This window comes from Sapajus apella, unplaced genomic scaffold (genome assembly GCF_009761245.1).
Source record: "Sapajus apella isolate SASKATOON/1434 unplaced genomic scaffold, GSC_monkey_1.0 scaffold133, whole genome shotgun sequence".
Classification (NCBI taxonomy): Eukaryota; Metazoa; Chordata; class Mammalia; order Primates; family Cebidae; genus Sapajus; species Sapajus apella.
The window spans coordinates 278,998-412,244 of record NW_022437073.1 but is presented as its reverse complement, the minus strand read 5'-3'; the positions used below and the strand labels follow the sequence as shown (position 1 = coordinate 412,244).

At 37.8% G+C, this 133,247-nt stretch overlaps 2 protein-coding genes and 1 pseudogene across 14 annotated transcripts in view; 1 reads left to right on the top strand and 2 right to left on the bottom strand.

Annotated features, from left to right (window-relative positions):
- SLC35A3 (solute carrier family 35 member A3) overlaps positions 1-9,361 on the bottom strand; it is a 69,321-nt gene extending 59,960 nt beyond the window's left edge. For 2 of the 5 annotated variants that reach the window (XM_032262961.1, XM_032262963.1), the window contains exon 1: positions 8,307-9,361. Coding sequence is in view for 3 of the 5 variants with exons in the window: in XM_032262959.1 (XP_032118850.1) it covers positions 7,813-7,830 (18 nt within the window). In the remaining 2 variants the exon portion in view is untranslated. Of the gene's footprint in view, positions 1-7,812; positions 8,246-8,306 lie in introns of those variants that run through there. The other 3 variants (XM_032262959.1, XM_032262962.1, XM_032262960.1) reach the window with 3 other exon arrangements.
- A 41,526-nt stretch (positions 9,362-50,887) lies between these two features.
- Positions 50,888-53,022, top strand: LOC116539769 (annotated as a pseudogene). Its single transcript, XR_004264183.1, has one exon. The product of XR_004264183.1 is annotated as a selenide, water dikinase 2-like (transcript).
- A 10,028-nt stretch (positions 53,023-63,050) lies between these two features.
- Positions 63,051-132,742, bottom strand: AGL (amylo-alpha-1, 6-glucosidase, 4-alpha-glucanotransferase). 8 transcript variants are annotated; one of them, XM_032262910.1, is made up of 35 exons: positions 132,417-132,550; positions 131,710-131,859; positions 121,976-122,186; positions 121,282-121,448; positions 119,272-119,475; positions 113,455-113,636; positions 113,167-113,278; positions 109,941-110,064; positions 109,496-109,598; positions 109,300-109,397; positions 108,185-108,324; positions 106,949-107,136; positions 105,078-105,201; positions 104,329-104,492; positions 103,967-104,068; positions 103,696-103,851; positions 103,434-103,584; positions 100,924-101,048; positions 100,718-100,830; positions 100,467-100,601; positions 97,009-97,139; positions 93,069-93,205; positions 92,686-92,819; positions 91,818-91,993; positions 90,862-90,964; positions 87,440-87,665; positions 85,523-85,634; positions 80,307-80,442; positions 74,878-74,990; positions 73,659-73,870; positions 71,864-71,961; positions 70,765-70,852; positions 70,525-70,658; positions 67,875-67,982; positions 63,051-65,544 (listed from the first exon to the last, which is right to left on the bottom strand). In XM_032262910.1, the coding sequence occupies exons 2-35, from the start codon at positions 131,789-131,791 to the stop codon at positions 65,427-65,429; spliced, it is 4,707 nt and encodes a 1,568-aa protein (XP_032118801.1). In that variant the 5' UTR covers positions 131,792-131,859; positions 132,417-132,550; the 3' UTR covers positions 63,051-65,426. The 8 variants fall into 8 exon arrangements, with proteins under 8 accessions (XP_032118801.1, XP_032118802.1, XP_032118800.1 ...); XM_032262911.1 differs by lacking the exon at positions 132,417-132,550 and adding an exon at positions 132,215-132,305; XM_032262909.1 differs by lacking the exon at positions 132,417-132,550 and adding an exon at positions 131,936-132,028.
- Between the last annotated feature and the right edge of the window lie 505 nt (positions 132,743-133,247).

Sequence of the window (133,247 nt, the reverse complement as noted above, 5' to 3'; positions counted from 1 at the left end):
ATATATATATATATACACATATATATATATATGCTGGACTAAGTAACAAAACAAAGATACTACATGAATGAGAAATTACTCTAATAATCTTCTCATGGAAAACTAACCCATCCACTATTTGTTCACAAAACTAAATTTTAACAGTAAAATTTCCATAGAGAAAACAAGGACTTGGCCAATGTTACAAAGCAATTCTCCTCCTACCACTTAGTTTGGAAAACATCAATCTGTTTTATTATTTCTTACTTTCTTATTTTATTATTTACTTTATTTTATATTTTTTGAGACAGGGTCTCACTCTGTTCCCCAGGCTGGAGTGCAGTGGCATGATCACAGCTCACTCCTGCCTCTACCTCCTGGGCTTAAGCCATCCTCCCACCTCAGCCTCCTGAGTAGCTGGAACCACAGACGTGTGCCACCACGCCTAGCTAATTTTTTTTAAATTTTTTTTTATTTGTAAAGATGGGGTCTCCCTATGTTACCCAGGCTGATCTCAGTCTCAGGCCATCCTCTTGCCTCAGCTTCCCTCAGTACTGAGATCACAGGCATGAGCCACCCTACCCAGTCTCTTTGCTGTTTTAAAAGATATTGGTAGGTGTGGGTAGGGGAAAAAAGGACATAAAAGGCAAAACAGTATAGATTGTCACTATTTTCATTAGTATCTTTGTTTTGATAACTTGAAATATTAATAACATATAATCAGACATAAAGCTTAGCAGCTAGAAAAATTTTTTTCCAATTTTAGGCTCTCTGTCCATACTAGACTATTCAAGTTGATTCCTTTAAACGTAATTTATTGCTCAATCTCAGACATACTACCTGTATCAAAACATGCCAACTGAAACATATCTACACGTAGAAAGTAAAATATAACATAATTACTCATTAAGATAGAGTTTCTTTCCATGCACTAACATTAACAAGGTTCTAGTATTTTCCAGTGATTTTTCAAATGTTTAGATATTAAAGCACACAAGAGCCAAGGACGGTGTCTCATGCCTGTAATCCCAGCACTTTGGGAGACCAAGGTGGGAGGATCCTGGGAGCTCAGGAGTTCCAGACCAGCCTGAGCAACATAGTGGAACTCTCTCTGTCTTTACAAAAATTTTTTAAAAATTAGCTGGATGTGGTAGCACGTGCCTATATTCCCAGCTGCTCAAGAAGCTGAGGCTGGAGGATTGCTTGAGCCCGGGAGGTCAAGGCTGCAGTGAGCTGTAATCACACCACAGCACTCCTTCTTGTGTGACAGTGAGGCCCTGTCTTAAATAAATAAAGAATAGAAGGGTAATCGCAGCCTGAGGATAAACCTGAAAGGTGAGGGGCCTTAAAATAGTTTTCTCTGTAGCATTCATGAATGATTAAAAAATCAATAATTGAAAATAATTTAACTAAAACAGTATATAGAATGAGCAGGTTTTTATGGATTTATGGTCTGACAAACTGTCAAACATGCTTTTTTTTCTCCCCAACTTTTACTTTAGATTGAAGGTAAGGGGTTAGGTATGCACCTTTGTCACATGGGTAAATTGTGTGTCCTGGGGGTTTGGTGTATAGATAGTTTTGTCACCCAGGTAATCAGCATAATACCCAATAGGTAATTTTTCAATGCTTAGCCCCCTCCAACCTTGCACCCTCAAATAGATCTCAGTGTCTACTGTGTCCCCTTCTTTGTGTCCATATGTACTCAATGTTTTGCTCCCACTTATAACTGAGAACATGCAGCATTTGGTTTTCTGTTCCTACGTTAATTTATTTAGAATAATGGCCTTCAGTTCCTACCATGCTGCAGCAAAGACCATGGCTCATTTGTTTCATAGCTGCACAGTATTCCAGGATATATATGTACCGTATTTTTATGTCCAGTTCACCACTTAGGGACATCCAGATTGATTCTATGTCTTTGCTATTGTGAGTAGTGCTGTGATAAACTGACAGTTCACATGCATTTACGGTAGAATAATTTATCTGCCTTTGCTGTAAAAGATTTTTAAACTTTTAAAAATCCCATCTGCTGATTCTGTTTGGATAATTAATGTTAGATTACCACCTTCCCTTGAGAACAAGGTTCCAATATTTGAATACAAATGCTGTGTAGTTTTGTTTTTTTAACGAACACCTTTTCTAAACATGAAACTGCAACCACTTTCAGGTAAACCTATAGTCTCAGAAGTTTATACGTACTATAAGCTTAAGCTAGAGAATATAAGCACATACAGTATTAATTATGTTTTTTCTATATTTACTCTTCAAGTCTCATGTCACTATGCCTAAGTGAAGACGGCAAGCTTCAGACACTCTCAACTCTCATCTAGCCTCCAAATAGTAGATGTCTTAATAAAACTTAGGTCTGATCATATCCCTTCTGTTTTTGGTTTTTTGGGTTTTTTGAGACTGAGTCTGACTGTCACCCAGGCTGGAGTGCAGTGCTGTGATCACAGCTCACTGTATCCTTGTTGAATAAGCCTCAACCTACTGGGCTCAGACAATCCTTCTGCATCAGCCTCCCAAGTAGCTGAAACTACAAGACATGCTACCACAGCAAACTAATTTTTTTATTTTTTGTAGAGCCGGGGTCTTGCTTCATTGCCCATGCTGGTCTCAAACTCCTGCCTCAAGTGATCCTCTCACCCAGGCCTCCCAAAGTGATGGGATTACAGGAATGAACCACTGTACCTTGCCCTGTTTATAAAGTTTAATTGACTTTTTACAAAATAGGGGATAGAGTCCAAACTCCTTCACATAAAACAGCCCTCATGATCTGGTCCCAACCTACATTTCCTGCCATAAACTATTACCTGTCTCAATCTTGTTCTTTCATGCATTCACTGAACAAATATTCCTCTTTTTAAATATCCTTTCTCCCTTCTCTATTTGTAGAACCTTTATATATCTTACAGGACTCAAAATACAAGTCTCACTGAAGTTTCATATGTCTTCCAAGCAGACTGCATCTTTCCCTCTACTATACTCTCATGCCATTTTGCATATACCTTTTATGATAGCACTCATATATTTTATCATTTGTTTATTTATTTTAGATACAGTCTCGCTCTGTGGCCCAGGCTGGAGTGCAGTGGCATGATCTTGGCTTACTGTAACCTCCGCCTTCTGGGTTTAAGCAATTCTCCTGCCTCAGCCTCCTAAGCAGCTGGGATTACAGGCACATGCCACCATGCCTGACTAATTTTTGTATTTTTAGTAGAGACAGGTTTCACCATGTTGGTCAGTTTGGTCTCGAACTCCTGACGTCGTGATCCACCCATCTTGGCCTCTCAAAGTGCTAAGATTACAGGCGTAAGCCACTGTGCCCAGCCCACACTCATAAATTTTATCAGACTAATTTGCTGACAAATGATATATGTTTCCTTCTTTTATTGACTGTAATTCCTGCTTCTTCATACCAGTATCTGTCATATACTAAGCATTTACTCTGTTAAACTTATAAAATAATAAACTCCACAATATTTATTGTGGGAGAGTGATTTCTTCATAACTCTCCCTGTGTAGTAACATAAAAGACAAATGCAGGGGCTGGGCTTGGTGGCTCAGGCCTGCAATCCTAGCACTTTGGGAGGCAAAAGTGGGTGGATCACTTGAGCCCAGAAATCTGAGACCAGCCTGGGCACCATGGTGAAAGCTGTCTCACACAAAAATTACTCAGGCGTGGTGGCGCATGCCTGTAGTCCCACCTACTCAGGAGGTAGGAGGTAGATGGATCACTTGAGCCTGGGAGGTGGAGATCATAGTGAGTGAGACCCTGTTTCAATGTAAAAAATAAAATAAAATAAAATAAAAATAAATGCAGGTCAAAAATGGTTTACATTAAATGTTTTCTAATAACTGTAATAACTGGACTTCATGAGAGAAGTAAAAATAATAAAAGAATCTTGAATACCTACAGCATGTCAGGCATTGTGCTAGTCATTTAGATCTCATTTAATCTGTAAAATGAGGTATTCATTTTACAGATTAAGAAACACAAGTTCTGAGATATTAAGTATATGGCTTGTCTTGCATAACATGTCAGAGTTCAGACATGAACCAAGATTTGTCTCAGTCAAAACCCATAGTCTTTGCAGTAAAGCCTATGTTTAAGCAAGGCTAAGGACTGATGACACCTGCAATTTCAACACTTTCAGAGGCCACGGCAGGAGGATCACTTGAGACCAGGAGTTCAAGACCAGCCAGGTCAACATAACAAGACTTTGTCTCTACAGAAAATTATTTAAAAAACAGAAAAGCATGTCCAAGTATTAGAGGGTCAGTCACCATAGTATGTAAAAGTATGCCTTTGGTCTCAGACAATTCATGTTCTGTCTCTACAACTTAATAAGTACAGCAAATTACTTAATCCCTCTGTCCCTCCTTTCCCTTATCTATAACATGGTGATAAATAACAGTATGCATTTTATAGAGTGGTTATGATTAAGGAATACAAGTCAAAGTGATACTACAATGCCTTATTGTAGTATAATAATGCCTTATTCATTGAATACCTTTATGAAACCTACTCATGATAGAAAATACTATTAGAAATGCTGTTTGAAATTGGTTTCATAGTGCATAAGAATTTAGAAAAAAAAACTTTTTATATAACTTTTACAGAAAAAACTAGGCTCTGAGTAGATACAAAGTCATATGTGGACACTTTGTAGAATGAGCTTGTTTCTTAGTATTTTATCTGACATGACCTCAAAGTTTCACCTTCATATTAATTCTAATTTCTACTACTCTTCCTGACCTACCACACCTTTTCAATCAAACTTCTTATCTGTAAGTACGGCAACTTACCTTCTTTTTTTTTTTTTGAGACAGAGTCTCGCTCTGTTGCCCAGGCTGGAGTACAATGGCATGATCTCAGCTCACTGCAACCTCCGCCTCCCAGGTTCAAGTGATTCTCCTGCCTCAGCCTCCTGAGTAGCTGGGATTACAGGTACACGCCACCACACCCAACTAATTTTTGTTTTTTTTAGTAGAGACAATGTTTCATCATGTTGGTCAGGCTGGTCTCAAACTCCTGACCTCGTGATCTACTCGCCTCAGCCACCCAAAGCGCTGGGACTACAGACATGAGCCACCACACCCGGCCCAGCAACATATCTTAAACTGGCTCGTTGGTTTCATTTCAGATGCTATCTCCAATACAGATGATATATTGGAAAGAGCTCTGGGCAGACAACCTGGATAGAGAAGCTAAGAAACATTCTAGCTTCTAAAGTCATTTTCACACTTACATATAAAACACTCAAATTTATATAACAAGATACATTAAAGAAAAAATGATTAAAAATATATAACCAGTTATACTCCTTCATTAATAGAGGTAATTAAGTTGAATGTGCCTAGGAATACATTGCTTTTGTGAGGATTAAAATCTAATGTTAAGCTGCCAATTCATATTCACCTGAACCTTATTTAATAATAAAGTCATACCCATGAATGGCATTATTAACTGTCAGTCTGATGATGTTCAAGTTATTTCACTTACCCAGGGAGGTCTATAACTTACTCTAAATTTCTGGTGCTGACACACACACATGCCTACACACACATCCATGGTTGATTAACATCAAATAGAAACTTCACTCTATACTTTTCAGGAAGGGAAAAGCTCCCAAGTTATACTTCATGGCTATTGAATAAGTTTAGGCTTTCAAATAAGATTCTTTCCATTGACTCTATTACTTATCCAATCCCTCGTTCAACATGTTGAGTTTCTACTGAGTAAAAGGCACATGTTTCAGGACACAAATTATATCAATTTCAAATATAATTGAGGCAGCCTAAGAAGTATATACAGGACCCAGGGCAAATTATTTGGCCTGTCTGAACTTTAATATTATCATCTATAAAATTGCGGTGATAATAACTGTCCTATCCCAATGATTTATTACTAGGATCAAATGAAGTACTACAACATGGAACAGAAAAGTATTTTCAAATACTAAATCTATAGTAGGGTTCTATAACAACTCAAGAGCTCATCTTGTCTCCAGGAGCACAATAAGAGACTGTTTCATTACGTGATTAAGGTAACAAATATTTAAGAGTCTAATATATCATGATGTCTTCATGTACTAAAGTGCTTTAAAAATGTAGTAAATACAGGCTGGGAGCAGTGGCTCACGCCTGCAATCCCAGTACTTCAGGAGGCGAGGCCGGTGGATCACTTGAGGCCAGGAGTTCGAAAGCAGGCTGGTCTACATAGCAAAACCCCATCTCCACTAAAAATACCAAAATTAGCCTGGTGTGGTGGTGCGTACCTGTAGTCCCAGCTACTGGGGAGGCTGAGGCAGGAAAACCTCTTGAACCCCGGAGGTGGAGGTTGCAGTGAGTGCAGATTGCGCCACTGCACTCCGGCCTGAGTGATAGAGCAACACTCCATCTCAAAAAGAAATTTAAAAAGTAATAAATACAAATGCTTTCCTTAGGTAGGGATAATAAAACTCTGAAATAACCATAGTACAATGCAAATTTAACAAGCATTATAAGAGTTATAAAGCCTAGCACACATGAAAGAAAGAATGGGCTGGGCATGGTGGCCCATGCCTGTAACTTCAGCATTTTGGGACATAGAGGCAGATGGATCACTTGAGATCAGGAGTTCAAGACCAGCCTGGTCAACATGGTGAAACCCCTTCTCAACTAAAAATACAAAAAATTTTGCTGGGCATGGTGGTGGGCACCTGTAATCCCCGCTACTTCAGAAGGCTGAGGCAGGAGAATCGCTTGAACCTGGGAGAAGGTTGCAGTGAGCTGACATTGTGCCATTGCACTCCAGCCTAGGCAACAAGAGCAAAGCTCTGTTTCAAAAAAAGAAAGAAAAGGAAAAGGAAAGGAAAAGAGAATGAACTAGATTCATGGCAGATTTCAGAAAGCTGCATAAGAGGTGGCATTTAAGAGCAAGTAGAATTTCTACAAAGACAGCAAGGAAGGCCTTCTTTGTTTCTTCTTTGGAGGAAGAAAGGATAAAAGCAAAGACCAAGGCAGATAGGCGTATAGCATGTTCAGAAATTGGACGTCTAATTAACAACTTCAGTTTGGCTAAAAAATGGGATATGTGGAATAAAGTAATATTTGTTTAAAAGAATAAAAGAATCCAGTTTCAAGCTTCTGCAAAAAGAAAAAAAGAAAAAATTAAAGGATCATATCGATTTTACTGGAGCCATGGACAGACTCAAATTTTGAAGGAAAAATTTGAAGCCTCCCTAAGCAATATAAAATGTATTAAACGCCTCCCTAAAAAATTTACTTTTATTCTGAAGCCGGTCGAGAGTCACAGCGTATTTCTGAGGAAAGAATAACCAAAAAAAGAAGGCATAAGATCTTTGGCTTTAAAAGTAATATGGAGGCAAGTGAGGGCAAGTCCAGTTTGGAAAACTGAGGACAAGTCCAGTTTGGAAGTTATTGCTATAGTGCAAGTAAGAAGAAGAAAGACGAGCATATTTAGCAGAGAGGTAGTGAGAATGAAAAAGGGAAGAACTAAATTTGAGATGCTGAAGAGAGAATCAACAGTTGGAAGGAAAGCTAGCATCAGAAATGGAAGTTTACAAACCATTCCCTCGAAACAGCCTGAGTTTACCAGTGAAAGTGAATAAGAACACCAAGTAAGAAACTGCACCAAATTTCATCTTTAACTACCAAAGCCCAATGTTGATTTCAAAAACGAAAAGACTTAAATTTTCAAATACTGCATTTAAGAGAACATAATAAAAGATCCAGTCTTCTTCTATAAAGCAACACACCCAGACGTCTGTTCTGATGAGAATCTCACCCCACCTCAAACAGTCCTTGTGTTCTTACTAGCCTTACCAAGGGCAGCCTTTCCATTTCTTTAAGTTCCTGCGGCTTCTCGAACTCCAGGTGCTGGTCGGGTGGATCCGTGCCTACCACAGGGCGCAACACCGAGTGGGAGCTCAAGGGATGCTCACTGGAGGAACATCCCCGACTGACCCCAGCTCGGCCCACAAGTCACTCGCTCCGCACGCTCCAGGCGCTGAGGCACACACTGCCGTCTTCATTCGCTTGACACACCCCTCTCCTTAGGCCTTTTTTCCTCCTCCACCCAGCACATTCCGCACGTCATCAAAGGAGTTACAACGTGTCACCTCATCTGTTCCCACTTCCACTTAGCTAGCACTGTATTACAGGTCTTCGACACTGTCCCCTTCACCCCTAGAGAGTTCACATCTGCCCTCTCGCAAGCCTCCTCCTCCTTTTCCTCCAACCTCCGGGAGCAGCCCAAGCCGCCCCGCTGCCGCTGGCCTCCCGGCTCCCGACCCTCCCCAGGTGCGCTGAGAACTCACCTCCCGCGCAGCTCCGCCGGCTGAGCCCACCACCGGGAGCCGCGGTTCAGCTCCGCCGGAGGCCCCAGACTGCCGAGCCCGCTGGGTCCAACGCGACCGCTGACCCGCAGCGCCGCCGGCTCCCGTTGGCTTAGCTGTAGCAGCCGCCAGCTCTGTGCAACCCAGGCGTTTCCGGGTTCCCGCGGTCCCGTCCCCTAATTGCTCCGGCTTCCGCCTCGACTCGGGCAAATACCGTTCCCGGCTCGGCTATGGCAGCCCCGGCACGGCACTTGCCAGCTCCGTCCCTAAGGCGACGCACCTGGGCTGCTCAGCTGTCAGCCCCTGGTTCCTGCTTCACCCTCGCATGAACGCGTGGGGCACTGCTTTCTGCTAGACCCCCTCCTGAGGGCGCGAGACAGACGGAGCGACACTCGTCACGGGCCTCTGCGGGACTGTCTGTTTGCAGAGGGTGCCAAGGTCTCCGCAGCGAAAGGAAGGGCAAAGTCCTTTGGGACAAAGAACGCTGAGAGGAACGGAGAGATGGATTTTGAAAGCCAACGAATCTGCTCCTAAAAGCGACTGTCCCTGACCTGAAAATAAACCAGATTAGCTATGGCAAAGGCTGCCAACCAACAAGTGGTCTGGAAAAAGACCTGTTTTTCCACTTCTTCCACCCTGACTGAGACCTTGAGACCGAGGGAAACCCAAAGCCGTACCACCACTGGGCCTAGTGCCATCAACAGGGAGAGGACAAAGAAAGCTGGGCCAGAGGATTTCAGAGTTTTGAGGGGCCAACCCCTTCCTGGCTGCATGGATCACACAGCATTACCTTTAAAGGCCTTCCAATAGCTGTGTTGGAAACCCTCTAACCACCGCAGCCCATTCAGGTGGTGAAGCGGCTGAAAGCAGTACTCCAGGTTCGGCTGGATTATCAAATACGAGAACCGGATTATCTCTTTTTTGTTAACTTGGGGCTGCTACAAATTAAGCCTATGTTGCTTTATATTGCAAAGGATTAAACTATTTCCAAGAGAGACATGCTTAGAAAAAAAGCGAGATGGTAGAAAAATAAATGTGTTAGAGTGGGAAACTGAGGCTGACAGATTGCTTGAGCCCAGGAGATTGCAACCAGACTGAGCAACATAGTGAGAGACCCCATCACTACAAAAATAAAAATTTTAACATGTGCCAGTCGTGATGGCACATGCCTTTAGTTCTAGCTACTCAGGAGGGAGGCTGAAGTGGGACGATTGCTTGATCCCAGAAGTTCAAGGTGCATTAAGCCATGATGGTGTTACTATGCTCCAGCCTGGATGATAGAGCAAGACGACCCTGTCTCAAACAAAACAAAACAAAAAAATGTAGCCCAGTAGCCCTGCAAAACTGTCTCTTGCAGGGCATATTTGCATCTGCAGAGAATCTGCGTTAATGTAGCCAGGCTTTCTCTGAGGCCCTTCCTTGTCCAGATCTAGCAAAGATTAACTGAGATTCTGACACCTTTAAAGGTGTGAAAGAAACTTGTACCATCTATTTGCTCTGAGGGCTGCTACCCACCTTTGCTAGTCAGGCCTCCACTTCTTTCCCTCAGGTAACTTGTTTTGCCGCTATAACCTAATTTACCACCATAATCTATTTTTGGCCATGCTTGGAGCTCTCATTCTTTCTAAAGATGATATATACCCTTCTGCACTACATGGGGGTTAAGGGAAATCACTCTGTGATTTCTCATGCACACTAATAAATTTCTATGCCTTTTCTCTTTTTTCTTTTTATTTTACTTTTTTGAGATAGGGTCTCATTCTGTCAACAAAGAAGGAATGCAGTGGCATTCAATCCTTTTCATGGCTCACCGTAGCCTTGACCTCCAAGGCTTAAGTGATCCTCCAGCCTCAACCTCCTAAGTAGCTGGGAATATAGGCATATGCCACCATACCTTGCTGATATTTTTTTTACTTTTTTGTAGATATGGGTTCCCACTATTTTGTTCAAGCTCGTCTCAAACTCCTGAGCTCCAGTGATCTTCCTGCCTCAACCTCCCAGAGTATTGGGATTACAGCTGTGAGCCACTGTGCCCAGCCTGCCTCTTGTCTTATGAATCTAACTTTTGTCAGTTGATTATTCAGCCAAACTTCAGAGGGCAAAGAGGAAGCTACAAAAGCTCACCAGGGCAAGAATGTCAGCTGAGCCTGAACTACAAGTCTGGACACCCAACAATTCAAGTCAGTACCCAAGGTCTGCAGCTCTTTTGATGAGAACAATCCTATTACCCTTGACTGTTTTGCGTATATTTTCTCATTTTACTCTCACAACAGGCTTATAAAGTAAGCATTAGTACCTGTATTTTACAGAAAGAAAAACTGAGGTTTACAGGCAGATAACTTGCTGAAGTTCCCACATCTACTGAAAAATAAGCTGGGATTTTAATCCTTATTTGTCTTCCTTTAAAGTCCATATTTTAAAACATTACACTTAACTGCCAAGAAAAAATGAGACAGAAGAGAAAGTTGGCAGACAGTAAAAGCAGCAATAGAGATAAGAAGTATTAGTAAAGAAAAGAGATGAACATGAAGAAAGAGAGACTAAAAGCAATCTGGGGCACTAGCCCAGGGGTCTAGCTTTGGCTTCTATATCATGGCAGATCTTACAGGTGAAATTTTGGCACCCTGAAGACAGACAAATGAGAACAAGATTATCAGTGTAAAGGCAGCCAGGGCCTTTAGCCAGGTACAGGACTATGTACCTCAGTGGTACCTAATTAGAATTGTCAGATAAAATACCGAAGCCTTGTTAACTTAAAATTTCAAATAAACAATGAAGTATGGAGTATTTGGGTTATACTTTAAAAAATTCATTGATTATCAGAAATTCTAATTTAACTGGATGTCTTGTAATTTTATTTGCCAAATGTGGCATGAATGCATTATGATATTGTACAATAACAGGTTTCCTATGGTGTCCCAGAGAAATTAAGACCAGATCAAATTATGTTTGGTGCAGTTGACACTGCAAGCATTATGCACACAAAGTGACATTCTCTAGATCAATATCTTCAGACAGTGCCAAGCTGGAAGACTTTAATGGATAAAGGTCAGAGGTTGTTAGAAAACCCAGGAGAAAATAAAGACAACAAACAAGAAAGAAAGAGGGTAGGGACTACGGTGATACACATTTTCAAAGAATTGCTGCTCAAAATGGTTAAAATATTGAAAAAAAATTCAATGCTTAGATAATTAAACCTCAGGTTACCAGGTGTCACTTACCAAATATTTTGTTCCTATGCCACCATAGTTTTCAAAACTATTTACAGCTTAGGAGCAGGAAAAACCAGTTTGTTGTTTCAAGCTGCCAAATCACAGTAATTCAATCTGGATTTTTCTTGTTAGTTCTTGGGTTGGGGCGGGGGAACACTATGTATAAACAAAACTGGAAGGGATTGCCAAAGATTATCTACTTGTCCATCATTTACTTCTAAGAAGAGTTGAATGAGGTTACTTCCATTAGAAGAGCTCAACTGTCAATATGAATATGATCCTTTGGTTTTGAGATGGATCTGTAGAGTTTAATATTCTCTAGAACATGAATCTAATAGGTTTGAAATGAAACTTACTTTTCATTTCTGAGGAGGGGTATTTCAGTGGCTTCTGGCTGGCTTTTCCTATAGTACACTTACTCTTTGAGTCAGGGGCCCAGGAGGAGATTTCATGGAAGTGAGGCCCTCTCCTCCCTCTGTACATTCAGAAATTGGAGAAACTACCCTGCATGATTGCTGCCCTGTGGGGCTTGTTGATCAAAGCTTCAATTATCACTATAATTGCTTTTATCTCAGAGTCAGGGTTAAATATGAGTTAACGCCTTGGGGATTCCCCTGTATCTAGCACAGCTACCTGATAAAATCACCACAGCTTCCTTTGTGGAAGTCTAGAAGAAAGGTGCACAGTATGTATAGTATGCACTTGTGATGTTAAGGGGACCTCTTAAATCTAGGAATGGGGGCTACAACTCTAGTAAAGTTGGGCCTCTATTTACCAGTCCTAGTATACATTTGATTGTGAGGTTCATATGCAATTGGATTGTGCTGTTCACCATTTCCCACTTTCAGCCTGCAGGGCACTTTTTAAAGTAGGTTGCACCCTCAGGCTCTCTTGTGGTTGAGTGAGACCACATGTCTAGTTCTGGCCAATTCCCTCAGGGCCAGCGCATTGAATTGCCAATTTGTGACTGTTTAGAATTCTCTTTCTCTCTGCTTTTGAATCTGGCAGTGTGCAGCATCATGACTGCTTCATGATTAGACTGTATCCTAGAATTAGGAGATGTATAACCTGCAGTAGACATACAGCATGAACAAGAAATACATTTTTATTTTTTTATATTACAAATGAGAGAAGAAAAAAAAAAGTTCAGGGCAGTCTGAACTTTGGGAGGTATACAGGCCCAAAGAGACAAGAGCATAGGACTTTGGTCATTCTTGCCTTCTATCCCCCAACTCCCACTCTACATCCATGCTTGGAGGCAATTGTTCAAAGTCATTTTATCCTGACTAGCTACCTTACCCATGATCTTTGTGTTCCTAGAATTTATGATGCAAAACAACAAAACAACAACATCAATGTATAGCCAATCAATAGTTTGTGTTATTTTAATGTAAATTCTTGGCAAACAAGTCAGGAACTGACTCTTCTTTTAAAAATCCATTTGTAACTTCTGCTAATCAGATTATATATTCAAGGCAACTTGAATCTGCCTGAGTTGCAGTCCTCAAGCTTGGCCCAAATAAACTCTCTACTTACATTAATTTTGCCTCAGCTTCTTCATTTGAGGTCCCACTAAGATTTTGCCAATTTCCAAGCACTTGGGAGTTGAAAGAAAATGTTTTTGACAAAACCTAGCATATACTGATTAACACAAAAACTGATGGCCAGAGACGGGTGTATTTTAACAAAAGCATGACTTTTGTGACTTTGACTTAGGGCGTCCAGTGATGGGGGCAAGCAAACTGATTTTAGCAGCTGGAAGAATGATAACCCATGGTGTGCTATGGAATAGTTGACAAAACTGTGACCTGCAATTACTTAAAAGTTAAATAATGAACATAGTAAGTTTATAGCTCCAGCAGAAGATACTAGAAAACAAAATGTTAATAGCATGTGTAGGTTAATGTTGAATGTATTTGAAAGATACATGAAAGAGAAATACCCAAAAAATAATTGACTATTTTGTAAGCAGGAATGGAAAGGAATAAAGAGAACATAGAAATTCAGGAACTGGCAGAGTTGACAATAACAAATACTTTTCTAATGGAAGCCTTTAATAATAGTTTTTAAAAGGCTATTCAAACTATGCCCTTAGTCAAGAATCAAATCAAGCCTATCCCTGTCACACCTATCTTTAAAATCTCTAAATAGATTGAGATATCACCCAATAAGTCCTTTCAATTGGGTGAAATGGCTTAGAAAACAGGGAATAAAGGTGTTGGTCTCCCGCCAAGCTTGATAAGCTCAAGGTACCTGGAATTAAATAGATAGATAAATGGAGATATGTCAAGGAAAGAACAGCGGTACGGCTATTGGCAAAGGAGGCTGACTGGAATCTAAGAGATAAGAAACCAGTAATGTTTATAAGATAATTGTATTGCCAAAGGAGCCAAGAACCTGGACAAAATTTAACATGTCTCTTTGGCCTACAGCTCTCTATACACAGGAAATGAGCTAAGAACACTGATTAGCCTCCAAAGAGTACATATTCTCCAATACCCTTTTCAGATATAACTAGAAAACATAATAAAGGAAGGACTCTCTCCCAGAAGGTCAAGTCAAGGGACATAAAGAACAGTGAATTGGGAACCCCCTTCTATAGGGCAGAATTAGCAACTACTTCAAGAAATATTTACTATTACCTACACCCAGGGTAGTAAGACTTCACAATGTGTTGCCACTGAGCAGTGTCAGCTATTTTACTTTTTCCCAATGACGTGCCATGTCTCTTCCCTCTAATACACTTTCTGTGATCTAAGAATTTGCCTATTCTAGATATTTCATATGTGTTATCATACAACATTTGGCCTTTTCTATTTAGCTTCTTTCATTTAGCACCATGTTTTCAAGGTTCATCCATATTGTAATCTGTATGAGAACTTATTCCTTCTTCTGGCTGAACAATATTCCATTTTACGGATATACTACATTTTATTTATCCCTTCATCCATCAGTAGACATTTGAGTTGGGTGTTATGAATAATGCTGCTATGAACATTTATGTACAAGTATCTTATCTGTTTAAGTCCTTGTTTTTGTTTTTGTTTTTTCACCTTGTCTCCCAGGCTGGAGTGGAGTGACGCAATCTCAGCTCAGTGCAACCTCTGCCTCCTGGGTTCAGGTGATTCTCCTGCATCAGCCTCCCTAGTAGCCAGGACTACAGTGGCTGCACCCCTACACCTGGCTAATTTTTGTATTTTTAGTAGAGACTGGGTTTCACCATATTGGCCATACTGGTTTCAACCTCCTGACCTCAAGTGATACTCTCTCCTTGGCCTCCCAAAATGCTGGGATTACAGGCAATAGCCACCGTGCCCAGCCAAGCCCTTGTTTTCAGTTCCTCCAGGTATGTAAGAAGGAAAGGAATGCTGACTTATATGGCAATATTATGTTAAATTTTTTTTTTCAGTAGCAATAAGATCTCCCAATATTGCCCAGGCTAGTCTCAAACTCCTGGCCTTTAAAAAAATTTTTAATATTTAAAAACTGGAGACTAGGCAAGATGGCTAATACCTGTAATCCTAGCACTTTGGGAGGCCCAGGCGGGCAGATTAGGAGTTCAAGACAAGCCTGGGCAACATAGTGAAACCCTGTCTCTACAACAAAAAATACCAAAAAAATTAGCCAGGCATAGTGGTGTGCACCTGCAGTTCCAACTACTTGGAAGTGTGAGGAGGGAACATCACTTGAGCCCAGGAGATGAAGGCTACAATGAGCCAAGATCATGCCACTGCACTCCAGCCTAGGTGACAGAGAAAGACTCTCTTACCAAAAAAAAAAAAAAAATTTTTTTAATTAAAAAAAATAGAGATGGGGTCTCACAGTGTTGCCCAGGCTGGCCTTGAATCTTTGGGCTCAAGCGATCCTTCTACCTCAGCCTCTCAAAGTGCTGGGATCACATATGTGAGCCACCACACCAGCCTAATTCTTTTTAAGAATTGTTTTCTTTTTATCTTCTTCTTAATTTTTTGTTTATGTTTTTTGAGATAGGGTCTTTCACTGTTGCCCAGACTGGAGTCAGTGGCAGAGTCATGGCTCACTACAGCCTTGACCCCCTGTGCTCAATTGATCCTCCCACTTCAGTTTCCCAAGTAGCTGGGACAACAGGCACTCACAAGCATGCCTGGCTAATTTTTGCATTTTTTGTAGAGACAGGGCTTCGTTGTGTTGTCCAGGTTGGTCTTGAACTCCAGGCCTCAAATGATCTGCCAGCCTTGGCCTAACAAAGTGCTGGGATTACAGGCATGAGCTGCCCCGCCTGGGCTGTCCTTTTAATTATTCCCATTTAGTACATCTAATCTTTGAGGAGCTGTCAAACTGTTTTTCAAAACAGCTGTACCATTTTGTTTTATTTATTTATTTTAGAATAAAAACGGGATCTTGCTGTATTGGCCAGGCTGGTCTCATACTCTTAGGCTCAATCAATCCTCCCACCTCAGCCTCCCACAGCACTGGGATTACATGTATGAGCCACTGCACCTGGTCCCAAATTTTAGACAAAGCTCTACTCCTTTAATCAATTGCAAATTAAAGAATCTCTGAAGACACCTATGACCTGTAAGCTCTCACTTCAAGATATTCTGCCTTTTTAGGCCAAAGCAATGTATAACCTCCATATATTGATTTATGACTTAGTCTGTAACTTCTACTTCCCTAAAATATATAAAACAAGCCAGCTGAGGTGGCTCATGCCCATAATCCCAGAACTTTGGGAGGCTAAGTTGGGCAGATCACTTGATCCCAGGAGTCAAGACCAGCCTGGGCAACATGGTGAACCCTCATCTCTACAAAAAATACAAAAATTAGCCAGGCATGGTGGTACATGGCTATAGTTTCAGTTATTGGGGAGGCTGAGGTGGGAGAATCACTTGAGCTCCAGCAGGATGACAGAGTGAGACCCTGCCTCAAAAAAAAAAAAAAAAAAAAAAAAAAAAGATGGCATAAACATATTCCGTGCTATTTTTCCCAAAGAATACAACAAAAATTCTGGAAAGAATACATGAAACAAATAACTGAGATTAGTAAAATACATAATAAAGGTAATAAAGAAAATAATAGAAGACAAACTGGGTAAGAAATTAAAACTCAGAGAAACACCAACAAAATGGTAGTTTCATATATATTTCCCTCTACTATCTCAAGGCAAGAAAAATTCTGCAACATTGCAAAAGGAACAGCAAGAGAATATCTCTATCTTAATAAGAAAACTGGAAAGAGGCCCCTTTGACAAATGAGGAACTACTCTGTTTCTGTTTTCCTCTATTGGCTCTGTAGGGCTCCAGCTCTAAAGCTGCATTCTCCCTATGAGCGGTGACTGTATCAGCTGCTGACCTTGCTGATTTGCCTTGGAGACTGTCTTAGTCCACTTTGGATGCTATAACCAATTACCTTAGACTGGGGAATTTATTTATTTTTATTTTATTTTTTTGAGGCAGAGGTTCATTCTTGTTGTCCAGGCTGGAGTGCAATGGCACGATCTCAGCTCAATGCAACCTCTGCCTCCCAGGTTCAAGTGATTCTTCTGCCTCAGCCTCCCCAGTAGCTGGGATTACAGGTATGCATCACCACACCCCACTAATTTTTTGTATTTTTAGTAGAGATGAGTTTTCACCATGTTGGCCAGGCTTGTCTTGAACTCCTGACCTTAGGTGATCCACTCACCTCAGCCTCCCAAAGTGCTAGGATTACTTGCATGAGCCACATGACCCAGCCAGACTGCGGAATTTATAAACAACAGAAACCTACAGCTCAGAGCTCTGGAGGCTAGGAAGTACAAGATCAAGGCACCAGCTGATTCAGTGTCTGGTAAGGGCCTGTTCCTCATAGGTGGTGTCTTCTGTGTCCTCACATGGTGGAAGGGGCAAACGGACTCTCTCAAGCCTCCAGGGCATTAATCCCATTCATGAGGGCTCTGTCTTCTAATCACTTCCTAAAGACCCTACTTCTCATAGTAATTGGGGAATAAGTTCTAACATATGAATTTTGGGGGGACACATTCAGATCATAGCAGAGATGGATCCAGTTATGGGAGGTGTCTGACAGCACCAGAAGACTAAAAACCAGGCATTTGGGCCAGAGAACGAGGAGAAGGAGCTCTGGGAGCCAGAGAATATTATGGCGATTTTGGAGAGGAGAACCTCAAAGAGGGTTGATGTCTTAGGATCACCCCCAAGGTGTTCGTGTGAAAAATTTATCTGAAATAGAAGACTATAGGGGAAGGAAAGACTTTCCCTTCACCCACCTAGGATCAATAGCTGGGTCTATGATACAAACTGACAACAGGTGATTAACAGGAGAAAAGGTATGTTAATTTATTATGTGCATGGAAACATCACGGGGGAAAAAAAGGGAATACCCAGAAAGCAGTGAGATTTGGAAGCTTATATATCAGCATCATAAGGGAAAGGCCAGAAGAGATGTAGACATTTTGGGGAGATAGAATGATTTTTAGGAAAGATGAATGTGCCGGGTGTGGCTCACGCCTATAATCCCAGCACTTCGGGAGGCCAAGGCGGGTAGGTCACTTCAGTTCATGAATTTGAGACTAGCTTGGGCAACATGGCGAAACTCTGTTTCTACAAAAAATTAAAAAATTAGCTGGGTGTGGTGGCGAGCACCTGTAGTCCCAGCTACTTGGGAGGCTGAGGTGGAAGGAGGCAGAGGCTGCAGTGAGCTGAGATCATGTCATTGCACTCCAGTCTGAGAGTGAAACCCTGTCTCAAAAAATAATAATAAAATATAAAGATGAATGATGGGCCCTTGGAAGAACAGATGGGAGATAGGATAGTTTCTGACAAAGTTTGTCTGGGGATGGTGTCTAGTTTGCTCTCCTATGATGAGTCCATCATTTCTGCTGAATCTCCTGGGAAGGGGATTGATGACAATTGAGTTCCTTTAGGAATATCTGTCTTTGGTCAGATACAGGGAGTTCAGAGAAAGCTTCTCTCTGCATTTGTTGTTTCTTAAATGTCTTCACCTCAAAGTAATCAATATACCGAAGTGGCACATTTTAAGGTGGCATATCCTAAACTACTTCAAGACCAAAGGCTTTGAACACTCATGTGTGGTGTAGACCACCACCACTCAGGTCCCATTTAGCCCCTGAGGGAAACACATATAGAACAGATTGAAATATTCTGCAGGCCGGGCGCGGTGGCTCAAGCCTGTAATCCCAGCACTTTGGGAGGCCGAGGCAGGTGGATCACGAGGTCAAGAGATCGAGACCATCCTGGTCAACATGATGAAACCCCGTCTCTACTAAAAATACAAAACATTAGCTGGGCATGGTGGCGCATGCCTGTAGTCCCAGCTGCTTGGGAGGCTGAGGCAGGAGAATTGCCTGAACCCGGGAGGCGGAGGTTGCGGTGAGCCGAGATCGCGCCATTGCACTCCAGCCTGGGTAACAAGAGTGAAACTCTGTCTCAAAAAAAAAAAAAAAAAAAAAAAGAAATATTCTGCAAAAGCTTGAAAACTGAAATTACGTTAGAACCACGATCCATAGAAGGCAGGCTAGACTGGCTTGAACGTAACTGAGACAACTATCTGCTAAATCAAAACAAAGAAAAAAATCCAACACTCCTCAGAGGATTTTAACAGGACTTAGAGTCTCATAACATAATAATAATAAGAACATCCAGGATACAATACAAAATTGCTCAACAATGGAAAAAAACAACAGAAACAAAAACAAAAATTGCAGCAACTCATGATGGAAAAAGCAGCAAATTTCAGCCCAAGATGACTCAGATGTTGGAATTATCAGACCTAGACTCAATAATAGCTTGAGAGCAGAATGGAAAAGAGGAAAGGATCTATAAACCTGAAGAGTAATAAAAAAGTATCCAATCTGAAACACAAAAAAATTTGAAAAAAAAAAATTGAGCAGAGCCTCAGGGAACTGTAGGGTGATACCAAATAGTCTAACATTCATATCATTGGAGTAGGAGAAGGAAAGGAGAATGAAGCTAGTGCAAAAAAAAAAAAAAAAAATTAGAAGAACAAGGTTAGAGGACACACACTGCTCAATTTTTTTTTTAACACTGTTAAAAGCATTTAATCTGATACATTCTATCATAAGGTAATACAAGTTCCACTCTGCTACAGATTCATCTGTGAAGAGACTTGTTCCATCCAACTGGCAACTGAACAATGTCCTACCTCTTATCTGAGCCAGAGCACACATCTTCCATTCTGCCTGCTAATTGCTTCCAAATCCAGAAGACCAAATAATCCTTTATTCCCAAAGTAGGTTCAAGACAGTTGGTTCAGGCATTCTAGGATCTGCATCTCTCTTAAATCCCAGGTAAATCACAAGAGGGATAAAGCCCCACCGGATGGCAAACTGGCCCCCCTTGAAGAGCTGCTGCAGCCTCTGCTTGCCCTCTTTGCTCAGCTTCACCGTGGCGATGGCCATGTGACGCTGGGAGGAACCTTTACCCACACTACTCAATTTTAAGAATCATTATAGGCCGGGCAAGGTAGCTCATGCCTATAATCTCAGCACTTTGGGAGGCCAAGGCACGTGGATCTTCTGAAGCCAGGAGTCCGAGACCAGCCAGGTCAACATGGTGGAACCCCAGCTCTACTAAAATACAAAAATTAGCATGGTGGCACACATTTGTAATCCCAGCTAGTTGGTAGGCTGAGGTGGGAGAACTGCTTGAACCTGGGAGGCAGAGGTTGCAGTGAGCCAAGATAATTTCATGCCACTGCACTCCAGCCTGGGAGGCAGAGTGTGACCCCATCTCAAAAGAAACAAAACAAAACAAATCATTATAAAGCCTCAGCAATCAAGACAGTGTGGTATTAGCAAAAGCATACAGGTGATCAATGGAGCAGAATAGAGAGTCCAGAAATAGACCTGGACACATATAAAAACTAGTCTACTGATTTTTGACAAAGGTGCAAAGTCAATTTAAGGGAAGAAATATGCTTTTTTTTGAGACAAAATCTGGCTCAGTCATGCAGGCTGAAGTGCAGTGGCGTGATCTTGGCTCACTGCAATCTCCATCTCCTGGGTTCAAGAGATTCTCCTGCCTCAGCCTCCTGAGTAGCTGGGACTATAGGTGTGTGCCACCATGCCTGGATAATTTTTGTATTTTTTTTTTTAATAGAAATGGTGTTTCACCATGTTGGCCACGCTGTTCTTGAATTCCTAACCTTAAGTGATTCACCCACCTTGCCCTCCTAAAGTGCTGGGATTACAGGTATGAGCCACCCTACCCAGCCATAAATAGGCCCCAGCCTTTTTTTTTTCTTAAACAAATTGTGTCAATTGAACATCTAAATGGAAAAAAATGAACCTTTATCTCCACCTTATACTTTATACAAAAATTAACTAAAAAATTAATCATAGTATTAACTATAAAGCAAACAACAGCAAAAAAAAAAAAAAAACCCTAGTAAACTTCGAGAAGAAAACATAAGAGGAAAGCTTTGTGACCTCCAATTAGGCAAACTGTTCTTAGATATGACACCAAAAACACAACTCATAAAAGAAAAATGTTTTTAAATTGGACTTCATCAAAATTTAAAAAATTTTTTTCTGCCAAAGACTCTGTTAAGAGAATGAAAATACAAGCTACACTGACTTCTAGTTTTGAAGATAGATAATATTTTGATATTATATTTGAAAATCATTTATCTGACAAAGGGCATACATAAAGGATGTATATGGAATTCTCAAAACTCATAAATAAGAAAACAACCCAATTTTAAAAACTGAAGCTGAGAGCTCTAGCTCATACCTGTAATCCCAGCAGTTGGCCAGGTCAGGAAGGTCACTTGAGGCCAGGAGTTTCAGGACAGCCTTAGCCACATAATCAGGCCCCCAGCTCTACATAAAATAAAAAATTTGCCGGACATGGTAGTTTGCCTTTGTGGTCTCAGTTAGTTAGAAGGCCGAAGTTGCAGGATCACTTGAGCCCAGGAGGTTGAGGCTGCAGTGAGCCATGATTGTGTCACTGCACTCCAGCCTGGGCAACAGTGAGACCCTGTCTCTAAATAAATAAATTAATAAAAAATAATAGGCAAAGGTTTTAAACAGATACCTCCCCAAAGAAGATACAGATGACAAGTAAACATGGGAAAAGATGGTCAATGTCATTAGTCATTAGGGAAATGCAAATTAAAAATCACAGTAACATGCTCTTACATACCTATTAGAATGGCCAAACAAAAAACTGACAATACCAAGTGCTACCAAGGAAGCAAAATAACTTATCATACATTATTATACAATATCACACGTCTACTCTGGAAGTTTTTCTTTTTTTTTTTTTTTTGGAAGTTTTTCAGTTTCTTATAAAGTTAAACATACACTTAAATGACCCGGCAATTTGGCTTATAGGTGTTTACTTAAGAGAGCTGTAAACTTATGTTCACACAAATCCTGTGCATGAACGATTATAGCAACATTATTCATAGTTGCTGAAACTTGGAAACAAGTGAAATGTTTTTCAGTGGGTGAATGAACAAACAAACTATGATACATCTGTACAATGGAACACTGTATGATTCTATTACATGACACCTAGGAAAAGGCAAAATTATTAGATACCAAGAGCAGATCATGCACAGTGGCCATGTACAGTGGCTCAGGCCTGTAATACCAGCACTTTGGGAGGCTGAGGTGGGTGGATCACTTGAGGCCAGGAGTTTGAGACCAGCCTGGCCAACATGGTGAAACCCCATCTCTACTAAAAATACAGAAATTAGGTGGGAATGGTGGTAAGTGCCTGGAATCCCAGCTACTCTGGTGGCTGAAGCATCACTTGAACTTGGGATGCTGAGGTTGGAGTAAGCCAAGATTGCGCCACTACACTCTGACCTGGGTGACAGAGCCATGGAACAGCTCTCAGCAGAGAGGGGACACAGGGGCTGGGGGGTGGTCCTCTACCCCCACAGTCAGGTGGTTTTTCTCTTCCAGTGTGGCTGGGTCCTAGGCTTTTTATGGGCTCAGAAAAGGGAGTGTGTGCTGATTGGTTTGTGAGTATGCAAAAAAGGTTAAAGCGAAGACACCACTCAAAGGTGGGCATGTCAGTGGAGAAAACCAATTAGGAAAGGGTAAATGTAAAATAGATAAAGGGTGGGGATCGATCAGAGGAACTCACACCAAATAAGAAGACAGGTTCTCAGTCCGGTTGGGAGATTTGACTTGTAACTTGGCTTTCAGGCTTTAAACGGTCTTTGGCCTGAAGGAAGTCCCTACCCTGTTTCAGTTTTAAGAGATTTTTCTTACCTTCTGAGTAATCTATAGGACAAAGAATCTGTGTTTTATAAAAATAATTTCCTGTGCTTTATGTTGGGTTTATCATGTCCTTGTTATTTAAGAGAACAAAAAGTCTGCACACTTACGAAAGAAGAACCAAGGTCCTTTTCAATTGTGTTATCATCTATGTATACTTTAAATTTTTATTTTATTTTATTTTATTTATTTATTTTATTTTTTAAAAAAAGGAAGAAAGAAAAAGAAAGAGAGAAAGAAAGAAAAGAATGAAAGAGAGAAAGAAACAGGAAGAGAAAGAGGGAGAGAGAACGGGAGTCTCGCTTTATTGCCCAGGCTAGAATGCAGTCTAAAAATGAGTATTAAAAACCTCTTTTATGCCAATAATTGTGCTTAACAATGGAGACGGGAAGGAATAAAATAACAAACAAGCAGGCAACCAATATTTCATTTAAACCTGTGAAATGCTATGCAATTACTGAGGAGTGATTTACTTCCAATTATGCAGTCACTTTTAGAGTAGGTGTGATGTGGTATTGAGAAGAATGTATGTTTTGTGGATTTGAGGTGGAGAGATCTGTAAATGTTTATTAAGTTTACTTGTTCCAGGTCTGACTTCAAGTCCTGGATATCCTTGTTAATTTTCTGTCTCGTTGATCTGTCTAATATTGACAATGTGATGTTAAAGTCTCCCACTATTATCGTGTGGGAGTCTAAGTCTCTTTATAAGTCATTAAGAACTTGCCTTATCTATCTGGGTGCTCCTGTATTGGGTGCGTATATATTTAGGATCATTAGCTCTTCTTGTTGCATTGATCCTTTTACCATTATGTAATGTCCTTTTTTGCCTCTTTTGATCTTTGTTGCCTTAAAGTCTATTTTATCAGAGGCAAGAATTGCAACTCATGCTTTTTATTTTTATTTTATTTTTTGCTCTCCATTTGGTTGGTAAATCTTCCTCCACCCTTTGTTTTGAGTCTTTGCGTATCCTTGCATGTGAGATGGGTCTGGACGCAGCATACCAATGGGTTTTGGCTTTTTATCCAATTTGCCTGTCTGTGTCTTTTGATTGGGGCATTTAGTTGATTTAAATTTAGGATTAATATTAATATATGTGAGTTTAATACTGCCATTTAATGCTAGCTGGCTGTTTTGCCCACTAGTTGATGTAGATTCTTCATTATGTTGATGCTCTTTACCTTTTGGTATATTTTTGGAATGGCTGATACTGGTTGTTCCTTTCTATGTGTAGTGCTTCTTTCAGAAGCTCTTGTAAAGCAGGCCTGGTGGTGATGAAATCTCTGAGTACTTGCTTATTCACAAAAGATTTTATTTTTCCTTCACTTATGAAGCTTAGTTTGGCTGGATATGAAATTCTGGATAGAAAGTCCTTTTCTTTAAGGATGTTGAATATTGGCCCCCACTCTCTTCTGGCTTGTAGGGTTTCTGCTGAGAGATCTGCTGTGAGTCTGATAGGCTTCCCTTTGTGAGTAACCTGACCTTTCTCTCCAGGTGCCCTTAGCATTTTCTCCTTCATTTCAACCCTGGTGAATCTGATGATTATGTGGCTTGGGGTTGCTCTTCATGAGGAATATCTTTGTGGTGTTCTCTGTATTATCTGGAGTTGAATATTGTCCTGCCTTGCTAGGTTGTGAAAGTTTTCCTGAATAATATCCTGAAGAATATTTTCCAGCTTGGCTTCATTCTCTTCATCACATTCAGGTACACCTATCAAACATAGATTAGGTCTTTTCACATAGTCCCACATTTCTTGAAGACTTTGCTCATTCCTTTTTACCCTTTTATCTCTAATCTTGTCTTCTCATTTTATTTCATTGAGTTGGTCTTCGACCTCTGATATTCTTTCTTCTGCTTGGTCAATTCAACTGTTAAAACTTGTGCATACTTCGTGAAGTTCTTGTATTGTGTTTTTCAGCTCCATTAATTCACATATATTCCTCTCTAAATTGCCTATTCTCATTAGCATTTCATCAAACTTTTTTCAAGGTTCTTAGTTTCTTTGCATTGGGTTAGAACATGTTCTTTTAGCTCACGGAAGTTTCTTATTATCCACCTTCTGAAGCCTGATTCTGACAATTCATCACACTCATTCTCCATCAGGCCTTGTTGCCTTGCTGATGAGGAGCTGCGATCCCCTGAAGGAGGAGAGGCATTCTGATTTCGGATGTTTTCAACCTTTTTGCTCTGGTTTCTTCCCATCTTTGTGGATTTATCCACCTGTCATCTTTGTAATTGCTGACTTTCAGATTGGGTCTCTGAGTGGATGTCCAGCTTGTTGGTGATTATGTTATTTCTGTTTCTTTGTTTTACTTCGGCAGACGCCCCCTCCCACAGAGCTGGACCTTCCCGTGTTCAGCTGTGCTTGCTGTGACACTCTCAACCCTCATCGTTTCCAATTGCTGTTTTTTGTGGGGGTGGGACCAGCCAAGCCCGATCACCTGGCTCCCTGCCTCGGAGCCCCCTTTTCTTCTTTTCCTAATCAAACGATCGATTTTCTCCCAGGTGTCCCAGTCACCCACTGAAAAGGCACTGAGATCTATGCAGTTTCCCTTGTGGTTGCCGGCTGAAACAGTGGCACTGAGATTGGTGGTGCTTTTCTGCCCAGGAATCTCCCAGACTGGCTCCCCGCTTCAGTCCCATTTTCAATTAACTGAATGGGCAACTCTGCCTTCCTGGAGCTCCAAACGCCAACTAAAAGGGCACCCAGTCCCGCATACTCCGCACTGAGAACCGTCATGCCAGGACGCCGGCAAAACAGCCCCGCTGGCCAAAAGAGTCACACTGGCGACTCGTGGGGCCCCTCCGCTGGGAATCTCCTGGTCTATGGGTAACAAAAATTCGTCTGGAAGTCTGGCGTCCACTCACTCCCCGCGCCTTCACTGGGAGCTGCAAATCTGAGCTGCTGCTAATCGGCCATCTTTCTTGATTAAAGTTTATTGTGGCAATGTAGGGGCAAACCCTATTTTATTTTATTTTTGAGACAGATTCTTGCTCTGTTGCCAGGCTGGGGTGCAGTGGTGCAATCTCAGCTCACTGCAACCCCCACCCCCCAGATTCAAGTGATTCTCATGCCTCAGCCTTCCAAGTAGCTGGGATTACAGGCGCATGCCACCATACACAGCTATTTATTTCTATTTTAATTTTTTTAGTAGAAATAGGGTTTCACCATGTTGGTCAGGATGGTCTTGATCTCCTGATCTCTTAATCTGCCCGCCTTGGCCTCCCAACATCCTGGCATTACAGGCATAAACCACTGGGCTGGCCAATTTTATTTTATTTTTTTAGAGATAGGGTCTCTCTGTTGCCCAGGCCAGAGTGCAGTGATACAACCATAGTTCACTGCAACCTCAGATTCCTGGACTTTAAGCCATCCTCCTGCCTCAGCATCTCAAGTAGCTGGGACTACAGGTGTGTACAACCAAGCCCATCTAATTTATAAAAAAATTTTGTAGAGGTGGGGCCTTGCTATATTGCCCACGCTGGTCTCAAACTCCTGGCCTCAGGTGATCCTTTTGCCTCGGCCTCCCAAAGTGTAGGGATTACAGGTGTGAGCCACTGTGCCCCACCTTTAAAATTCTTTAATGTTATTTTGCAGTCATTTGGTTAAATAGGTAGCCAAGTGTTATTTCCCAGTAACCCACGATCCTATTTAATCAATTGTTCAAATCTCTTGACACCTTTTGATATTTTGCCTTTCCAACATAAAGTCCTAAATGATATATTTTGCACCTAAAACTGATTTTCCAAAGGCCTCTGAAAAATCACAAGGAATTTGTTTTTCATCTTATAAAAAGGGAGGTGCTAGAAACAAATAAGTTTATTTAATTTGTTACCATTGATGAGTTCCTTGGGAAAAATTTGATGAATGGTGAGGACATTAAATCAGAAGAGATGATAAATCTGTATGAGTAAAATGCTATTAACATAAATACTTCAGAACTTGTGTACTATACCAGCACTTTTGGAGGCCGAGGCGGGCAGATCACAAGGTCAAGAGATCGAGACCATGTTGAAACCCTGTCTCTGCTAAAAAATACAAAAATTAGCCGGGCGTGGTGGCACGTGCCTGTAGTCCCAGCTACTCGGGAGGCTGAGGCAAGATAATCGCTTGAACCCAGGAGGAGGAGGTTGCAGTGAGCCGAGATCGTGTCACTGCACTCCAGCCTGGCACCTGGCGACACAATGAGAATCTGTCTCAAAAAAAAAAAAAAAGAAAGAAATTGTGTGCTATATAAGAATTTCATAGAGATTTGCTAATGTCCTCACCATTCATTTTATGTTTCCACTTATCAAGTATCAGTGCTGTTCTGCCAAGATATTAGACAAAAAAAAAAACGTATAATAACACTGGTCATAATTTGAAGTTTTTTTTTTAAATGTTAAGTTAGTTGCAACTTTAATTTGAGTCTAGCATCCTCTTGTCTAGAGGTTTTCAACTGGGGTTTAATATCTTTAACCTGTAAAGATTTATCAAGTTCAGATGTTTAAGATCTACTTGAGATTTTCTGAGGCTCTTGATAAACTTGATATATTCTTGGTGTAGTCTAACTATATATTTAGTATATCCATGGTATATTGTGTCTAAGGATTATTATATTTATTCCTCTGTAAAAATTACATGTGCTTATTTTCAAAATATAGATGTATTATCTACTCTTCTTTGAAAATCGGATTAATCACTATGTTTATAGATATTTTGTCTAAAATATTTTTGGGTTGACATTTCATTGTGCATGCCATGGAAACATGTCTTTGCCAATTGCATTATTCTTTTTTTTTTTTTTTTTTTTTTTTTTTTTTTTGAGACGGAGTTTCGCTCTTGTTACCCAGGCTGGAGCGCAATGGCGCGATCTCGGCTCACCGCAACCTCCGCCTCCTGGGTTCAGGCAATTCTCCTGCCTCAGCCTCCTGAGTAGCTGGGATTACAGGCACGCGCCACCATGCCCAGCTAATTTTTTGTATTTTTAGTAGAGACGGGGTTTCACCATGTTGACCAGGATGGTCTCGATCTCTTGACCTCGTGATCCACCTGCCTCGGCCTCCCAAAGTGCTGGGATTATAGGCTTGAGCCACTGCGCCCGGCCCTGCATTATTCTTATAATAAACTCTCATCAGATCTTTTACTTTGGAAAGTTGTTAGTAATAACTATTACTAGCCATTTAAAGCCTTTTGTCATCAGCCGGGCACAGTGGCTCACACTTGTAATCTCAGCACTTTTGAAGGCCAAGGTAGGTGGGTTGCTTTAGACCAGGAGTTCCAGACCAGCCTGGGAAATATGGAGACCTCCTTTCTACAGAAAATAAAAATTAGCCGGCTTGGTGGCATGCACCAGTAGTCCCAGCTACTCAGAAGGCTGAGTTAGGAGGATCACTTGAGCTCAGGAGGTGGAGGTTGCAGTGAGCTGAGATTGTGTCACTGCACTCCAGCCTGGGTGACAGAATAAGACCCTGTGGAAGAAAGGAAAGGAAGAGAAGGGGAGGGCAGAAGGGGAGGGGAGGGGAAAGGAAGGGAAGGGAAGGAGGGAAAAGGAAGGGATGGAAATAGAAGGGGGAAAAAGGAAAGGTCTTTTGTCATCTCTAGACAGTTTTTTGTTTTACTCTGATGCTTCTGTGAGGCACTTGCAATCAGCCATGCCCAGAGCGAGTCAACAAAGATGGATTGTTTCAGAGCCCTATGAAAAAGGAGCCCTGCGTCCAGGTACTCTTGGGCACATGCTGTTCAGATGGCATTACAGAAACAATTTTGAAGTTATACCAGAGGACTGAGTCAGAATTTCCAGAACTGTGGTTCAGAAGCAGATAGATTTCTGAGACTGCCAACTCAAGATTGAGTGGAACAAGAATTACATAGGACTAGATGGAATATTGTTGATGTTTAATGTTATATTTTCTGAACATAAGGAACAACTTTCTCTTTCCTTGTAAGCTATCTGTCACTCATAATAATTGATTAAATTATGCTTTGTAAATAGAAATGAAATATTTATGTTTTTCTCTTTGCCTGACTTCTCTAGTATTTCAAAACTCTCACTGATTTGTTTTTTTTCTTTTTCGGAGACAGAGCCTCACCTTCTCACCCAGGCTAGAGTGTGGCGGCACCACTTTAGCCCATTGCAACCTTCACCTCCCAGGTTCAAGTGATTCTCATGCCTCAGCTTCCCAAGTAGTTGGGATTACAGGTATGTGCCACCACACCTGGCTAATTTTTTATTTTTAGTAGAGATGGGGCTTTGCCATGTTGGCCAGGCTGGTCTTGAACTCTGGTCTCAAGTGATCTGCCCATCTCAGCCTCCCAAAGTGCTGGGATTACAGGTGTGAGCCACCGCATCTGGCCTTACTATTTTTATTTTCAATGCAATATAGTTATTTGTACAATTTCATTGAGTCCATCTTCCTTGTTAACAGTATTTAATTGCAAACATTGGTTATGCAACAAATGCCTTCCTTGAAATGTCATATTTGAGAATGATCACTAAATCTGATATGACCTGACACTTTTAAGGAACTATGGTTAATTTTATGGCACTAATGCTTACAAAGCATACCTAGGAAAACTGGACTCTTATCTGTCTTACAGAGTGAGCAAAGACTGTCATTTCCTGGCAGGACTGGAAACATTAAGATATTTTATGGACTTTGAGAAGTGAGGAATTCACCCAAAGTTTTAGGTATTGTAGGTAAAACCTGATGGTGAGTTCTTGGCTTGGTTTCCTAGCTCAAAAAGTGTTTAAAAGTTTAATGTGACATATCTTATTACACTTTCAGCAAAGCAAATTTAAGAAGGACTCTGGTACATTACAGTTTTTGTAGCACGTATGTAAATAATCAGGTCAAATCTAATGAGACTATATTTTATGTTCAAGGATAATCTTCAAGATCATCTTTGATTAAAAGGGGAGTGATTGGGGAGGTATTTTCTGTTTCAATGGAAAAATATAGCACTATAGCCTGAGTTGCAATAGTGTTATCAGACTCTGGCCCTGTTCACTGCCTTTGAGTTATTTGCACTTCCTGTAAATTGTAGGTAATTGATGGATATGCAAACTCTGTGTTCTCTGGAAGAGGCTTAACTACCTTCCTTCCCTCATACTTTATATACTTTTTGTGGAAAAACCAGTTTGAGTACACACCTGTAATTTGGACTGGATCTTGTTACCTTGCACAAATTACCAACAATTACCCAATGCTCAATTCTTCCAGTGTTCTTCAATATCTGGCCACAACCCTCTAAACAAAGTTTTCCAGATTTTCTCCCTTCTGTGTGACTCAGCATCACCAAGAACTAAAACTTGACCAGTTAGATCCTTTCAGGCACTGCTTGGTCTTTTTCTTTGGAATTTTAAGAGGTTGTGTGAGCTAAAGACCAGTGGCTTCCTATAAATCTTGAAGGATTCAATGACTCATCACTATAGCAGACCATGTATGAATTTCTTTCTTGCTTTTTTTTTTTTTCTTTGAGACTGAGTTTTGCTTTTGTTGCCCAGACTGGAGTGCAATGGCATGATCTTGACTCACTGCAACCTCCGCCTCCTGGGTTCAAGTGATTCTCCTGCCTCAGTCTCCCAAGTAGCTGGGATTATAGGCATGCCCCACCACACCCGGCTAATTTTGTATTTTTTAGTAGAGGTGGGGTTTCTCCATGTTGGTCGGGCTGGTCTTGAACTCCCAACCTCAGATGATCCTCCCAGCTCGGCCTCCCAAAGTGCTGGGATTACAGGTGTCAGCCACCTCGCCCAGCCAGTATGGATTTCTTTCTGAACAAGTGACTGTCAGGGCCAGTAAAGAAGTTTGGCAAAATACTGGTTATGCATGTCTTTACATGAAAGGTAGCTAAGACTGTGGACATCACCAAGAGCATAAACATTTTAGCCTCAAGAAACTCAATGAGTTTTACCAACCTCTTGGAATCCACTGAATTGGTTACCCTCAGGTTCAACTTCAGAGGCAATTACTTTCATACAGCCTTTCCTATTAATGTTTCTCTTTTTCATTTTAGGTATCCTCTTATTAAGATGGTTAATGTCCAGGACTTCGAAACAGCTGATTTTTTTAACCACCTCTCAATAGGTAATTCGATTGATTTTTACAGGACAGCACCAGCAAGAGTTCTCAAGAGACTGTTTCTTAGACCCTACATGGTCCCACCCATGTTTATTCTCACCTGAGTTGTTCAGTATTGAACAAAAGGCTGAAGATGTTAAATTTTACCTGAGTCATGTGCTCTTGGAGGACAGCAACAGTTAAGAAATCCCTCCAACCTTTGTGTTCCCGGAAAGAACTTACTGCAAGTAACCACCTTTCTTCATATGACTTAGGACTCACTTTCCACTCTTTCTCATGACTCCCATAACAGTTGAGAATAACTCCACCATTTACCTGTGTAAGGGCAAACACAGACATTTTCCCTTTTGCATGAATTTGCTGACAAGGCCAAACCTAGACCCTCAACTTCTTGTTCCTTAACTCATGATTACTGAAGTTAGAATTGTTTGTCCCTGGAAAAACTAGCTCTCACAGAGAAAAACACTTTCTGTCAAGCTAACCAACTGATAATACCCCTGCTTGCAAAAACACTCCATTGTAAATCACTTCACCTGAAATTTGATTACCATTCTCTCTGAATTTCTAAGGCAAAATCACCCGCTGAGATACTCTGATCTTTGGATTGGGGGTGATCTACCTATTGCAATAGCCTGAATAAAATTAAAATTAATATCCTTGTCAAATTTTTGTTTTGCACAACAGCAAAAGGAATTTTGCAGATGTGTTTAAGATCCCAATCTGTTGACTTTAAGATAGTGAGGAGAAATCAGTAACACTGATTCCATCTTTTATAGTCAGGCATGGTGGTGTAGTACAACTGTCATCCCAGCTACTTGGGAGGCTGAGGCAGGAGGATCCCTTGAGCCCAGGAATGTGAGAACAGCCTGGGAAATATAGCATTACATTGTCTCAAAAAATAGCAAACAAAAAAAACCCCAACAAAATAATAGGAAAATGTCCTTGCTGGGTCTAATCTAATCAAGCGAGCCCTTTAAAACCAGAGACTTTTCCTTGGCAAGTCACAGGAGATCAGAGAGATGTGCTCTGGGTGGCCTGAAAGAAAGCAAACATCTGTTGTAAATTGTCTATGGGGTCATATAGTAAGAAACTGCGGAAGGCCTAGGCGCTGAGAGTGGCCCCCACTTGATTGCCAGCCAGGGACTGGGGGCCTTAGCCTTTTAAGCTACTAGGAACTGAATTTTGCTAACAACCTGAATGGGTTTGGAAAATTTCCTCAAGTCCGATTTGAGAATTACAGCCTGACCAACACCCTGCTTTCGCCCTGTGTGACTATGAATGCATTTGCGGATGCAGCAGCTTAAAACAACATCCTTCAAACTTATGCATTGCGCATCCTCAGTGCTCTGTACTTATCTTCTTTCTCATGGTTAGTACCTCTATATGCTATGATCTGTTGTTGAGCAAATGGGCTCACTGCTTGATGCTCACAGAAGCTGATAACTATGGCACCAGCTTCCGAGAAAAGAAAGGCTTTATTGCAGAACTGGCAGCAAAAACACAGGCTCAAATCTGTCCCCCACTTTGGAGTCTGGGGAAAGGTTTATGAGATCAGAGGGCAGGGGAAAAGATTTAGGAATGTTGGCTCGGCAGGATTCGATTAGAGGGGCTTCAAATTTGACCATTTACAGTAAGGCATGTTGAGGCAGATTTTAGCCCCGGATCTTCCAGGCCAGCATACCCCTCACTTCTGAAATGCCTTCAGATTGCAGACATGTTCTGAGGGGAGGAATTGTTGGTTTCAGATGTTGTTAGAGGTCAAAGCTTTTTCTATTGTGTATGCCTGGGCTGCATGACTTGCAGGTTTTGGTTTTGTTATACCTAAAAGATAACTCCGCGTTTTGTTATCGGTTTGGCTGGTCCTGTGATTATGATCCTACCCCCTTCTATATCCTCATCCACAGGAATCTTACTCCATTGGTTGTTCATATTATTTACTCTTCCTTCTACCTCAGCCTCACAATTGGCATTACAGGTGTGAGCCACTGAGCCTGGACTGAGTTTATATTTTCTTTAGTAAATATTTAAAATTATAAAAATCACTAAATTGAATTTAAGCACAAAAGTACAAGTAAAAATGTACTACCTATTATCACTTCATGTATATCAAGCATAGCATTAAAACAAAACCCCCTATATTAACTTTTAGGCTTTTGCTTTTTTTGAGACAGAGTTTCCCTCTGTCACCCAGGCTAGAGTGCAGAGGTTCAATCTTGGCTCGCTGAAGCCTCTTCTTCCTGGGCTCACGCGATCCTCCCACTGCAGCCTCCCAAGTAGCTAGAACTACAGGCACGTGCCACCATGCCTGGCTAATTTTTTATTTTTGTAGATACAAGTTCTCACTAGATTGGCCAGGTTGATTTTTGCTTTCGTGATGCTTGCTTAACATGAAAACATGTGTGATATAAAAACAGTTAACAGGAAAATAACTTGAGATCGTGGCCAGAAAATAACTTGAGATTTGTCTACTGTCTCATGAAATTTTCATGAATAATCCAAATGTAATTGTTGAAAGTCAATTAAATACATGTAAGTGGGATAAATTTATAAATAAACTTCTAAACAATGACTATGTTTTATAATATGTCTACTGAAAAATGGTTTCCCAGATTTCTTTGGTAACATATACCGTTAGAGTTTTGTTAAGTTAAATTGTGGATATTCATTGAGTATCTAGACCATTTACAAATAAGATAAAATACTGAAATATCAATTGCCAAACATAGGTTTAAATTTATGAACTTTTGGCTTCTTATTACAGAAGTGGGGTCTGTTGGTAAATATGTCCTGGGCAACACTGAGAAACAGTGTAATGGGAAATCATATGTTTCTAGAAATTATGAAATTATATATTCATAGATTTGCCAGTCTACAGAGTGTTGTAGAGTATGTGCCAAACAGTTCACAATTGCTTACTTCCTAGCTCTCACTAGAAATTAGGTTTACTAAGGGTTAAGAATTTTAATTAGGCAATATAGTGGTACCCTGTATCTACCTACCAATTTTGTTTAAAAAATTAGCCAAGCTTGGTGGCATGTACTTGTTATCCCAGCTACTCAGCAGGCTGAGGTGGGAAGATTGCTTGAGCCTGGGAGCTCTAGGCTATAGTGAACCATGATGGCACCACTGCACTCCAGCCTGGGTGACAGAGTGAGACCCTGTCTCAAAAAAAAAAAAAAAAAAAAAAAAAAAAAGAAAAAAAGAAAAAAATTCTAATTACTATATGCAATTAAAACTACTAGAGACAATGGGGAAAACAACTCTGTATACAAGAAAAGTAGGATGTATTTTTGGGAAGAAAAGGTATGGGACATGAAAATGTGTGTTTATTGAAGAAAAATAATCTCTAGCTTGGAGATTATTTAAATTTTTCAGAATGTAAAAGGAGAATAAAGGACAAACAATTGATATAGAAAGTTGGGAAGAGAGAATGTTGTATGGTCAAAGTGGCTAACATTGAATGAATTTATTATAAGGGTCTAAAATGACTCAGTATCAAAATACCATACACTAATGCAAAACTAAAAATTGATCTCTCTGTTAAAATGACAAAGATTTCTTGGAGTATTGGTCTATTCTTGATAAAAGATTGTTAAAGGTTTCTTTACCTTTTTAATTATCTTCCTAGATAGCAAAATTTTTTTTTTGTCTTATCAAAGTAATTTTCTTTTCTTTTCTTTTTTTTTCTGAGGCGAAGTCTTACTTTGTTGCCCAGTGCAGTGACGTGCTGTTGGCTCAATGCAACCTCCACCTCCCAGAGATTCAGGCAATTCTCCTGCCTCAGCCTCCAGAGTAGCTGGGATTACAGGTGCATGCCACCATGCCCCACTATTTTTAATAGAGACAAGGTTTCACCATGTTGGCCAGGCTCATCTTGAACTCTTGACCTCAGGTGATCTGCCCACCTGAGTCTCCCAAAATGCTGGAATTACAGGCATAAGCCAACTTGCCTAACCATTATCAAAGTAATTTTCTTTCTTTCTTTCTTTTTTTTTCAAGATGGGGTTTCACCATGATGGCCAGACTGGTCTTGAACTCCTGACCTCAGGTGATCCACCCACCTCGGCCTCCCAAAGTGCTAGGATTACAGGTGTGAGCCACCTCGCCCGGCCTATCAAGTAATTTTCTATGTTTCATGTTGTCTTTATCTAATTTTGGATTACTTAAGAAAACTGAGCATTCTCTGTTAAAAGAGGTAAGATTTTTTCTACAGCTATAGTTTTCTGTATTTTGCCTTTGAAGTCTTTCAATTGCCACTTTGATTAAATGATAACTAAGCACTGTTTCACGGTGACCTGTGATTCTATTTTAAACATCTTTAAACTTTTTGATATTTTTTAGAAACTTCCTGACATTTTTTAGAAACTTCCCAAAGTCAAAATCTAAATGAAATATTTTGACCTCAAACTATTAATAACTGTTAACAATGGTTAATTATTAACATAATTAATAACTATTAATAACCATCAGAAAAATTTGTGCTTAAAATTTTTTTTTCTTTATTATTTTTGAAATTTTCTGCAGAGACAAGGTTTCACTATGTTGCCCATGCTGGTCTCAAACTCCTGAGGTCAAGCGATCCTCCCGCCTTGGCCTCCCAGAGCACTGGGATTACAAGCATGAACCACTGTGCCCAGCCCTTTTTTATTATTTTTTTTTTGTGAAACAGGATCTCTCTCTGCAGTGATGTGATCATAGCTCACTGCAGCTTCAAACTTGTAGGTGCAAGTGATCTTCCTGCCTCAGCCTCCCAAGCACCCTGGGACAACAGGTGCATACCACCATGCCTGGCTAATTAAAAAAAATTTTTTTGTAGGCATGGGATCTCACTTCGTTGCCCAGACATGTCCTCTCCTTATTAAAAGAAATATTTTTTTTCTTTTCTTTTTTGAGACAGAGTCTCACTCTGTCGCCCAGCGGGGAGTGCAGTGGTACAGTCTTGGCTCACTGCAACCTCCACCTACTGGGTTCAAGCGATTCTTCTGTCTCAGCCTCCTGAGTAGCTGGGACTACAGGCGCATGCCACCACACCCAGCTGATTTTTGTATTTTTAGTAGAGACAGGGTTTCACCATATTGGCCAAGATGATCTTGAACTCCTGACCTAGTGATCTGCCCACCTTGGCCTCCCAAAGTGCTGGGATTACAGGTGTGAGCCATAGTGCCTGGCCTTAAAAGAAAGATCTTAAGTTAATCAAGCTTATTTGATAAGTTTAAGCAAATGGGAAGCATTGTCAAATAAGAAGTAATGCTTAACTGCCAAGACCAGCTCAGTTGTGGAGACCCCAACCCACGTGGTGCTGAAGTAATTAAGAAACAGACACAAAGATAGAAAGCAAAAGTGGGAATCAGAGTGGGACTTCAGGGAACTGACAGCATTCCCAGCTGAAAGCCCAGGGCAGACTCTGACCCACATATTTATTCTTTGTGAACAAGTGATTATTTTTAATGAGCAGGTGTTCTATGTCTTTTCATAGAATAAAAATAAACTAGGCAGGCAGCTAGTGCCTGTTCACTACCAATTAAAAATAAACTAGAAAGCATTTTTTACGAGTGTGCAATGGAGGCAGGGTCATGTATCCTGTGTTTTAAGAACTGGTTTAACTAGTGCATGACCAGTACATATTGTTTAATGCCCTGAGCAGTTTTCTACCTGGGGACAACTCGGTGTTCCCTGCCATCTGTTTCTCAGTAAACAATATATAATCCATCACACACATCAAGATTTGTTCTCAACACTTAACCTTCTTTACGCTATACTTATATAGGTATATATTAGTAATATAAGTCTTCCAGAAATCTATAAAATTCCTAGAAATTTAATATGCCCTATTATAAGTCATAATTCTAGTTATCTTAAAATGATATGTCACAAAAATAACCGAATTTCCTTTGCATTATAATGAACTCTCATTAGGTCTTAAAGCATCAACATTTTAAGTCTTTTGTCTTCTGCAGACAGTTAATTTGTTTTACTGTGATGCCTTCCTGAAGGCTTTAGCAGGCACCTACGAAATTTGAAAGTATTTTCTTTTCAAAGGATTCATGGAAAAAATTCTGATAAGCACAGATTTCTGAAAACTTTAAGGTCATACTACTGGACTAGGTAAAAATTTTTAAAACACTAATAAAAAATCGATTGATTTATAAGACTGTTAAAACCAAGATCAAGTAAAACAATAATTAGTTACATGGGGGCTGGAGGCATTGACTCACGCCTATAATTCCAGGACTTTGGGGGGCCCAGGTGGGTGGATCACTTGAGGCCAGGAGTTTGAGACCAGCCTAGCCGACATAGTGAAACCCCACCTCTACTAATAATACAAAAATTAGCCAGGCATGGTGACAGGCACCCATAATCCCTGCTACTTGGGAGCTGTGATTGTGTCACTGCACTCCAGCCTAGGCAACAGAGCAAGACTCTGTCTCAGAAAAAATGAATTCGTTACATGGGGTTAAATGAACTGATGAGGATGATCAAAATATCTATGATATTTTGTCTGAAATATTTCTGGTTCTTCAACGTTTTATTTTCCAGACTTTTTTTTTTTTTGACAAGGACTTCCTCTGTCACCCAGGCTGAAGTGCAGTGTGGGTCAACCACTGCTCACTGTAGATCAAACACTGCTTACTTGGCCCTCCTGGGATCAAGCCATCCTCCCCACTCAGCCTTCTGAGGAGATAGGACTATAGCCATGTGCCTGGCTAGTATTTTAATCTTTTGTAGTGACAAGTTTTCATTTTGTTGCGCAGGGTGGTTTTCAATTCCTGGCCTCAAGTGATCCTCCCACCTCAGTCTCCCACAGTGCTAGGATTACAGGTGTGAACCACCACACCTGGCCATTTTCTAGATTTAAGGAAACCATTTTCTCTTATTTTGTTCAATCATCTATAACTTACTGCAATATGGTAGCTTATACATTTTTAAATGAAAAACAAAACAAAACATTTATCTTTTCCTCGATAACTGATCCCTCCAGAATTACGATCTCTTATCAAATATTCTTATTTTGTGATAATATAGTTATTCACATAAGTTTAATAAGAACCTGTTCTCCTTGCAATAAGGCACAAGTGGAAATAGTTATATTACCAAGACTTTGACTCAGATGAAACATTTGTGAATGATATACTTAAAAATAGATATGACAAACAGTTTTAAGGAACCAAGGTTGACTTTATGGAGCCAGTAAAGCCCCTTTAAATAAAAACTGGCTTTGTACCTTGCCTATGGAATTCCTAACCTTACTGGGAAGAAAAATCACTTTCTGGCAGGCCCAGGAACCTCAGAATATTTGGGGAACCCTGAGAGGAGACATCTGTTGGTGAGTTCTTGGTGTGGCTTCCTATACTCAACCATTGTTAAAACTCCAATCTGAGATTCTTTATTAAAACTTCCAGCAAAGCAGACTACAAAAGAGCCTATATAATCAATCACTATTTTTGCTACGCCTTTCAATATAATCCTTATGCCAAGCTGGCATATTTTGGGGTGGCATATCCTGCCACTCTTCAGTATGCAAGGTTATTTTACAAGGACTTAAGCGGAATTATCAGCCTTTTCTGGTTGCATCTCTTGCTAGAGGTTAGAGTTAAATGGAAGTTTAAACATGACCTGTGAATTTCATTTTCTTTTGGAGAAATACTACTGAACACTTGTTCTGAAGGCTGATCCTTGACAGTAAGACTCAGAAAATTGAGAGAAGACAAAAATATTCCTCTAATCGGGGTGGCTGGGTGGGGTGAAGTGAACCCTGCCCAATCACCCTTAGCATCTAACTCCACAGCAACTCTGCTCTCTATTTTTTTCCAATTCTTTATGAAGGGGTTCAGGAAATACCCACCCAAAATATGGTGCTTTGGGGTATTACTTTGAGCTGAGGATACTTGAAAAACAGCAAATGCAGAGAAAGGCTTTCTCTGAACTCCCTCTATCTGCCGAAAGATAGATCCTGCAAAGGAACTCAATTTGTCATCAGTTTTCCATCAGTGAAACTCTACAGGAGTTTCATCAACCAGTGAAAGTTATCTCAATCACAACAGAGGGGACTAGAAGTCCACACCACACTCAGACAAACATCACAAACTATCATCTATTCTTCTAAGGGCCATTCATCTTTTCCCAAAATCATTTACTCTGCCCAAAATTGGCTACAACCCTTGCTCCCTTCTCACCTATGAAGAGGGTATATAAGCTCCTAAATGTCCCTGGTTTTTCAGGTACTCTTCTTCCTGTGATGCCACCACACATGTAATAAATTTCTATATATATATATATATATATATATATATATATATATATTTTTTTTTTTTTTTTTTTTTTTTCGCGCTTGTTACCCAGGCTGGAGTGCAATGGCGCGATCTCGGCTCACCGCAACCTCCGCCTCCTGGGTTCAGGCAATTCTCCTGCCTCAGCCTCCTGAATAGCTGGGATTACAGACACACGCTACCATGCCCAGCTAATGTTTTGTATTTTTAGTAGAGACGGGGTTTCACCATGTTGACCAGGATGGTCTCAATCTCTTGACCTCGTGATCCACCCGCCTCGGCCTCCCAAAGTGCTGGGATTACAGGCGTGAGCCACCGCTCCCGGCTAAATTTCTATATGTTTTCTCATTAATCTGTCCATTGTTAGCACGCTTCAGAGGCCCAGTTATTGAACTCTCAGAGGGTAAGGAGGGAAGTCTTCACTTGTCTACAATTATGTAGATCAATTTAACTTTTAAGGATAAGTCTGTCTGTTTTTCTCATGTTTCGAATTTTGAATCATAATGACCTGAGATCTCCAATTAAGGATAAATAAGGGGAAACAAATATCTATATGATAATCTATAACTGTTTTATATACAAATCTCAATGTCATAAATATAAAAGTAATGCTTGATTTGGTGTTTCTTTACATTTATTATTCAAAAACTTCCATGTGGGTGGGCACAGTAGCTCATGCCTATATTCCCAGTGATTTAGGAAGCTGAAATGGGAGAATTGCTTGAGTCCAGCAGTTTGAGACCAGCCTGAGCAACAAAGCAAGACCCCATATCTACAAAAGAATAAAAAATTAAAAAAAAAGGGATCCAAGATGACTGAATAGGAAGAGCTCTGGAATGCAGTTCCCAGCGAGAACAATGCAGAAGGTGAGTGATCACCACACTTCCAGTTATTACTGCCCACAGACCAGGAGATTTCTGGGCTGAAAAGTGCTACGAATTTCCAGCATGGCTATTTCAGCTGGTGCAATGGGTCTCTGCACAAAAACTCACACAAATCTGGGCAGCCATTTCAATTGGTGCCTGGAATGCCTGGGAGACAGAGCCACTCATTCAAGTGAAAAAAAGGGGGCTAAAACAGGGAAACAGGTGATCTGGCTCAGTGGGGCCCACCCCCACAAAGACCAGCAATCTGAAATGCTCTGAATTGAGAGTTTCAGAGCAAACGCAGCTGGACCCGGGATGGTCCAGCTCTATGGGGGGAAGGGCATCCACCATTACTGAGGCAGTCAACCACTATTGAGGCAGTCTGCCATTACTGAGGCAGACCACCATTACCGGGGCAGTTCTAACTATACCTCTATAAACAAAATTGCAAAGAAGTCCACATGGCAGCTGGGCAGAGCCCACAGCAGCTCAGTAACGCCTCTGCTGGAAGACTGTGACTAGGCTACCTCCTTGCTGGGCAGAGTAACTCTGAAAAAAGGCAGCCACATGTCAGGAACTTATAAATAAAGCCCCACTTTACCAGGACAGAGCACCTGGGAAAAATGGCAGTTATGAGTTCTGCTGCAGCAAACTTAAACATAACTGCCCAGCAGCTCTGAATGGAACAACAGAGCTCACAGCTCAGCATTTGAGCTCCTATAAGGGACAGAATGTCTCCTCAAGCAGCTCCCTGATCCCTATATATCCAAAGAGACACATCATAAAGGGGAGCTCAGGCTGACATCTGGCAGTATCCTTCTGGGACGAAGATAACAGAAGAAGAAACTGGCAGCACCCCTTACTGTTTTGCAGCTGCTGCAGGTGATCCCCAGGCAAGTAGGGTCTAGAGTGGACCTCCAGCAGTCCTACAGCAGAGGAGCCTGACTGTTAGAAGGAAAACTAAAAAAACAGAAAGAAATAACTTCATCATCAACAAAAAGGACATCCACTCAGAGACCTCATCCAAAAGTCACCAACTACAAAGACCACAGGTAGATAAATCCACAAAGATGGGAGGAAACCAGCGCAAAAAGGATGAAAACACCCAAAACCAGAACGCCTCCCTTTCTCCAAGGGATCACAACTCCTCACCAGCAAGAGAACAAAGCTGGATGGAGAATGAGTCTGATGAATTGACAAAAATGGCTTCAGAAGGTGGGTAATAACAAACTTTTCTGAGCTAAAAAAACATGTTCTAACCCAATGCAAAGAAACTAAGAACGTTGAAAAAAGGTTTGATGAAATGCTAACAAGAATAAACAGCTTAGAGAAGAATATAAATGACTTGATGGAGCTGAAAAACACAACACGAGAACTTCGTGAAGCATGCGCAAGTTTCATTAGCCAAATTAACCAAGCAGAAAAAAGGATATGACAGATTGAATATCAATTCAATGAAATAAAACAAGAAGGCAAGATTAGAGAAAAAAGGGTGAAAAGAAATGAATAAAGCCTCCAAGAAATATGGGATTATGTGAAAAGACCTAATCTACATTTGATAGGGGTACCTGAATGTGACGGAGAGAATGAATCCAAGCTGGAAAACACTCCTCAGGTTATTATCGAGGAGAACTTCCCCAACCCAGCAAGGCAGGCCAATATTCAAGTCCAGGAAATACAGAGAATATCACAAAGATATTCCTCAAGAAGAGCAACACCAAGGCACATAATCGTCAGGTTCACCAGGGTTGAAATGAAGGAAAAAATGCTAAGGGCAGCCAGAGAGAAAGGTTGGGTTACTCACAAAGGGAAGCACATCAGACTCATAGCAGATCTCTCAGCAGAAATACTACAAGCCAGAAGAGAGTGGGGGCCAATATTCAACATCCTTAAAGAAAAGAACTTTCAACCCAGAATTTCATATCCAGCCAAACTAAGCTTCATAAGCAAAGGTGAAATAAAATCCTTTATGAACAAGCAATTGCTGAGACATTTTGTCACCATGACGACTGCCTTACAAGAGCTCCTGAAAGAAGCACTAAACATGGAAAGGAACAACCAGTACCAGTCACTACAAAAATGTACCAAATGGTAAAGAGCATGTACACAATGAAGAAACTGTGTCAACTAATGGACAAAACAACCAGCTAACATCAAAGTGGCAGGATCAAATTCACATATAACAATATTAACCTTAAATGTAAATGGTCTAAATGCCCCAATCAAAAGACACAGACTGGCAAATTGGATAAAAAGTCAAAACCCATTGGTGTGCTTTATCCAGGAAACCCATCTCACATGCAAGGACACATATAGGCTCAAAATAAAGGGATGGAGGAAGATTTACCGAGCAAATAGAGAGAGCGAAAAAAAAAGCAGGAGATGCAAACCTAGTCTCTGATAAAATAGACTTTAAACCAACAAAGATCAAAAGAGACAAAGAAGGGCATTATGTAATGGTAAAAGGCTCAATAAAACAAGAAGAGCTAACGATCCTAAATATATATGCACCCAATATAGGAGCACCCAGATACATAAAGCAAGCTCTTAATGACCTACAAAGAGACTTAGACTCCCACACAATACTGGGGGACTTTAACACTCCACTGTCAATAATAGACAGATCAACGAGACAGAAAATTAACAAGGACATCCAGGACTTGAACTCAGATCTAGACCAAGCAAACCTAACAGACAGTTACAGAACTCTCCACCCCAAATGCACAGAATACACATTCTTCACAGCAATACATCACACCTACTCTAAAACTGACAACATAATTGCAAGTAAATCACTCCTCAGCAAATGCAAAAAGAACGGAAATCATAACAGTCTCTCAGACTGCTGGGCGCAGTGGCTCATGCCTGTAATCCTAGCACTTTGGGAGGCTGAGGTGGGTGGATCACCTGAGGTCAGGAGTTCAAGACCAGCCTGGCCAACATGGTAAAACCCCATCTTAAAAACAAACAAACAAACAAACAAAAAAGTCTCTCAGACCACAGTGCAATCAAATTAGAACTCAAGATTAAGAAACTAACTCAGAACCGCACAACTTCATGGAAACTGAACAAATGGCTCTTGAATGTTGACTGGATAAACAATGAAATGAAGGCAGAAATAAAGATGTTCTTTGAAACCAAAGAGAACGAAGACACAACATACCAGAATCTCTGGGAAACATTTAAAGCAGTGTCTAGAGGAAAATTCTCATGTGGGCAATAACTGCCCACATGAGAAGCAAGGAAAGATCTAAAATCAACATCTTATCATCAAAACTGAAAGAGCTAGAGGAGCAAGATCAAAAAAACTCAAAAGCTAGCAGAAGACAAGAAATAACAAAGATCAGAGCAGAACTGAAGGAGATAGAGACACAAAAAACCCTTCAAAAATCAATAAATCCAGGAGCTGATTTTTTGAAAAGATCAACAAAATAGACCACTAGCCAGATTAATAAAAAATAAAAGAGCAAAGAATCAAATAGAATCAAATGATAAAGGGGATATAACCACCAATTCCACAGAAATACAAACTAGCATCAGAGGTTACTACAAACAACTCTATGCACATAAACCAGTAAACCTGAAAGAAATGGATAAATTCCTGGACACTTGGACCCTCCCAAGCCTAAACCAGGAAGAAGTTGAAACCCTGAATAGACCAGTAACAAGGGCTGAAGTTGAGGCAGCAATTATAGCCCACCAACAAAAAAAGCCCAGGTCCAGATGGGTTCACAGCAAAATTCTACCAGACACACCAAGAGGAGCTGGTACCACTCCTTCTGAAACTATTCCAAACAATACAAAAAGAGGGAATCCTTCCCAAATCATTTTATGAGACCAACATCATCCTGATACCAAAACCCAGCAGAGACTCAACAAAAAAACAAAACTTCAGGCCAATATCCATGATGAACATAGATGCAAATATCTTCAATAAAATACTGGCAAACTGATTGCAACAGCACATCAAAAAGCTTATCCATCACCATCAAGTGGACTTCATCCTGGGGATGCAAGGCTGGTTCAACATACACAAGTCTATAAATGTAATCCTCCACATAAACAGAACCAAAGACAAAAACAACATGATTATCTCAATAGACGCACAGAAGGCCTTTGCCAAAATTCAAGAGCCCTTTATGCTAAAAACTCTCTGTACACTAGGTATCAGTGAAACATACCTCAAAACGATAAAAGCTATTTATGACAAACCCACAGCCAATATCATACTGAATGGGCAAAAACGGGAAGCATTCCCTTTGAATTCTGGCACTAGACAAGGATGACCTCTCTCACCACTCCTATTCAATATAGTATTGGAGGTTCTAGCCAGAGCAATCAGGCAAAAAATAAATAAATAAATAAATAAATAAATAAAGGGTATTCAATTAGGAAAGGAGGAAGTCAAATTGTCTCTATTTGCAGATGACATGATTGTATATTTAGAAGACCCCATGATCTCAGACCAAAATCTCTTGAAACTGATAAGCAACTTCAGTAAAGTCTCAGCATATAAAATCAATCTGCAAAAATCACAAGCATTCCTATACACCAATAACAGACTTAAAGAGAGCCAAATCAAGAATGAACTGCCATTCACAATTGCTACAAAGAGAATAAAATACCTAGGAATACAACTAACAAAGGATGTAAAGAACCTCTTCAAAGAGAACTACAAAGCACTGCTCAAGGAAATAACAGAGGACACAAACAGATGGAGAAACATTCCATGTTCATGGTTAGGAAGAATCAATATTGTGAAAATGGCCATACTGCCCAAAGTAATTTATAGATTCAATGCTATCCCCATCAAGCTACCCATGACCCTCTTCACAGAACTGGAAAAAACACCTTAAACTTCATATGGAACCAGAAGAGATCCTGTATAGCCAAGATAATCCTAAGCAAAAGGAACAAGGCTGGAGGCACCACACTACCAGACTTCAAACTATACTACAAGGCTACAGTAATCAAAACAGCATGGTACTGATACCAAAACAGAGGTATAGACCAATGGAACAGAACAGAGGTCTTAGAGGCAATGCTACACATCTTCAACCATCTGATCTTTGACAAACCTGACAAAAACAAGCAGTGGGGAAAGGATTCCCTGTTTAATAAATGGTGTTGGGAAAACTGGCTAGCAATGTGCAGAAAGCAGAAACTGGACCCCTTCCTGACACCCTACACTAAAATTAACTCCAGATGGATTAAAGACTTAAACATAAGACCTACCACCATAAAAGCCCTACAAGAAAAACTAGGCAAAACCATTCAGGACATTGGCATAGGCAAGGGCTTCATGACTAAAACACCAAAAGCATTGGCAACAAAAAGCAAAATAGACAAATGGGATCTAATTAAATTCCAGAGCTTCTGCACAGCAAAAGAAACAATCATTAGAGTGAATTGGCAACCAACAGAATGGCAAAAAATTTTGGCAATCTACCCATCCGACAAAGGGCTACTATCCAGAATCTACAGCGAACTAAAACAGATTTACAAGAAAAAAAAAAAAACCCATTCAAAAGTGGGTGAAGGACATGAACAGACACTTTTAAACGAAGACATATATAAGGCCAACAAACATATGAAAAAATGCTTATCATCACTGATCATTAGAGAAATGCAAATCAAAATCACATTGAGATATCACCTCATGCCAGTTAGAATGGTGATCATTAAAAAATCTGCAGACAACAGACACTGGAGAGGATGTGGAGAAATAAGAACACTTTTACACTATTGGTGGGAGTGTAAACTAGTTCAACCATTATGGAAGACAGTGTGGTGCTTCCTCAAGGACCTATAAATAGAAATTCCATTTGACCCAGCAATCCCATTACTAGGTATATATCCAAAGGATTATAAATCATTTTATTATAAAGACACATGCACATGTATGTTCATAGTGGCACTGTTTACAATAGTAAAGACCTGGAACCAACCCAAATGCCCATTGATGATAGACTGGATAAGGAAAATGTGGCACATATACACCATGGAATACTATGCAGTCATGAAAAACGATGAGTTTGTGTCCCTTGTAGGGACATGGATGAATCTGGAAACCATAATTCTCAGCAAACTGACACAAGAACAGAAAATCAGACACCACATGTTCTCAGTCATAGGCAGATGTTGAACAATGAGAACACATGGACACTGGAGGGGAGCATCACACACTGGGGTCTGTTGAGGGGGGACTAGGGGAGGGACAGCAGGGGGTAGGGAGGTTGGGGAGGGATAACATGGGGAGATATGCCAGATACAGGTGATGGGGGAATGGAGGCAGCAAACCACATTGCCATGTATGTATTTACCTATGCAACAATCCTGCATGATCTGCACATGTACCCCAGAACCTAAAGTGCAATAATATATATATATTATATACATATGTTTTATGTACATAATATTTATAATTATTATATATATAATTTATAATTTCTTATAATTATAATATATATTATTATAATTATTATAATGAATTATTATTATAATAAATATACATATATACATCTGTATATAAATTTTAAAAACTAGCTAGGCATGATCACATGTGCCTATAGTCCTAGCTACTCATAAGGCTGAGGCAGGAGGATTGCTTGAGACTAGGAGTTTGAGACTACATTCAGCTATGACTGCACCACTGTACTCTAGTCTGGGGAACAGGGAAAGACCCTGTCTCAGAAAAAAAAAAAGTCAAAGAAATATGATCAATATTGGTCCAAAAGGAAAGCAAAGTTTCATTTCTGAAAAAAACCCATATCTTATAGCATAATTTATATTAGTGGTAAACTTACTGTAAGTTACATTTATTATAAAATTTAAACCAAACATGCATTTCCCTTTTGGCTGGTAATGCCTAGAATTAGGTTAAAGTGTTGGTTCTACTGGAGACTATTGAACTGTAACTGCCAATGCAGAAGGTATGTCTGAGGAGCGTGCAGAAGACATGCCCACTGTTCTCTTGTGGCACTTTCTGGAGCTTGCTAGCTCCCAAAATGCAGTCAGCACTTTGCAGTAGTGGTTGGGTGCATTCTTTTCTTTTTGAGACAGGGTCTCACTCTGTGGCCTAGGCTGGAGTGCAGCGGCACAACCTTTGCTCACTGCAACCTCCGCCTCAGCCTCCTCAGTAGCTGGGACTACAGGAGTGTGCCACCATGTTTGGCTAATTTTTGTAGAGATGGTGTTTCACCATGTTGGCCAGCCTGGTCTCAAACTCCTCATCTCAAGCACTCCTCCTGCCCCAGCCTCCCAAAGTGCTTGGATTACAGGTATGAGCCACCTGCCTGGGATTCGTATGACTTTTTGAGACTTGTATGACATTTCATTAGTGAGCTTGCAGAATGGCTCCTGAAGGAGCTTTTTTTTTTTTTTTTTTTTGAGAGGAAGTCTTGCTTTGCTGCCCAATGACATGATCTTGGCTCACTGCAACCTCCACCTCCCAGGTTCAAGCAATTCGCCTGTCTCAGCCTCCTGAGTAGCTGGGACTACAGGTGCACACCACCATGGCCAGCTAATTTTTTTCTATTTTTAGTAGAGATGGGGTTTCACTGTGTTGGCCAGGCTGGTCTCAAACCCCTGACCTCAAGTGATCCACTTGCATTGGCCACTCAAAGTGCTGGTATTGCAGGCATGAGTCATAATGTCAGGCTAGGGGCTTAAGTTTGAGCCTGGCAAAAAGTTTCTAAAAAGTCCTGATTGCATCTAAGTTTTCAAACAGGGCTTCTGTGTGTGTGTATGTGTGACATTCTAGACATAACGATTACATGCATTCTATTTATTTTTAAAGACGGGGTCTCACTATGTTGCCCAGGCTGGTCTCAAATTCCTAGACTCAAGTGATCCTCCCACCTTGGCCTCCCGAAGTGTTGGGATTATAAGCATACATCATTGTTCCCAGCCTACATGCCTTTTAATTGAACAATTCCCTTTAGAATACAAAAATAATGACTTGTGCCAAAGGAGTCAAATACTTTCCATAAATATGCACACTATTTTGAAATTAATTCTAACTCCTGTCAATTCTCTGACTTCTCTACCACAGAGTTGAATTTATACCTTGGTCCAAACAACTGGGGAGCCACATGGCAATGGCAGCACTTGTATCAAGAAAGTTCCCTGGAGGCACTCAGCTCTTGTATGATGCCGTGTAGATTCAGGAAAAAGGTTGCTCAGCAGGACATCAGGATATGTTTATTTAAGTATCTGTGTAACACTGGGTAAGGCATTCAGGCTCTTTTTTTTTTTCTTAGAAGTTTGTAAAAAGATATGAAAGAGAGAACTTATTGGAGATGAAAAGAAAAATTTGTGATATCATAGAAGCATATAAAATCATTAAGCTAATTCTGTGAATAAAATTAGGATACACACAAGCCTACTAATCAAATCTGAATTTAACAAAACATTTTTAAAAGGCTACACATAGCAGATAGTAAGTCTCCAAAATCTAAAACGGTAACATAGAAGATACAAGTTCAGGCCAGGCATGGTGGCTCATACTTGTAATCCTAGCACTTTCTGAGGTTGAGGCAGGAGGATCATTTGAGCCTAGGAGTTCTAGAGCAGCCTGGGCAACACAGTGAGACCTCATGTCTTCTTGAAGAAAGGAAAGAAAAGAAAATATAAGTTTAGTTACTATTGAAATTATGCAAGGGATCTAAAACAGATTTTTATTGGGGGGATAGTAAGAGATTTTTTTTTAATTGAAGTCTAACCTACACACAGAAAGTGCAGCTCAATTATTTTTCACAAACTGATCTTACACATATAAATAGCACTTCATTGAGAAATAGAACAACAACAAAAATGAAAACACAAAGAAAAATAAAGAAACATAACATTCTAGTTTCCACTAGAAACTTCTCTCATGCCCCTTTTTTTTTTTTTTGAGACAGTGTCTTGCTCTGTTGCCCAGGCTGGAGTGCAACGACACAGTCTTGGCTCACTGCAACCTCTGCCTCCTGGGTTCAAGCGAATCTCCTGCCTCTGAGTAGCTGGGATTACAGGCATGGGCCCACCATGCCAGGCTAATTTTTGTATTTTTAGTAGTGGGTTTCACCATGTTGGCCAGGCTGGTCTCGAACTCCTGACTTCAAGTGATCCTCCTGCCCTGGCCTGCCAAAGTGCTGGGATTACAGGTTTGAGCCACCGCACCTGGACCAATTTCTTAAACTCAGTAAATCTTAACTCATTTATTTTTTCAAGTAATCATTGAGTACTTGCTATATTCTAGGCACTGTTCCAAGCTGAGTTTTAAATAATGAATGATATAGAACTATAACCATATAAACGCTCCAGTGAACTTTCACAGAGTCTTGTGAGAGAACATAATAAGGAGATCTGGTCTACAGGTCCAGGAAATCCCAGCTATTAATAAACCGTGAAAAAGAAAGCAGAGTTTTGCAAGCAGTCCTGATATGCAGGGTTTGAATTTGTAACTAGTATGTTTATCATGTGGAAAATAAATTCATGATTTTCTTACATCTTTCTTTTTATAAATAGCATAGAAATAAACTTTAGCTCTTTCAATGGTTAAAATTTTCAAATTAGTGGATATAATATTCTGGCATTTGTCAACGTGTAGGAAAGTTTCAGTTGTTGCAAAAACAGACCACATGGCCTACCCCATCTGCACAGAAAATACTGGTGAATAAAATGTTCTACCCTCTTGGGTCTTCATCAAGACTTCAATAATAGAGCAGTGAAGTGTCATTCACTTCAATTTGTTTCATTTAACCAAAGCTAACATCATTTACTCATTCCTACCTCCAATTGTTAAAGCTAATCATTAAGTTTCTTCTGTAAGTATTTGTGTACAGATAATATCTCTTATATTACTCCTCAGATGAGTATTGTTTCCATCATTAGGAACAGCCCTTTACTGGAAGAGGAATTAATAGTGCAAGAAGGACTAACTGCTAAAAGCAAGAAAGGGTAGAACGTTTTGCAAATTAAGTCATTTTGTAAACAAAGGAATGCTAATAGTTTGTTTTTATAATTTTTAAGCATGAATGATTATTCACTACCTTTACAGATAAGCTTTGCTTTGTCCATTTTCCCTTAACTGTATATTTTACTCCAGAGAGAATGAAATTTAGTATAACTTTCTGAAGAAATATACATCACTAAAAAATAACTAAAAAAAGGCGATTAGAAAATCTTCAGATCTTACTTTTAATGAGATATTCAGATATCTTTCAACTTTTAAACAGCAGGTAATTAAATAGGAGTAACCCAACTCAAAACTCTAGTGGAGAATTTAAGTTTAAAATTTCTGGTTTTCTTGATTATTTTTGAACTATTTTGTTATTATCTTTATCATTTTTAGTTTTCCAATTCGTACCCAAATTATTCTATAACCATATCTGGCTCTTTTTCGGAGGCCTTAGTTCTTCTGAGAAATATCTCCCTCCCCTGCTCCCTCTACCATGAGAATCATTACAAGGTGAAGGAGAGTGAAATAAACTACCAAGGATAAAACATCTATTCCAGGTGTTTCTATTAGTATAATCTGAGTTTACTTAACAACAAAGATTGTGTATAGTACCAGTGGATAATTTTCTGTGTTCTGATGTTTCAAAAAAACTGTTAACTGTTAAAACCCACAATTGCAATAAACCTTGAATTATATATAGTTGGAACCAAAAAAATTGTTTTGGTTCAACAACTTAGAATCAGAATACACAGCATTTTCATGATTTAGATAAGAAACAGTTAAAATATTTACTTGACAGGCTGCTTGCTACTGAAGCAGGTTTAGAATGCATTTGGTTGAAGGTTTTTCTCCTACAGAAACAATGAGAATCATAATAGATTACTACAAAATGGAATTGCTTCACACAATAACATATCTCATGTAACATCTGAGAATTATAGTATAAGACCCAGATGGAATGTAGTGAAAAATCACTCAAGAGTTCTTCTTTCAAAATAAAAGGTATTAGAGGAAGACCTGGAAGGCTGCGTGTGGCGTGAGTCTGACCGTGCGCGATGGCGGAAGCCTGGGCGACGAGCGCCTGCGGAGAGGCAATGGCGGCGATGGCAGCTGCGGAAGGCTCCTCGGGCTGGCGGGCTAGGCTCTGGGCCGGAGCTTCCCCAGCTACTGGCCCTTGTTGCCTCAGGCGTTGGGCCTGAGCCTGAGCTGGCGGCTGACGGGCCTCTCCGGCATGAAGGGCTGAGGCTGCAAGGTCCCGCAGGAGACGCTGCTCAAACTCCTGGTGGGACTGATGCGCCGGGGCCTGGTGGGCGGTCAGGAAGAGGCGTCCTAGGAAACCGCAGCGGGCCCCAGCCCCGCTTTTCCAGCCCTGGGCGTAGGTATGGACTCCTGCATCATCCCCCTGAGGCGTGGGGGCCTGTTGCTGGTGCAGACCACGGACTTCTTTTACACCTTGGTGGAAGATCCCTACGTGATGGGGCGCATAGCTGGTGCCAACGTGCTGAGTGACCTCTACGCCATGGGCATTACTGAGTGTGACATGTTGATGTTACTCAGCGTCAGCCAGAGTATGAGTGAGGAGGAACGCGAAAAGGTAACACCACTCATGGTCAAAGGCATTCGGGATGCGGCTGACGAAGGAGGGACTGCAGTGACCGGTGGGCAAACTGTGCTCAACCCTTGGATTAAAATCGGTGGAGTTGCCACTGTGGTGTGCCAGCCAAATGAATTCATAATGCTCGACAGCGCGGTGGTTGGGGATGTGCTGCTGTTAACCAAACGTTAGGAACCCAGGTTGCTGTCAATGCCCACCAATGGCTGGATAATCCTGAAAGACAGAATAAAGATGGTGGTCTCCGGAGAACAGGTGGAGCTGCCCTATCAGGAAGCCATGTTCAATATGGCTACCCTCAACAGAACTGCTGCAGGTTTAATGCACACATTTAATGCCCATGTGGCCACAGATATCACAGGCTTTGGCATTCTAGGACACTCCCAGAGGCTTGGGAAACAACAAAGAAACAAAGCGTCCTTTGTTATTCATAATCTCCCAATAATTGCCAAGATGGCTGCCCTCAGCAAGGCCAGTGGGCGGTTTGCACTCCTTCAAGGAACCTCAGCTGAAACCTCTGGGGGATTACTGATTTGTCTGCCTAGAGAACAGGCGGCTCACTTTTGTTCCAAAATCAAATCCCCCAAGTACGGAGAGGGTCACCAAGTGTGGATCGTTGGCATTGTGGAAAAGGGAAGCCAAATGGCCCAGATCATTGACAAGCCGTGAGTTATTGAAGTCATACCTCGTGGGGCCACAGCTGCTGCTCTTGCTCCTGACAATTCAAATGCCTCCTCTGAGCCTTGCTCGTGAGATGAAAGAACAGAAGCTGTTTGTACCGTAGAGCTGTTGTACACAATCATCGATGGTTCTTAAGAGTTGATTTTAAGAAATTTCCAAAGAAGGCTTCCTGCATCAGTGGTTCCAGCTGCCCTTTCTAGGTGATTGGAATCAGCCCATCAAAAGCAGCCTTTATGTACATTCCGAGGCCAGAGTAACATTTTGAACTTTGTGGGAGATGTTTTTTCATCGCTTGGGTGGAGGAGGAGCAGAAATACCTGTTTTCTCTTTCCAAAGTAAGATGAGGCTATTCCAGGTTGAGGGATTTTTCTTTGCACTGGGTTAATTAATTTCTGCACAGGGATTGAGATGATTTATTAAAACCATACACAAATTGCAAAATGAAGAAATTAGGTCAGAAGCAAAAGAGTTTTGGATGAATACTGTTGATAAATCTAAATTGTTAAAAGAGATCTTATAATGCCACCTCACATTCTTTATTAGACTTTCCTGAGTACTGGCTCTTTCCTGCCCTGGACAAGAATTGAGCAGCTTGTCATGACTGGGAAAAGAGGACCTGCAACCATCTGGCTTGGTCTCTGTTAATGACGTCTCTCCCCCTAAACCCCATTAAGGACTGGGAGAGGCAGAGCAAGCCTCAGAGCCCAGGACTTGGTGGTTATTAAGAGGTTAAGTCGTTTGCTGCAAATTTCTGGTGATTTGATCAATAAAGAGTAATTTCTTCCTAAATTAAAAAAAAAGTAAAGATGTTAAACAAACAAATACTCTGTTTGCTTTGTTACTGGAAGGATTAGTTTCAAAGTTTCATCCAAAAAGTTTAGAATCAGTGCCTTTAACTCACAGCTGTTTTTTTTTTTTTTTTTTTTTTTTTTTTTTTTTAAGCTGTGAATATAGCTGAGAACTGTAAGGCCGGTTGCTTCTCCAGGAGGTTGGACACACCCACCTCTGCACTAGGCACCTAGCTCTGCCGCATGGCTCCCCTGGAAGGCTCCAGCTGATGCAAGGTTCCTGGCCGGCTCTCCCACTGGAAAACCTGCCCAACAACCCGCCAACCAATAGTGGCCCGCCCCGTCTCAATCCCGCACCCCTTGCTCGTTCCTCCTAGCCATAAAAACACCAGGAAGTTGGCGCGACTTCCCTGGCCCCTTTCCCCGGGACCATGGAACCTCGCCTGGGAGCCAAATAAATTGGCATTTAATTTTCTTATACTGGCCTCAGTTTACTCATTTTAAACTCGGCAATAAACCTTACAAGAACATACAATGCCTACAATTCCTATAGTAAGAATAAAATCTATTCTCAGGGAATCAGAGTATAAGATAAACCAGAAGCGAGGAAAAAATGTGGAAAAAAGAAGAAAAGGGAGTATGAAAAGCAAGGAGGAAATGGAGGATCAGATAAAAACATAATAGGATTTTTAAAAAACAGCTTAGCTATTCCTAAATAGGACAGCTTATTTCTAATTTACATATAGGAATACTTTAATAGAATTGTAAAGAAGAGAAAAGAGGTCTTGTTACCTGTTTTAAAATAGTAGATTACACAAAATATTCCTAAACTACTCGGCTGGATAGGAAGGAAGTTATGACAACCAGCTGGTAAATGCATTTTCAAGTTAAATTTTAATAAAATGTAGAGGCTATGAACAATTTTTGGAATTTCAAACATGTTAGATTGGGCAACAGTCTTTAACACACAGCACGTAGCCTTTCTACCATCCTACTTACTTTTGTCAAGACAATAAATTGTATAGTAGTCTTGGGTTTGATGCTGTGGCTTTCACCAGCCTGTTGAATGGTTTGATAGATTTGGCAGGAGTTTGGCCTCCAGCATTCCATGTAAAGTTTACTCCATTTCTAAGTGACACAGGATTTTTCTCAGCCATTTTGCCTTCTGGGAACCTCCACAGCTGGTGCTACCCACCCCCCTCCACTGCCTGAGCCTTGCTTGTCCCTGGGCCTGCTGCTGGAGGCACCCTGCCCACTTGGCCCCCCTGTGTTATGACTTGTACCTGCATTAGGCAGTTCCTGAGCTCTTGTCCCACATCCAGGAAGAATGAGGTTACACTGACAATTTGAAGGGCGAGGAGGGTGAAGAATAATTTTATTGAGGGATGGAAAAGCTTTCGGTGGGGATGGGACATGGGAGTGGTCCTCAACCCTTGCAGTCAGGTGGTTTCTCTCCCAGTGTGGCTGCCTCCACGGCTTTTATGGGCTCAAAGTAGGGGAGTGCATGCTGATTGGTTTGAGATTAAGGCAAGCTTAAACTTGCGCTGTTGCTTTAAATCCATGTCTTTTTGCTTTCAATGTAACAAATTATTCAGCCAATTATTAATATAGTGAATATTTGTTTTACTGAAAGATAGAGGTAATTTTGGAGATGATAAAGGTAATACTGAGATATAGAAGTGACCAATTTTGTGTTTTAAATATTAACATATTCTAGTACAGGGTTTCTTAACCTCACTACTATTGGCACCTCGGCCTCCAAAAGTGCTAGGATAACAGGCGTGAGCCACCTTGCCCAGCCCAATTTTTTTTTTTTTTTTTTTTAATAGAAATAGGGTCTTGCTCTGTCACCTGGGCTGGAGTGCAGTGGTGTGATCATAGCTTACTGTAACCTTTAACTCCTGGGTTCAGGCAATCCTCCAGCCTCAGGCTTCTGAGTAGTTAGAACTACAGGCAAATGTCACCACACCTGGCTAATTAAAAAAATTTTTTTGAGACAGGGTCTAGTGATGTTGCTCAGGCTGGTCTTGAACTCCTGGCCTCAAGGGATCCTCATCTTGGCCTCCCAAAATGCTGGAATTATAGGCATGAGCCACCAAACCTGGCTGTGAATCACTGTTCTAATGGAATAATCCATCTTATATGAATGCTATTTTTAAATTGGTATTTTTAGACAGACTGTTTCATTCAATTCTTAGATTCCTGTGAATATTCCTTTCCTGAGATATGATATGATATGAGGATATTCATTCTCATATCGCAAGATTCCTAAGATATGATAATCATTTTATCTGTAAGTCATTTAATTCTTATGAACCTCAGTTTTCTTGTACATGAACACAGAGCTAGAAGTTTTACATCTGGAACTTTTCCCTTGGAACAAATTAATTCTCATATGATATATAATGAAATAATTATTTGAAAAATCAATGTCTGGGTATAAAATTGTATCTCTACATGATCACAGGTTTGCAAACATTTTGTATAAAAGGCAAAAAATGCAAGATGACAGAAAATATTTGATTTATTTTTGTAGTCAAATTTGTTGGCTTCAGAATTCTGATTTCCACTGACGCAGTGGTCTCAACCCTAACTGTTTATTAGACTCGCCTGGGGGGGGCTTGAAAGTTCTTATTGCTGGATTCTTATCTCCAAAGATTTGAATTTGAGGAAAGAAAAAGTAGAAAGGAATACTGCTTACTTAAAAAGGAGAATGTCTCACCAAGCACCAGTACACTGCCGTTCATCACCTTTTCTTTTTCTTCTTGTCTAAAATGAGGTAAAGTAAGATTTGAGAGCTTAAAACTTGGCAAAGAAATAAATCCTTTTGGTAATGTTATAAAGTGAGTGTCTGTATTCCTATCTTGCAGAGGAGAACCTAAAAGGATTTTATATCCTTTTTGGGCTCCTCTTCTACTCCTGCTCATGAAATGCAAGTTTCCTGGACTATGAACATCAGAAATTTCAGAAATGAGGACATTAGTAATTTGCTATTACTAGATATTTTTATTAAAAGAACCCTCAATGTACATAATTTAATACAAATATACATCTCTTTGGCTTCTTAAGAACAATTAGCAGAGCCAGATGTCTTGTAGGCAGAAGTGTCCCTATATTTCCCTAATATGGACCCAGTGTTTTTTTTTTCTTCTCTAGGTTCAATTTTTAATTTCATATCATTTTATTTTTAATATTTATTTATTTATTTATTTAGAGACAGAGTCTTGTGCTGTTGCCCGGGCTGGAGTGCAGTGGCGTGATCCTGGCTCACTGCAACCTCCGTCTCTGAGGTTCAAGCAATTCTCCTGCCTCAGCCTTCCGAGTAACTGGGACTACAGGTACATGCCACCATGCCCAGCTAATTTTTTGTATTTTTAGTATAGATGGAGTTTCACCGTGTTAGCCAGAATGGTCTCTATCTCCTGACCTCGTGACCCGCCCGACTCAGCCTCCCAAAGTGCTGGGATTACAGGTGTGGGCCACTGCGCCCGGCCAATTGTTGTTATTTAAAGATGCATGTATTATGTTTCAAAACCCAATTTCTTTTTCTCTAGGAAAGCAGTTATACGTAAACATTCCATACAAGATTTATATTCCATTCACTGAAAGAAAACAAACAAAACAACAAAAGAAATTTATAGGCTGAAAACTGATAAACTATCCCCTTAAGTCCATCATAACGATTTCCCCTTTAATTATAAATAGTTTGTTCTTCCTTAGATAGGGCACAAGATATAGTAATTGATCTCTGTGTTGGGGGCAGCTTCCCAACCCATGTAGGATTCTATGATGAATGGGTTACAGGTGCGATGAAAGAGCGTTCCGTAGCCGTTTAGGCAACCTGTCTCTGGCTGTTTGTCACCAGCCAGAAGTATCCACCTCTTTTACCGCAGCATGCTAGTCATCTTTTTGTTGTTGTTGTTTTGAGACAGAGTCTCACTCTGTTATCCAGAGTGGAGTGAAATGGCAAGATCTCAGTTCACTGCAACCTCTGCCTCCAGGGTTCAAGCAATTCTGCCTCAGTCTCCCAAGTATGTGGGACTACAGGTGTGCGCCACCATGCCCAAATAGTTTTTGTATTTTCAGTAGAGACAAAGTTTCACCATGTTGGCCAGGCTGCTCTGAAACTCCCGACCTTCAGTGATCCATCAGTCTCAGCCTCCCAAAGTGCTGGGATTACAAGTGTGAGCCACTGTATCCAGCCTTTTTCTTGTGTGTTTTTTTTTAGACAGGGTCTCACTCTGTTGCCCAGGCTGTAATGTAGTGGCATGATCATAGCTCACTGCAGCCTTGACCTTTTGGTTTTTCTCCCACCTTAGCCTCCTTAGTAGCTGGGACCACAGGTGTATGCCACCATACCAAGCAAATTTTTAAATTTTTTAGTAGAGATGGGGTCTTCCTATATTGCCCAGGGTGGTTTTGAACTCCTGGGCTCATGTGATCCTCCTGTCTCACTGTCTCATATATTTTAAAGGCAGGGTCTGGGCCGGGTGTGGCGGCTCATGCCTATAATCCCAGCACTTTGGGAGGCTGAGGTGGTTGGATCACTTGAGGTCAGGAGTTCGAGACTAGCCTGGCCAACATGGCGAAACCCTGTCTCTACTAAAATACAAAAATTAGCCAGGTGTGGTGGCGGGCACCTGTGATCCCAGCTAATTGGGAGGCTGAGGCAGGAGAGTCGCTTGAACCTGGGAGGTGGAGGTTGCAGTGAGCCAAGGTCGCACCACTTCACTTCAGCCTGGGCAACAAAAGCAAAACTCCGTCTCAAAAAAAAAAAAAAAAAAGATAGGGCCTGGCACTGTCACCCAGGCTGGAGAACAGTGGTGCAATCACAGCTCACTGCAGCCTTGACCTCCTGGTCTCCAGTGATCCTCCTGCCTTAGCCTCCCAAGTAGCTGAGACTACAGATGTACACAACCATGCCTGCCTAATTTTAAAATTTTTTCGTAGAGATGGGAATCTCACTATATTGCACAGGGTGGTCTCAAACTCCTGGGCTCAAACAATCCTCCTGCCTCAGCCTCCCAAAGGGCTGGGATTACAGGTGTTAATCACCAACTCAGTCCAAGCTTATCTTTTTGTATGTTTCACATGTAAAAGGTGGGAAGCACTGGTTTAGGGAACCGTGTCTCATGGAAAATGGCATCTTTTTTTTTTTTTTTTCTTGAGACAGAGTCTTGCTCTGTCACCAGGCACCAGGCTGGAGTGCAGTGGCACAAGCTTGGCTCACTGCAACCTCCACCTCAGGTTCAAGCAATGCTCCTGCCTCAGCTTCCCAAGTAGCTGGGACTACAGGCATACACCACCACGCCCAGCTAATTTTTTTTTTTTTCAGTAGAGACAGGGTTTCATGATGTTGGCCAGGATGGTCTCGATCTCTTGACCTTATGATCTGCCTGCCTCGGCCTCCCAAAGTGCTGGGATTACAGGTGTGAGCCACCTCGCCTGGCTGGAAAATGGCATCTTTTTAACTACTAGACTCACAATTGGCTCAATGGAACAATGACATTAAACATAAACATGAGAAACACACATAAATGAAGACCCACTGAGGGAAGCATATATTTGCTTATTTCTGAGTATGCAGAGCTGAATTCCAGTAAGTGAATCTCTAATAGAAATAGATCTCTAGCCTGAAGTGGGTTGTGTACCTGTAATCCCAGCTACTCTGAAGGCTGAGGGAGGCTGAGGCAGGAGGATTGCTGCTTGAGCTCAGGCATTCAAGACCAGCCTAGGAAAAACAGTGTGACTGTATCTCAAAAAAAAAAAAAAAAAAGGAAGCAGATCTCTAGGGAAGAGTTAGTGCTTTGAAGTTGCTTAAAGAAAATAAGCTTATCTTTTGTAAAGACATTCAGAAAGAAGGGAAGTCTACCAATCAGTCACACTCTATTTATTGCAAACTAGTTCTTTTATTTGTTTGAAATACATTTCTCCACTCTGTCCAATGATGAGAAAGACCAAAGTGGAATTAAAATCAACCAAACCAAAACCAACAAAAATTCCTATAAAATTCTGTCTAGCCTTTTCAGTAAAGACTTCAGTAATAGCTCTTTTGCTTCTTTAAAGTATAAAATTACGGATTTTTTTTAAGATGAGAAGATTTGTTCTTATTTTGCCCAAGGCTTAAAATTTCCCATCAATTCAGATGATGTAAACTTTGAGTTGTTTCTCCAAGAACAGGCTTTGGGAGGTCAAGATAAAAATTAACTTGGATATACTATTTATTAAAATAAACAAATAGGGTGGGTGCAGTGGCTCATGCCTGTAATCCCAACACTTTGGGAGACTGAGGCTGGAGTTGCTTGAGCTCAGGAGTTTGAGGCCAGCCTGGGCAACACAGTGAGGCCTTATATCTACAAAAAATTAAAAATTAGCCAGGCTTGGTGGCACACGCCTGTAGTACCAGCTCTCTGAGAGGCTGAGGCAGGAGGATCACTTAAGCCCAGGATTTGGAGGCTATAGTACACTATGATCATACCACTGCATTTTGGTCTGGGTGACAGAGTGAGACTCTGCCTCTAAAAACATTACAAAAAGTTAACAGATTATTGTCTACCTCTGCTTATAACATCCAAGAGACAATGAGCTCATATTAAAATAAATATTTGAGAAGTTCTTGAATATTTTATGTCATTAAATGCTAGCTTTGGTTCTTGATGACAACGGAACCATCATATCAGCTCTGGACTGCACATCCTGGACATCTTCTACCTTATGTAGATTATTGTTATTTAGGTTCTATATAGGCAATGAAACTTCATATACTATGGGTCGTCCTCATGAATGCTTACCACCTACAGATGTTACAATCACTGTTTTTACAATTGAAGAAGCAAAGGGTCAGGGAGGCAAGTAATCAGCTTTGAAAAGAGCAAGGAGACACTGTAATAATAGGACTGGAAAGAGACTGAGGCCGAATCACAGAGAATCCTCAATGTCTCAGACTGGTGATGGACAGCATCAGTGTCCAAGAAAGGTTCTCCTCATAGCTCTATGAGGGATAGAGTAAATTTCGACTAATTTAAAAATTATTATGTTAATCTAAGCACAAGATAAGAAAATGAGTAGAAATCTGCAGTCAGGTAAAAGTGAAAAGACTTTGTGATCCATTGAATGTGATGTGGGAGCCAAGATAAATCATTTTTGGAGTAACGATTCTTTATGTGATAAAAAAAGATATCTAATAAGACTTAGTGCTCAGCTTTGTACTTTGAAAGTATATCAATTACAATAAATATATTAACATTGAACACTGCAGAATTAAGTGCCACATTTGTTAGTAAATTTCCATAAGTTATTTCCTTTGGTATGCATGGGCATGGGCCCTGCTTTTTGGCCAAAATTCCCTTGGCCTAACTTTAACCAGTTGGCCTTCTCTAATTATTAACACTTCCTGTTGTCTCTGACTTTTCTGTTTCACCTTCCTTGATAAGATACTTATATTTGCAAATTTATCCTATTTGTATAAGCTAGCCCATGCTTGGCACTGAGTCTACACATTTAGCCAGGAACATATAGATTGTCTTGTTAGTGCAGATGGCTGCACATATAGAATTTTGGCCAGGTGATAATAAGGAAGTATACCTAGGCCCAAGCAGAACAGACCTAATTATTTCCATGGCAAGAGGGGCAACTGATAATAGCAGCAGTGGGTCCTATGGGTCAATGGTGGGAGGAAGCAGGAGGGCAAGCACAGAAGACAGCAATCTTGAGGGTTTGTGTAAGAGGATTTGTGGTAGGAAAATCAGAGTTTGAGTCCTGGGTCTAAGAATTTACCCACTGTGTGATTTAGGGTAAGATGATCAATGTTTTCATTTATAAAATGGATATAATATCTCCAATGTAAAATTGCTTATATAGGAGGGGCTCCATAAATGTTTCTTGAATCTGGATTTCCTATTCTGACCAATTGACCATCTAACTGAAGCAAAATGCATCATAGCAACGAAAAACATAAAACTTAGGAAGAATTTCAACAAGCCCCAAATTTTTAAATAAATACCTTATGTTCTAAGATGATAAGATTAAATAATGTAAATATGCCAGTTGTTATCAAGTTAATTTATAATATGAGGGCATGTTTAGTAAAAATGCTAAGAGAACAGCTTTTGGATTTGGAAAAATATATATATGAAGAACAAATAGGTGGGAATAAATAAGATTCTAGAAGACTAGAGAATTGATGAGAGAGAAAGGTAGTGAGAAAATGCTCTAACAAATATTAAAAGAAAAACTATAATAGTGAAATAGTCCAGGCGTGGTAGCTCACAACTGTAATTCCAGCCCTTTGGGAGGCCAAGGCAGGTGGATCACCTGAGGTTGGGTGTTGGAGACTAGCCTGACCAACATGAATAAACCCCATCTCTACTAAATATACAAAATTAGCTGGGCGTGGTGGCGTATGCTTGTATTCTCAGCTACTCTGGAGGCTGAGGCCGGAGAATCATTGAACCCGGGAGGCAGAGGTTGTGGTGAGCCGAGATTGCGCTATTGCACTCCAGCCTGGTCAACAAGAGTGAAACTCCGTCTCAAAAAAATAAAAAAAGTGTAATAGGTGAATGGGCACAGATAACACCATATTCTAGAAGTAGACCCTACTGTTAAAGAATAATTCAAGATTAAAAAAGGAATTCCCATAAATCATACTCAATTTATAAGTTTGGGATTTAACAACTTAGAAAAAAACCTAAGTAATGTCTCACCTCGTACCAGATATAAAAAATATAAAGCTAGAAGGAAATAGAAACAAAGGTTATTATTAAGACTGATTTAAATTTTGAAGGGACAGAAGAGATTACAAAGGTGAAGGCAAATGCTGAAAGATCCAATTAAAGAAAAAAGCTGGCTGGACATGGTCACACCTATAATCAACACTTTGGGAGGCTCAGGTGGGATGAGGTGGGAGGACTGCTTGAGTTCAGGAGGATGAGACCAGCCTAGACAACACAGTGTAGACCCCCATCTCTACAAAAAAAGAAATGCAAAATTTAGGTGGGTGCAGTTGTTGTATGCCTGTCATCCTAGCTCCTTGGGAGGCTGAGGTGGGAGGATAGTGTAGGCCCAGGAAGTTGACGCTGTAATGAGCTGTAATCAGGCCTGGGCAGCAAAGCAAGACTCTCTTTAAAACAAAAACAAAAACAAAACAAAACAAAACAAAACAAAACAAAAAACTCTCCCCTAACCAAAATACAGCCAAAATGACAAGGTATTAGCACTACTCTATAATTCAAGCCTTATACAAATTTGGGGGATAAACCAACAACAACTAAGCAAATTCCTTGAGTTTATTATATTGGCACATTGAGGTTCTATGTAAGTAAATTTGGCAAGTTTGCTGTGGTAGTTACAGGTTTGGATTTTTAGGTTAATATCTTTTATCTGAAGATGAAGATATACTTATCTGCAATAAAATTAAACCAACAGTAACTAATACAAAGACCAAACTGATCAATTTTGGTCCTTAGATGATTTTCTATAAATATGTATATTATTCAGTAATACAATGAAAAGCAAAAAAAAAAAAAAAAAATTGGGGTACTTTAGGAGGCACGTATATTCTGGCCTGTAGTGTTTAGTTAGTAAGTTGATCAAAGGTAAATTAAAAAATTCATACTTAAGTAAAAGTTTCAAGAAATACCAGGAAAGTGGACAGCTTCTTTATTTTTAAATTTATTTTAATTTTTCTAGGAGGCCCACTGTCAGCAGAAAAAAGTATATAGTTTCTAACAGATTTATACATTGGAAGTTGATTTTGCTCCTAATTTCATGGCTAATAAAATAATCCAAACAGTCTAAAATTCTTCCTCCTCTCTGCCTCCACACATCCTGCAAAAAGGTAAGCACCTAAAGCAGGCAACCAATGAATAAATGGCTATGGTCAGCATTGACAAATTAATTGCCTCTGGGAGGCTGAGGCAGGAGGATCACTTGAGGCCAGGAGGTCAAGACCAACCTATGGAACATAGTGTAGAATCCTGTCTCTACAAAATAAAAGATAAATGAAAATAAATAATTAGCTGGGTGCAATGGCTATGAATAAAAGCAAAATATAGACCTTTAGAAAATATTTTTATTTTCTTAACACACAAAGATAACAATGACATTTGCCCACTAGACAGAGTAGTTCAAGACATATCAGAAATTGATTATAATTCACGTTACAATATTGATAAATATGACCAGTTTCATGTTTTACCAATTATCTTTGAAAACTTATTAAAATACCACAGCATATTAAACTGGCAAATTCATTTCTCATGTTAAAGAGTAATTTTGATTTTGATCAGTGAAAAACCGAGGCATAGTCCATTGCTGAAATATAATAATACCTTATCCAGCATCACTCAAGTATGAAGCATTCTACCTAAATATTCTTTAGTCAAATGACACCTTTTAAAAATCTAATTCTGTATTTTAACTATTATAGAGGAAATAATGTTTAACATGCTTTCTTAAACTTTAAAATATACCATGCAGAATATAACAATGTTCTTTCATTAATATTCCTCATTAGGAATATGAACCACTTAGTTTTCTAGTGCAACACAATATCCTAAAAATTTACCAACATGGGTATTTGTCTTACTAGAGATAACCCAAAATGGCTACATTAAAAAAATTCTGAACTTTTAATTTTTTTTGGTCACATTTAACTGTCAGTCATTACTTCTTGCTTTGGTTAAATATGCTGTTTTTCTGTTACCTTTCTTACCTCCCTTAATATCAAAGTTAGGGTAGAACAACAAAATTACATACACCTTTGATGAACTAATGGTTCTCTCAAGGAAAGTCATTGCTTTTACTTGCACAGTTTAGAAAAGGTTATACACTGAGCTAGGAAGGAACTGAAAAAGAAAGGGAAATTTGGAAACAAATGTGTTTATAGATAGTGGTCAAATTACTGTCACAACTGTCCTTCAATCTGTAGGATTTAATCTGCTTTAGTTTTGGAAACCAAAAAACTAAGCTAGTTAAAACTATTTCTAAAGCAAAATCAGCTTTGAAGAAGAGTAGGCAGACAATCTTAAAGTAAATTACATGAGCTTTCAAGCATGAGTATTTGACATCTGAGGCATTTATGTGTTTTGGCTGCCCAGAAATTTTAGTTTGCTGGTTTCCTTCCTTAGTTTTACTTGTTAGTCATAGTTAAGGTTTTGGGTATGTAACCTCTAAACTAACTTTTAAAAAGTGCTACTTTTAAAGTAGCATTATTTTAAAGTACCATTATTTTATTAGCTATAAATGAGCCACTGAATATTATATAGCAATGAAAGAATTCTCGCAACTACTTCTTCCACCTTGAATGCATAATGATCGAATTTAAGTGTTTTCTTAAGACAAAAACAGTAAAAAAATTCTAACTCAGAAATAAGTTCTATTAAAAAATGTTAACTCATGTAAATGTTAAAATCCTTTTTCCTTTTATGGCTTTGAGGTTTTTAAGGTATCTTAAAAAATTAATGTGAAAAACTTCCAATGATTTTATTGAATCTAAGATATCTACTGAATTCATGTCCATATTTTTATTAAGATTCTTCTCAATGTTAAACTTGTCAATGTAGGTTTTGGGTTAATAGGAAATCAGTATCTCTTAGGATCTAGCAATAGATTTTTGTACATGAACTAAAGATAGTTGAGTTTTAGAAAACTAACATAACATTCTTTTTTCTTCAATGTTCTAGAAATATGACCAACAATATCCATTTTGAAAATGTAAGCTATCTTATAACAGTAAACTGGAACTCAATACTAATTTTATACAATTGTTTTTAGGAAATATATTTCCTAATGCTTTGCATGTTTCCCCATATAAGTAAATCATATAAAATACACTGTTGGCATTCATTATATTACACAAAAATTAATATAACAGTGAAAAAAAATGGAAGCATAGTTTGAACATCTGTGCTCCACTTATGAACATATATTGTAGGTGGAAACTTCTATAATTCACCATTTATTACTTATTAAATGCAGAGAGTATTGTACTAAGAATACTATAGTAAATGTTGATAACATTAATGAACCACAGCCTATTCAGTATATGTTACTGAAGATTATATATGCCACAATTAAAAGCTATCTTTCCATTTCTTTCATTATGTTTTCATATTTCATTTTCATTTATGTACAAATAGAAGATTACATGATTTTTCTTTTTCAAACTCTGGATTTCTAGGCATTTGAAGAATTCTTATGGAACTCAAACACATTTCATTGGTAATTATATTTCTTTCTGATTCAAATTGAAACCTACTTCTGTACGTTAAAAAAAAATCAATGCTTTTACAAGCTTCCCTAATTGAGCATCAATATTATAATAAATGAGATTTTTTAAATGACTTGAGCCTGTGCATATAAAGCATTTACATATGATGACCTTGCATTCTATAATACGAGTAATGGCATACATAATATCTGTAATCAACTATAAATCGTATAGTGTCTCAAGAATAGTAGCAATTGACCAGGCTTGTGTTTCACAGCTGAAAGGACAGTACTGGGCATTCTCATTGGTCAGTTCTGGAAGTCCTTTCCAAGGGGATCTGAATGAAAGAAAGACATTTTACAAAGACATAATCTAATACATATTAATAAAATAGGAAAGACCTGGTGATTTTTGCCTTCTATTTATAGAAAACAATCATATGTAGTCATTTGCTACAAAAAAACATAACATCTTAAAGACACACAAATGAATTGAGACTGAAATTATTCTTTGACATTCCATCTTTGGAATTTAAGACTTTTAAATACAAGGAATCCCTTTATGTATTAAAAACATAGAAAAAACTACCATTACCAGCTATATATAAATATAGAGATAAATACTCTGTCAGGGATAATTTTATTTCTTTTGGAGTAAGTTTATGAGACTCAAATTATAATTATGCAGATATGTTATATGTGATCTTGATAAAACTATAAAACTAAAAGTAATGAAGAAACACTAAGAACTATAATTGGGGGGAAAATGCCATTCCAGAGTACTTGCTACTTAAAAAATGCCAATTAATTTCTCATTCACTGAATAATAAGTTTATTATTTATTATGTATTCATGTTCCATGCTAAGTGCTTTATGTATGTTATTTCATTTAATGTTCACAGTAACCCAATAAGGTAGGTACCATATGTATTCCTATCTATAGAGAGGGAAGAGAGATTTATAGAAGTTAAATAACTTGTTCCAGCCCTCCCTATCAGAGCACAGTGATGTTAGCATATCAAATTTATTCTTAATTTCAATGTAATCCCTTAAAAATGAAACACAAATTTTAAAAATACAGAAATCTGTAATGTTTCATTTTTAAGTTGGATTGTGGGAATACATTTATTTCATTATTATGGTTTGTAACTCAGGGCTATATTACATACACGCTTCAGTGGGCATCAAATATTTCATAGTAAAAATAGGAAAAAATAATTCCATTAGGTAAAATAAGAGTATTTTGGATAATAACTAATATCAGCTAGGTACCATATTTAAAAAACTGTCATAGAAACATGGAAAATGTAGAAAATATATGTTTCCAAGTATTTAAGCTACTTTAGAGTAAAATGCCAAATTGCTGAAGTTGGATATCTGCATATCTGTAATGTGTGAATTGTATCTCCACAGAATTTGTATGTTGAAGTCCTAAACCCCAGTATTTCAGAATGTGAACTGTTTGAAAATCAGGTCATTGTAGATGTAATTAGTTAAGATAATGTCACATGAAGATTGGAGTTTTGCTGCCACAAGCCACAGGATTATCCGCAGCTAGGAGAGAGGACTGGAAGATATCTTTCCCTAATACCTTTAGAGGGAGCATGGCTCTGCCCGTGCCTTGATTTTTCAGATTTCTGGTGTCCCGAACAGTTAGACAATATTCTACTGTTTAACAATTTCTATTATTTAAGTCACTCAGTTTGTAGTGTTTTGTTATTGCAGCTCTAGCAAACTAACAGACCACCAAAATTAAGAAACAAAATGAGTTTACAAAACCATGAATATGCTGCCCATAATTAAACTTGGACACTAGGACATGGAATGTATCCATATAAATATAAGGAAGTTTCCTTTCTCTTGCTTTCCTGAAAAATTCATCCTGAAGTCATTAGGTAGGACTTCAGGTTGGTAACCACAAATGGAGAGGAAAGGGTAACAGGTAGTATGGAACTGCAGCAGGATGTTAGAGTCCAAGATGTATGAAGCGGGAGTTCACCAAGGGTGAGAGTGGTCCAGAGTGGGTAGTCAGAACCCAAGTGGTGCCAGGAGGGCTCCACACATGGAGGTGGCTTAGTGTGGGGTATCAGGCCCAAACTGGGTGAGCAGACTCTATGTGGTACTGATAGCCCAGTGTGGGAAGTTGGTTATTCACTGTTGGAAAAGGGAATTACAAATATGGAAAGGGAGAAATATAGAATTAAACACTGAGCATTAGATTGAAACTGGTGTTAACTCAGGTTTTCAACACATATAGACAGGATACACTGAATACGTGTACCTGATATGTGTGTATGTATTTATGTTTACGTATTATCATATATTTCTTAGCCCTATCTACTGGGGGGCATAGTAATAATCAATACACCATGTGCTCAGATCTGGCTTCTAAATAACATTTTTCACTATAAAGAACAAGGGCTCCTTAGAGAATAGCCTGATTCCAGGCTGGGGTAGTGAAAGCAAAACATAAGTCTTGAATATATTGCTGCGCCATAAAGCAAGGAAGGACTTCCATATGTGACAAACAGGATGACAGAATTTCCCTCCTGTCTGATACAACTGAAGAACTGGACAAAGTAATAATTTAAGATGTTAGACATTAGGCAACAAATAGTGATCCATGAGGAATGAGAGACAAATGAAGCAAACCCTATGATTACCATACCTTACTGCCTTGAGAGTTTCCAGGATTTGGCACAGAGAGGGGGAACACAGGTGGAGCCTGGCAGACTTCCTTGAGTTGAACTGAGAATCCAGGAACACTATAAAGCAGCTACAATTTGCAGGACAGAGTACTAGAGAGGAGGGAGCTGTACAAAGAAAGAACTCTGAAGATATGCAGAGGGTCCCACTCAAGTATCTATAGTGTACCAATCAGTAAATTTACAAGAGGAAACTACCAAAGGACAAGAAAAGAGCCATCTGAAAGGATGAGAAGAAGCAGTACCTGGCACTCATACAGAATTGGGAACACTTGCTTGTTCACACCAGCCAGATTTGAAAACGTCATAATTTTCGGGATACAGGGTAGAGAACACAATGGGTCTTAATTCACTAATGGAGAATAATTATTCCTAGACCACATGCTATTCTGGTCAGGTCTAACAAGCTTAAAATCAAGACCTGAAAAGATCAAATTGTTTCCAAGTAATTTCACTGCATTCCAAAACAAAGCTCAAAAACATTTACGGAAACATCAAAAATCTAGCACCCAACAAGGTACATTTCACGTCTGGCATCTGATAAAAAATGACCAGGCAAATGGCTGGGTGTGGTGGCTCATGCTTGTAATCTCAGCACTTCAGGAGGCCGAGGTGGAAGGATTGCTTGAGCCTAGGAGTTTGAAACCAGCCTGGGCAAGATAGCAAGACCCCTGTCTCTCCAAAAATCAAAAAACAAACACTACCAAGCAAAGAAGCAGGATGATATGACCCATAATAAAGAGAATAATCACAAGCAAAAGCAACCCAGAAACGAATGAGCAGACAAGGATATTAAAAGAGCCAATGTAATTATATTCCGTATGTTCAAAACATTAAACAGATACATAGAAGATATAAAATGACCCAGATAAAACTTCGAGAAATGAAAACTACAATATGTGAAGTGAAAAACACGAGGATGGATGTGATGGTAGGTTAGACATAAAAATGATAGCAGATTTCTTGTCAAAACAATGTAACCACCTTAAAGTATGAAAGAGAAAAATCTTAACTTTGAATTCTATACACAGTGAAAATATCTTTAAAATGAAGGCAAAACACAGATGTTTTACACTTACACGAATTGAAAGAATTCATCATGAGGAAAAATACACTACAAGACATGATGGAGAAAGTCCTTCAGGTAGAAGGAAAATAATACTAGATGGAAATACAGAATATCATGAAAATATGAAGAGCACTGAAAATGGCAACCATAAGAGTAATTAGACTTTTTTCCTGTATTATTTAAATATCATTAAAAAATAACTGACTGCCTAAACAAAAGTAGTAACCATGTAGTATGAGGGTTATAATACATATAAAAGCAAAATGGATGATGATAATAGCACACAGGCCTGGAGGGGAAAAATGAAACTATACTATTTTAGGGTTCTTTATACCTTACTTGAAATGGTATATCACTGGAAGGTAAACTATAAAGACATATACCATAAACCTAAAGCAACCATTTTAAATAAACAAGAATTATATCTAATTAGCCAACAAAGGAGAAGAAAATGAAATAATAAATATTCAATGCAAAAGAAGCACAAAAAGAGGAAAAAGCTAACATAGGACAGAATAAACAGACAACAAACATTTAAATTTCCACAATTTCGGTAATCACCTTAAGTGTAAATGGTCTAAATAATCCAAGAGCAGAAACTGTCATGCTACACAAGAGCAAGACTCATTTACATGCTACTATGTACAAGCAATCCACTTTAAATACAAAGACATAAATAGGTTAAAAGGATGGTAAAATCTGTACCATGGTGACAACCAAATGAAAGAAATCAGGAGTGGATCTATTAATATGAAACACATTGAAGTCCTTTATGTGCTTGTAAGAAAGGAAATAAAATTTGTGCTGTTTCCTCATGATCTGAGGAATAGAATATACACATACTTATGTATAATCAAAAATTTGAGAAATTAAGATACCCTCTGATTGAATATATACTATCTTATAAAGATATGTAACTCTGACACTATTTCCTAATAATTAGGACAAGGAGGTAAAAAATGGTTTTTGAAATAACAGGCAAAAGACCAACTCTGATATTTTAACTATAATGAAAGCATTTCTGAAAACGGTATCTTTTTTTTTTTTTCATTTTATTTTTTAAGATGGGGTTTTCACCATGTTGGCCAGGCTGGTCTTGAACTCCTGACCTCAGGTGATCTACCCACCTCGGCCTCCCAAAATGCTAGGATTACAGGCATGAGCTACCGCACCCGGCTGAAAACTGTATCTTGATGTATCTTTAAATCAATTAACTCAAAAGGCCTAGGCTAAGTACCTTCAGTTTTTATATTTATCCTGTGCTAACCATATCCAGGAACATCAGGTAAATTAAAAAAATCAAAGGCTATTCCACATATATACATCACATAATATCAAGACCTCAACTTAAAATAAATAATAACCTAAAATAAGAGAAAGTGAAAATTATATAACAGATTTGTCATGTTAAAGAGTAAAGGCTTAACTTTTCAATGGGATACCTAAGGCATGCAGAAATGAATTCTAAGAAAGTATAATTTACCTAATAGCTAATAAACTGACTAAAAACTAGTTATGGAAATTACATGCTCCTGATGACTTACCTCTCAAGATGAACGTAATGTCGGGAAAGAACATTTTTAACCAAAACTATAGTCTTTGCAGTAGTCTCTGGGCCCATCAATCTGGAAAAATATAATTTTGCACGAAGAAAATACCCAATAGGCCACAACCACTCCTAAAAAAGATTATTTAAAAGTAAAGACAAAAAATAACTGTGAATATCTAAAAATTACTTGAAAAATAATTTAAACTGAAACTCAGAAGATAAATGAAACTCTTACAGGTCCTTGGTGATAATTGAAACCTTTAGCAAGATTGTAGTTGTCATTGTCTAATGCATTGTCATAAATTCCACAGTAAACCATATCACTGCAAAATGAATGAAATTTAAGTTAAATAAAAGATGATCAGATATTATATAGAAAGCATTAGAAAAATTTCAGTAACAAAGGTAAGAAAAATAATCAATTATTTTGTCTTCTAATCTATAGAATAAGCTCAGCATTAGTACATCATCCATTTAACCTTAAATTAGTAAATACTAGGTTCACAGGACTTTAGTCATATGTTAAAAATGATTAACAAATGGCAGTTAATATAGAAATGTAAAATATTCTGGTATCTTGCCTTAAAGAAGTTAGCCTGGCACTAAGTGTGGGTTCATTTAAAGTCAACTATTTCCTAGGCCTCTAATATATTGAGGCCTATCTAATAATTGAAATATACAGAGACTCATTTGAATCAGTAAAAATGAAAGCCATGGTTTTATTAATTATAGATTGGAAAGGTGGTTTTTAAGCTTCTCCATAAATTATTTTAAAATTAAAATTGGTCTATTATCAGATAGCAACTGAATATACATATTGCTTTATTATTATTCATAGAACTTACGACACAGTTATCTATACTCCATTTGTTACTTTTTTTTTTTTTTTTTTTGAGAACTGGTCACATGAGTAAGCTTTAATTGTGAGTTTTAGTGGTTTTTTTTTTTTTTTTTTTTTTACACCAGTGTTTCACTCTGTCAAGCAGGCTGGAGTGCAGTGGTGCCATCGTAGCTCACTATAGCCTTGATATAATGGGCTCAAGTGATCCTTCTGTCTTAGCCTCCTGAGTAGCTAGGACTACAGGTATACACAATCTCTCCTGGCTATTTTCTTTTTAAATTTTTATTTTTGTAGAGATAGTATCTCTTTTTGTTGCCCTGGCTGGTCTCGACTACCTTGGACTTCCAAAGTGTTGAGATTACAGGCATGAGCAACCATGCCCAACCTGAATGCAATTTTAGACATGTTACTGGTAAGCAAAAAAAATTATGCTTGCTGTCAATGTATTTGGATTAAATATAATAACATTTTTAATACTTATATTCCAACTTACTCTGGATCTAAAGTTTTCATGCCAAGGGGACCAAGCAACTTTTTTTCTGCAATCTCCAAAGCTTTCCATGCTTTTTCTGTAGTAAAGAGCTCAGGGGCCTAGTGAATGCCAAAAACAGATACATAAATTTTTAAGATCACAGAAGAATGAGTTCCTACCCACAGAAACTATTCATAAACTTGAAAGAAATTACTTAAAATACAGTGAGGGTCAGAATTTGAGTGCAGGTGCCTAACCAGATCTAATGCTATAAGGCTGACTTAGAAGCACTGCTTTTTGGCCATAGAAGTTAGGAAAGATTTTAGAGGTGACTATTTCTCTGTGTCACCTCAAGAAAGTTACCTAGCTCCAAAAGGAAGTTGCCACAGCTACACTGAAAGCAGAACACACTTTTATTTTTCCCCCTTTGGAGACAGGGTCTCACTCTGCCACCAAGCTGGAGTGTAGTGGCGAGATCAGAATTTTAGTCTAAAAGTTCTGAGCAGCCTCAATCTCCTGGCTCAAGTGATCATCCTGCCTTAGCCTCCTGAGCAGCTGGCACTACAGGTATATACCACCACACATAGCTAACTGCTTTTTTTTTTTTTTTTGTAGAGATGAGAACTCACTATGTTGCCAAGGCTGTTTTGAACTCCTGAGCTCAAGTGATATTCCCACCTCAGCCACCAAAAGTGTTGGAATTATAGGCATGAGCCACTGATCCCAGACAGCACACACTTAAATTTATGTAATTCATTCTTCAGAAGATTTATAATAGCTTTCGTTAAGGACATCTGATACCCATTTTTTGCTTCTGGGGCCATAAATAAGTACAGAAGAACTTTTACTTCAATAGCATGAGTAAATTTACTTGAGATACAGAGAAAGAAGAGAGAAAGCACTGTTGACCAAGAATCGGCATTAATTTTAGTGGTTAAATAAAATCAAGTGCACACTGAGGCAAAGCTACCTTCGTGTACTTTTACACTTTTCATTCTACTATAATTTATAGTACTAGGTTTGGTACTCTTTTTGACAATGTGAAAATAGCTAGGCAGGCATGGAAGAACACATACCTTCTCTATTTTACTGCCTTGTAGTTTACTTTTAGACTAAAGTACAGATTAAAAAAGAGAGAGTCTAGAATTTTTTGCTAGACAAAACTAATTGCAGCAATGCAACAAAGAAAATAGAATGTTAGTTGAAGCTATCCACTTTAGTTCACTAGTTCAGCACTTTCCAACTAGTGTGCTGAGGCACTGGTTATAGTACAGGTGTGTAGGATACAGAGACCCTCTGCTTTCAGGGCAGCTGGGTGGGGCCCAGGGCTTACTGAAGTAGTTGGATCTGGCACAAGCAGCCTAGTCCATTTAGCCTACTGCACTGTACAAATATCAAATATTCATTTCTTTTCTTTCTTTTTTTTTATTTAGAGGCAGGGTTTCATTATTATGTCCAGGCTGGTCTCAAATTGCTGGGCTCAAGTGATCCTCCTGTCTCGGTCCCCCAAGTGGGATGACAAGTGTGAGCCACTGCATCTGGCCACAAATATCATCTTCTGTGTGCTCTGAATGTGAAAAACTCTAGGAAGCACTTCATTAGTCATCATCCATTATTTTCTGTTTTTGGATACTGAATGTTACAAGTTAAAGGTGATACGCATAATACTTAATTAGAAAAGACTTTAAAACTAGCTAGTAAGCAATACATTACTTTTTAGCAATCAAGTAAATTTGAAAATGAATGGGAATAAGGAACTAAGTAAACTCCAGCACATTATTTTTTTGAAATATAAAAACAAAAACAAATCACCTACCACAACCATTGCTATGGTAAAATTAGGCCTGAGCTGATAGTCACACCAAGGACTTGAAGCTCCATAACTATCTTTGTATATGCCACGTTTGTGAACCAGATTTGGATGCCTTTCATTTAAATCTGAAGGATCTTCTGAAACATGAAACAGCTTTTCAAAGTTGTCTTGTATTTTTCTGTTCCACTCATCATATGAGACCTTTATAACTTTTCCTGAAAAATACCATAAGATATGGTAGTTTTAATCACTCAAAACAAGTCACGTATCTAGTTACAGATAAATAGTAACATTTAGTTTAATTATTTTTATCTACTACAAGGCAATAAATTATCCACTTTCGGAAAATGTGGCCAGTCTGAATTGAGATGTGTTATAAATGTAAAATATAAACTGCATTATGAAGATGCAGCACCACCCAAAAAGAATGTAAAATAACTCATGAATAATTTTATATCGATTATATGTTGAAACAATATTTTACATACATACACTGAGTTAAATAAAATGTATTTTTTTTTTAAAGACAGGGTCTGGCACTGTCACCCAAGCTGCAGTGCAGTAGTGTGAATTTGGCTCACTGCAACCTCTGCATCCTGGTCTCAAGCCATTTTCCCACCCCAGCCTCTCAAGTAGCTGGGACTATAGGCTCACACTACCACACGTGCTAATTTTTGTATTTCTTGTAGACATGGAGTTTCATGTTGCCCAGAATGGTCTCAAACTGCTGAGCTCAAGTGATCTGCCTGCCTTGGCTTCCCAAAGCGTGGAGATTATAGGCATGAGCCACCACGCTTAGCCAATTTAATAAAATATCTTGTAATCAATTTCACCTGTTTCTTTATACTTCTTAAAATGTGGGTACTATAAAATTTAAAATTTTATATGTGGTTCACATTATACTGGACAGTACTGTTCTAGAAAAAGAGATATAAAGATTGCAAAATTGCTTACAGAAATGCAAGTTCCTCATAGTCACACTGAGGAAAAAGACAAGCACAATAAAGGCAATAGCTATGCTGCTTTTTTATCTCAGTTCAAAGTTGCTAAGAATATGGTTAGCAATTAGAATTGTTACAATTTTCTCACTAGTAAATTAATGAATTTTCTTTCTTCTTAAGGGTTTTCTAATATTAGCTGATTGAATCAAATGATGATTACATAGGTTGAGAATATACATAGTACATTTGAGAGTTCTTTGTAAATAAAATAATCAGCTTACCATGTCTTTTTACTGTAACTTCATGATAAGGGAAAATATTTTTTTTGGATAATTCCAGCAACCAACGAACAGCAGATTTACTCAGGCCCACAATTTCCACAGCAGACCCATCTCTAAAATTAAAAAAAAACATATTTTAATTCTCTAAGTTGGAGTCCTTTAAGTACTAGTTAAAGGGCATTCAGTAAACAATTGTAATGAATCATATAGCATATTATGAAAACTAATAAAAATCCTTATTCTATAGGAATGTATACTGTATCGCATAAAAAATTTTTCCTCTTACTGTTTTGCCATTGTCTATCTTCCTCACAAGTTTGTTTGGTTTTTTGTTTTTTTATTGTACTTTAGGTTCTGGGGTACATGTGCAGATCATGCAGGATTGTTGCATAGGTACACACATGGCAATGCGGTTTGCTGCCTCCATCCCCCCATCACCTATATCTGACATTTCTCCCCATGTTATCCTACCCTGACCTCCCCACTACCCCGCAGTCCCTCCCTTGGACCCCCCAAAAATCCCGTGTGTGATGCTCCCCTCCCTGTGTCCATGTGTTCTCTTCGTTCAACACCCGCCTATGACTGAGAACATGTGGTGTTTGATTTTCTGTTCTTGGTCAGTTTGCTGAGAATTATGGTTTCCAGATTCATCCATGTCCCTACAAAGGCCACAAACTCATCATTTTTTATGACTGCATAGTATTCCATGGTGTATATGTGCCACATTTTCCTTGTCCAGTCTATCATCGATAGGCATTTGGGTTGGTTCCAGGTCTTTGCTATTGTAAACAGTGCTGCTATGAACATACATGTGCATGTGTCTGTTATAATAGAATGATTTATAATCCTTTGGGTATATACCCAGTAATGGGATTGCTGGGTCAAATGGAATTTCTATTTATAGGTCCTTGAGGAATTGTCACACTGTCTTCCACAATGGTTGAACTAGTTTACACTCCCACCAACAGTGTAAAAGTGATCCTACTTCTCCACATCCTCTCCAGTATCTGTTGTCTCCAGACTTTTTAATGATCACCATTCTAACTGGCATGAGGTGATATCTCAATGTGGTTTTGATTTGCATTTCTGTAATAATCAATGATGATGAGGATTTTTTCATATTTGTTGGCCTCATATATGTCTTCTTTTGAAAAATGTCTGTTCATATCCTTTGCCCACTTTTGGATGGGTTTGTTTTTTTCTTGTAAATCTGTTTTAGTTCGCTGTAGATTCTGGATATTAGCCCTTTGTCAGAAGGGTAGAATGCAAAATTTTTTTCCCGTTCTGTTGGTTGCCAGTTCACTCTAACGATTGTTTCTTTTGCTGTGCAGAAGCTCTGGAGTTTAATTAGATTCCATTTGTCTATTTTGGCTTTTGTTGCCAATGCTTTTGGTGTTTTAGTCATGAAGTACTTGCCTATGCCTACGTCCTGAATGGTTTTGCCTAGTTTTTCTTGTAGGGTTTTTATGTTGTCAGGTCTTATGTTTAAGTATTTAATCCATCTGGAGTTAATTTTAGTGTAAGGTGTCAGGAAGGGGTCCAGTTTCTGCTTTCTGCACATGGCTAGCCAGTTTTCCCAACACCATTTATTAAACAGGGAATCCCTTCCCCACTGCTTGTTTTTGTCAGGTTTGTCAAAGATCAGATGGTTGCAGATGTGTGGCATTGCCTCTGAGACCTCTGTTCAGTTCCATTGGTCATATCTCTGTTTTGGTACCGGTACCATGCTGTTTTGATTACCGTAACCTTGTAGTATAGTTTGAAATTAGGTAGTGTGATGCCTCCGGCTTTGTTCTTTTTGCTTAGGATTGTCTTGGCTATGTGGGTTCTCTTTTCATTCGATATGAAGTTTAAGGTGGTTTTTTCCCAGTTCTGTGAAGAAGGTCATTGGTAGCTTGATGGGCATAGCATTGAATCTATAAATTACTTTGGGCAGTATGGCCATTTTCACAATATTGATTCTTCCTAACCATGAGCATGGAATGTTTCTCCAACTGTTTGTGGCCTCTCTTATTTCCTTGAGCAGTGGCTTGTAGTTCTCCTGGAAGAGGTCCTTTACTTCCTTTGTTAGTTGTATTCCTGGATATTTTATTCTCTTTGCAGCAACTGTGAATGGGAATTCACTCATGATTTGGCTGTTAGTCTGTTATTGGCATATAGAAATGCTTGTGATTTCTGCACATTGATTTTGTATCCTGAGACTTTGTTGAACTTGCTTATAAGTTTAAGGAGATTTGGGCTGAGATGATGGGGTCTTCTAAATATACAATCATGTTGTTTGCAAATAGAGACAATTTGACTTTCTCTAATTGAATATCTTTCTTTTTTTTTTTTCTTACCTAATTGAATAACCTTACCTAATTGAATATCCTTCTCTTTTTTTTTTCTTGTCTAATTGCTCTGGCTAGCACTTCCAATACTATACTGAATAGGAGTGGTAGGAGAGGGCATCCTTGTCTAGTGCCGAATTTCAAAGGGAATGCTTCCAGTTTTTGCCCATTGAGTATGTTATTGGCTGGTTTGTCGTAAATAGCTTTTGTTGTTTTGAGATATGTTCCTTTGATACCTAGTTTAATGAGTTTTTAGCATAAAGGCTGTTGAATTTTGTCAAAGGCCTTCTCTGCATCTATTCAGATAATCATGTGGTTTTTGTCTAGGGTTCTGTTTATGTGGTAGATTACATTTATAGACTTGCATATGTTGAACCAGCCTTGCATCCCCCGAATGAAGCCTACTTGATCATGATGGATAAGCTGTTTGATGTACTGTTGCAATCACTTTGCCAGTATTTTATTGAAGATTTTTGCATCTATGCTCATTATGGATATTGGCCTGAAGTTTTCTTTTTTTGTTGAGTCTGTGCCGGATTTTGGTATCAGGATGATGTTGGTCTCATAAAATGATTTGGGAAGGAATCCCTCTTTTTGTATTGTTTGGAATAGTTTCAAAAGGAGTGGTACCAGCTCCTCTTTGTACGTCTGGTAGAATTCAGCTATGCACCTATCTGGACCTGGACTTTTTTTGGTGGGTAGATTGTTAATTGCTGCCTCAACTTCAGCCCTTGTTATTGGTCTGTTCAAGGTTGCAACTTCTTCCTGCTTTAGGCCTGGGAGGGTGCAAGTGTCCAGGAATTTATCCATTTCTTCCAGGTTTACTGGTTTATGTGCATAGAGTTGTTTGTAGTAATCTCTGATTGTAGTTTGTATTTCTGTGGAATCAGTGGTGATAACCTCTTTATCGTTTTTTATTGCATCTATTTGATTCTTCTTCCTTTTTTATTAATCTGGCTAGTGGTCTATTTTGTTGATCTTTTCAAAAAATCAGCTCCTGGATTTACTGATTTTTTGAAGGGTTTTTTGTGTCTCTATTTCCTTCAGTTCTGCTCTGATCTTACTTATTTCTTGTCTTCTGCTAGCTTTTGAGTTTTTTTGATGTTGCTCCTCTAGCTCATTCAATTTTGACGATATGGTGTCAATTTTAGATCTTTCTTCGTTTCTTATGTGGGCATTTATTGCTATAAATTTCCCTCTAGACACTGCTTTAAATGTGCCCCAGAGATTCTGGTACATGTGTCTTCATTCTCATTGGTTTCAAAGGACATCTTTATTTCTGCCTTCATTTCATTGTTTATCCAGTTGACATTCAGGAGCCAGTTGTTCAGTTTCCATGAAGTTGTGCGGTTCTGAGTTAGTTTCTTAATTCTGAGTTCTAATTTGGTTGCCCTGTGGTCTGAGAGACTATTATGATTTCCTTACACGTATTTTAAAAATTCTATGATGTAGAATGGGGATTATGGAATAAAAGAAGATGCCAGTTAGAAAAGGTAGGAGTAAAGAATCAGTGCATACTATGATAAGGTACTAGAGAAAAGATAGCAAACATGAAAAATAGGGGTGGAGAAAGGGAAGGCAGACACATTAATTTGAAAGCTCATTTTTAAGAAAAATAAAAGGGAAGTACAAGGTCTAATGTACCAAAATAAACAGATTTTTAAAAAATTGGCAAAGCATGTAAAGATAGTAACTTATTTGTTTATTTATTAATTATTTTTTATAGAGATGGGGCCTCGATATGTTGCCCAGGCTGGTTTTGAACTCCTGGGCTCAAGGTATCCTCTCAACTCTACCTCCTGAAGTATTGGGATTACAGGTGTCAGCTACCACACCCAGTCCACAGTTCTTATTGGACAAGTGAAGGTAACATTTAGAATAAGAGGCCAAGTGTGAAAGTTCATGCCTGTAATCCCAGAACTTTGGGAGGCTAAGGCAGATGGATCATTTGAGATCAAAAGTCTGAGACTGGCCTAGCCAACATGATAAACCCCACCTCCACTAAAATACAAAAATTAGCCAGTATGGTAGTGAGTGCCTGTAGTCCCAGGTACTTGGGAGGCTAAGGCAGGAGAATTGCTTGAATCTGGGAGGCAGAGGCTGCAGTGAGTCAAGATCTTGCCATTGCATTACAGCCTGGGCAATAAAGTAAGGCTCTCTCTCTCAAAAAAAAAAAAAAAAAAAATCACAATAAGAAAATAACTTCTCAGCTTAATACAGTATCAGAAGCTATTTTTGTTTTTTTTTTTTTTTTTTGAGACGGAGTTTCACTCTTGTGACCCAGGCTGGGTGCAATGGCGTTATCTCAGCTCACTGCAACCTCTGCCTCCTGGGTTCAAGCAATTCTCCTGCCTCAGCCTCCTGTGTAGCTGGGACTACAGGTGTACGCCACCATGCCCAGCTAATTTTTGTATTTTTAGTGGAGACAGGGTTTCACCATGTTGACCAGGATGGTCTCAATCTCTTGACCTCGTGATCCACCCGCCTCGGCCTCCCAAAGTGCTGCAATTATAGGCATGCACCGCACCCGGACAGAAGTTATTTTAATAGACATTACTTAATGGTTACAAAGTACATTATTTGGGTAATAGTAATATTAAAAGCTATTTTAATAGCTTCTGATGATGTATTAAGCATTTGAAATCATAACAACTTTTCAAATGACAAACACTAGAAAAAATATTTTAAAAATTCAGAGGAAAATGGTTCAGAAAGTGAAAGAATTTCATAAAAAGAATAACTGGTTGTTTTCTATTTGCAAAAGATGGAGATAATGAAATGTTTTTATCAATAAGCAGCTCAGGTTATGAAAATGTCTTAATCACTGGGAAAATGAATCATAAACCTTTTTTTTTGAAGTGCTTGTAGAGAATCAACCTATGAGAACTTATGGAAAAGAACAGATAGTGTTACCTGATAACTTATATCAAGAGGACTGTGTGCATGTATAATGGGGGAGATGAAGGGAGGGAGGCAGGGAAATTTTGATGAATTTAATGTAAAGAGTTCATGGTTAATAGAGTAAAAAATTCCACAAGTATGTGTGTGTGTTTTTTTTTTAAATGGTATAATTACACAGTACTATAAAATCAACACTACCTTGGTGTAGCTGGGATTCCTCTGTTTCTAGCTCTGTCACTTTCTCCCATTTTATCCATCCATGTGCCACAATTGAAACGATTTCCTCCATAAACAAATCCTGTTTCTTCATCAACTCCTGCAGTTATATTAAAACCTAAAAGCCCAAATATGCATAAAATAAAATTTGTATAAGTATTATATACAGTATATACAAATATTTTAAAACATATAAAATAAAATTTGTATAAGTATTATATACAGTATATACAAATATTTTAAAACATTTACAAAATTTTAAATATAATAAATAGGACAACCACTCTGAAATTCAGTTTGGTGATACCTTAAAAGTTGGAGATGTGCATACTCTACCACATAGGAATTTCATTTCTATATCTGTTCTAGAGAAGCCCTTATTTATGCACACATGGAGCTGTATATGAGGATATTCACTGCCACATTGCTTGCATTCACAAAAAATAACTGCTCAGGAATGAATAAACACTGTAGTTTATTCATACAATGAGAAACCCTCTATATCATTTGAAATTAATGAACTGGATTTACGTGTATCAAAATGGATTAAGTCTGAGCTAAATAATGTATGTACATGGGCATAGAGATTGAAATAATAGACACCAGAGACTCAGAAGGGTGAGAGGACAGTGACAGATGAGAAATTACTTAATGAGTACAATGTACATTATTTTGGTGACAGTTACACTAAAAGCCCAGACTTCACCTTACCAATATATCCATGTAACAAAACTGCCCTTGTACACCTTAAATTTATACAAAAAGATAAATATCCAAAACAAAATGACTGAATAAAACAAATCACAAATGGACATATATAGTAAGATACCTTTTTTGTAAAAGCTTAATTATAGAGAATACTGATATATCTAATATCTGTGTATAATTTCAAAACATAAATTATTTATTATAGTATATATTATAGTACACTGAATATATGCTAGGTAATATACAGCATAAGTAATTTACACATACTCAAATACACTTAAGTACACAAAGCACAAAAACTTCTTGTATAAAAAAATGGAGAAGACTCATTTTTCCCTGATCTTCCTCTCTTAAGTACAACTAAAATCCCTGAGTGTAATATATTGGACTATCATAAGAGGACTCTAAAAGTGTAAAGAGGAAGGCAGGCTGACTAGGAACCTGAAGACTTGAAGAATGTCATAGTGGTGAGTTCCATGTTTGTTTTTTTTTTTTTTTAAATTCTCCGTATATACCAGTCTGGGTGGGATTTTGCCTTGGAAAAGCAACATTCAATCTCCAACAGGTACTGACAAAAAGTTCCAAGAAAAACCAATTTACTCTAGCCAAAGGAAAAGGAAAGAGGGACCCTAACCAGACAGAAACCTTTATGACAACATCTGCTCTATGCCAGCAAACACCATGGATGTCCTTTCCTCCTGGAATGTCAGTGGAGGCTGAGTGGAGGCCTGGACTCCTATCCCCCAAATGCGGGTAGCAGATGGCTCAAGGCAGCACTCCTCTTCTTCAGCAGTGTGGTACCCACAGACACCATGAGGGGATTCTGGGGAGTGTGATCTTCTACTCCCAACCTGGCAGTAGTAGGTGGCCTTGGGGCAGTAGCAGGCAGCCCAGGGTGTTTCCCACCCCTGCTGCATGATGTTAGCACAAACTAGGTGGAGAGTATGGACTTTCACCCCTACTCAGTGGGAGCAGGTGGTTAGCGACAGTGCTCCCTTCTCCTGACAGCATGCTGTCAGCAGAGACTGAGTGTAGAGTCTGGATTTCCATGCCTTGTCCAGCAGTGATGGGGTGCTCCTCACACTCCCAACTAGAGATTTCAGCAGAGACCTGAAGAGGAGGAAGCTGCAAAAAAGGATGCTTTAAGGCTGTATAGGGAGTCCTGGGCAGACTCTGACCAATCTAAATGTGAAACATGAGAATTAACACACCCACAGGTTTGAGAAGTAAACTACAGTGTGGAATTCCACTCAGGTTTTCTGAGTGGCCTCCTATAGCCCATGAATGAAGCAGACCAGAATAACGTTGCTAAATATTAAATTGTCACTGAAACTACAGTCCACAAGAGTAGGCCAGAAGCTGCATACTAAACCTAAACAATGACTACTTGGTAAAATGAAAGGTTTCATAAGATCCAGTGTCCTATAACATAATATCCAAAGGTCTAGGAAAACATGAAAAATGTTTTGTCAGGCCAAGAACCAGGAAAATCGCAACCTGAATGAGAAAAGGCAATTGACAGGTGACAACACTGAGATGACTCAGATGTTAGAAACGTCTGACAGAAAAGCTTAAGGAAGGTGTCACAAAAATGCTCCAAAAAGAATGATGCCTGTAGAAATAGAAAACTCCACCTTGAAATAAATATGGAATCTCCAGGGACCCTGAATAGCCAAAACAATAGAAAAAGAACAAGATTAGAAGACTCATGCTTCCTCATTTCAAAACTTACTACAAAGCTACACTAAAACAGTGTGGTTCTGTTGTAAAGACAGACACAGAGACCAGTGGAATAGAGAACCCAGAAATAAACCCCGTATATACGGTCAAATTTTTTTTGACAAGGGTGCCAAGACCATTTAGTGGGGAAAGGACAGTTTTTTTCTGTAAATGGAGCTGAGTAAACTGGATATTCACATGCAAAAAAATAGACTTGGACTTTATATCACATACAAAAATTAACTCAATATGGACCAAAGACCTAAACATAAGAGCTAAAACTAAAAAGTAGATAAACCGGACTTAATAAAAATCAGAAGCTTCTGTGTAGCAAAGGATACTTTAAAGACAGTGAACAGACAACCCACAATATGGGAGAAAATATTTGCAAACCAAATCTTTTAAGTGTTTTGTATCTAGAATATACAAAGCACCCTGCACCTCAACAACAAAAACCCAAAGAACTCAATTCCTCCCCTCAATTCAAAGGATGTGAATAGATATTTCTCCAAAGAAGATATATGGATGCCTATAAGCACATTAAGAGATGCTCAACATCAAAATACAAAAACCAATATTTCAGCAACCAGGGAAGATGGATGGCAAATGAGCACATGAAAAGATATTCCACATCATTAGCCATTATTGAAATGCAAATTAAAACCACAATGTCCAGCCAGGCCAACATGGTGAAACCTCATCTCTACCAAAAAAAAAAAAAAAAAAAGCAAAGAAGAAATACAAAAAATTGGGCCGGGCGCGGTGGCTCACGCCTGTAATCCCAGCACTTTGGGAGGCCGAGGCAGGTGGATCACGAGGTCAAGAGATCGAGACCATCCTGGTCAACACGGTGAAACCCCATCTCTACTAAAAATACGAAATATTAGCTGGGCGTGGTGGCGCGTGTCTGTAATCCTAGCTACTCAGGAGGCTGAGGCAGGAGAATTGCCTGAACCCAGGAGGCGGAGGTTGTGGTGAGCCGAGATTGCGCCATTGCACTCCAGCCTGGGTAACAAGAGCGAAACTCCGTCTCAAAAAAAAAAGAAAAATTAGCCAGGTGTGGTGGCGTACATCTGTAGTCCCTCCTACTCGGGAGGCTGAGGTACAAGAATCATTTGAACCCAGGAGGCGGAGATTGCAGTGAGCTGAGATTGCACCACTGCACTCCAACTGGGGGACACAGCAAGGCTCTGTCTCAGACCCTCCCCTGCAAAACACACAGTTTGTAGTGCTCTATGAAGCTATCAGAACAGTTTAAAAAAAACTGGTACCACCAAATGCTAGTGAGATGCAGAAAAACTGGATCTTTCCAGTTTGCTGGCAGGAATTTATTAAAATGGTAAAACCACTCTGGAAAATAGTTTGGCAGTTTCTTCTAAAACAAAACATATACTTATTATATGAATCAATCCCATTCTTGGACACTTATCTCAGAAAAAATGAAAACCTATGTGTCACACAAAAACCTGTACATGAATATTCATAGTAGCTTTATTTGTATTAGCCAAAACATGAAAACAACTTAAATGTCCTTCAATGGATGAATGGTTTGGATGACTGATTAAATAAATACTGGTATATCCATAAAAGGGAATACTACTCAGCAATAAAAAGTAATAAACTATTGATAAATGCAACAATTTGGATGAATCTTAAGGGCATTATGCACAATGAAAAAATCTCAAAAGGTTATATAGTATATGGTTTCATTCACATAACATTCTCAAAATGACAAAACTATAGAGTTGCAGAACAGATTAGTAGTTGCCAGAGACCAGGGCTGGGGGTGGAGTGGTTAAGTGTGATCATAAGAGGGTACAAAACGATCTTTATGGTGATGGACCAGTTCTGTATCTTAATTATGGCAGTGGTTACACAAAGCTATACATGGGGTCAAATTGCACAGATCTACATATACACATACACACACGTGTGAATGTAAAAACTGGTAAACAAGTTGAAAACATATGAATGTCAATTTCCTGATTTTGATGCTGTGCTGGGTGAAGAGTTCATGGCACACTATATCATTTTTTCAGCTTCTTATAAGTCTAATTCTTTCAAAATTACAAAATTAAAAAAATCCCACATGAACATAAAACAATGCATGTTTTACAGAATAAATATACAATAAAGACATTGGAATGACTCTAAGGGTAATGGAGAATAATATGAAATAAATTACTATTAGCTTTGCATTGGCTGGCAATGATAGTATGCCATGAGATGAGGAATATGATGAACTCAAGAGAAGTTAAAAAAGCACATTTATTTTAATTTCATATGCAAATAAACCTTTCTACAAAAAGAATTTATAAGAGCCTAGACTCTCGAAACAGACTATGAGTGACATCTACCTCTATCATTTAGTAGCCTTGTGATTCTGGGCAAGATATTCTGCTTCAGTCTTCATTTAGGAAAAAATGGAAACAATATCACTCATTTCCAATGTTTTGGGGAGTGTTAAATGGTAATAACATAGGTAAAGTAGTTACCACAATGCCTAGCACATGGTAAGGATGCAGTTCATGGTGATTATTATTATGATTATAAATGAAACCACCAAAATTATCTTTCAAATTGGCTGACAAAAGATACAAAATTTTATCTTTCCTCTAGAAACTAAAAACTTGGTGAGATCAGGAACTATGTTAACCTTTTTCATCATTATATTGTGATGTTTTGCACACAAATATTTATTAAGTGAACAATTACAAGGTTTAGTTTTATCACCTCGATGAATCTTTACTATTATAGTTAAAGATCTGTACCTTCGTCCTTCATGTTTCGATCTATCTGGGGACCAGCATTCCTTTCTCGGAACTGTATGCCTTGCATGTGTCTTTGCATAGCTTCCTGTATTACTTCAAACAATGGTTGATCCTGTTTGAGACACAATGGGTGTTACCTCTGTTAGAAATTACATTTTTCTTATCTTCCCCTAAATCAGACAAAGTAATGTGAAAATATATACTTTCCTTTGGAGAGAGAAATACGAATTGGGGTGAGGCCAGGTTAGAAGCAGATCCTATGTGCCAAATAATACAGGCAAGCATACAAATATTTAACAATAGTAGTTTCGACTATTCATGTCTGTGACATAAAATAACTTGCTGATACATGAAAATGAATCTAGTGAGCTTGTACAGTAGAGTGATCTGTTCAGCTAATAAATAAACCTAGCCTGTCATCCAGCATCTGAATTTTAAGTTGGCATTGCTATTCTTACTCATCTGCATACACAGGTAGTAGGGATAAATTATGTGCTAAAGGGGAACTCTCAAATTTGAGGATTCATAATGGCTTTGGAAAATATCCCCATGAATGTAAAGAATTCATGTCATTTTCTTTACTCATATAAATAGTACATGTGATGCTCAGGATGACATTTGGGGAAATATACAATTATATTTTTTTAAATAAGGTAAAGAATGTTAAATAGGCAAAATGTTTAGAGTCCTTACATGTTTATTATGTTTCATTTTAAAGACTCTGCAAAAAACCAAAACTCTATAATATAAAAATTGTACTAGTAATTATAAAAATTATAAAGTGGTGAAAAAATATTTTTTGATGAACTATGAGAAAACAAATAGTTATGTGTAAAATAATTACTTGCCTGATAGCATGAACCTATATTCATTGTAACAGAAATGTCAGTCAATAATAGGGGACAAGTACAAAAAATTTTTGGACAAATGTTCTTTGAGTACTTCATGATATAAATAAATATCATTAGGACACAAATATATGCTAGCCCTGAAGTAGCTTACACAGCTATTATCCCCTCCCCACCCCTGAATCATATATACCAAACAAACTATTAATATAAAGGCAGAGGCAAAAGTATAGTATTATTGTCCACTCTTGACTGGGGAAAAAAACACTAAAAAATGTCTATCAATTCTTCACTGTTGTTCATAAGATAATCTTCAAACTCCCTGGATTGGTAGTCAAGGTTCTCCATAACCTGGGTCACCCTTTCCATGATCTCTTACTACCCTGCAGGTACTCTACCACAAAAAGCCAAACCAGATTGACTTTTTTACAAAAAGTATTTTATAAGAGCCTAGGCGCTCATAAAAGTATTATAAGTACTATGTCCCCTAAATTGTGCTTCAATCCACTATGCAACCTTATTATTCCTTTCCTTTTTTTTTTTTTTTTTTTTTTTTTTTTTTTTAAAGAGACTGTTTTTGCTATGTTGGCTAGGCTGGACTCATACTCCTGGCCTCAAGTGATCCTCCTGCCTCAGCCTCCTGAGAAGCTGAAATTACAGGTGTGTGCCATACACCTGGCTTCTTTTCATCTCTAATGTCTCCCAACAACTTTCCCCATCTCTCCTAAAGTTCTACTCAAGTTCTATGGCTCATTTAGGTAAAATTTTAGGTATGTTCTAAAGTTCTCCCTGAGATCCACCTACTGTACTTCTCTCTCTCTCTCAAGAAACTACACAGCACTTCTTCTACACTTTATTGCAATGACCATAATTATATACACATTATCATCTCTTCTACCATGTTGCAAAGTTCTTTAGGTAAGGACCAGTCATTTATAGTACCAGCAGGTGCCAAATCAATACTGACATCTGAATAATTCTTAAGACTTGGATTCTTAATTACACTTATTTTTACATTAGAAACTAAAAGTAATTTTTTAGAAAAATTATTTTAAGAAATGATCTTTACCAGTGTGCCAGCAGGCAAAGGAGCAGAATCATCTGTAGGATACATTCTGGAAACTGGGCATTTGAGAATGTCTAGGCCATTTGGAACCATTTTACAGTAATCCTGGATACACTGCAGCCACCACCACACAGCATCCCGACAATTGTATCTGGCATAAGTTCCTTCACCCAGGAGATTAGGAATGAGACCATGCCTCAGGGTACCAGCAAATGCTAAAATAATATTCCTAAAACAACAGAATTAAGTGGATCAGAAATGAAAACAAACACTTAAAAAACCGAAGACAAAGACTAGTCACTTTTGGTGACTATATTTTGAATTCATTTTCTCTCATGCCCTATTTCTTTCTATTTTCATGTAGAAAGTTGTCATAATATGATAGAATAAGCACTCTATTAAAGTCAGGAACCTTGAATCTAGCCTAGAATTTTATGCTAACAATCTGTGTGACTTCCCTCTCTGGTATAGTTTTCTCATTGGACTGGGTGATTTTTAAAGTCTCTCATAGCTCCAGACTCTACTTTTGAAATCTATGGTATTTCAAAATCGAAGTAACTATTAAACATGAACTTTACTATTTTAAATAGCAGAAACCAAGAGTAAAACAAACATATAAGAAAACAAACTGGCCAGGCATGGTAGCTCATACCTGTAATCTCAGCACTTTGGGAGGCTGAGGCAGGTGGATCACCTGAGGTCAGGTGTTTGAGACCGCCTGGCCAATGTGGTAAAACCCCATCTCTACTAAAAACACAAAAATTAGCTGGGCATGGCGGTGCATGCCTGTAGTCCCAGCTGCTTAGAAGGCTGAGGCAGGAGAATTGCTTGAACCCGGGAGGCGGAGGTTGTGGTGAGCTGAGATTGTGCCAGTGTACTCCAATCTGGGTGACAGAGTGAGATTCTATCTCAAATTAAAAAAAAAAAAAAAAGAAGAAGAAAGGAAAGAAAAAAAAAAAAAAACTGGTAGAAGCTGACCTTGAAAAACATAATTCAATCAGTTTAAAAACTGGTAGAAGACAATTTATTTTTTAAAGTGTTATTCTACTATTATATACCAAATGACAATTCAGTTTATAAGAGAGCATGGCACCCTAGAAATAGCATGAAATTAAGAAATAAGAAGGCTGAAGTCTAAATCCTTGCTTTGTCATCTGTGTTACCTTGGAAATGTCATTTAAAATGTCTAGATCTTATTGCTTTTTTTTGGTTAGACCATTCAGAAATTTTATTAATTCTATGTCTCAGTTTAATGCCTATCTTTTAAACAGTAATGCAATGGGAAACTTTTTATTTATAAAGTACAAAGGTATTAGTATAGACAGTGACACTTTCAATTAATAAAAGGTCAGAATATTGGCAATCTTTTTTTTTTTACTTCTTCTTCTTTTTTTTTTTTTTTTTTTTAAAGAGACCCTGTTGCCCAGGCTGGTCTTGAACTGTGGACTCAAGCGATCTACCCACCTCAGCCTCCCAAAGTGCTATGATTACAGGTGTTAGCCACCACACCCGGCCATAGTACTAGCAACCTAATCATCTGGAACAATCTCATACACTTGAATAAAATGACCTCTGATTTGTGATTAACTCTATAGAAGGAAGAAGCAGAACCATCTGTAGTAGAGGTATGTGTCCACTAAAATGAGTTTCCTACAATTCCCAACCAATCTTACAGTTGGCTGTGGCCAGAACTGATGCATGTTAAGTGTATGGAAAATAGGTGTGTTTCCCCCAGTTCTCTTTCCCTCTCTGCTTGCCTTCTGGAGAGGCTGCAGAAGCCATGGAAGTTGACAGATCCTCAAGCTGGAAGAAACCTGTATCCCTGAATCAGTATGTGGAAGGCTACTTACTGAACATGCATCTAAGACTATAAGCAAGAAATAAACTTTATTTATGAAAAGCCATTAAGATTTTAAGTGTTTATGGCAGCTAGCACTACCCTAACAAATATCCTCTGGGATAATATATTATTCTCTGGGAATCACCTCTAGCTCAGTGGTAGGCAAACCTTTTCTATAAAGAGTCATATAGTAAATATTTTAGGCTTTGTGGGACACACATGGTTTCTGTTGCATATGCTTTCCTCTTATTTTAAATGACGTTTAAAAACGTAAAAGCTATTCTTTGCTCACAGGCCATATAAAACAGGCGACAGGCCATAGTTTGCTAACCCATAATGTACATAGTTCTATATAAAATTAAGCAGCAGGAATTTGTGATAGTGCATAGAAGTGATAATTGGAAGCCAAACAACATCAATAATGACAAAAACATTTATAAAATGTTTAGCATGTGGCAGATATTATTCTAGACACCTTAACTGTATGTGTTAATTCGATCTTCACAAACACCTGGTAAGGTAATTTGTCAGTTGGTAGTTTGGAACCAGTATTAGAAGCTGGCAGTCTGGTCCAAAGCTCAAGTTCTCAACCACTACACTGGGCTGAATACTGATGTTCCATTTCCTTCTTCTGAATTAGTAATTCAGGGGCATTTAGGGAAGAAGCATACAGCTTCCCAAATTTCTATAGCTCCATGATGATAATAAGAAAAGGTCTTATTATACATCAGATTAGCAAAAATGCAATTCATTTCAGATGCCCACCTAAAAACTTCAGTTTTAAAAGTATCAAAAATAAAATTTTTGGCATACAAAGATGCAAACTTCAATTATTTTCCTGATGGCATCAAAACAAGGTATCATATAAATGCCTTTTTGCTAAAAGTTTTAGCTTTTAGAGCAGTACTTTCAAACTTCAGCATTAAACTGTTGATCATCATCCGGAGACCTTATGAAAATATAGATTTCTGCCCACCAACCCTACTGTCTCAATTCTCCAGGTTTGGATTTGGGAGGTCTGGCATATGGACCAAGAATCTGCATTTCTAACAAGCCCTCAGGTGAGGGTGATGTGTCGAACTGATGTGTGGAACGCATTTTGAGTGGCACTGCTGTAGCACTTTCCTTTTGACCTCCAATAAGTTCATTCATACTATTGTGACATAAGAAAATATCATTTTAAGTCTAGAAAATATAAAATTAGAGATTAAAAGGTTTGACAACAAATAGAGGAAAACTTGATATTATAATTCTGTAAGATTCAGACAAAGAACTAGCAATGTATTCATTATAGAAGGCATAAAAAGGTTATAACATTTTTAGTTTTGTTGAAATAAATTAGCTAATGCTAAAGATAACCTGATTTGTAATATGAAGGACTAGAGCTTAGTGACTTGAAAGGTTTCACTCCTTTGAAATTCTATGATCCTAATAAAGTGAACATATACAAAGTAAAATAAAAAATACCTAAAGAAAATACAGCTCCCAAATGTTGAGAATAGACGTCTAAGAAGGAAAGTTTGAAGAGCATGTAAAAGACATTCAGACATAAACTCGTAGTGCGACACTTCAGAGGATCTCCTACCTGGCTTCTACATAGCGTCCAGTAATCAGTAGTATACCTCTAAGTGCAATAAAAGTATCCCTTCCCCAGCAGCGGAAAATACCAGAAGAAAAATGAGGTAAGCCTAACAGAAAACACAACAAAGTAATATGTTAATCATAATAATATATACAATTATATAACTAAAACAGAGTTTTATGAATGTTTCATGAACATTTTTAATGGAAAGGTAATTTTCATTTTAGTTGTTGGGTATCACTAAGTCTTTTTATTTGGTCTAAGTAGCTGCAAATTTAAGGGTTAAAAAGAGGCAACTGCACAGATAATACTATTTCTTTCTTCCTGCAATTTGATGTTTTTCAGTTTAGTTTGGAAAGTTCTAAACTTCAGTGGCCTCAAATACTAAGTACTTCCTAGAAATATGCTTGAAATACATTAAAAAGAAAACAAAAGCCTGTCCTTTAGCTTATTTTGCTTACTTGAATTTGTTATGTGGGTTTTAAATCTACTTGGAATAAAGGATGTCAATAAATATTGTTGAAAGGATTTGATTGCAATTAGACACATAATAAAATTATTTAACATCTGTTTTGTTTTATAACTTGTAGGGATATTTACATATTCTACTAATAGTAACAAGGTCAGGTTTATTTTTTAAAATTGGGAAAAAATATAGAAAAGAGGATAGTAAAATTAATTTGATTTAAAAAAACACAAAATGTCAAAAGTTGGAGAAAATAGAAACTTGAAGAATCAGCTGGCCATAAAAAGCACACAAAAATGCCTGGTGCACAGTTATAATTAAAGATTGAGCATGATTATTATTTTTATGAGAGAATATCTATGAAATGTATTAAGTGGTAAAATAAAATCTTGAGAAACATTACAAGCTTTTAAAAAAATAATCATTTTCCTACAACTTTTCCTCTGTGAATACTATTGGTTTACACATTTTAACCTTGTACATAATTCCTTACCTGCAGCTAGAGAAACACAACATTGCTCCTTTTCTTTTGTGATCTCATTTAGCCTATAAGGTACATCCATAAGTGCAGGTGAAAGAATTGGCAGGGAAGGGAATTTTCCTACTCCACACATTTGAACTGAACCCAATGAAAGGTGTTTCACAAAGGTTGAACCATTCTGAACAAAGCTGTAACAAAAGCAATGGAATTTATTACTTGTAGAAATACAACAATTTTTAGTAGTTTTATTTTACTTGATTTCTTTCCTTCAAATGATTTTTCTATATAAATCTGTAACAACGGTAATATTAGTTAGATTTTTTTTTAATTTGGTTAGATTTCAAAACTGCTTTCATTTCACCCATTATTTTGGCTGGCTTATAAGTCCACAGATAGTTGTAAAACAAATGGTAGAAATGAAGTTTTGTTCTTCTGAAATTATGTCCTAATCAATTTTGTGGCTCTCACTAGTACACTTAAATTTGTGGTTTTGTTTTAGGGAATTCAACACTAAAGGCAAATTTCATTCATAATAATAAGTGGAATATTTTTTTTCTCTTAATTTATGAAAAATTAGAAAAATTGTGATGTATATTTCAGAAATTTCATTAACTCAATAAGTCAATGAATACATAGAAACAATATAAAACAATATTCTTATCAATATGTTTTATTAGATTTTAGAACAGGTTTTATAATATTCAAGTTTGTTTTTGTATGCTACACAGACTAAAGGATGCTAATAAATTTACTATCCACCTACAAGCCTTTTCAGCTCTATGACAATTCATGGTTTGGTTTTTTAAGAACACTTATGAAGTGACTCTGTATATAGTTTCTACACAAATATGCCTATTTATTTAAGCTTTGTTGGATGTACCTTGACATCTGCTTCCATGCCATATCCAGAAGAGTGGTATATGCACCAATTAATATAGCATCAAAGTAACATGGGATAAGATAACGTGGGATCTGCTTCAGGTAGAAAAACATAGCCTGCAACCATTTACCAACCTGTTATAAAAATAATTTTGAAAGTTAATTTGGTATGTGTACAGGCCAGGTATGTTTTTAGAGGTAAATCTAAATATACAGCTTTATCTAGTAAACTACAGAGCCAATTTCCATTTATTAGAACTGAAAGATGATGAAGAAAGGAGGAAAATGGTTCTGGTTAGAAAACAATGTAAATATTATATATAACATGGTAATATTTCTTATTACGCCCTTGATTTTTAGGAACTATAATATAGCTCTACTTACTTCAGCAATAGTTCCTGATCGTGAAATAAGCCGGTTACTGACATAGTCAATCATCCAATCTCCAGATCTCAAATTATTACAAAAAGGATGCCCCAAGTCATTCTTTGGTCTTATTTCTGCCAATACAGACATTAAACCTGAAAATTCAGAGACATGTAATGCTGTATTATTGGTAGCATCAATTTGTTCCTATATCCTCTAGTCCCTACTCTGCTAGTCTCTATTCTAGTGATTTGGGGTAAACATGTATTAGAGGCAGACACAAGGGCTGCCCAGTCCAGAATAGCACTTAATATAGTTAGAGATAAGTGTGGCAATACTGGCTTGAGCCAAATTACAAAGGCATACTGAAGGGGGTGACTGTCACAAGAGATATAAAGAGCTTTTCAAGATTCATAACTTCTGGGACTGGTCTTACTCTTTTGGATTTTAATGTTATAATATTCAAGGGTAACTGGCATGGCCTCTCTGCCTAAAGGCATTTCAAGAAAGAAATGTGGGCCGGGTGCAGTGGCTCATGCCTGGGTGGCTCATCCCAGCACTTTGGGAGGCTGAGGCAGGCGGATCACCTGAGGTCAGGGGTTTGAGACCAGTCTGGCTAACATGGTGAAGCCCTGTTTCTACTAAAATTACAAAAAATTAGCTGGGCATGGTGGCACGTGCTTGTAATCCCAGCTACTCGGGAGGCTGAGGCAGGAGAATTGCTTGAACCCAGGAATTGAAGGTTGCAGTGAGCCAAGATTGTGCCATTGCACTCCAGCTTGGGCAACAAGAGCAAATCTCTATCTCAACAAACAAACAAACAAACAAACAAACAAACAAAAAAACCACACACACACACACACACACACACAGAAAGAAAGAAAAGTAATAAGCCTGTGTTTTTTCATGTTGAAAACTAGTGGGTTCATTAATAATCAGGCTAGATTTCAGGAAATCATAGAACTGGTTTCAGAGGGAGCAAGAATATCTATGGAGATAATATAAAGCATGCTTTGGAAGGAATCGTTGAAATTTAACAGGAGGTACTTAGAACTAAGTGAAGAATCAAAGTGAGGGGTGTGTGTGTGTGTGTGTGCACGCTTAATCCTTCTAGTCTTCAATTAGAAGCATTAGAATTTCCCAGATTTTATTGTTTCAATGATACTACCTTAAAAATAATCTTGGCATCACTGACTTCATTTAGACTATGTTTATTTACCTATTTATAATTGAATGAATTTTACTATGTATGCAGCATGTTTTGAAAAACTAAAATATACGTAAATTTAAGATAAAGTTCTTTCCCTCAAGGGTCACAATCTGCTTTGGGGAAGAAAGCTTAAAACATATAGATATTGGGAAACAAGACTAAATAATAATATTCTACATATGTCCTAGCATTTTCATCGATGGCAGATAATGCTCAGTAAACGTTGGGTCTCACTGTTGAATAATGTAATGACATAACGAAAACAGTGTTTTAGAAACAGATCTGATGATGACCAATGGAATGGAATGATTTGTATATGAGGCAACAAGATTTGAAAAATTGGTTAGCTGGCTTTGTATATAAGACTTAGTCCTAGAATAGACTGAAAACTGTGGAAATAAAAAGGATATGGTGTAACAAAGAGAATATGGAAAAGAATCTGTGAATCATAATGACTGATTGGATATCGAGGAGAAAGGAGCAGATCCAAAACAGACACCTGGATCCCAACATGACTAGATATACAGTATTATAAGGAGGGAAATACATTTGTTTAGGGGAAAGAAAGGTCAACAGAGCAGTGAAATCTTATTTAATCTGAGGCTTCGATTAGTAGCCTGCTGGAAACAATATGTGAGCTACTGAAAATATTAAATGATCAGAGGGAAAAGGGATTGGTATAAAGCAGCAAAAAATAAACAGGTAAAAGCAATTCTACTTAGAAAAGATAAGAAGAATAATTTCATTAGAAATATAAGAAGAATTAGCAAAGAGCAAAACTTAACTATAAGAAAAACAAAGGCTAGAAAAAGAGCACATAAAAGTTTGGTCTTTTTAGCCAACTAGAAGTAGTCTAACAGCTCAGAGTGAAAATGAATTAATTATTTAAGTCTGGTAACATATATACATCTTTTTAAAATTAAATTTAATTAATTAATTTATTTATTTTTTGAGACATGGCCTTGCTCTATCACCCAGGCTGGAGGGTAGTGGCATGACCATAGTTTGCTGCAGCCTTGAACCTCTCGTGGGCTCAAGTGATCCTCCTGCCCTGGCCTCGCAGAGCATGAGATTACAGGTGGAAGCCACCATGTCTGGCTCACATACACTTCTTTATTACTCACAGAACAAAACATTTTGTATTAAAAATGAGAATATTTTAGAAAAAAACCTGTAAGTCCAAAACATCTCAAAAAAGTTTATTGAGAACCGCTTCTGTGCTTGGTTTTGTAGGAGGTATAAAAGCTAAAAAACAAGAACCATAAAAAAGATAAAACTTAACATTCTTATTTCTCAAGGTGTACTGCCTACTAGTGTGATTTTTCTTTTCTTTTTTTTTTTTTTTTTTGATTCAGATCCTTGCTCTGTTGCCCAGGCTGGAGTGCAATGGCACAATCTCAGCTCACTGCAACCTCCGCCTCCTGGGTTCAAGCAATTCTCCTGCCTCAGCCTCCCAAGCAGCTGGGACTACAGGAGTGTGCCACCATGCCTGGCTAATTTTCATATTTTTAGTAGAGATGGGGTTTCACCATGTTGGTCAGGCTGGTCTTGAACTCCTGACCTCGTGATCTGCCCACCTCGGCCTCCCAAAGTGCTGGGACTACAGGCATAAGCCACTGTGCGAGGCCTTAGTGTGGTTTTAAACCTAACAATTTCCAAGTACTTAGTATGAACTAGGTGTTGTGTAATGTGCTGTTCACATGTATTAACTCATTAATCTTAACCATAATACCTTGTAGTAGGTACCATTTTGCAGAAGAGAAAACTAAGCCATAGAGCATTTACTTCAGGTTATAAAGCTAGTCAATGTAACCCAGGAAATCTGGTTTTAAAGCCTGTTTCTTAATCACAATGATAAAGAGTCACAAAAATCATTATACTAATTATCAAAATAAGGCAATGTATTTCAAGGGCCAAGTAAGAGGTATAGAAAATAAATGCAATAGGTGTCTGGAGAACAAAGACATTACTGTAAAAAGCAATAGTTAAAGAAGGTTTTATGAAAGATGTAAGAATTACAGCCCTTAAATATGGGTTAGATGGACAAAGAGATAAAGAGTTGAACAAAAGGTGTAAGTAGAAAACTATATGAACAAGGAATAGAGGTGTGATAAAGCAAATTTCTTAAACATCTAAGGAAATATTACTAACTAGATGAATTAAACTGATAAATATTTAATTCCTTTAACTAATCTTACAGCTACTCTATATTTTACTATAAGTTATCTTTATAGGATAAAATAAATATGCAACAAAATGTATTTACAATTAGATTTTAAAAAAAGATGAATGGATTATATTTACAACCTAATCCCACTTGGGGCCCAAACAAGTATATTCTGTTTTTTCTTATATAATAAACCAGGTCAAGAAACATTAATTAAGGTCCAAGTATGCATGAAGAGCTATAAAGACCTTAAGGAAAGACATAGAACTAGTAATTCTAGGTAACATTTGCTGGATAATTACTTTGTGTTACATTCTGTTTTCAGTGTTTTATGTGAATGATCTCATTAATCCTCACAAAAGCCTTCTATATCAAATAATATTATTCAAATTTTATAGAGGCAGAAATTGGGGCACAGAAAGGCTACATTACTTGCCAAAGGTCAATCAATGAGTAGAAGCAGAGCCATAATTGCAACCCAAGCAGGCATACTCTTGAGCCTGTATTCTGTGTCTATAAAGAAGACACCAGATGATCCTAAAAGAAAAACATAAAGCTCAGCTATCCTTCTATTTGCTTACCTTGAAGACCTGCATATTTAAGGGTTGACCAGTTTGGTATGTCATAGCACCCTCCACCGTCTTCCTGTTCTTCTGATTCACACCGGTAAAGGATCTGATTTAGCTCAGCCAACGTTAACTTGGAGGCAATGCTAAGAATTGGAAAATAAAGGTAACTGGTTAAATATATTGAAGTTTAACTTCAATATTTTTGTTGTCAATAAAAACAAAAGGAGAAAATCTGAATTATAATCACACAATGTCTTAGCAGTGTACGTTTTACAAACTCTGCATTCAAATAAACATTATATTCACACATATGCAAAAAATTCAATTAGAAGCAACATTACTCCCAAACCAAGGAAATAATCAAGTGCCAAACTGCATTGATTAGAAGTATGCTGGGAAAATCTTTTGGCTTCTATATCCTTTATCTTATAATTTTGTTTTTTTTAACCTTTCTAGTTTGGACTTAATGTTTTCTTTCCTTCCTTCATTTATTTATTTATGTGTTCTCATCTGATTTCCCTGCTTCATATTCTCCTAAGTGAGACATCAAGAACTTTTTATGCTAGTTATTGTATACCATGAATACTTAACAGAGAATCACTGAAAGAATAACAAAAAGTCAAAGTTAACCACCTAGGAAATCACATGCCCTCTGCCTTTATATTTCCCTCCAAGTCCCTTCCCTTCTCTTCTCTAAGGTTGCACTGCCCCTCAGCTTGTTTATTCAAGAAACCAGGATTTTCTCAGATTAAGATGCTACCTGATAACTGTCAGAGAGAAGACTATCATGACCTTGATGTCCCTTTGTTTGGTTAGCAGTAAGAGTGTATAACTGACCACACCTGAATACATCTGAAACCGTATTTTCTTGTGCTTCTATAATAGATGCTCATGTAATTTCATTTTACATGACTGCCATTTTATGTGAACACATATCCTCTTGAATGTACATCCTTCTTTCTCTTTTAGTTCTGGCTCCAATAAGAAAATCATTGTCATCTGTGTTTTGTTCGCTCCATCTCAGCTTCCCTCCTTATAGCTAGTTTGTGAGTCAAGCCTGAGTCAAATCACTCAGAAGCCTCAGTATCAACTCCATTCTAGGGCAGTATTTTTCAACACATAGCCAGTGGACTCCTGGCCTAAAAATTACCTGGGGATCTTATAAAACTGGACATTTCTTGTCCTTGCTCCAAAATAATGTGAGCAGGTCTGAGGAGGAACATGCATTTTACAAGCAGTCTATCGAACACAAAGCTGCTTCACAGATTTTTTGGTTAGGAATGCAACAACTTTGTTAAGAATAGTTTGAATTAACAGTTAATATCCTTAACAATAAAACATCTTATACAATAACAAAAAAAAAGCTGAACACAATAGCAAAATGGGGTAATACATAAAACAACACTTCAACAAATAAATACAAATGGCAAATGAACAAAATAATTTAGCTTCACCAATATTTCAATTATATGAGATGCTATTTTTTAACTATTTTATATTTACCAGTTTCATTAGTAACAGCTAACACTTATCAATCACTATGTGTCAAACTGTTGTGTTTTATTCAAGTAATCCCCACAGCTCTGTAAGAAAGGTGATATAATTATGTCTACTATAAATTGTCAAAAGTCAAAGGTCCCTTTTTTTTTTTTTTTTTTTTTTTTTTTAGAGACAGGGTCTTGCTCTGTTGCCCAGGCTGGAGGGCAGTGGTACAATCATGGTGCATTGCAGCCTCCACCTCCTGGACTCAACTGATGCTGATGCTACTACCTCAGCTTCCTGAGTATCTGTGACCACAGGTGCATGCCACCTCCCCCAGCTAATTTTTAAAAAATGTTTTGTAGAGACAGGGTCTCACTATGTTGCCCAGGCTGGTCTTGAACCCCTGGGCTCAAGCAATCCTCCCACCTCGGCCTTGCAAAGTGCTGGTATTACAGAAGTGAGCCATTGCATCCAGCCAGGTCTTACTTCTTGTAGCTAATAAGAGTCTGAAATGCAATTCAAACCCAGCTAGTCTGGTTCTATACTCCATGCCCTTAAACACTACATAATAATAATATATACTCAGTATTGGTAATGATGGAAACTCTTGCATAGTGCTGAAAGTATTAATTAATATAATCTTTCTGGGGGGAATTTGGCAGTATGTATTAACAGCCTCAAATATATGGATATAGTCTAACCCAGCAGACCCTCACCTTTTTGTTGCCAGGGACTGGTTGTACAGAAGACACTTTTTCCCAGACTGGGGGTTGGGGGGCTGGTTTGGGGATGATTCAAGCACATTACATTTATTGGGTACTTTATTTCTACTATTATTACATTGTAATATATAGTGAAATAATTACACAACTCACCATAACATGGAATGAGTGGGACTCTAAGCTTGTTTTCCTGCAACTAGACAGTCCCAGCTGGGGGTGATGGGAGACACGGACACATCATCAGGCATTAGATTCTCATAGGGAGCATGCAATCTAGATCCCTCGCATGGACAGTTCACAGTAGGTTTTGCACCCTTATGAGACTCTAATGCAACCACTGATCTGACAGGAGGTGGAGTTCAGACAGTAATGTGAGTTATGGGGAGCAGCTGTAAATACAGATAAATCTCACCTGCTACTCACCTGCTGCTGTGCAGCCTGTTTCCTAACAGGCCATGGATCAGTACTGGGTCTGTTGCCCCGAGGCTGGGGACCCCTCATCTAACCCAAACATTCCATTTCTGAAAATTTATACTAGTACTAACGATGGCAAACTATGAGCATTTACTATGTGCCAGGCATTGTGTTAAGGGCTTTATATGTGTTATCCTATTTAATTCTTACAAAATCTATGAGGTAGCCACTGTCATAAGCCCCATTTTCTAGATGGGAGACTGAGATCATGAAAGTTCCAAACAAATTATCCAAGGTCATACAGACAGCAATGAAGCTAAAGTTAAATCCAGGTCTAAACTTCAAAACCCATATTCTTCTATAGTTTGCAGTAACATCTAGTAAAGGAACAACTAAGGATTGATGTAAAGATGAATGTAGAAAGACATAAATAATAAGGAATAATTAGAAGCAATCTAGATGTCCAAAAATGAAAACTGTTTAAATAAATTATGGTAAAGTAATTAGAATAAAAAATAATGTAGAATAAAAAATGATGTGGCAGAGTAAGAGATATGCAACTTAGTCTCAGATACTTCAGAGAAATCGTGTGTGTGTAGAGAGATGCACATGTGTGTGTATGTATGCATGTAGGCATGTGTGTATTTATACCCATAGAGAGTGCACATACAGGCACACACAAATTATAAAGCAATTGGGTAAAATGTTAACAACAGGTGATGCTGACACTGCTGGTCCTTGGACCATACTTTGAATAGCAAGGATACAGAGTATCCTTAAAGCTGCTTAATTCAGGCTAGTGGTAACTTACTTATTAAAGTGGCAAATCTCTATCAAATAAGGCATACTTACGAAGCAAAAGGAATTTTTAATATAGGATCTGAATTGTCAACGGCTAGGCTCCCAGATTTAAAGTGAGGACTGAATTGTGTCAGATGATTTCGAAGAATTCCAACAGCAACTTGTGCATGTGGATCAAGACTAACTCTGAAAATGTTAATAAAAAATGGTTAATTTTTGGGGGCAATTTATTCAAATTTAACAGTATATGCAAACTATTTTAAATATAAGTAAAGTCAACAGTTTGAGCTCCATTTACATACCTGAATATAATAACACTCCCTGGAGACAAGTTTTCAAATTCTATTTCTTGAATATATTCATTGGGCCCTTTTGTGGTAACTCCAGCTTGTTTAACAATTTTACTTTCATTAAGCTTGAAAAAAAATGGCATTAAAAAAATCAGTTCAACAAGCAGTTCTAATGTTCTTAAAATGCCTAACACAGTAGCAAGATGAGTCCCAAATACCTGAATATGTTCTCTAATTTCTACTGTGATATCTGGCATTCCATTGATTGAATTCTCATCCTTCCTATAAGGTTTCACATTTCTCTCAATAGTTCTAGCTTCAAGAACTACTTCTTCAATTTTGCCTAGGAATATATAAAAACATTTTAACAAAATTTCACATGGAATCATCCAAAATTAGGAAGGCTAAAGTGGTTTCAAATCGTTTAACTTAAAGTTGAAAATAAAATGTCAGTAAAATTTTTTAAAAAGTCTGAAAGTAGATGATTCTACCCAAGGTGCATTTTTACATTTTTTTTTTAAATTACAACTTAGTTAACAAAGCTTTATTTGAAGTAGAAACTTATCAAAATAATAGCTTAGCTCTGGGGAACAACTTCCTAATTTTGAGCAGAGAAAAGCAAATCACTTGAAAAGCTTATTTTTTTTTTTTTAAATTGGAATTTTTCAGATTAAAAAAAACCATTTTTTTTAAACCCAGGTCCTACTTCCTCAAAGAAAAATTTACAAATACAAGTAAAGCCTATGTGTACCCATTCTTTACTTTCAGAGGCAACCTCAATTCAATTTGGTGCTCACTACTCCTGGCATTTTCACTATACATGCATGTTTCCTCAAACAACATATATTATTTTCCCTATTTCCAAGTTTTATTAAAATGGATTCAAGTTTTATATATATATATATAAACATATATATATAAAACATTTACTTCAAATGCCAAATAATATTCTACTGTATGAATATACCAAATATATCTCTTCTATTAAGGTTGTCTCTCTAATTTTTCTCTATTATAAATAATGTTGCAATAAATATCCTTGTGCATATCTTCAAGTGGAAATGTATGAAAATTTCCCAGATACATACCTAAGAATTGAATTGCTGGGTCAATGGATTATATAACATTTCAATCTCACTTTAAATGACTTAAGCTTTAAATCATTAATCTGGCAATTGGTAACATAACCTTTTGACCCAGGAATTCTACCTCTGTAAATATATACTAAGAAAATTGTTTAAAAGAAAAAAATTATCCTTAGTGTATATTTAAAACTTAATAACACTTCTAAACACACTAAAGAATATGTAAAAGGGAATAAAAACATTTAACAAAATAAAAAACACAATTCTGTGGACTGACAAGTGAGAATGTTTTAAGAATGATCAGTGACCAAAACAAAACCTGAGATAATATTTTGCATAGTGATTTTTGTCCTATAAAACTCAATACATATATTAGCAAAAATCAGATGAGGATAGTGAATTGAAATTTGTGAACAATTAAAGAAACTTTTAGGTATTCAGGTTGATCATTTTTAAAAACAGGAACTATGCATACTCAGCAACTAGTAACCAATACAGAATATGATTTTTACGGGAATTTTCATTTGCTCAATCAACAAACTTTGACAGCTGCTGCATATACGGGAGCATGCTCTGCTACAGCATACCACATAAGAAAATTAAAATACACATATCCAGAAAAAATTCAAGTAGTATTAAGAACATAGCTCAGGGATGTATTTGATAATTTTATATTTGACTCTCTATGACAAAGAAGTATATAGAGACTATAATTAGTGTATGTTCAGAAGAAAGAGAGATCACTGAACAAAGGAGGTGTAACTTTAGACCTTGAAAGATCCAGACAATTCACATAGTATTTGGGGATAAGTAAAAATATCTGTTTGTTTGAAATAGCGGACAGACATAGAGCTAAGATAGTAGATTAGGATGGATTATGAGAAGCTTAAATGTAAGGTTAGGTTATTTTCCATGTTAGTTTATATATTTGTATGCATATTTGTGCATATACACACACAAAGACATACACATATACACATGTACATAGATACACACTAACACAAATATATATAAATATTCTTCTGGTAGAAGAGAAATACATGTTCATTTTATTCAAATTAGGAACTATATTAAAATATAAACAAAAATGTTCCACGACTCAAAAAATGTTAACATTTGAAAGTATTTCTGTCTAGGTTTTGTTCCATGCAGTAAAAATATAAGTTGCCAAAATTTCTTTCTTTCTTTCTTTCTTTTTTGAGATAGGGTCTCATTCTATCACCCAGGCTAGAGTGCAGTGGTGGGATCTGAATTCACTGCAACCACTGCCTCTTGGTCTCAGGTGATCCTCCCAGCTCAGCCTCAGGAGTAGCTGAGACTACAGGCATGAACCACCATGCCCACCTAATTTTTTCTACTTTTTTTGGTAGAGACAGGGTGTTACTATAATGCTGACTCTGATCTTGAACTCGTGAGCTGAATGATCTGCCTGCCTCAGCCTCCTGAAGTGTTGGGATTACAGGTGTGGGTCATCATGCCTGGCGAAGTTACCAAAATTCTTTAATTCTTTTTCTCAAGTACAACCACAGTGGCACTGTGTTATAATATATATGATATATACATGGTATATAACCATAACATTACAATATAATTTAATATAATGATATAATACAAACACAATAACAATTTTTAGATTGCATTACCAGGGATGCACATTTGAGGCACTTCCTTGCTATAAAATGAAGTCTTGGGATTCCTGAAAGCAGTTCTAGATACAGCCACAACAGACTGATGGATGCTGGGTGAGTGTCTTGTTACTGCCACAATGTCTTCATCAACTTGATCCACATACACCTGAGAAGCAGAAAGAACAACTAGATTAGCTCTCAAAGTGGAAATCAGTGCTCAAACTGGAAAGACTTCCTCTGAAATTGAACCTGAAGAACAAATGTAATTATTTCTTGCCTGAATAAAACCCTTGGCTCCAAGCTCCTGATGAAGTTTATTGATAGCACACCTGGCTGCAATAATTCCGCTTTGGAAATTAACTTCACCTGGATTTGAAGGCAATGCTTCAGGATTCCATTTAGTGTAAAAACGTTCTTCAGAAACCACTGAAATCTGGACAAAGGTAAAATTTAGCATGAATACATTTTAATTACAATGAGTTTTTTTTTAATAAAAATGCACAAAGTTGTTAGCCATGTAGGTTTTAAAAAACAACATATAAACAAACCTGATGAGGCACTAATTCATCATAGCCTCTTGTACTTCCACTAGCACAACACGCCATAGAAACAATTGTAGTACTTGGAAGAGCATCATACGCTGATCTATGCTAGAAGACAACAACAACAAAGCAAAAGTTTACTTTCTTTTAAATGCAAACTGCCATTCTATAGCATAATGAAGTAAAAGGATAATTATATAAATAAATTCATAAGGTAAAATGATTTGCTTTTAAACAATTAAAACATTTTGAAAATTATGTACTATAAATCAGTTATAAATCTGACACTATTTTGAGGTACATGGATATGATTGTGACCAAGAGAGTTAAATATCAAAATAAGTACATGAAAAAGATTAGGTGCTTACCACAATAGGACACTCATTATCATGGGTAATATCCATAAACAGGGCATGTGCAATAGCTGGCATTAAAGGCCTCAAACAGGGCTGAACAAAGGATCCAACAGGTTCTCCTCCATATCGGTAAACTAATCTGCCCTCTTCATGACTATTATATGCACTCATTGCCTCTGCAGAGCATTACAGAATATTTTAACAACCCTCATTATTTATGTCCAGGAAGAGGTTAGATTTCTTATCATAAATGATTTTCAAAATAAAGACATCAATATTATAAAAAATAAAACTGCTTTAGCAATTTAAACAAATATTTACTAGTTAAAGTGACAAAAAACTTTTCCCCATAACTTAACTGGAGAAATGACTCATTTAAGGAAAAGGGAACATATGTTGTTTACTGGGATGTAAGCTATACAAAATTGATTATAAAACATGTAAACATCACACTGTATCTCCCAGTAGAAGATGAAAAACAGGTTTGCATATTTTCAACAACAAAACAAATAGTTTTGTTAGTGAGTCTTCAGTTCATCCTACTGGTTTTTCAATTTGAAATGAGGTATCTTACCCCAAAGTAGAAATTTATACTGATAAAAATAGACTGAGTAATATTAGAATATGTCATACAAACTATTTAAAAGAACATTAACTGTGTTAAAAAATTATTAAGCATTGCATATGAAGCTATTAAATCCTTTAATCTACTTAAACAAAAGCTAAAGTTTTAGATGGGAAATACACTCCAACAAGCCTACCTCTTATTAAGGAACTAATGCCCAGTCTAGTAACAAAGATATTGTCCAGATCTTCACTTCCTGTGAACAGTTCAGCTACTACATACAAATTGGGTTGCAAATTCCTAGCAGCATCCAACATGTACTGTAAAAAGCACAGTGACAAATGTAACAAATAAATGCAACAGAAAAGAGAAAGAGAAAAGCAAGATAAAAGGAAGGAAGGAGACAAAAGGAGGCATGGATTTGACATAGAAAAATATGCAGCAAGATAAAATGGAAATTCAAAAATTTCCAAATAAAATTTCACTGTACATATATAAGAAAATATGAAGCACACCAAAACACATAGAAACAAGAGAACTTATAAAGAGAAGAAAACAGTTAAAAAGGAAGATTAGATTTTGCAAAGATATGAGACACCAGAGTGGAAAAGAAGAAGAAAAATGTTAGTCTCATATTACTAAATGTAAATCATAACACTGCAATTCTGTTAGGCTTTCCCCTGTTTTTTGTTTGTTTATTTTTAATACCTTTAATCAGACTTAATTTCCAGGTGGTTGACTAAATAATTATTCATAAATTCCCCGATGGTGAGTTACTTAGCTGTTGGAAAGATTAGGTCTGTCTGACCAGACTGAACCCAGTTTCTCCTACAGATGGTACAACTCTTAAAAACTCTTACACCTTACAATTTCCATTTGTGTGATTTACGTTTAAAACTGGTGCTATCTGTCCAGCTGAGAATCAGGAAATACTGGTTTATAATAAAAAATCAGATAGGTTCCTAACTGTTAAACATAACATTTGCACAAAGGTTAATAAAATACTTGAAGTTCTATCAGGTAACAAGTAGAATCCTAGAAGATTTTGTAATTTAAAATTAAGTAAATTAAGTTAGAGCATTCTTTTCTGCCATGTAACAATCTTAGAAGTATATATACATATATATATATATATATATATATATATATATATATTTTTTTTTTTTTTTTTTTTGCTGTTACTAAAAGCACAGTAAAATAAAGCCCTGTGATTTTTTGGACCTAAACAATGTTCTACCAGCTTAATTTCTGTTTACTAGATCCGTCCAAATAAAATCAATTTTTCATCACAGGACTTGAAACATACATTATAATACTTCTTTCATATTAGAGAAATAGATATTTTTTAGATAAACACACATTTCCAAAGAACACCTAAGTGATACTTGTCACTAGGAAGCCATGAAAGATTTATAAGCAGTGCTACTGTAGGGTTTCTAAAAATAACAAACTTTTAAAAATCTTATGAGCAGGATGAAAATTATGAGTTTAATTACCAAGTTGTATTGAGAGAAGGTAATACTGTAAGTGTTGGCACTGTTCAGAAGTTATGGTAAAGAGCCCAAAGAGGAATAGACAATGTTTATGTTTACAATTATATTTTAATAAATAATTTTTAAAAATTAAATCGATGAGGCTAGACTGGCTTCAATTTGCTATAATGATAATGTTTAAATAGCCACTATAATATGTAATAAGCTATTCACCTTCACGGTCACTTCTAATACATATTGAAAGCAGCCTAAAAATAAGAAAAATTAACATTTTATGTTTTACAGTAGCCAATACGGTTGTGCTCCATATTATCAGAAACAGTATGATCAACTTTCCTAAATTAAAATTTTTAAATTAACTAGTTAAATATTTTATAGCCCAGTATTCCATAACAACTGCATCAAAAGATTGTTAGAATTATGCAAACTATGCAATAGTGTTAAATACTACCACCAAATCAATGGTGGTATCCATCTAGCAAAAGGAAATGTTTACCTGCATAGTCTACTTAAGGAAAGCTAGGAAAGAATGCTGAATTTCTTTTCTTAATGTGGATAAATTATTTTTCTGTACCTCAGCTACATGAAGAGGTGTTGAGTGGCAATTATCAAGACGTACTCCCTGGAAATAAGTTGCAGTTATTTCAGTGTATTTTTTCATGTGTGCCCAGAGATAAGGACAGTCCTCTGGTTTATTCCCATAGCGTAATTTAACACTGTCTCCCCAGCAAATAAGTTCTCTCCTTAAGTAAACGTCTGAACCTGTTAAGAAAAGAGATTGCTTTAAATGGTTCAAGAAATAGAATGAAAACAATTACTTCAAGAAAACACTGTGGTTTTTAAATTGCTTTAATCATTTCTGCCACAAATGATATATTGGTTAAAATTATATCTAAAGTAGCCTGAGATAAAGTTTTAAAAAATTAATAATAATTTCTCATAGCTATTCTGTAAAAATTCTAGCTTATAGTCTCTTCTAAAAATTTGTCCTCAATTTCAAAAACCCAAGTCACTTCATAAGGGAAAACAGAAATGTTAACATCATAAGCCTTTTACAATTATAGTTCTACCAAAAATATTTAAAGCTCCATCTCCACCCTTCTACTTATTTTTGGCAACAGGTTATATTAAATCCATGGCACACAGTAGAATGGCTTGTTTTCGTTTAGAATGGCTAGAAAAAAGAGGGCAGAGACACTTAAACCCAAACTTTTACTCTTAAAAAAAAAAACCATAAGATTTCTGAATTAATTTTAATGTCACGAAAATAGACTCCTAGTTTTAAATGTTAAAAAATAAATATATCAATGGGCCCCTGCAACATTCTTCCTGGCAATGAAACAGCCATGGAAAAACAAGACACTAAGAGTGAGGGGGGACCTAAAATCATTAGGTTCTAGTTTCATTGCCACTGAAATGTCTTAATACCTCTGGCCAATGAGTGAAAATATCTCCAATGGCAATGTAATTGTAATAGCAGTGGTTTCAAATCTGTTTGTAAAAATGCAATAATATTCTGTCCAAATAAGAGCTTATGTAGATCCACAATATAGAAAACAGATACATAAAAGCTATTCTGTTTGAGAAGATAAGAGGTAGGAAGGCAAAGGAGAGGAAAGAAGATGAACTTCTTTTTTTGTTGACTCCATGTTTTCTTTCTCAAATGTGTAATGTACCTCTGGTACCTTTATGGTGAAATAGTCTAAAAACCAGTAGACTAATGGGGAAGAAAATCTATAAAGCAGATTTTACTTTGACCTTGCCATGAACTATTCTTTCCCTATCCACAGAGAAGTTAAAAATGATATACCTGGTTCAGCAAAGTTTCGAAGAGGATCATCTCCCATTACCCATCCATTGTGTGCCATCAGAAAACAAGCTTTATTTGGGAGATGAATCATAGATTCTTCCATGGAGAAGTCCATTTCTTCAAATGGGAAAGTAAAATATCTATGGAAATATAATTAAATATTAAATCCATACAAAGAAACTTCTTGGAGAGAATTTGAATTTGCAATATTAAAACTAAACTCCTTTTATAATGAATAAAATTAGTTTGATGTCATTTATAGAAAAAAACTTTAATAAAGGTCAAAAATCTTCAATAGGCTTTTTGAGTAAAGCTAGTGGGGTGTGAGGAACAGGGAGTTAAAACAACAGCATATCTGGCTAACATTTTAAATAATTTTTAAAACCTCATAAAATTATTTTTAAAAATAATCAAGGCGGCCGATTGTGGTGTCTCACATCTGTAATCCCAGATCCATGGAAGGCCAAGGCGGGCGGATCACCAGCCTGGCCAACATGGGGAAATCCCACCTCTACTAAAGCTACAAAAATCAGCCGGTTGTGGTGGCGCACACCTGTAGTCCTGGCCCCTTGTGAAGATGAGGCAAGAGAATCGCTTGAACCCAGGAGGCGGAGATTGCAGTGAGCTGAGATCACACTACTGCACTCCAGCCTGGGCAACAGAGCGAGACTGTATCTCAAAAATAAATAAAAAATAATAATAATAATTGAGGCATTGAGCATTGATGTTACTTTGCAAAGACTTTTTAAAAAAAGACTCTAAGTAAAGATATGCAAAGGCTTTTACTGCACTCTAGTTGCCCAACCTATGCTTCATATCACTTATTAAGGACCTAGATGCTTGATTTGTTTAATATTGAATTTATTACTAGGTATACAGTCCTCCAAAAACATTGTAAATAATAACTATAAATTGGTTCATACTGATGACATTTTCTCTAACAAAATATTTGCCTAATGAAATAGTTAATATTAAGCCTATGTCCAAATCAAAATTTCTATTTCAATTTAAGAAATGTAATGAAGTCACATGTTAAAATATTTAGGTTAATTTCAAAAGTTAAATACTATTTTCAATTGTCAACTATCAATAAGAAGAAAACAAGAATGCAACACCTGGTAACTAATGGATGCTTTCTAGTGACAGGTCCTAGTTTCGGACCATGGCCAGCCAGTCGTTCATAAAACACATTTCCCAAAAGGCAATTAACTGCCTGAAAAACATTAAATTGTGTTAGATCATCATCATCAAGACAACAACAAAATAGTACTAAGATGCAAGGAATAGCAGCAGTTCAAAAATAAGTAAAACCTGTTCCTGATGATAGTTAATGAGTTGATGCCTCTCTGAATTTAATTCCTCAATTCTCTTACGAAACCAATTACAGCATTCTTCAATTGCTGCTGGCCCATTGCTAGAGCAAATAGAGAAATGTAGATATAGTATTTAATGGCTTTACAGATTCTGTATTTAAAAATTTTCTAACAAGGGTCACAGAAACCTTAAATATATTCATCAGGATTTTAATTATGGCTGATGATGTTTTTCAATTGTAGAAATTTTTATATACACGTATAGGAACATGGTCCACGCACAGAAAAAGTGGGACATGTTATGTGCTGAAACAGTAGAATTACAGTGAATTACTTTATTTCATTTTCTACTAAGCATTTTTAATAAGTAGCATGAAAATCATACTAGCCATAAAGGTTTGTAAGTAATATTATTTATTTCACAGAAAACGCACATTACATACTCATGTGGTATAAAAGTCGCTAGTGCAATGTTCATATCTACAGTACAGCCAAAACGTCTGTATTCAGGATCTTGAATAATCTTAAGATGTTGGTTTGGATCAGACTTGGTTACTCTCCTATTTCCTAAAAGAAAGAAAAGATGTATCTTAAATGCAAATATCCACAAAGAGATTATAACTGTCACTAATTTATAATTTTTGGCCTACAATTTTTTTCATTGAAAATATTTGTTTCACAAGTATCCTCCTACCTCCACCCCTTCCCATCTTTCTGTGCGTGCGCACACACACACACACACACACACACACACACACACACACACACACACGGGACAGGTGCAGGGGAGAAAGATACAGACAGACAAAAGACACAGGATTCCTATCATTTCAATCCCAGCCCCACTTTTCTGCCTAAGTCAGCATTCACTTGATTGATTGAGTACATTAAGGCTTTAGTGGAACCCGTTTTCCTCCCAGGTGCTACCAAACATTCTAACCTCAGAAGTTCTTTTTCAAGATTGCTTTCGAAATTTGCTTCCTAAAGTCTTATTATAACAACCTGACTTTCTTTGTATTCTCTAAAAGAAGCACACAGGTTTGTTTAATACTTTTCCCCCCCTTTTCTACATTCTACATTTCTACAACTACATTCCTTAGATAACAATTTAAAAATTAAAAAGGAAATAAATGGTTTTGGGGGAAAATTTTACTCTTTTTCTGGCACGTGTTTGTAATAAAATCAAGAACTGGTACAGGATTGCTTCCACTGAACTTGATTTTATGTTAACTAATTAATTTATATATGGCTTATTCTAAAGAGACTTTGAAATGATTTATAAAACACAAACAAGATAACATAAAATAATGGGTTTCCACAGTGTAGTGATTATTATGTTCGCCTTACAAAGCAGCATGAAATATAAATCAATTCTTAAAATTCAGTTTCTAAAGTTCACCTGGAAGAGTAAATATACGAAAACTGCCAAAAAATGTTTGAAAAAGAGAAAAACCTATGCCATCAGTATAGACTAATAGTCTTTAGTATTGATAGAATAAAGGAGATGGACCAGTGGAAGAGCACAGATAACAGAGGTATATTTTGTATATTACCATACACTGTGAAGTGTTATGGTGGCACTTCAAATCAGTATAAAGAAATGGATTTTCAACTCAATATAATTTTAAAAATCCAAATAAAGTTAAAGATCTTCTTTATAAAATATACAAAAATAAATTTCAGGTATATTAAATATTCAAATGTAAAAACGTAAGATTAGAAGAAAAGAGAATGTTGATGGAAGGTCTTTTCTAAGCATAATATGAAATCAGAAGCCATCAGAGATTGAAAAGTTTGACTACCTTGAAAAAAAAAGTCACCATAAACAAGAGTTAAAAGATCAAGCGCATACTAGGAGAATATAGTTGAGGCCTGTGTAATAAGACATAATGAATAATAATGTCAATATAAAAAAGAGACAATGCAACAGAAAAATCAGAAGAAACATTAACAGGCAATTAATGGAAGAAATACAAATAGCTAATTAATGTATATAAATATACTTCATTAGTAAGCAAAGAAATGTAAATTAAAATAAGGTATGCTTTGTCTGATTGACAAACATGTTAAAGGTTAATGGTATCTAATGTTAGTGATAATATTAAGTTGGTATAACTTGCTGTGAAAAGAAATTTATTATATTTGAAATTTATATACCCTTTGACTCATTAATTCCATGTTTAATATAATTTATCCTTCAGACTGACTCACGTAAGTAACAGGAATGTATTTTCTGCAGTACAGCTTATGAGACTGGGAGTTTACCTAGGGCAAGGACTTTGTTCTGTTCACCACTGAATCCTAATGCGTGGGGAAATGTCTAGCATATAGTAGTAGGTGGTTCAAAGAATATGCATTGAATGAATAACGAAAAAAGAAAAAACTGGAAACAATCTATCAAAAAGACTAGTTAAATAAATTCAAGTACTTTAAAAATAGGATATTGCTATATAGGGGTTAAAATAAATAATTAGCTATAATAAATTCATATCATCAACTAAAAGAACAAGTTGTTGACAGTTTATGTTCTAGTCCTATTTGCAAGTGTAAAAAATAAAAAATATAAAATGTATATACACACATATATAGAATTACATAAAATTATATATAAAATTGATTTTTCTTCAAAAAGAATCTTAAATACAAGAAAAAATTAATATGTAGTAGCTGAGATGTAGGGTTTTGGGAGAGAGGAGGTCACACATTCTATTTTCATACACATTTGAACTATTGGGCTTTTTCTCTTTTCAATGAGCATATATTACTTCACGTAAATAATGCAGCTTACTGTAGGGAGGGAAGATAGAGGACCTTTAGTAAAATGAAACAGGAAGAAAAGTTAATATTAAAAATTCCTGTATTAAAGTGTTACACAATTGCAGAGGTTGATGTGTGAATCTGACTGAGCATCCTAGAGCTTCAAAGGCACTATATTTCTGGGTCCTACTCTAGTTCTGTTTCATGGAAGAGAAAAAAACATCCTTAAGATCTTCCCAAGATCCTCACTGCTAGGTTGTCCTATGTGAAATACAGATACATTCTTAATAATCCTTTCTAATTTGCCTCCTACAAACCCTACCTTCTAATTTCACCTATTTTTTCCCTATCTTATTTTGTTCGGGGGCACATTAACTTCTTGAGTAATTATGCCCTTAACAGAAGACTCATTCATTTACCTTTTGTTATCTTGCCAATATCTGGCTTCAGTATCACTAGTGGCTAAGTGGCCTTAATAGTGGGCAAAATCAGCTGGAAGCCCCTCTATGTCAAAGTTAAGATTCTTACTATAGACAACAGTAGACTATCGCATCTCTCAGTTTCAAAACTTGTTTTGAGCCTTTCTCAGCTGAAATAACCTTTCTCTACCTACTTCCCATTCATACATTTAACAACTATGTACTGGGTCCCACAATATTCTGAGCATTCTATGGAACTATCAGTAAGATACAGTACCCAGGGGAAATAATTGTGTTATATATTATTATGATATGCCCTTAGATGTCTCTGCTAACTCTCAGCTTACAGAATCAGTTTTAGAATATCACAAATAATACAAATATCATACAATGACATATTTAATAATGACGTTACCCAAAAGAGAGTTTTCCCTTAATAAGCAATATTAAATTTCTTAAAGTTGATAGGAACATCTTAGTATATATTCTTTACCTTGTGTAAGAAGTCTTCTAAATTGCTCAACTGCTTTGTTGACGTCTACTTGGAAAAATTCCCAGAGTTTAAGCTTTGGAAAAATATCTTCCCAAATTATCTTTCGGATGGACTGAAAAATGTCAATAGTTAAAAAATACATATATACATATATTTATTTAAAATCATTTTACCAAATACTGTTTATCATATTAAAATAAAGATTCTCAGTAATTTTCAACCGTATATTTAACAGGTACTTTAGAAACTTTTCCTGTTTTAGTGTGGTACTCTTCTGTACATACTGACATTCATGTGATGATCATTTTCAATCAAAGCAAGTATTCCTTTTTCTTTGTATTTCCCTTCTGCAACATCACAGGAGAAATGCCAAAGTGCTCTGTCTAAGATCCAGGCAGGTTTTAAGTGTGGAGAATTCACAAGATTATAAGCACATTCTGGATGTTCCTGGATCCATTTACTATTAGCAGCTGAAGGAAAAAGGAGACACAAAGGAAAATTTCACAATTAAATTGAAACTGTATCTATGTTTAGAGGTGAAATAAAATATAAACATCTACCACTCATTGTTTTCTGTATTAGACATCAATATTTTATAATGATACCATCATAGGAAAAATTATTTCTTTGGTTATGGTATCCTACCATCACCTTCACCGTACTTTTTTTTTTTTTTTAACTTTAATTCTGCTTAGAAAATCATGATGAAACAAAAAGCAGCCCTCTCATAGGTAACACTTTTGTATGGCAATCCTAAAGGGTCAATGAAATATGTTGTTTTGATAAACTGGATAAAAGCAAGGCTGAGAAAGTGCTAAAAGAAATATGCTCAAGGAATACAAATGTAGCTTATATTTCAGAATCAGGAGTTTGGCAAAGTATCCCAAATATTTACAACATGGAAGATAATTTGTTTTGGCCAGGCATGGTGGCTCATACCTATAATCCCAGCACTTTGTGGGAGTGGAGGTAGAAGAATAGCCTACAAGAATGCAAGACCAGCCTGGGTAACACAGTGAGACCTCATATCTATTTATTTTAAAAAAAGATAATTTGTTTTAATTTTAAAACAAATGAAAGTTATATGGAATTTGTCTGATCTTTAAAATGGACTAATTCTCTCTGAATTCACATTAAAGAGCATGTGATTAGTATACATAAAATAAAAAATAATAACAATTACTGGATATTTACCATATAGCAGAAATTATTCTAAGCAGTTAAATATGCTAATTTATTATTCCTCACTTCCTACCCCACAAATTAGGACATACTGTTATGTTCCCTTAACAAATGAGGAACTGAAGCACAGAGTTAAGTAACTCAGCCAAAGTCAGACAGTCAGGAATCAACTTGGTCAAGTCCCTCTTTAGTATATGCAATCTTTATAACATTGCTCTGCTACTGAAATGAATGTGCTTATGCTTCATTTACTAAGCTGAGCACCCTTATGTAATTTTGAATCATTATTATTTCTAGTGTCAGTCATTTATTTAGTAAATTATTTATTTACTTAGTATTTAGTCATATCCATAATAAACACTCAGATGAAGACAGGCTACATAAGGAACACAGATGTTATAATAAAAGTTAAATGGGTAATTCTCAAAATTTGCATCAAGATAGTTTCTCTGAGATTTACCACCACAATCACTGAAATTCAAGGTATTTTTTAAAAGGACAAAATGAAGTAATAACTTATATCCATTTAGGATTTCCAATTATAAAGAATAAATACTGGGGCTAGGTGCAGTGGCTCATGCCTGCCATCCCAGCACTTTGGGAGGTCAAGGAGGGAGTATCACTTAAGCCCAGGAGTTTGAGACCAGCCTGGGCAACATAGCAAGACCTCATTTCTAAAAAAATTTTTAAAAATTAGCTGAGCATGGTGGCATATGCCTAAAGTCCCAGCTACTCAGGAGGCTAAGGTGGGAGGATTACTTGAGCCCAGTTAGTGGAGGTTACAGTGAAATGAGATTGTGCCACTGCACTACAGCCTGGGTGACAGAATGAGACCCTGTCTCAAAAATAAATAAATAAAAAATAATAAATATCAATGCTGCCCTCACTCATTATTTTTGAGACAGGGTCTTTCTTTGTCACCCAGGCTGGAGTAGAGTGGTGCAATCATAGTTCACTGCAGCCTTGAACTCTTGAGCTCAAGTGATCCTCCTGCCTCAGCCTCTCAAGTAGTCAAGTCTACAAGTGTATGCCAACACACCCAGCTAATTAAATACACACACACACACACACACACACACACACACACACACGTGTGTGTGTATGTATTTTTGAGATGGAGTCTTGCTCTGTCACTCAGGCTGGAGTGCAGTGGTACGCTCTCAGCTCACTGTAACCTCTGCCTCCCGGGTTTAAGCGATTCTCCTGCCTCAATCTCCCTAGTAGCTGGAATTACAGGTGCCTGCCACCACACCTGGCTAGTTTTTGTATTTTTAGCAGAGACAGGGTTTCAACATGTTGTCCAGGCTGGTCTCAAACTCCTGACCTCAGGTGATCTGCCTGCCTCGGCCTCCCAAAGTGCTGGGATTACAGGCATGAGCCACCGTGCCCAGCCTTAAAATTTTTTTTGTAGAGATCAGGTCTCACTATACTGAGCAGGCTGGTCTCAAACTCCTGGCCTCAAGTGATCCTCTTGCACTCGGCTTCCCAAAATGGTGGTATTACAGGTGTGAGCCATTGCACCTGGTCCCCAATTTTTAAAACAGCAAAATCCTAAAACTGTTTCTTTTCTCAATATTTTGAAATACAAATCAACTGTAAAATGAAAGAATTCTAAACAATAGGTAATGAAAGTATTTTTTTCTAATTTTACACGAAAGAAGAGTCAAACTCCAAACTATTTTTTAACACACATCTACATTAAAAAATAAATATGGACTTCTGGAGTGATACAGTAAGAAACTCAACAAACACTGTCCCCAGCAAAACAATTTAATTGGTGAAAATAATTTTAAAAGCAATCATTTAGTCCCTGGAAATTATCTTAGGGCATTCAGCATAAGGAGAAACATTTATTTAAGATAAGAACAGCAAGAGTCTTGGCATCTGAACTAAGACCTTTTCCAGGCCAATTGGGTTCCCAGTATTCTTGGCCTGCCAAATCTGGGAAAGGATGATGGCTTTGCAAGTAGAGGCTGAGTGGAGGGAGATTTTTCTCCACCTGCCTACTTGGAACAGAACTTCTGCAACATGGCTGGGCACAGTGGCTCATGCCTGTAATCCCAGCACTTTGGGAAGCCGAGGCAGGTAGATTACCTGAGGTCAGGAGTTTGAGACCAACCTGACAAATACGGCAAGACTCTATCTCTACTAAAAATACAAAATTAGCCAGGCATGGTGGCTCATACCTGTAATCCCAGCTACTAGGAAGGTTGAGGCATGAGAATCTCTTGAACCTGGGAGGTGGAGGCTACAGTGAGCCAAGATTGCGCCACTGCACTCCAGCCTGAGCAACAAAGCAAGACTCTGTCAAAAAAAAAAAAAAAAAAAAAAAAAAAAAAAGAACTTCTGCAATACAGGGCTGGTGGGGGGAATTAGAAACACTCATAGACTGCACCTCTTATGGTGAAACTACAGTCCCAGGCTGGGAGCTGGGAGGAATGTCTCCCTCTTGGCCACACTCACCAGGAGTAGAGCACCTGTGTTAGAGCTTCTGTAACAGAGGGATTTGTGTAAGATAATGGAGCAGGTCTTGGTTCAATCACCACACACTCTTTTTCTTACTAAGATTTAGTAGATTTTCAGATGTTTCTCCATATACTAAATGTCGTTTGGACAATTTCCAGGGGACTTAAGTGATTGTCTTAAAATAATTTTCACCATTTAGGGTTGCTTCACTGCACAGAGTGAAGCCTTCACATAACCATTCAAGAAGTTGAATTCTGCTGGATAATACTTTTTTAAAAGAAAATTTGTTTCACAGAATGGATACTATGATTTGTAACACTTTTCAACTACAGTAGTGGCAAGGTTTACTTCTTTTACATTGCACAGAGTCTCTCAAATGTTTCAGAAATATAGTCTGTGGCAGAGACGATTCCCGTAGTCCAAATTTTATTCTCTCTTTCTTTAGTAATACAATTCCCAAGGTTCAACTTTACACATAGCTGACAAACTCAAGACTACATTGCAGGTCTCCTTTAAGGTAGGTATGGCAAGAGACAAAATCCTTGCCATACCTACCTTATATGTGTGATGTAATGTGAACACAGTAATATCTACCATACCCTAAAAGACTGCCCTTTCCCCATTTCCACCGGGCAGAAAGTGGTAGCAGGAGCTGGAACACTCATATTTGACTAAGAGTTTGAAGCAAAGTGTTAGAGAACTGCAGAGCAACATGAGAGAAAGAAACTAGTTCCCTATCACCACTGAACTATCACTCTCATCCTGGAATGCCTATCTAATCTTCTGTAAGAAATAAATACAAGTTTAGCCTTAAGTCCCTATATTTTTCTGTTACAGCTGCTTAAGCCATATCCTAACTCATCTAATTTGTAACTAATAAAATGCCATTATGTGGTTTGACAAATTTGACATCAATAATATTATAGATCTCAAAGTGATTACCAAGACTGTCAAATTTTCCTTTAAATATATATTTTTTACATTATTTTATAAGAGATGGGGGTCTCACTATGTGTTCCAGGCTGATTTCAAACTCCTGGCCTCAAGTGACCCTCCCACCTCAGCCTCACAAGTAGCTGGGGTTACAGGGGCAAGTTACAGCACCTGGCTTAATGTCAAATTTTCAAGTGAAGACTATTGAGTTCTTGGATATTACAAAGCTTTCTTTCACTGTAGTCTTTGAGGCTTGGTTTCTAGGTACATGCAAATTTTAGAATGTACCTATTTCTTTACCTAACTTTGCCATTATCATTGGAGATTTTTATTTACATTGATGAACCAGATCTATGAGCTTTTAAATATCTTCACAGTTCCTATGGTTACTTGGAGAACTGTTTTATGAAACAGCAGATTCTATCTTTTAAATGTTTGTACCAACTAGAATTATTGTTCTTCACATATGCAAATCAGTGGTTTCCAAACTTTTCTATATCGTAGATACATGCAAGATAACAGTTGGAAGGTGAACTGGGTTAAACCCAAAGCTGCTCATGGCCAGATTTCGTCAGGCTAGGCCAGGCCAGGTCCAGTTCCTCTGACAGATGAGGGGGAATCATTTCCTCAAGGATCACTAGTTGGGAAAATTTGATATATATTATAGAATTATATATTGCTAAGGAATCTTGAGAACCAAACCAACTAACTTTAACAAGCTCTTTTAACATGTAAAAGACATAACTTTCAGATTAACTTCTGAGAGTTTACTAATAATTTTCATCCCAAATAATAGAAGTCATTTAGTTTTTTCATATGTGTTATGGTACTGTAGTGCCACAGCTCCTGCTAATACAGAATTCACACATTCCTTGGCAAAGTATTAATAGCAGTTCCCTCTTATCCTTAGGGGATACCTTCCAAGACCCCAAGTGAATGTGTAAAACTACAGATAATACCAAACCCTATATATTTTGTTTTTTGATAACTGAGCAAGCTATTAAATGACTAGCGGGCAAGTAGTGTTTACAGCATGAATACGCTGGACAAAGGGATGAGTCACATTCCAGGTGGGATAGAGCAGGGTGGCATGATAGTTTTTCATGTTACTTAAAACAGCATGAAAATTAAAACTTAGGAATTGCTTATTTCTGGAATTTCTTAGTATTTTTGAAATGTGATTGACTGTAGGTAACTAAAATCTCAGAAAGCAAAATCACAAATAAGGGAGGCCTACTGTACTCTAAGTTGAAATATGTGATCATTATGTTCCTTCTATGATCACGCTCCTGTATTTATAAGCATCAGATGCACAATACTTACATATTGACTTTATTCTCAATTAAGAATGTTACCTTTGAAAGAAAAAATTTTTTAAATGGAAGGACATCTAATCATCATTTGTGTTTTTAAAATTTATGTTAGCCCTTTCCTTTCCCTTTCTTTTTTCCCTTCCCTTCTCCCGTTTGTGTGTCTGTATAAATTCTCATCAAAATTTATGAAGGTAGTCAATGAAGCTCATACCCGTATGATTGTAGACAACATCAGTAATACAAAGAATATTCCATTCCTTTTTTAGTTTTTCCACCAGCTGTCCAACATCATTCCAGGTATACTTTCTATTAGGTCTTGAAAAGTCAGGATTTAATTCTAACTGATTGGCAAGGGAGTAGCATGACCTAGATAGTCCAAGAGTCTGCAGTGGGGTAAAATGAATCATGTTGTAACCTGCAAAGCAAAGCAACAAACAAACAAACAAACAAAAAACAAACCACTGTAAAAACAAACGAACCACACCAGCCTAAAATGAAGAAAATATATAAACTTTCTTAAGTAATTACAAATAGCAAGGTAAGCATGCTACCGGAAAAGAAGTCAAACACTTGGGTTTAAATCCTAACTGCCACAAGAGACTTTAAGCAAGTTTATTTAAATCTTTCAAGACATCAGTGTCCTCATATATGAGACAGAGATAATGAGATGATATTTGAAGAAATTCACACACACTGCTTAGTTATTAGAAAATATATATACTTACATGTAGAAAATTTAACTTCTAACAGTGTATCAACACGTTTTTCTACTACTTTTAATGTTCTATAGTAATTGTATTCTGTTTTGATCATGTCAGTGAACTTCTCATTCCTTTCTTCATACAATACTCAAAAGCAGAAAATTAATATTGAGGTCAGGTGCAGTGGCTTGCACCTGTAATCCCAGCACTTCGGGAGGCTAAGGCAAGAGTATTGCTTGAGCCCAGGAGTTCAAGACCAGCCTGGGCAACACAGTGAGACTTCCTCTCTACAAAAAATAGACTGGGCCACTGCACTGCAGTCTGAGTGACACGGTGAGACGCTGTCTTAAAAAATATGTATGTTTTAATTATATATATTTAATATACATATGTGTATGTGTGTGTCTGGGCATAGTGGCTTATGCCTATAATCCCAGAACTTTGGGAAGCTGAGGTGGGCATATTACTTGAGGTCAGGAATTCAAGACCAGCCTGGACAACATGGTGAAACCCCATCTCTACTAAAAATTCTAAAATTAGCTAGGTGTTGTGGTGCAGGTCTGTAATCCCAGCTACTAGTGAGGCGACAACACAGGAGTTGCTTGAACCCAGGAGGTGGAGGCTGCAATGGGCTGAGATTGTACCACTGCACTCCAGCTGGGTGACAGAGTGAGACCCTGTCTCAAAACAAAACAAACAACCAAACAAAAAAATTAATATTGCCCTTTGCTTAAGAGTAAAATATAACTTGTTTCATTTTGCTCTTAGTATGTATGGTAGCACATATCGTCTACACAAAAGATAGTTAATCAATATTTGTTGAATTCAAATGATACACAATAATAATAAAATTTCCTTCACTTTTCAGTAGCTTATTCTGATTTTTATGTGGTAAAGTCTTAGAAATGGTAATTATTTCATTATAGCTTTCCTTCATTTCTTAAGCTGAACCACAAAATTTGCCATTTTTATAAGTTAAAAATGGTTAAGTATCAAAAATTTCATATGGTTCTATTTGTATTACTAAGTATATTAAGAAACAAAATTAAAAGTGGAGGCAAAAGGATATGGTTTGGATTTGTGTCCCTGACCAAATCTCATGTTGAATTGTAATCTCCAGTGTTGAAGGAGGGGCCTTGTGACAGGTGATTGGATCATGGCAGTGGATTTCCCCCTTGTTGTTCTCATGATAGAGAGGGAGTTTTCACAAGATTTAGTTGTTTAAAAGTGTGTAGCACCTCCCACTTTGTTTTTTTCTTCCTTCTTTGGCCATATAAGATGTGCCTGCTTCCGCTTTGCCTTCCACCATGACTGCTGAGGCCCCCTCAGCCATGCTTCCTACACAGCCTGTGGAACTCTGAGTCAAACCTCTATTCTTTATAAATTACCCAGTCTCAGGTTGTTCTTTACAGCAATGAGAGAACGGACTAATAAACAAAACCTTTGAAATCTGTATCACAGAGGACAATTACATTTATTTATTTATTTTTAATAAGAAAAAGAAAGCAAGCTGACATTACCTGATTCTTTTGCAACCCTAAGTCTGCTTTCCCATTCATCAAAAGGTCCCAAACACTTAGCTAAAAATGTCTGGAGAGTAACACAGTCCAAGGGTAGCATATGATTATCAGCGCCAACACGTAAAATGGGGTCCACAACTATGTAACCTCCGCCACTTTTCTCATTTCTAAGAGAGAAAACAAAACAAAAAACTTTTCAGTCAGTGAGAGAAAAAACGATCCTCATACAATGTAGTCTGACTCTAACTAAAAGGTTAATTGTCCCAAATAAAATATATTTATTTCTAAGCATATAAAATCGTTTTAAAAGCTGCAATAAAACTTAATGAAAAAGCTACTTTTACCCTTTCACAACCTACATAATTACATATATAACATATAAAATATCCAATAATGTTGGTTTAATGAAAAATAAACTAAAACTTATCAGTAATAACAAGGGCACAAAAATAAACAGCAACGTATAATCAGGTTGCATGACATGACTACAGAGTTTTAAGATATTACTTAAAATACATTTACATGATACTTTGCAATGGGCCATACAATTACTTTGTAGAAATCAAAAAACAATATTTTATTTTCATCTCAAGAAAGCACTGCGATGGTTCATACAGTAACATTTACAAGTTAGGTAACTTCAAATTACAGAATAAATTAACTTTTTTTCTCACATGCAAAGCACCTGACTTACCCTTGAAGGAAATAATACTGAAATGAACCAGATTGTTGCAGATTAAGTTTACAGTATTTATCAGAATCATCTTCTCTTTCTGTTGGATTTTCCCAATCCAGAGAACGGAATTTTTCTCTATTAAATGTTTCTCCAGGAAATGGGTAATTTGTATACACAGTAACTGCTTTTCCCTGTAAAGTTGGGCCTAATCGGAACTGTAGTTCAAACCCTAAATAAAAAGCACATTTAAAAAACTCATTGTAGAACTTAAATTACTACATTGAAAATAGGTGTTTTATTTAAAGTATTTAAAAATCTTGATTTTTCATTTATATTTAAAATAACTCCACAAACCTAATGCTGTTTTGGCACTATTCTGTATTCCAATGTAGCCAAATTTTGTATTTTAGCAAGTATAGTAAACATTACAGAGCTGTCTGCTCTGTAATGTCTCTTTCTCCTTTCCTGGAAACTCATTCCAATTCACATAACAACTTTGGGATGTGCAAATTCTTATATAACCTCATTTACCATGATCCCCATCCTCACCCCTGAATTAAGTACCCAGCGGTAGGCATCTGAGCAGAGACCTTCTGTAGTATTTTTCCAACTACAACTGAGAAAGCAAGTTTCTCTATAGTGTCAGAAAGTATGTGACAGTATGTAAAACTTGATACCATGGGACAATTATCTTACCATACTGTGAGAAAGCTAGTCTTCACTGACAGAAGTCAACCTCTATATATGTAGAATTCAGGATTCTAATAGAGCTCTGGAGGCATCTGAACCCGACTGATGTCTGCTCAAGTCCAGTGATGTGTTAACAAAGATTTAACAACTGACTAGTGTGGTGGGAACCCCTGACTTGGAGTGTTTGCTAACTTTTTGGTGGAAATAACCCTGACATGGACAATCTTAAATTACCAACACAACAACATTGAACGTGGAAGTGGGAAAAGACGTGCACAATCAGCTCTTGTGAGCCAGCATAAGCTCCTCCAACAGACTACTGCCTATATCCCTACTCTTCATGGTTTAGTTATTAAAGCTGTTCTTGTAATCCTGAGAGCCAATCCATTTCTACTTTTACCCAAGTTAGGTTATTTTTTAAAAAACACATCTTAGAATTGTGCACTGTGTTACAAGTATTTTGCCATAAGTTTTAACATTACAGTTAAAACTGTACTGCGAAAGAAAAGTTTTGGTTGGTTTAAAGCAGACTTTAAACCTTCTTTATAATTATTAGAATGTGAAAATTCTGACTATTGTCAAGTTCATTAGAAATATAATGCATAAAAATTTTAAACATCAATATAACTTTCAATTAATAATGGGCAATAATAACTGGTGAGGCAGGAAAGTTTAGCTCCACTGAGTAAAATCTTTAATGTCTAAGGAGCTTTTTTGAGAGAAAAAAAAACTAACATTTGTAAATTTAATACGTATTATTTATAATTTATAATGCTTGATTTATTAAACATCCGACAAAGTAATAAAAGATGATATACTAATAGGGATATTTTCTGTGAACAAAAGATTTCAGCAAAAGACATTAAGAAATGCTATACAGTGAAAACAAGAATTTATTCTCTAAGCATCTACATGTACTTTTTCTATAATACAATTTGGCATTAATGTATTAAGAATTTATATTTTTTGATCTAGGAATTTTATATAAATTTTTTTGGAGAAAATTATCAGTGATGTAAACAGAGATTATGTGTAAGGATGTTTATCACAGCCTCATTTATTGAAATTAAATAAACTGACAACAACTAAATATCTAATGATTGGCAATTATTAAATAAATTATGGTACATCTGCAAGCTGGCATATTATAAAGCCAACATAAATTATGCTATCAAAAGATATTTGGTTGGGCACAGTGGCTCATGCCTGTAATCCCAGCATTCTGGGAGGCCACGGCAAGAGGACTGCCTGAGGTCAGAAGTTCAAGACCACCCGACCAACATGGTGAAACTCTGTCTCTACTAAAAATCCAAAATAGCTGGGTGTGGTGGTGAGCACCTGCAATCCCAGTTACTCAGGAGGCTGAGGAATCCCTTGAACCCAGGAGGCAAAGGTTGTAGTGAGGCGAGATAGCACCACTGCAAGCCAGCCTGGGCAACAGAGCAAGACTCCATTTCAAAAAAAAAATTAATAACCACCTTTACTTTATTTTGTTACATTTTACACATTTATGTAGAGCTTTTAAAATGTCTTCTAGAAAAAAGTCATGGCTGAAACACGGCAGTAGGCAGGGAGGTAGAATATATATACCATAATAATAGTAAAAATAGGGGGAAAAAGCAGGTTAAAAAATTGTTTAGATAGTACAATCCAAATTTTTTTAAAGCAAAAAACAGAAAAAAATGCTTTTTATACATTTGCATAATTTTATAATTGGGGAAATCATTTTAAAATTAGAGCTACAATTATTAGAGAGATAGACTAATAAATAATTACACAAAGAATTAAAACATGAACTAAAATATTTAGTGACTGAGAAGCATAAATATCTACATCTTCACAAGAATTATTAAATTAATCATCAGGAGAAATGGTGTTATTCTGAACAAGTACAAATAGCAGAGATTAGCTGTTTGGGTATATTTGTACAACCTGTTCCCATTAGGTTTATACAAATATTGTTTTTATAATTACACAAGGATTCAGAGAACTTGCAGTGCAAAGGTTAAAACTCATCTAAAATCTCCAAAACAGTATTTGGATCAGTCCTCTACCTTCAGGAAAAAGCCCCAGTAATTCCCCAAATAAGTCATTTGTTTATATGATATATATGCATGATGTTCTAATAGACTATGTAAATTATAAAACATAAAAATTAGCTAAATGGGTTAAGATACAAATGAAACAAATAATATTTAAATAATAAATTTTATTTAGTAGTGGGCAGAAAAAAACCTTTGGCTCTCACTAAAAATTAATATTGATAATATCTCTCAGTGAAAACAATGTAACTAAATAAATTTCATTATTTTTAAAAGTCTTGGTTTTAATATTTTGTAATAAAGTGATTAAAAGATTTCAAGTTCTATTTATTTTGGGTAAAATCATATGACAATGGAAGAAGCATTTCTAAAAATATATATTCAAAATGTTTTTGCTATAGCAAGGGTTGGCAAAGTATATCCAGCGCAATTCCCATTTCTGTAAATGAAGTATTACTGGAACACAGCCACATCCATTCACGTATGTTTGCCCATGGCTGCTTTCCTGCTACACTGGCAGAGTCGGGTGCCTGCAATAGGGAGTGCACTGCTTGAAAAGCTGCAAAGATTTGTGATCTGAACTTTTACAGGAAAATGTGTGCCAAACTCTGTTCCAGAGCAACACAATTTCCTTCAAAAAGGCACTTAACTTTCTCACTCTTGTTTACATCAAAGAGTTAAGTATTTATTTTTTTCTGAAAATATTTTCTAAGTATCATACTATCTAAGGCTATTTGTTATTCCTGAAAAGGACAAATCTCAAGCACTTTCTAACTCATCTTTTAAGTGTGATCACTCCTGTGAGCTAAAAGAGCTGTTCTTGGTTTTTCTACCTCTCCTTACAAAGTAATATAGAGACTCTGTTATTTAAGATAATATAACCTATAAAGTTACTTAACCTAGCTTAGGTGAAGGTACAATTCATGGCAACATACTGCAAATAAATGAGGGAGTGATTGTAAACCCCTTCCAGAACTACAATCTCTACATTTTCTTCTGAGTATGCCTTTTTTGTTTATAATTTATCTGACATACAAACTGAGAGCATAATTCATATATTAACATAATTCAATGTTGTTAACATATAATGGACTTAAAAAACTAAAATTGGTAGAAAAGAAAAGAAAAAGAAAGGAAAAGAAAGGAAGGGAAGGGGAAGGGAAGGGGAAGGGAAAGGGAAGGGATGTGAAAAATGAGGGAAGGCAAAGGGAAGGGAAAAGGACGGGAAGGGAAAAGGAAGAGAAAGGAAGGGAAAAGGAAGGGAGGGGAAAGGAAAGGGAAGAGGAAGGAAAAGGGAAGGGGAATGGGAAGGGAAAGGAAAGAGAAGGGAAGGGAAAAGGAAGGAGAAGGGAAAGGTAATGGGAAGGGAAAGGTAAGAGAAGGGAAGGGAAAAGGAAGGGAAGGGAAAGGGAAGGGAAAAGGGAGGAGAAGGGAAAGGCAATGTGAAGGGAAAGAAATGGGAAGGGACGGGGAAAGGAAGGAGAAGGGAAAGGTAATGTGAAGGGAAAGAAACGGGAAGGGAAGGGGAAAGGAAGGGAAAGGGAAGGGGAAGGGAAGGAGAGGGGAAGGGAAGGGGAGGGAAAGGGAAGAGAAAGGGAAAAGGAAGGGAAAGGAAGGGAAGGGAAAGATGAAAGGGAAAAGGAAGGGAAAGATGAAAGGGAAAAGGAAGGGAAAGGGATGGACAAGGGAAGGGAAGGAAAGGGAAAGGAAGAGAATGAAAGGGAAAGGGAAGGGAAGGAAAGGGGGAAGGAAAGGAGGAAGGAAGGAAGTTATGTTTTCTTTCTGTAGCCGAATAGATATATCAGTGCATTCCCCAAGGGTTACATAGCCACTCTGTAGACATCTAATGCAAATCACTGAAACTAAAATTTTTATATACAGTAAATAAAACATCAGAGGACCTAGAGTAGGTCAGATTCCATAGTTAATCACTCAGTTTGCTAAAATTAGCTGAGGTCATAGCAGTACATGGTGTGGCTATCTTATTCCTCATACTAACACTAGGCTACTTTACTTGTATTAGCCATCTCTCTCTCTCTCTCTCTCTCTCTCTCTCTCTCTCTCTCTCTGATGGAGTTTTGCTGTTGTTGCCCAGGCTGGATAGCAATGATGCGATCTCAGCTCACCGCAACCTCTGCCTTCCGGGTTCAAGCGATTCTCTTGCCTCAGCCTCCCGAGCAGCTGGGATTACAGGCATGTGCCACCATGCCTGGTTAATTTTGTATTTTTAGTAGTGATGGGATTTCTCCATGTTTGTCAGGCTGGTTTCAAACTCCTGACCTCAGGTGATCCACCCACCTCTGCCTCCCAAAGTTCTGGGATTACAGGCGTGAGCCACTGCACCTGGCAGCCATATCTCTCTAGTAGGCAACTAGTATGATGAGTGATTAAACTATTATTGTAAATAAATATGTTCTGTGTTTTTCCCTCCACTCCATTTATGGAAACTCAAGCTTCTAATCAAAGAACCTTCATGTATAACTATTTTCTTTAAAAAATAGTAAAAATTCTAAATTTGATCAACCTATTTAAAAGATGGAAGAATTCCAGATTTAGGAAGTACTTATTTTGTTCATTCTTCTTCTTTTTTTTTTTTTTTTTTTTGAGATGGAGTCTCACTCTGTTGCCCAGGTTGGAGTATAATGGCATGATCTCGGCTCACTGCAACCTCTGCCTCCTGAGTTCAGGCAATTCTCCCACCTCTACTTCCTGTGTAGTTGGGTCTACAGGCGCATGTCAGCACACCTGGCTAATTTTTGTATTTTTGGTAGAGATGCGGTTTCGCCATGTTGGCCAGGCTGGTCTTGAACTCCTGATCTCAGGTGAACCACCCGCCTCAGCCTCCCAAAGTACTGAGATTACAGGAGTAAGCCACTGTGCCCGGCCTGGTTTTGTTCATTATTCTGACACTAAATGAGATAGGAAATAAAGGAAAAAACTATGATTTGTCTAGAAAAGATCATTATTTAGTCTTAAACTTGTTGAATTGGAAGAATCTATAGAAATATGAGTCTTGAAAAAGAGAAAGAATTCCCTCTTGTGGAAAAGAGAGAAGGAAAGATTTATGAAGTTTTTGGTGACCAATTAAATATGAAAAACCAAAAATTGCCAGTTTTTCTTCACATTTGATTGGTTACCAAGTCCTCTAAATTTAAAAATAACTCACACTTTGCCCTGTCTTTTTCTTTTTTTTTTCTTTTTGAGGCAGAGTCTCGCTGTGTTGCCCAGGCTGGAGTACAGTGGCACAATTTCAGCTCACTGCAACCTCCACCTCCCAGATTCAAGCAATTCTCCTGCTTCAGCCTCCCGAATAGCTGGGATTATAGGCACCTGCCATCATGCCCGGCTACTTTTTGTATTTTCAGTAGAGACAGGGTTTCACCATGTTGGCCAGGGAGGTCTCAAACTCCTGACCTCAGGTGATCCGCTGCCTTGGCCTCCCAAAGTACTGGGATTACAGGTGTGAGCAATCATGCCCAGCCTTGTCCTTTCTTTTTCAACTCTGACTCTGTTAAACCCTTTTTTTTTTTTTAACCAGATGTGTTTTTTAAATAGCCTTCTCAATGCTTCTTGTCTCCCATGTCCCTTCTCTTCAACTCATTGTTCACATTTCAAATTATCTTCTTAAATAATATGATCACCCCATTACTGCAAAAAAAGGTAACATTCTCATTCATAACATTTGGATAAATTTACTGGTTTTAACCAGAGTTTTAAAGTCAGTCACATCATTCTTTTTCCGTATCTTTCATGGTTCCCTCTTCAAATAGGTTAGCTGAATGTACATTTTTTGCTGGAGTTTTAGTAATCAATCAGCAATTATTTAACTGCTACCTACTGCACTAGGTTTGTAAGGCTGTCCCTAGCCTCACAGACTTTATTTTTATTTATTTATTTATTTACTTATTTAAGACGGAGTTTTGCTCTTGTTGCTCAGGCTGGAGTGCAATGGTGTGATCTTGGCTCACTGCAACCTGTGCCTCCCAGGTTCAAGCAATTCTCCTGTCTCAGCCTCCCAAGTATTTGGGATTACAGGCATGCACCACCACACCCAGCTGATTTTTGTATTTTTAGTAGAGACGGGTTTCACCATGTTGATCATGCTGGATGGTCTTGAACTTCTGAACTTGGCCACTTCGGCCTCCTAAAGTGTTGGGATTATAAGTGTGAGCCACTACGCCTGGCCCTTTATTTTTGTGTTTTAAAGACAGGGTTTCACTCTGTCACTCAGGCTGGAGTGCAATGGTGGGGTCATAGCTTACTACAGCCTTTAACTCCTGGGCTCAAGCGATCCTTCTGTCTCACCCTCCTGAGTAGCTGGGGACCACAGGCAAGCACCATAATGCTCAGCTAATCTTGTTTCTTTTTTTTGTAGAGATAAAAAGTCTTATTATGTTGTCCAGGCTGACCATGAACTCCTGGCATCAAGTGGTCCTCCAGCCTCAGCGTCCCAAAGCACTAAGATTACAAGTGTCAGTCACCTGCCCTCATCAATTCTCACAGATTTTAAACCCTAGTCTGACACTGTAAGGCTAACAAGCTTTTAGACACTGCTTCATTATTCAGTACTTAATAGTTCTGTGCTCATTGTGTAATTGGAAATCAAAGAAAGCAGACAGCAAAATATTAGGGAAAAACCTCACAGAGGAGGTGGAATTCTAGCTGAAAGTTGAAACTTAGGCAACACACAGACTGACAGTAAATGGGATTCAACATATATAAAGGAATCTGACAGGAGTAGGGGTATAAGGACAGGCATGAGAAAAATCACTGAGAAGGGAATTAACAAGAATGATTTGGGCAACTTTAAAGATGTATTACATTAATGATGGAGAATAATGAGATACAATCTTGGCTAAGGAAGGTGTAATCTTATTACAGAATGTATAAGAAGTCAGACAGAGGTATTTAAATTTGATTTTATATATCCCACTTAATAAAAAGGAAACAGACTGAATAAGATTATTCTGGCATATATATTCAGGCATACAGATAGACAGGCAATCAGAGATATTTGGAAAGAAATTGCAAGCTTAAAAAGAGATTACAGGAAAAGAGAGGAAATCATCAAAGAAGAATATAAGGTTTCTCCCCTGGGAACTATAAAAATGGAGATGCCACAAAAATAAACAGGGAAGCTGAGAAATAAAGAAGGATTGCGAATGGGGAGGAGATGGTTTTGGACATGCTAGATTTAAGCATATCCAAGTTGAGCTATCCTAATGCCATTTTGTTGCATAATATCAGGTAGAAGCCAAGGTCCGGGTGGAAATACATAGTGTGAGCTATCAATGCCTTATATTTATTTAGGGCTTTGTTACTAAAAATCCACATATTATTAATTTTGAGCCTCAAAACCTAGAAAGGTAGAAGAACAGAAATCACCTCTTTCATTTCACCAATAAAGAAATTAATGCTACATAAGCAGAATATGTATAAAAACAAAACAAAAAAAGAAAGAAAGAAATTAACGATCAGAATTGGGGCCCGGACTGTTGGCTTATGCTTGTAATCCTAGTATTTTGGGAGGCCAAGGAGGGAGGGTTGCTTGAGTCCAAGAGCTCAAGACCAGCCTGGGCAACATAGTGAGACCTAGTCTCTTTAAAAAAAAAAAAAAAAATTAGCTAGGCATAGTGGTACATGCCTGTACTCCCAGCTACTCAGAAGGCTGAGGCAGAACTGCTTGAGCTCAGAAGTCGAGGCTGCAGTGAGCTGGGATCATGCCACAGGACTCAGCTTGGGCAACAGAGTAAGACCCTGTCTCAAAAAAAAGGAGAAAAGAAGAAGAAAAAAAGAAACCAATGCTCAGAATTAATGTAACTTTCTCCAAGTCAGCTTGTTAGCAGCAGAGCCAGGAGAATTCTGGCTCTTTACCCTTGTCATCATACTCTGAAAGCTTCCAAGAAGAAGAAATCTCAAGGCCTTTCCTCTAAAAGGAGTCGTCAGCACAGAGGCAACAGTTGAGGCCATGAGACTGTGTAGTTAATTCTTTGAAAGCAGGAGGACAGAAAAATAAAGAATTCCTAGAAGATACCCATAATTAATTAAAAAGTGAAAGGAAGAGAGCCCAGTAAGAGACACCAAGTTGACAAGAATACACAACAGGGCAGGGGAAAAAAAAAAAACCAGGAAAGTGCAGAGTCAGGAAAGCCAAAAATGGAGTCGGTACTCAGTGATTTAAAATGCCAAAGTTGGAAAAAGATGAGGATTTGGTATGAAGATAACACATTTCATGTATGAAATTATTTTCAAAAATTCAATTTTTAAAACATTAGGGAAATTAAAACATTCCTTCAAAATGTTTATGTCCATCAACATCCATTTGGTACACTGATAAGGGGGATTGCATTTTTCATATATTATACTTCCTCAATGTTGAAAAATTACAAAGGCTAAGAAAATAAAGCATCTATTAACTAGTCTTGTAGGGAAATAATTTGATCTTTTAAATACAGTTCAACTATATTTCAACATAACCTGATGAATTATTGCACTTTTTATTTGATAAGAAAATATTTTCAGCTTTTACCTTATCCACATTTGAGAGGTTTTTGATATACATAAACAATAGTTTACTATACTTTTTGCTGTTATCTATTTTATCAATTCAAAGGTTCAACAGAGGAAAAGAGATAGAGCTATATAAAGGCAAAACTACAGACATACCCAAAGCGAAATTACATAGGAAGTAATTTACCAAGTTTTAATAGTAAATGCTATTAGAAATAATATGGTCAATCTTCTGATCATATATTTAACTTCAATCTTTAGTGGGAATTAGTATGCAGAGAAAAGTGAACTATTTTATCCTTATCCTAACATGAGGGATATAAAATATTTTTAATTCAAATCAACATTTATTAATGATATATAGACAACACAGGGCCATCTTTGCACAAATCAAGTTTTAGAAAGATCCCTGTAAATAATATTTATCTTAAAGCTTTAAAAAATTTGACAGGACTGCCAATGAATTAAAAGTTTAAAAGACACAAATGAACCAAACAACTTTATACTGACCTTGTTCAAGTCTGAAGAGGGTCTTTTCCAGCTTCTCCATTTCGTTCAGAAGTAAAATTCGAATCTGTTTACTGTGTCCCATTTTGGCTTCTAGAAGATTTGAAACCTTTCAGAAGAATTAAAAGAACTCCACAGTCCAATGAGTTATCCCTATGAAACAAAAAGGAATTAAGACATCGAAAATAACTATTGCCTTAAACTCTCCAGAGCTGACAGTGGCACTTACATGTTCGAAGTGTGTTTTATCCCTAGCAGAGCAACGAAAGAGAATGAATCTTATAACAAATAAGATTCGAGAAGGCAAATTAATAGTTGTTTCCTGCCTTTGAGCACAACGAATAAGACCGAAATAAAAATGCTGTATTATAGATTCTTACAATTAAAAAATTTAAAACCTAGAGCATTCTCAGAGAAAAGCAATACATTCACGAAAGCCTGAAGTCAGGGGGACTATTCCCAGCCCCAAGCCACAGGGCTCTGTAGACTGAATGGCACTTCAGCTTACAAGAGATTAGTCTGCTCAAAGATAACAGGTGGGCGATCTCCCCATTCCCAAATTCGGGTCGCCAGCCACCAATGGGGAGATGAGAACAGAGGGAAGCAGTTGTTGCCCCTGGAATAGCTGCCGTAGAAGAGGATGTACAGAGCGAGCTATAGATAGAAAGAATGCGTTTCCCCGCGAGGCCAGCGGCATTCCTAGCACTTACGCCGAGCAAGTTATACGTGCGGCTTCTGGGGCACTGCGGGACTCGCCACTCCAGTGCTGGGGTCGGGGGAGGGGACCGGGAGAAGAAGGGGAAAGGCTGGCTACCCAGCCGCGAACAGAAGCCGCAGCCCAAGGAGGGCCGGGCGCCGTGAAGGGCAAAGGGAGGGGCGGCGGCGGCCGGGGCAGGGCCGAGGCGGCTGCGCGAGGAACAGGCAGCGTCTTGGCGACTCAGCCTCGCGCAGGTTCCAGGGCACACCCAGGACCCCACCAGGCCTTGCGCACACTCGCCCCAGGTGGGAGCGGAGCGTCCGCTGGCCCACTTCCGGGAGACTCTCCTCGCTCGCCCCGACCGCTGGTCTCGCGAGAGAGTGGGCACCGCACCGTCTCAGTCGGCTCCGGGCCCGGGGAACTGGACGAGGCTGAGGCCGAGGCCGGGAGCCGCGATTTCTCCTCGCCACCAGGAAGGCGTAGCGGCCGAGGCGCGGTCTGCCTCGAACAGCTTGCGAACTCACTGTTGCTCATTAAAATCCTGCGGTACCAGGCTGCGAGCTGGGTTGAGCTGCACAGTAGGATCTTTTGGTGGGAAGGGCTGAATGGTGAGGGGCAAATGACCCAGGTTCCAGTGCCTTTTGTACCACCACATGTTTTGTTTCTTCGTTATAATATTTTTTACTTGGCCTAAGTTCTCAGAGCCCTGACTTCTAAGTGTATGAAATAAGACACCTGGCTACACCATTGACATTCCATCCAACACGTGTCCATCATTTCTAGTGCTAACAGACGGGAAACATGTTCCTGATACAGACACAGTAGGTAAGGTGTGGCCAGTCTG

Excerpts from the sequence above, each read along its gene's own strand:
- AGL (XM_032262910.1), bottom strand. The coding sequence starts at position 131,791 with ATGGGACACAGTAAACAGATTCGAATTTTACTTCTGAACGAAATGGAG. Across the intron at positions 121,449-121,975 it reads CAGTATTATTTCCTTCAAGG|AAATGAGAAAAGTGGCGGAG; the intron begins GTAAGTCAGGTG and ends TTTCTCTCTTAG. Across the intron at positions 97,140-100,466 it reads TTAAAAATTCCTTTTGCTTC|CATTGCCTCCAAGTTAACGT; the intron begins GTAAGTATGCCT and ends TCCAATTCTTAG.